Source organism: Prionailurus viverrinus, chromosome B2 (assembly GCF_022837055.1).
Source record: "Prionailurus viverrinus isolate Anna chromosome B2, UM_Priviv_1.0, whole genome shotgun sequence".
In the NCBI taxonomy this organism is placed as follows: domain Eukaryota; kingdom Metazoa; phylum Chordata; class Mammalia; order Carnivora; family Felidae; genus Prionailurus; species Prionailurus viverrinus.
In genome coordinates, this window is record NC_062565.1 from 50,495,878 (window position 1) to 50,640,056 (window position 144,179).

At 40.9% G+C, this 144,179-nt stretch overlaps 3 protein-coding genes across 8 annotated transcripts in view; 1 reads left to right on the top strand and 2 right to left on the bottom strand.

Annotated features, from left to right (window-relative positions):
• GSTA4 (glutathione S-transferase alpha 4) overlaps positions 1-2,370 on the bottom strand; it is a 20,810-nt gene extending 18,440 nt beyond the window's left edge. For both annotated transcript variants that reach the window (XR_007152011.1, XM_047857773.1), the window contains exons 1-2: positions 2,276-2,370; positions 1,169-1,277 (exon numbers count right to left, since the gene is read on the bottom strand). Coding sequence is in view for 1 of the 2 variants with exons in the window: in XM_047857773.1 (XP_047713729.1) it covers positions 1,169-1,255 (87 nt within the window). In the remaining variant the exon portion in view is untranslated. The remainder of the gene's footprint in view (positions 1-1,168; positions 1,278-2,275) is intronic.
• Positions 2,371-12,829: 10,459 nt separating this feature from the next.
• CILK1 (ciliogenesis associated kinase 1) lies at positions 12,830-72,814 on the bottom strand. 5 transcript variants are annotated; one of them, XM_047860127.1, is made up of 16 exons: positions 72,572-72,814; positions 70,898-71,041; positions 68,095-68,178; positions 49,808-50,080; positions 46,094-46,148; positions 41,115-41,236; positions 40,032-40,111; positions 30,174-30,306; positions 28,873-29,044; positions 26,718-26,885; positions 24,147-24,467; positions 22,262-22,452; positions 21,996-22,144; positions 19,935-20,063; positions 17,588-17,710; positions 12,830-16,400 (listed from the first exon to the last, which is right to left on the bottom strand). In XM_047860127.1, exons 4-16 carry the CDS (start codon positions 49,906-49,908, stop codon positions 16,246-16,248), a joined length of 1,899 nt encoding a protein of 632 aa, XP_047716083.1. In that variant the 5' UTR covers positions 49,909-50,080; positions 68,095-68,178; positions 70,898-71,041; positions 72,572-72,814; the 3' UTR covers positions 12,830-16,245. The 5 variants fall into 5 exon arrangements, with proteins under 5 accessions (XP_047716083.1, XP_047716085.1, XP_047716084.1 ...); XM_047860129.1 differs by lacking the exon at positions 70,898-71,041; XM_047860128.1 differs by lacking the exon at positions 68,095-68,178.
• Positions 72,815-75,941: 3,127 nt separating this feature from the next.
• FBXO9 (F-box protein 9) lies at positions 75,942-120,433 on the top strand. The gene is made up of 13 exons (XM_047859407.1): positions 75,942-76,208; positions 80,028-80,111; positions 93,515-93,670; positions 97,098-97,155; positions 98,518-98,617; positions 101,785-101,915; positions 102,664-102,778; positions 105,441-105,559; positions 105,773-105,863; positions 106,965-107,060; positions 107,382-107,475; positions 109,459-109,610; positions 119,831-120,433. The coding sequence occupies exons 1-13, from the start codon at positions 76,206-76,208 to the stop codon at positions 119,937-119,939; spliced, it is 1,308 nt and encodes a 435-aa protein (XP_047715363.1). The 5' UTR covers positions 75,942-76,205; the 3' UTR covers positions 119,940-120,433.
• The last annotated feature ends 23,746 nt before the right edge of the window (positions 120,434-144,179 follow it).

Here is a 144,179-nt window from a genome sequence, read left to right on the forward strand (position 1 = left end):
ATTCTTCCCCAAAACCCCAAACCCCAGTCCAATTATGAGAAAACTTCAAACAAACCTAAACTATGGAGAATTCTACAAAACACCTGACCAATACTTTTCAAAACTGTCAAGGTCATGAAATAAAAGACAGACCGAGAAACTGTCACAGGTTGAGACTAAGGAAACGTAGTGACTAAGTATAATGTGGGATCCTGGAAGAGTAAAGGACATTATTGGCAAAACTAATTAAATTCAAATAGTCTGTAGTTTAGTCATGCACCAACGTTAATTTCTTAGTTTTGACATGATTATGTAAGATGATATCATCAGGAGGGACTGAGTGGCTGTTATGGAACACTGTGCACTGTCTTCATAACTTCGCTATAAATTTAAAATTATTCCCAAGTATAAAGTTTATTTTTAAAAAATACAGAGGAAATTGTTACAGATTTTAAAAATCCTGAAAGAAACCTAAGCAAATGCGATGTGTGGGCATGATATAGATCCAGACTGGAATAAACTTACTATAAAAAGACCTGTTTGAGGTAATCAGACTGTTAAGATATTAGTAAAGAACTGCTAATTTTGTTGGGTGATATTATGGTATTGTATTAAAATCCTTACCTTTTAGAGATTAAAAACTACAATACTCCCACAAAACAAATGGAGGAGATGGATGAAACAAGATTAGCACAAAGCAAATGACAATTGAAAATGGGTGAGGGAAATTTATGCCAATGGTTTCCCAACCTTTGTAACCCACTAGAACATTTCCATAAATAAGAAACTAAAAGAATAGAACAAAAAGACAAAACCACTGTGGGCCAAAGCCTACACATATGCAGAGGAAGGCTGCCAGTTAGAAGCCATTGAAGAGAAAATTTAATTAATTAAGAAAAGTTGTAACTGGCAAATTTCAGGTTCATTCCTCTTCTCCTTATTAATACTTCTTGGTGGTAGATCAGAAGCCAATGATTAAGTAAAAGTGGAAAGTAAAACAGATTTCCATTAACCACACTCCATTTATAAAGAAAAACCCCTTTTGACTCAACCAAGGAATCTTCTGACTCAACCAAGCATGTCTGTGTTGGGTGGGGGAGAGGGCTAGAACAGGACTCCGCCATTTATGTTTTCCTCAAAAGTCTCAAAGTTGTATGGCAAATCTGTGAAGAAACAGCATAGAGGGTACCTCGACTCCAGCGGCAGCTAAAACCCATCTTACGGACTCCATCCGGCCTCTTCCGTTGGGATAGTGGAGCTTGGGCTTTGCTGCCATGATGGCCTTTCAGAAAAGGTTTCTGAAAAAAACAAATACGCAGCTCCTCGCACACCAGCAGTCTTATTTCTCTTATTTCGAGTCTTCAACCCCGGTGCTCACGGGCTAAATGAATATTCAGGATTTTGGCAAAGGAAGTCGGTTTTGCTTTTTGCTTTCTTTTTTTTTCTTTCCTTTATGACTGCGTTTTCGCTTACTCAATGAAAACATACCACCATTTTCAAATATTAAAAGAAACAACCACTTGGCTTCCATACCATTTCTATTTATGATCTCTTATTCTGGATCTTGGGAAGCTGGGGCCATTTGTTGTAAAGACATCCTAGCCAGCAGTACGGTACTTCACCGATTCAGAACATCATACACTTTGACCTTGAAAATCTTAAATTTCTCAAATTCGGTCTGGTGAGGCAAGGTGCGGAGGGCCGCGGAGAATTAATTATGCACTCTTTGGAACCCTTGCAAGAATTCATGTTTTCACATGCATCGTCATATGTGATTATTACAGCTATTGAGAGATGGGCCGGCCGAGCATTACTATTGTCTGCAAAATGTGCGTCGGTCTTCCAGCCTGCGGTAGCTTCCCCCGGGTCCCGCACGTCCCCCGCCACAGCTGGGAGGTGAGCCTCGGGCCTCGGGAATGCGCCCAGGCCACGGACTCGACCACCCGAGACTAGACTCCTAGTCTACTAGGACTGGGCTACTCCGGTCCCCGCTCAGCCCACGGAAACCCAAAGCTAGCCCACTAGCTAGCCTTCCACGGAAACCAGTGGGTTCGGATTCCGCAGAGCGGGTTAATAAAAATACGCACGCTGAGCCAAGAATGACTCCAGCCCCAGCCAAGAGGGCCACGTCTGCCCAGAAGGAGGCGGAGGCGCCAAAGGACGGGTGGGAGGGGGATGAGAAGGACTGAATGGGTGCTGGGAGAGAGTTGGGACGCACGGTGGAGGAAGAGACTCGGGGCCAGGGAGTGGAGGGCGAAGGGGATGGGCGGGTGGGAGCGGCAGGAAGGAGACAGACCTGGAGTCCGCTAGGAGCACCCGGAGCCTCACAAAGCGCTCTGCCAGCTGTCTGCAGCGAGGCGGGACCAGCTGGCCGCTAGCTGGCGCTCCGGTGGGCGAGGCTGGGAAGTCTCACCAATAGAGACGGCAGTATTTAGCATGCTCCACCCATCTGCAAGGCATTCTGGATAATATGAAGATAGTCCAAATTCGAGCCAGTTAGCGCCAATTTTAGCGTTTTGAGGAATTAAGTAGACTTTAAGGTGTTAGTTAGATTAGGAATTTAGTTAAAAAATCCTTTTAGAGGCCCGGTACCATTAGAGTGACTCGGCCTATGCGTAAAGTTAAAAATCTCTTTAGGTTTATATAGCTCGTGCGCGCCCCTAGCGCTTCGGATGTGAGGGCGATCTGGCTGCGACATCTGTCACCCCATTGATCGCCAGGGTTGATTCGGCTGATCTGGCTGGCTAGGCGGGTGTCCCCTTCCTCCCTCACCGCTCCATGTGCGTCCCTCCCGAAGCTGCGCGCTCGGTCGAAGAGGACGACCTTCCCCGATAGAGGAGGACCGTTCTTCGGTCAAGGGTATACGAGTAGCTGCGCTCCCCTGCTAGAACCTCCAAACAAGCTCTCAAGGTCCATTTGTAGGAGAACGTAGGGTAGTCAAGCTTCCAAGACTCCAGACACATCCAAATGAGGCGCTGCACGTGGCAGTCTGCCTTTCTTTTGAGACGACAACCCCTACCAAATATTTTAATAAATAGCAACTACAAACTTTTAATAAGGACAAGGTCTTGTAAATTCATATAATAGGTATAGCTAATATTTGAAGGCTTTTAAAATAAGCAAAGTACCCTACATGAGAACAAAAGGCATTACATAAACATACTGTTATTAAACAGAACCCATGTATTATTAAACAGAACTTAAATTCTCTCATTTCATTTTGTGTATATGTACTAAATACATATGTGTTTTTCCCCCTCTCTTTCTTGACCCCAACTATCATCTCGAGCTTTACCATTCACTTCAGAAACTCTAAGTCACAGGCTACACAGAGCACCTTCCTGGATGGGAGGAAGGAGAACATTGGGGTAGACGTGTCACTGTGGCTAAAAAAGTGATTTGGCTGGTAAATAAGTTAAAACTAAAACAACATAGTAAAATCATCAAGGCTATATTACAGAGTAGAAGGCAGAACTCACATGGATCTCAGTTTAAAATATATGCCTTCAAAAGGACTTCAAAACTATTTCCGTATTTCTTTGACTATAGATGTTGATTATCGGTTTCCCCCATGAGGGGTTCTTGAAAGTACCTGCCTGGAGAGGCCTGTGGCACTGAACAACCACAGCAAATAATACAGATTTTATTTTTAATAGATTTCTCTGTCAGGAGCGTGGAGAATAAATTGGGACAGTGCAGAGAGAAACCTACTAAATATCTGTGTGTATTAAAGTAGTACCATGCATTTGAAGACTATGGTTAAGAAAAGGGTGCAATATGGCACAAAAACAGACACACAGACCAATGGAATAGAATAGAAACCCCAGAACTAGACCCACAAACGTATGGCCAACTCATCTTTGACAAAGCAGGAAAGAATATCCAATGGGAAAAAGACAGCCTCTTTAACAAATGGTGCTGGGAGAACTGGACAGCAACATGCAGAAGGTTGAAACTAGACCACTTTCTCACACCATTCACAAAAATAAACTCAAAATGGATAAAGGACCTAAATGTGAGACAGGAAACCATCAAAACCTTAGACGAGAAAGCAGGAAAAGACCTCTCTGACCTTAGCCGTAGCAATCTCTTACTCGACACATCCCCAAAGGCAAGGGAATTAAAAGCAAAAGTGAATTACTGGGACCTTATGAAGATAAAAAGCTTCTGCACAGCAAAGGAAACAACCAACAAAACTAAAAGGCCACCAATGGAATGGGAAAAGATATTTGCAAATGACATATCGGACAAAGGGCTAGTATCTAAAATCTATAAAGAGCTCACCAAACTCCACACCCGAAAAACAAATAACCCAGTGAAGAAATGGGCAGAAAACATGAATAGACACTTCTCTAAAGAAGACATCCAGATGGCCAACAGGCACATGAAAAGATGTTCAGCGTCACTCCTTATCAGGGAAATACAAATCAAAACCACACTCAGGTATCACCTCACGCCAGTCAGAGTGGCCAAAATGAACAAATCAGGAGACTATAGATGCTGGAGAGGATGTGGAGAAACGGGAACCCTCTTGCACTGTTGGTGGGAATGCAAACTGGTGCAGCCGCTCTGGAAAGCAGTGTGGAGGTTCCTCAGAAAATTAAAAATAGACCTACCCTATGACCTAGCAATAGCACTGCTAGGAATTTATCCAAGGGATACAGGAGTACTGATGCATAGGGCCACTTGTACCCCAATGTTCATAGCAGCACTCTCAACAATAGCCAAATTATGGAAAGAGCCTGAATGTCCATCAACTGATGAATGGATAAAGAAATTGTGGTTTATATACACAATGGAGTACTACATGGCAATGAGAAAAAATGAAATATGGCCTTTTGTAGCAACGTGGATGGAACTGGAGAGTGTGATGCTAAGTGAAATAAGCCATACAGAGAAAGACAGATACCATATGGTTTCACTCTTATGTGGATCCTGAGAAACTTAACAGGAACCCATGGGGGAGGGGAAGAAAAAAAAAAAAAAGAGGTTAGAGTGGGAGAGAGCCAAAGCATAAGAGACTGTTAAAAACTGAGAACAAACTGAGGGTTGTTGATGGGGGGTGGGAGGGAGGGGAGGGTGGGTGATGGGTATTGAGGAGGGCACCTTTTGGGATGAGCACTGGGTGTTGTATGGAAACCAATTTGTCAATAAATTTCATATATTAAAAAAAAAAAGGAAATATATATACTAAATTATCTCAAATAAATATTCCAATAATAAAGTTCTGTGAAATGGAAAAAAAAAAAAAGAGAAGGGTGCAATATTCAGGTGTAAGATAACAGACTTAACAATCAAGTCACAGTGTTGCAGGATTTTTTTTTTTTTTTTTTACCTCAAAACCCAGGATTTGTTGTTTCACCACTTCAAAGAATGAAGAGGAGGACACAAAATGAGCAGCAGGCAAAAGTTTATTAGGGTATGCAATCAGAAAGCAAGAAAGTAGGAAAGCTCTCTTTACAGAGAGGGGACATTAGAAAATGAATGCCCACCAACTATAGGCAAGGATCCTTATTTTATAAGGTTCTGGTAGTGCCCTCCCTGCCCCCATCTCTTCCTCCTGTTCCTTCTCAGGTTCTACCCTTATTGGCTGGATATCTCTAGGTGCTGGGTTGTCCATTCCCGATTGGGTTGTTTTCATTGTAGACTTAGGTCTTTTGTCAAATTCCGAGGGGAAACCTGAGGGGAAGTAGGTGGGGTCTGTTACATTCTTAAGAGGAACCTTAAGCCTGAGGGGGTTTGCTGTGGTCTGACACTCCCAGCATTGTTCCAAAATATGTCTTTCCCCACCCAGGGATCTCAGGCCCTAATCCTTTCCCTCTCTGCCTATTTTATCCTATTTTTTCCTATCATAACAAGGAGTAAGGGAAGGAAGAGAAAAAGTCTAGAATGATGCATCCCCCCACCCTCCGCCCAAGCACACACATTTCCTTTTCCATCCTCCTCTATTTTTCATAACATTTATTGTCATCTAACATACCATGTATTTTGTTTACATATTTTATTATCTACTTGTAGACTTAATAGAGTGCAAATTATATGAGGTTAGGGATTTTCATAGTTTTAAAAAATACATTTTTGGATATCCTGCTTCTAGAATAATGCTTAGCCCAGAGTAAGTGTTTAGAGAATATGTATTGGAAAAATGATTGAATGAATGAATGAACAATGCTTTGGTTTCTGCTCCATAAAGAGTGGAGGAGGACAAGGCTTGGGGAAAATAATGAGGTGATTTGTCTTTCATTTCTCTAAGCCATTCAACTGAAAATGTCCATTAGACACTTGAATCAGCCAGCAAAGACTCAGACAAGAGGACCGAGATGGGTCCAGCTGGCCGCAAAAGGATGAGCTTATCCAGAAAAGGTATATAAAGAAGATAAGCAAGTCAAGAACAGCTGAGCACCAGAAAAGTCAGAATAGTCACTCACAAATAAGACTAATAGTGTATGTTCAATTTCACCTTTCTAATTCTGACCTAACACAGACATGACTCAGTTTAACATAGGTAGGAAGTCATATTTTCCAACCCTGCTGAAAATAATCATTCTTTATTCATTTTTTTAACCCATCTTTCTGTAAGAATTCACTTTAACTGAACTAGACAGGACAAGTATTATTCAACTTTGTTGATAAACCAAACATTTACCTCCATTTCCTTATTTCTAATGAGTTGAAACATACTAAAGTGCTGATAGGTTAATGGGTTTTTTTTTCTAACCTACAAAATGACAACTTCATAAGTCCAACCTAATACAATAGAGATAACAGTATCCTAACAGTCTTATTTGCCTGAATGAGAAACTAAAGCAGTATCATAAGACTCTATGATGACACAGGCTGGTGGAGAAATAAAGAGTCCTGTTATAGTAATTCTGCCACTCTACGACAGGTGACTTTAAGTCATTTTATTACTTGGAAGCCTCTGAAATTGTTCTATTCTTAGAGACCCTTGGAGTCGCTCTCATTCTGGGATAGTCTTAAACATAGTAGATAGTGTGGTGGTACATAGTAGAATCTACCTACCTGATTTGTTTTCAGTGCCCAGGGAAATCCTCAGCCCTCAACCTTTGCCCACCCACTCAGTTGTAGGTTAAAAAAAGTGCCTCAACAAAAATCCCTGAGCTTTAAAATAATAGAGCTTTAAGTCTCCGTTTAAGAGAAGGTTTATATGTAAAACACTCCAAGAGGAGGGAAACAATTGGCTTACATTCAGCCTTACTTGTAAATGACTGATACCAAGACCCAGTCCTGACAGCAAGGTAGTTTGTCAATGTTGTTCATCTTTTCAAACAACCAACTCCTAGTTTGGTTAATATTTTCTATCGTTTTTTATTTTATTTCATTTATTTCTGCCCTACTCTTTATTATCTCCTTTCTTCTGCTAACTTTGGGCTCAGTTTGCTTTTGCTCTTCTTTTTCTAGTTCCTGATGGCATAAAGTTAAGTTGTTAGGGATTTTCTTGCATCTTAATATGGGCATTAATTGCTGTGAACTCCTCTCTTAGAACCGTTAATACTGCATCCCACAGGTTCTAGTATGCTGGTTTTCATTTGCATTTGTCTCAAGAATCTTTTTTATCTCTCCTTTAATTTCTCCTTTGATCCATTAGTTGTTCAGGAGAGTGTTGTTTATTTTTCATGTGTTCTTGAATTTTCCAGTTTTGCTCTTGTTGTCGGTTTCTAGTTTCATGTCACTGTGGTCAGAGAAGATACTTGGTGTGATTTCAGTCTGCTTAAATTTGCTAAGACTTCTTGTTTGGTGGCCTCACATATGGTCTATCCTAGAAAATGTTCCATGTGCACTTGAGAAGAATGTGTATTCTGCTGTTGTTGGATAGAACATTCTGTATATGACTATTTGGTCTATAGTAGTATTCAAATCCACTGTTTCCTTATTGATTCTCTGTCTGGATAATCTACTCATTGTTGAGAGTGGTGTATTAAGGTCCCCAACTATTATTGTATACTGTTTATTTCTCTTTTTATCTTTGTTAGTGATAGGAAAAGATAGGATAAAATAGGCAGAGAGGGAAAGGATAGGGCCTGAGGTCCCTGGGTGGGGAAAAAAACCTATTTTGGAACAATGCTGGGAGTGTCTGACCACAGCAAACCCCCTCAGGTATAAGGTTCCTCTTTTGAATGTAACAGACCCCACCTACTTCCCCTCAGGTTTCCCTCAGGAATTTGACAAAAGACCTAAGTATGGCGTAGACCACCAATGGAAATGAGCCAATCAGGAATGGACAACCCAGCACCTAGAACTATAAGGTCAATAAGGGTGGAACCTGAGAAGGAACAAGGGGGAGGGATGGGGGGGTGGGACACGACCAGAACCTTATAAAACAAGGACCCTAGCTTATTGTCAGCAGGCATTCACTTTCTAGTGTCCCCTCTCTGTAAAGAGAACTTTCCTACTATTCTTACTTTCTAATTTATACTCTAGTAAACTTTTGCCTGCTGCTCATTTTGTGTCCACCTCTTCATTCTTTGAAGTGGCAAGACAATGAATCCAGGGTATTGTGGTAAAGAATCCTGCAACATTAGTTTTTGCCTTATATATTTAGGTGTTCCTATGCTGGGTGCATAAATATTTACATTTGTTATATCTTCTTGATGTATTGACCCCTTTAGTATTATATAATGACCTTTTTTCTCTGTTTACCATTTTTAGTTCAAGGTCCATTTTGTCTGATACAAGTGTAGCTACCTCTGATTTTTGTCATTTATTGTTGTTACCATTCACTTGGAATGTCTTTTTCCATCCCTTCACTCAGCCTCTGTGTGTCTTTAAGGCTGAAGTAAGTCTATTGCAGGCAGCGTATTATTGAATTGGGGTGTGTGTGTGTGTGTGTGTGTGTGTGTGTGTAACCATTCAGTCATGCTATGTCTCCTTTAACTGGAGAATTTATCCCCTCTACAGTAAAGTAGCTATTGATAGTTAAGGACTTACTAATTGCCATTTTGTTCATTGTTTTCAGATTGTTTTATAGATCCATTATTCCTTGTTTCTTATCCTGCTGTCTGTTTTTGTGCTTTGATGTCTTTGGTATCAGTATGTTTTGACTTCTTTATCTTTTCCTTTTGTGGAATGACAGCAGGATTTTCCCTTGTGGTTGGTTACCAGGAAGCTTACACAAACTGGTAACTTACATATCTTAAGCTGATAACAGCTAACCAACAGAATTCTTTTTTCCTGAGTTTATTTATTTATTTGGAGAGAGAAAGAGGAGAGAGAATCCCAAGCCAACTCTGTGAGGTCAGCCCAGAGCCTGACGCAGAGCTCAACCTCACAGTTCGAACTGTGAGATCGTAACCTTAGCTGAAATCAAGAGTTGGGTGTTTATCTGACTGAGCTACCCCATGACCAATAGAATCTTTAAGCTTTACACTAGTACTTTTCTCCCCCCTTCACATTTTAGGTTATTGTTGTTACAATTTACATGTTTTTTATATTGTGCGACTAATAGCAGATTATTGTAGTTACGGTTATTTTGATTACATTTATTTTTGTTTTTAACTTTTAAACTAGAGATTTATGTGAATTATGCATCACTATGATTATATAGCAGAATCTAACTATGACTACATATTTATCATTACCAGTGAGATTTATGCTATCTTTTCATGTTTTTATGATGTTAATTAGGGTTCTTTTACTTTCACTCAAAGAAATCTTAGCTTCCTTCATAAGGCAGGTCTGATGATAATGAATCCCTCTGCTTTACTTTGTTCGGCGAAGTCTTTATCCCCTCCTTCATTTCCAAAGGACAGCTTCTCTAAGTAGAGAATTTGGGGCTGACAGTTATTTTCTTCCAATATTTTGGATATGTCATCTCATTCTCTCCTAGCCTGAAGAATTTCTATTGAGAAATCCACCAGTAGTCTTATCAGGGTTCTCTCATATGTAACCTCTCTTTAATTCTTTCTTTGTCTTTAACTTTTGACAATTTAATTATAATGTGTCTTGGTGTAGCCCTTTTTGGGTTTAACCTATTTAGAGTCTTTTGGTCCTAATGGATCTGGATGTCTACTTCTCTCCCCAGGTTTGGGAAGTTTCCAGCATTATTGCTTTAAATATACTTTCTGTCCCTTTCTCTTTCTCTTCTCCTTCTAGAATTCCCATAGTATGAATACTGTTTCATAGTGTGTCCCATAACTCATGATGTCCCATAATCCTGGTAGGCTTTCTTCACTCTTTCATTCTTTTTTTCCTTTTGCTCCTCTGACTGGGTTATTTCCAGCATTTCATCCTCCAGGTTGCTGATTCTTCTACATGGTCAAGTCTACTTTTGAAACTGATGAATTCTTCGGTTCAGTTATTGTATTTTTTGACTCTAGGATTTCTAGGGTTTGGTGGGGTTTTTTTGTGGGTTTTCTTTTCTTTTCTTTTTTTTTTTTTTTTTTGATGGTTGCTATTTCCTTGTTGAACTTCTCATTATTTTTCATGTATTGTTTTCCTAATTTCGTTTAGTTGCCTGTGTTTTCTTAGAGTTCACTAAAATTTCTTAAGAGTATTATTCTGAATTCTTCATCAGACAGTTCATAGTTTTCCATTTCCTTAGGGTCAGTACTCGAAGCTTTATTAGTTTCCTTTGGTGGTTTCATATTTACTTGACTTTTTTGGGACCCTTGATTCCTTACATTGGTATCTGTGTATTTGAGTAATGGGGCTCCTCTTCCAGACTTTACAGATTTTCCTTGGGAGAGATAGTTCTTCAACCAGTCAGCTCAGTTTGGGTTTCTGGGTGTGTCTGCTGGTAATGTCTTTGGACAGAAGAGGCCTACTATTATGGTCTATTTTTGGGTGAGGCAACTGTTCAAGCTCTGAGGATGGGGATGGGAGAATGTGCCACTGGCTGCAAACAGTTGGCTAGGACTGCTGGCTTGGTTCCCTCCCTAAGTGAGGCTGTAGGATGGGCTCCGCAGTTGCCTGACTTCTCTGGTGAGGCTTGCTAGATGGTCAGGACTGGGGGCTATATTCAGTAATAGATGTGTCTATGAATTAACTTCCTTGCCTTAGCAGGATAGCAGGACAGAACCAGGATCTATATCTCATTTTTTGCGGACCCAAATCAAGCCAGAATGTGCCCTGAATTTTGTGGTTAAGTAAGGCCATTGGTTTTGTTCTGCAGATGCAGAAAGTCATGGGCTGTGCTCTGTGCTCAAGTGTCACCATACGTGGGACTGTTGAATGGGCAACACAGTTCTCCATGTGTGCTCTGGTTAGGTTCCCTCATTGGATACCCTGAAGCCTGTATTCAGTGATGAGCAGAACTACGAATCAGATTCCCTGCCCGGGTACAGCAAGGAGAAGCACATCTAAAGCTGGTAAAGCTCTTTTTTGTCGTCTTAATTCAAGCCCACCCACACCCCAGTTCCCTGACCAAACAGGTCCACTGGCTTTGCTCTGCAAACTGTAGGCTATGTCTGCTTCTAGGCTTGTGTACTGCTGGCCTACATAGCTTCCAGGTGTTTTTGCCAGCCCTTATGGTCAGATGGGGCCAGAAGACACTCTCTACAGCTAGTGGGGCCAGGTCTCAGCTCTCTTGCCTGGGTGGGAGGGGGAGGGACTGCTCCAGGCTACAGTCAATTTCCCCAAACTGGCTCTCAGGTTAGGAGGAGCCAGGAGGTACCCTCAGCCTTGGCTGTGAATCAATCCCCCTGCCTGTGCTAGCATAATACTCTGCACCTGATACTGGCTTTGCTCTTGTAGGGGATCAGCTCTATTCAGCCACCTCTTAACTTGGATGCTGCTGGGCCACACAGCCTCCAAGAGTCATTGCCAGCCCTCCTGGGCAGATGGCACTGGGAGATGGTCCACAGCAGATAGGGCTGTGATTCAGCTTCTTGCCTGGGCATGGACCAGCTGAGCTCAGTGTCAGTTGAGCTCCACTGGTGAGCAGTGTTCTGATGGGAGGGGCACGCTTTGGGATTCAGCAATTCATGCTTTGTAAACCACGTTCTTAAAAAATTCTTTCAAGGATTCAAAGAGTGTTCGGGAAATGAATTCCCAGTGGAATCTGGTACGTAATTCACAAAGTGATGAGTTTCTTTGGAAGGTTTATATTGTACATAGGAGTATGCTGTGAAAAGCTAAAATCATACAAGGTAAATATTAATCATGATGAATGACAAAATCGGCAACAAGAAATTGTTTCCACCTTTTTTTTTTTTAACGTTTTTATTTATTTTTGGGACAGAGAGAGACAGAGCATGAACGGGGTAGGGGCACAGAGAGAGGGAGACACAGAATCGGAAACAGGCTCCAGGCTCCGAGCCATCAGCCCAGAGCCTGACGCGGGGCTCGAACTCACGGACCGCGAGATCGTGACCTGGCTGAAGTCGGACGCTCAACCGACTGCGCCACCCAGGCGCCCCTCCACCTTTTTTAAAATATATATTCCTACTCACCTAACTTGCTAAATGCTAAATTTAAAAAAAGCCTCCAAAAAAATAAATACAAAAATGAAAGTCTCCAGATTGCAGGATAACTCTGCACACTGCTGCTCTAAACGTATGCTTCCAATTCCATGGCAGGAACACTGCGCTAAGCATTAAGGAGAAGTTCTAAAATGTCAAAATTCCACATTAGGAAACACTTATCTTTTTTTTTTTTTTTTCAATTTTAGAAGCGGGGGAGGGGTAGAGAGCGAGTAAGAGAGAGAATCCCAAGCAGGCTCCAAGCTCCATGCAGAGCCCGATTTGGGGCTCAATCTCCTGACCCTAGGATCATGACCTGAGCCAAAATCAAGAGTGGGAGGCTCAAATGACTGAGCCACCCAGGCGCCCCCTAATGTTATCCTTTGATGGAAGAATAACGAAAATAAAAACAGAACATTCAATCATTTTTTTTTCTTAAACTGTAACTTTATTTGGAGAATTTTCCTTACATAAAGTTAACGTTTTTAAACACTTTAGGACAAACTATCCAAAAAGCAACATTTTATTTCAGAAGGGGCTTGTTTCAGTGGTTTTCTGTCCTTCTATCTTCTCATCATTATGAATATTTGCTTTATAAATAAATATATTCTCAGTGATTCCCTTGTAATCAAATTAGGTGACTAAACTGCTATCAGTACTAAGATATCTGAGATCAGAAGACTGTTTGGGTCATCTCAAATTCACATTAGCACAGTGTCCATAAGAAACTGATAATACAGATTAATGCGATGCTTGCCTCCAGTTTGTCTTCTGAATGGTTTCCATGAGAAGGTCCTCACAATAAGTTATATAAAATACAGTACTTTGGTTGGATATTGTAAAAATCTTTCTAAAAATTAACCACATATATTAAACAATTTGCTACAGTATGCTTTAAATGATATAAAATAATTAGCATGTCAAACATTTTCTTATAAACATATTGCTTTTGGTCATACACTGAGCTGGAACATACAGGCTGCACTCTTTTTCTCTCCTAAATGGCACAAAACAATGGCTTGATGGTAGGGAAATGCTACTTCATGAGAAAAGGTGGTGCCCATGAACTCTAGTGGTACTGGTGCTTGTACTTAGGTATTACCTTGATTTTATTCAATTTTTGATAACGTCGGAAGATGACACAGTGTTAATTTGTTAGAAGTATATAGTCCTTTAGGCTTTATATATGAGATGTGTCTAAAAAACTGTTTGAAAATCAATTTTCTTCCTACTTAAACCCTATCATACATAAGCTGGGTGAGTGCTTAGTAATTAATGGAATTTTATTGTCAGATGAACAATCATACCAAGAGTAGTTTTTATGCCCAGGAAGCTTGCCTTGCAGTTTACACATGTACCCCTTGGCATACCACCATCACTGGACCTTTGGGCTTGGAGTGAGAGCTGTCCTTGTACCATTTCCTAACATCCCAAAAAGCTTTCTGACTGGAAATGAGGTATAGTCACGAATAGGTACAGTGAAAAAAATAGATGTACCAGGTAGCATGTGATTTTCACTTACCAAAAAATGGTCACTATTCCCTTTTATAGTAAACAGCTTGTATACACATGTGCCCTTTATCCATTTCAGGGGGAAAAAAAGAGAACTTCCTAGGATTTTGCTAGTTCTTTAGAATTCACATTGCTTTTTCAGTCTTCTGTTTTTCTAAACCGCACATCTGCTGCTCAACTTTCGCGTGGATAAACATGTTCAGCTTCCTAAGGGGAGTTGTTTACTCACAAATAAAGGAAAACATAAGAGGATGAAAACGGAGATATTTTCTGAGTTTGGGCCCACAAAAGTATTAGAAAAACAAGTTTATAATGTATAACAACCAGGTAACTAGGTTTTTTAATTTAAAAAATGTAATGACCTTAACATAAGCTAGAGGGCCACACATATGATATTCACAATCCATTAGCTTCTCTAAGAGGTATGTACAATTTAAAACCAGCTTTCCAGCAAGCTGGGTAAGGTTACAGATTCACTTACTTTTTATACATAATACAGAAAGGGAAAATAAATATTAATCGCAGTAAAGGACTCATCTCTGAAAACACACTTTCTGTTGTTTTAGATAATGAGTTGAGCATATAATACAGAAGTGAATTTAGCTTCAAGTTGTGCTTACATATACATATTTGTTTTCTGAAGCTTTGCTGCCAGTTTGTTAACAGAAAATATTACCTACCAAATCCACATCTATCATGTGCTTTTCTTGTGCCCCTAGGGATCATAGTGCTTGGTCAAGTACATTTTTGAGCCAGATTCTCCAAAGCAAAAATTACTCTGTGATTTAGATTAGGGCTCTTAGGGAGCCATGGCAATTTGTTCAGGCTGCAACATGTTACTAATACGTCAAAGCAGTCATTTACCAACTTATTGGGTTGAATCAAATCAAAGTGCCAATATTCACTGCAATGTATCTTTTTAACCTACAGAAATGACAACTTCATGTGGCTCAATTTGCTATACGTTGGAACCTGGAACCAAATAAGAGTAGCTTGGCAGAATGTGAGTCAATGTGCTATTGAGTTTGTATCTTGTTCACCGGCGGAGACCTTCCCTCCTGCCTTTCAGGTAACCATGGGTGGAGGCACAATGCCCTACAGAGATGGATGAAGAGTGGACCTTTTGTCTTTTTCTGTCTCCAAACTAGCTTTGTCGTTTTCAAAATTGCTGTAAACATTCCTCTCAATGGAACAGCCTCTGCCCAACAAATAGAGTTCCCACTGTGTGAAGAAGCTACACAAGGGTTAAGAGTTCAAATGTGGCACGCTATGGACACTAACATCATGGTAACCGTGACTTCCCAGGTAAGTTCCTGTTCCCCAACGTGCCCTGAGAGTTTAGCTAGGACAGAAGATTATTCATTGTTTGTTCCTAGCCAGGCCTGGAGAACTAAGCTGAATGCAAAATCTGATCACTTATTATAATAAAAAACCCTTCTGCTGCTTTGAAACTTAGCTTTTTGGTCATGCATCCTGGCAGGGATCTAAGTTTAACTGACTGTGTTAACCTTTATGTTAAAAACCTGTTGGCCTGAAAAGCTTCCCTTCTGTAGGAACTTACACAGTTTGATTTCAAAAATAGAAGAAAAATAGAATATGACGGCCTAGCGTGGTAAAGCTCGGTTTCATTCGCTTATCTCCAACCACCATAAAGCGTTGTTGTAAACATTTCAAAAAATATTTACTTAAGAGTTCTTTCATTTGGGAAACAAAATGAAATGAACTGCATAATGGTACTTTCAGAACAGCACAGTGGTATCAAAAAAGTCAAACGAATAACATGATATTGAGAAAAGCAGAAGATCATTTCTCTAGGGCTGACACTGGTCCAAGAGAGCCTGAAGTGCCAATGTGCCACATTTAAAATTTAACCACTTCACAAATATCTGCACGCATTGAGTAAATAACCCTCTATCATGTAGCCTTAAATTGCACCCCTGTTGCAATACTGCATCAATATTATTAAATTTTTAAAAATCTGTATAAAATATTATCTGGAACCCCAAAGGAAAGTCAATTAATTTTTAAAAAGTTCATTACAAAGTTGACTGTATAAAATGCTAAAACATAATCCATATATACAAAATGCCGCTGTTTAAGAAAATAATGGGACCCAGTTTTAGAATAAAATAATTTTGTACAAAAAAAGGGTACTGCGTTCAAATCAATATTTAAAAAAAATTTTTTTAAAGAATATTGAAATGTCTTCGTTCAGAAGAACAACTATAAAGTGTTGGTTTGCTTTTACATCATCCGCAAGCTTCTTGCCAGCAGAACACCAGTTGGTGGAGGGACCGTGTCCTGCTTTCCTGCACCCCCAGAAGCTTCAGCACAGTCATCGCCGAGATGCGTACTTAGAAGCCCAGTCCGTCCGGCCATGCACTGGCTGGGCAGCCGGAGGCCGGGGCATCAACCCGGGAGTGCTTCTAGGCTGGGTGTGGAAAAAAGGTCGCCCAGGATGAGGTCTCACGGCTTTCAGGGAAGAATAGCCTGCAATTAGAGAGGAAGGCAGGTCTGACTCATGTGGGGACTCATGCAAACAAAGCAAGTAAGTGCATCTTGGCGACAAAATATCGGAAATATCAGTCAAGGACGACAACACTCTATAGTTGTCAGGCCAAAAATACTGGTGTCAATCCTGACCCCTCCCTTTTTTTCACATCCCACTTGTCACTGGTCAGCAAATGCTCCTGGCTCTACCTTCCATATGTACTCCGAGCCAGACCAGCTCAGCTCCTAGCACTCTGGCCCATCATTCCTTGCCTGGATCACGGCAGCAGCCGGTTTGCTTCCCTGCTTCCAACCTTATTTCCCACTTTCAGTCTAGTGACAGCCAGCACTGCAGTGAGGCTGGAAGATGGAAGTCCGATCACCCCATGCCTCTGCTAGAGACCCTCCAGTGGCTCTCCCATGTCATTCACGGTGAATGACAGAACGCTTACAGTAGCCTGCAGGGCTTCATACCACCCGGTCTCCTGTCACCCCTCTCTCTTGCCCACTCCCCTCCATCATTCACGTCATCCCTGTCCTCTGCCTCCTTGCTCTTGCTTGAACAGGCCTGGGCTCTCCTGCCTCCAGGCCCGTGCACTAGGAACCCCGTGCTGGGGACAGTCTCACCCTCACTGACTGGGTGGCTCACTCACCTCTTTCACACCTTCACTCAACATCTCCTTTGCGGTGAGGTCTTCTTTGGGCTACACTCTTTAAAAAGTACAGACTCCACAGGTGCCAGGGTGGCTCAGCTGGTTGAGAGTCTGACTCTTGATTTTGCCTCGGGTCCTGATCCCAGGGTTGTGGGATTGAGCCCCTGAGTATGGAGTCTGCTTAAGATTCTCTCTCTCTCCTTCTCTGTCTCTGTCTCTCTCCCCGCCTCTGCCCCTCTCCCCGGCTCATGTTCTCTCTCAAAAAAAAAAAAAAAAAAAAAAAAAAAAAAAAAAAAAAGCATACTCCAACCTCCACATTCCCTATACTCTGCCTAACTTTATTTTTCTCCCTAGCATTGGTGAGCATCTGATTCGGTTGTCTGTAGAGTGCAAGTTCATGGGACAGGGCATCCTGTCTGTCTCCTTCACTGGTGGATCCTGGCACCATGGCAGCAGACACCGGGCCTGGCACAAAGCAGCTACTCCATAACCACCTGCTGCATTCATTCATGAATGATCTGAAATAGAACTTACCAGGGGAAGGGTCTGGAATAGGTGCCAAGTGTACCCTCTGCATAGCAGAACCAACTTCTTTTTTTAGAAAGGAGGGGATATAGTTTCCAGTCAGTCCACTAGAACTTGTAGAGCCGGAACCAACTGATACACAAAAGCAAAAGCTCATTACTACACAAAGACACGTGCATGTAACATCAACAGAGTTAAACAGGTGTGGAACAATACAGAACTGGGACCTTACTTTTATAGGGGAAGTATGATAAGAACAGTGAATTCCGAGCAGAGCACTCCTCCACAGCACACTGTTGGAAAGACTGGGGAGAGGGACAGCAAAGACAGTGCCTCTCCTATAGCCTGCACCCACACCAAGTCCAGTTGGTTGGCTGGTCGGTTAAAAAAAGGAAATGCGCAGTTTTCTTTCTTTTTTGGGATAATAGGTTTAGCCTGTTCTGAAATCTGTGTTTTTTTCATTCCATAACACAGAACAGTTATCCTTCCTCAGTATATACAAATTCTAGAATACAGCTAAGCGATAATTAATTTAGCCAGCCTCTAACTGATCGGCACACAGATTGTCTTAATTATTTAGCAATTACAAGTAATTCTACACTAAACGTTATTGTCTGTAATCAGAAAAGTTAATGATTATTACATTATATTAAATATATTCACTTCTTATGGTGCTTTTCTATTGAGACTGCTTTAAGGGCTGGAACTGTATGCTACTCATCTTATTTATTCTAGGAGCTCAACAGGATGCTTTATAGATAGCCAGTAATCAATACACATCAGATGGATGAATGGATATCTAGAAGCCTTATCACTAAGACTTAAGGTACACACAGAACAATGACAAATGTTATTATGGGCCATTATACAAATGGGAGTTACAGCCAGTAGGAAAAGAGGGAATTTGTGGTAGAGTTGCTGTGTGTCTTCACAACTCAGTGTTCCTAGCAACTGCTTAGTTAAGGCAGAGTGGCAATGCAGGTGTGAGGAGTTGTACTATGCTAGAGCACATTTTGCATTTTTGGTGAATAGATATGGAAAAAAAAAAAAAAGTGGGAAGAGAATTTGAACAGGTCCCAAAAGGGAAAAAGTGTATAGCCAATAAACACAAGAGAAGATGCTCAACCTCATTAGTACACGAGGCATGCAAGTTTACGCCACAATAAGATGCCATTTCACGCCCATCACATCAGCACACATTTTGCAATCTTGACAGTACCAAGTGGCATCAAGGATACAGCACAACTCCCAGACCCTGCTGGAGAGCAATTTGGCAACATCTGTAAAGTCAAAGATGAGCACACCCTTTAACTGAACATGTTTACATTTATACCCAGAGGAACCTTCACACAGGTGCACAACAATGGGGTCTAACAAGGTTCCTTCGGTGCTCTAATAGCAAAGATTGTTCACAGTTTACACATTCATCAAGAAGAAAAGAGTAAATAAATTATGATCCAGTAAAAGTAATAAAATTATGGTGTGGCATAGTTATATATATTATATATGTTATACAGTATATAATGTGATGTATCTTACATATATGTGTGATTGCTACATCACAATATACATCCAGAATTATGTTCACATTAATTTTTGAACATGCAAAAACATACTATGTATTTCATGTATCTTTTAAAAATGCATAGAAACAATTAACACCCAAATCAGGAGAGGGGAAGAGAGAAAGGGTAAGGCCTAGAGAGTGGGCTTCGTGTGTATTTGCCAACTTTGATTCCTTGAGTTGGAGGGGAGTATGTGGAGGTTGATGCATCATTTTGTTCTTTTTTGGGTTTCTCAAAATAAATGAACACATAACGGATAAAGCCAGGAGAAGTGATGCCAGATGTTTACCTGACAATGTGGAAAGGGAAGCAGCATGTGGCAGGGTTGCCTGAGTGAGAGAAAATGAGATGGTGGACTGGTCTGCTGGGAACGGGGTTAGCCAGCCTGGAAGGCTTATGAAATTCACTTACTCATTTAAAAAAAAGTAACGATGGCCTTCTGAGCTGTCCACCTTCCAACCAGAAGGGGTTGGGGGGCTCTGGGTCATCAGAGGGAGGGGATGAGCTGGAGCAAGGTGGATGGGGCTGAGGTGGATGGCCCGCAGGGCAGGGCCTCGAGAAGTCAGGCGAGCCCCACCCCCCACCCCCCCTCCTGAAGGCAGACCCTGAAGCAGCTGGCTGGGTCCCCAGAGCCTGCTGCCAAGAAAGAGACAGGATTAAAGGCCTGGAAAAGGGGCCCTGGGTTTCCACACCAGAAAACTTTCGTTTCCACAGCTTGTCTCTCTGTACCCGCCCTGCCACATTCAGAGAATTTGCCTCTTGTCATTTAGGAAGTAATAATCACTACTCACCTGAATTTATTTTGCTGATTACCGATACTGTCCCTGAAGATTTTCCAGACAAACCAGAACTAGACCATGGGTTAGATGGAATGAAATCCTTGCCTGGATTTGGAAGTATGCCATTTCTTATATTTATTCCTAGTGGGGAAGAAATGATTTTCAAATGCAAAAAAAGTACATCTTAAATCTTGCACCAGATTTTGTGACGAAGTTCTCATAGAACCTAATTTGTCCAAATTTCCTGTGGTTCAACAATTGGAGCAAGAACCGACCAGGCTGTTTTCTGATAGATGGCAGAGGAAAGATGCCATCCTTGGGTTTAGCATCCTGTCTCACTGGTGGGCAGCCTGAGAGAGGTCTCCTAAGCTTCTCCCGACAGGTGTGTCTCATGTCTCCTGTCCTGGCCCGTCTCGTGCTGTCCTGACATCCCTACCTGTACCCCTTCAAGGGCCACTGCCTTTCTGTCACCTTCCCAAGGTTTTTTTCCACCCCCTTCCACCCCACCAGCTCTGCAGCCCCTGCTGTCCTCTCTGCATCCAGTCCCCCAGATCCATCTTCTCCCCTGACCTGGACCATAGCGCCATCAAGTGCTGGTGACTCGGGTCTGCACCGGTGACCCTCACTGACTCCCTCGTTCCAAGGCTGCCTTGACCTTAATCAATCACCTCAACTTTAAGCCAAACCACCCACTAGACCGCCCACTTTCCCATTTATGTCAAGCACTGCAGCTATTTTTCAGAACTGAAAGACTGAATTCATCTTTTATCCTCTTTCTTCTCCTAGAGCCAAAAAGAAATAACTTTCTAATTCCCTCCCTGCTCCCTTGGGCCTGCAGTCACTGTAGCTTGAGTCTTTGCACCTGACACCTGGACCACTGCTGGACCCTGCCACCTGCTCTCTCTTCTTCCAGGTCATCCTGGGAGGCCAACCAAGGGCGAGGAGTCAACACATCAGCAGGGCCTGCCGTTCCCACCTCTTGTCCCTGGGACCCACAGCCCCAGCTCCGAGTCACCATGCCCCTCACCTGCATGAGAGCTATGGCCTGTCCTCATCCACTCAGCACACAGATAGACATAAACCCAGCATGCTCCCCAACTAAAACCCTTCGACAGCTTCTTGCTGCTTATGAAATAAATTCCAAGTGTCTTGCAAGACTCCCAAAGATGCCTCATGCCTCACACTATCACCCCCTTACAATGCTCTGGCCACACTGGCCTCTCTGCCCTTCCCCTCACAAGCCACGCCCTTTCTTGCCTCCCCGGCCTTTGCACTTGCTGCTTCCTCTGCCTGGATTGTTCTGCTCATTTTTTCTTCCCCCTTCTTTGGGGCCCAGTTGCTCAGAGAGGCCCTTCCTGAGCCCTCTATCTACAGTTGTGCCTCCTCCCTGCCTTATATCACTCTTAATGTGACTTATCACCACCTGAACTACTGGTTGTCTACTTGTTTAGGGTCTGTCTCCCTCCCACTAGGATACAACCTACATGGGGGCGAAAGTATTGTCTGCAGGGCTGCTGTACGCAGTTACTGCATGGACTGTGACACCACTGCAGACTTCGGTCCCCGTAATTTCCTGAGTGCCTAGCACACATCAGGTGCTCAGCACATATTTACTGACAGAATGAACTTATGAATGAATGGTAGGCTGTAAGCTTGGAAACTAGAGAATCTGGAGAGGCTTGGGCACCCATCAAACTATAGCATTTATGCTTACCCCCTGTAATACCACCAGAGAGTGTGACTGAGCTCTTACTCTGGTGTCCTGAGAGCACACAGGGCTGCTAATGTTTCCTAAACCTGGTCTGCTGCTGGGGCCTCGGGCATGCCGCCTGGCTCTCGCCAGTTCCTTGCTCCCAGGGGCTGGACCCAGTTTCCACTACATTTTTTTTATCTTAGGCGACTCAAGAACATAAAAACGTGAGGCCTCAGCAAGTATTTTTATGATGTTCCCACCAGTTCTGACGTTCTAGAAGCCCCTAAGCACTTGCCTTCCAAAACAGAATCTTTGTGAATATGACTCCAGGGAAATGGTTTCTTATCAATGACAAGAGCAAAGGCAAGTATTTCCGTTACCGGGCAAGTATCGGGAGTGCTTCAAGTAGTGCTGCTTGGCCGCGGACCTCAGGGTCGGGGTGTCTCGCCTCTGATAAGAGGTCTGGGTGGGGGCGCTATTTCCTGTACCGATGGGCTCAGAGGGCTTCAGGTCCAAAACACTCTCAAATCTGAAGCAAGGGAAGGTGACTTAGGTCAGCATGAGATTGACAGCATCATCAGAAAGGCACAGATCATTTCACAAGTCCCAGATCTGATCTGTTTACAGACGTCAGATGTACACTTGCCTGCAGAGGGTCTCTTCGCTCTGTCTCTTCTTGTTTTTCAGGTCCATCCTGCTGAGGGATGGACTGAAATCCAAGTCATCCAAGTCAGCCCAGTCATCGGAATCCTTTGTGGACCGGGACACAAGACCCCACCTTCTCCTACTCTTTGGCTTGATCTCCCCATTTTTGTGTTCCAGGCCAGCCAGCATTTTCTGCGTATCCAAGCATTGGGGGGACAAAGTAATACTTGGCATTAATGGAGCTCACCCATAAGGAATGCCTATTCCAAACTTCTTCGCTTATGAAAAGGAGGATCCGGGGGGCATATCATTCCCAACATGCACTGCTTATCTGAAAAGGTAACCACAGAAAGCATGTTCCCAGACCTCTGTCTCTCACATATCCTGCACAGGTCACATCAGTTTGCATCCTATGGGGACAACTGTTGTACAAGATAAGGATTTTAGAAAAGAATATAAGGTACTCCTCACACACGGGGAAGATGGCTGGGTTGTCATCTGGGCCTCATCCCTGAAAGCATTAACATGCTTTAGTCTGTCCTAGAGATGCAGAAGAATTACAGCTCAGCTCAGACGTCAGTCATCCTGCTCTTTAACAGAAAACACTGCAAATAGGCCTTCTTTGCCTTTTAGTAGACCTGGATACTATTTAATCACAGAATTAGCTACAACAAGAAATTTCTAAATACATGCTGCTTCCAAAGTTGTGGGCTGGGGTAAAGCGAACAGTCTCACACAGTATCTCACAGCGTTGGTTGGGAGCCAGCACTCAGTGAATGAACACTAGTTAACAGAAAAAAATACTACTTTTGCATAAAGGGTTAGAAAATTAGACTCGCAGGGGTGCCTGGGGAGCCCAGTTGGTTAAGCGTCTGACTTCGGCCCAGGTCATGATCTCACAGTTTGTGAGTTTGAGCCCCGAGTCAGGCTCTGTCAGCTCGGAGCCTGGAGTCTGCTTCGGATTCTGTGTCTCCCTCTCTCTCTGCCCCTCCCCTGCTCATGCTCTGTCTCTCATTCTCAAAAATAAATACACATTAAAAAAAAAAATGAAAGAAAGAAAGAAAGAAAGAAAGAAAGAAAGAAAGAAAAAATCAGACTGGCAGATAGCATTATAAAGCTAACCAGTCACCTGATGCCCTGGGTTATTATTGAATCTAACCCAAACTGTTTTCTTTTGAGCACCAGCCCAAGAGGAGAAGAAAGATCTGGGCTCAATTAACAGCCCAGCATTAACAGCATTACTTGATGGCATTAATAGGAATAATAGTATACAAATTTTATTATAGCACTTTGTGGTTTTTCAAAACATCTTCACAAGCAGCAGGACCTTTGATCCTCATGCCTGGTCTGGTGGGCAAGATAGGCATGATGATCTTCCTTTTCCAGACGAGGAAACTGAGTCCTCAGGGATTAATAATAACAGTGACTAACATTTATCAAGTTCTAACAAAGTGCTAGCTACGATTTTAAATTCTTTCAAGTATTAACTCATTTAGTCCCCAAAAGAATTGTTATCAGGTAGACAGCAATTGTTATCTTTGTTTCACAGGCAAGGAACTGAGGAGCAGGAAGGCCAAGGAAACTGCGTAGGGTCACAGAGCTAGGAAACAGCAGAGCGGAGACTGGAGCCTCTGGCAGTGTGAGTGCTGTGCGGCTCTCAACCCCGACATCACGGTTGCCTACCACGCGCACTGCTATTGACAGGCACAGCCAGAACCTGAATTTAGAACTTCAACTCCAAGGCCAAAGCTCTTTTCACTATCCCATGGTATTACAAAGATACATTTATTATAATTAGACTCTATGCTGAAAAAGAAAACCTTCCACACAATAAATGGGGTCAGAGGAGGAACAGGCCAGACAAGGCTCACTAGCAAATCGCTCACCGACTGAGGATTCTTGGTATGGAGGGACGGGAAGAGCAACGGGCTTGGCTTGTCCTCTGGAAGATGGTTCAGGTGGTCTGTCCTGGAAGCCTCTGTTTTGTAGGGGTACATGAGATGCTGAGGGGGCTGGCTGGCCTGATGCTGTCTCGAAGAAATCCGTGTGTGTGGCTTGGTTGGGGGCTGGGCAGGTGGGATTGGCTTAATGTGAGGAGGTGGGCCCGCCTTTTCCAGGACATCCTTCTGTGGTTTTCCTGAATCCTGAAGGCTCTGTGTGGTGCTGCCCAGCGGATGCCCAATCTGGAAGTAAGGATATCGAAGCGCCTGGAATAACACATAGGGCTGCTTTAGGAGGAAAGTCTAGCCGGGAGGACTGACAGCATCAGGCTCACTGAGCTACATTTCATGGGACCATTTTACTACAGTTTCTTAGCCTAACCCAACCAGAAAACAGCATCTCGAATGTGTGACATTCTTTATGATTTTCCTTATCTAAAATATAAAATGTATACACTTAAAATTATTTGGATAAAGCAGCCAGTTATACTGCCATTACCTTTGCTACTTCTGAAAAGTATTCTTGCTCAACACAGATACTGGCTTGGTAACTTATTTACTATGTGCCTTAAATATAATGTTTCACCTTTCTGAGCCAATTTGCTCAGCTCACAAAAAGAAAAAAATAATATAAAACAGAGAGAGCCAATAATTCTGGAAGACTGAAGAATCGAGTGTAAAATAAGCAGGTACATTACCCCAGGAATGCCAAAAATGTAATACAGATATAGTTAAAACTTGCCTCTCAAGAATCACGGACAAACCTTGTTCTTCTGAACAATCCAGTTTTCTAGATAGTCAAGGGATAAATCTTAAAGTGCTGGGGTTGATAATTCTTTCTGAAACATTCCCTGTATGCCCTAGTGTTTTTGAATGGAAATCACTGAACATAACATAACCCTTCTTGATGACTCTGGGACATAGTTATAAACATTTGCAATTATTATATGTAAGTGTAGATACAGAGGCCAATAATACAGATACTCTGGTACTGATCTTAAACCCTGGCATCTAACTTGAAAAAAAGCTCAACCAACTGAGCCACCCAGGTGCCAACGACACTATTCTTAAAAGTACACATTGTTCTCTTGGTTCCTTGTTACAGAATTTCTTCTTTTCTTTTTTCTTTTAAGGTTATTTATTTTGAGAGAAAGAGAGAGAGAGAGAGTGAGCACAAGCGACCTGGAAAGAGAAGGGGGGGGTGGGGGAGAGAGAATCCCAAAAAGGCTCTGCTCTGTTAGCGCAGAGAGCCTGATGTGGGGCTGGATCTCACGAACCATGAGATCACGACCTCAGCTGAAATCAAGGGTCAGATTCTTAACAAATGAGCCACCCAGGCGCTCCAGAATTTTTTGATCTCTTGGATACAACCTTTAAAAAACTGGGTTCATCAGAAAGCTTTTCTTCTGCCCTTAGAATATTTGTGAATTTTATCCCCTGAAGTGCACTTCTGAGAGCTTTCCAACCCCAGCCACCCAAAGTTTTATGGTACCAAATTATGCCTCTTTCTTTTCTGAGCCTTTGGAAACGTGCTTTTCTATAATTCTTTAACCCCCAACTGTCATCTCTCCAGTGAATTCTACTGTCACATTGGTCCTATCTTCACATGTCCCTGTCACTTTTGTTTGGCCAAATCATCCTCTCTGTTAGAACTGGTCACCTTCGTCCTTCTGAGCAATGTAACTCGCCAATGAGACAATTAGCAAACTTAAGCCTTGCAAGAGGCACGGGAGTGGTTGAAGCCACAGCATTACCACGCCCCTCTGGATGCATTGTACAATCTAAGACAAAGTGGCCTGGGGGAAGGCAGATTGAGAAAACAGGAGGTATGAGGCCAAGACCTACCATCTGCATGAAGGAACTGCAGTTGGTTGTACTATCTGTACTAGTTACTGGATGAGTGACTAGGGCAAACTGTTTATACTTTCTGAGACTCAGTTTTCTCACTTACACAGTGAAAACAATAACACTTATTTCATGGAATCTTCATAGGGTTAGAATCACGTAAAAACTGAGGCATCCACAAACTCTAAAGTGCTATAAAACGCTCATGGTGGTTATCATCCCAGCTCTATCTCATCTGTTGTTCTGTGTCATCTGTAAAAGGAGCAAGTTGGATTTTACAAGATATTTTCAAATTCCCTTTCAACGACCAGTACTGCCTTAGAAGCAAAGCGCTACATAATCTTAACTGAGAGAGAATATATTTGAAAACATTCTCCAAAGAAAGGTAAATATACCTGTTTGTTTTCATTTCCATGTATGTGGTGAAAATGAATGTATGTGGCATAGAGCTATGCCAATTTTCAAGGCCACTATATTGCTTAAACCATTAACTATATACAGTGAGTTTCAAACTGTTTTATGTTTTTATGTATTATACACCATTAATGACATTCAATATTATTTTTCACCCATAATACCAAATAAAATACTTCCTATGAGATTGATAAGAATTATTCAGAGTCAGATACGAACTTAATACGAAATGCATCAAACAAGGAAATGGAAGAAAACCTGACTAGCTGTTGGCCGTTTCTTGGGATCCCACTGAAGCATGTCTCTCAGGAGTTGAATGGCTTCGCTGCTAGCATTTGGAATCAAGGTCTTTAAGTTATTGGGTACGCACTGGGGCCAGCGGAAGTTCATTGCACTTGAAAGTTGGTAGCCTTCAGGCCAGTCGGTCTGAAACAAGGAAGAGAAAGAAAATGTTGCTTAGCTGATGTGTTGTGATAGTTTACATTCTGGTACACGTAGCCATAATGGAAAAGCAATCATATCATTATCATGTTCATACAGTGCGGCACTGTGTGTGATGAAACTCAGGGGGATGCTAATGGAGAGACTACAAAGAACATGAAGTCTGGGCAACAGTGGAAAAGACACTGAATTTGCCACCAACTTGTTTTATAACCTTAACACGAGATGGTTCAAATTAGTATTTTCCTAATTGTGTTCCATGAAACAGAGGTTTTAGAAACTGCTAATGAGAAATTTTGCAAGGGGGGGGTAATAAAACAAAACACCTTGTCTCCAATTAAATAAATTTCTGATACCCTACATATTACAATATCCCCATCTTGAGGATTCAAAATAAATATGCTAAGAAGTCCAACAGTAAAAAAAGCTGTTTCACTCAGTCTAAAGGTCTCCACTGCACCATGCATCATTCCCATGGGACACTAAATTTTGGAGGATGTGACAGAAAGTGATGAACAAATAATCTTCAAGGTCCCTTCTAGTTCAAACACTCTACTATTTTAGAAAACACATTCTGGTATAATTGCTTTTATTTTTTGTAAGGTAAAGTGGCACTAAGGCTAGATTATATGATTTATTCACTTAGATAGTTACTGGGTGCTTACTACATGCTTAGCCCTTGTTGGGTATCCAAAAATAATCCAATATAAATCCTGCCCTTAAGGATGCCACTGTCCAAAAAGAGAAAATGAAACATTTATTTAAAAACACAATAATTCAGAGAAAAAAGTGATCACGGTCACAAGCGAGGTACAGGCATCCAGAAAAGGGAGAGATTCTAGCAGGAGACTCTGGAAATCTTGAAGACGTGGCACTGAAGATTCATTCAAACGATCAAAAAATTTTTGAGGGTCTGGTTTGTACCAGTAATGGTGCTAGGACCCGGGAAAATAAACACAAGGCAAAGCCTAGCCCTGGGTAAGCCTATGGTCCAGGGCACAGAGATGTACACAGACAATGATATTACAACATGGAATACAGCTGAAATGGAGAGGAGACTACAGCAGGACGTAAGCAGTAACTTACAGGACGTAAGTTACTGAGGAGCCTGGAAAAAAGAGTGAAATTAGGTCAGGTGAGACATTCACGCCCGTGTGCAGAGCGCACCTGCCCAGAGCTCGGAAGTGGGGCGCCACAAGAGCAGAGCCCTGAGGGCGCAGGTACCACATGGGAGAGAGGCCATAAGAGTGAAGAAGGCTGTGAGGTGGGGACTCAGCAGATATTTTTAGCAGGGAGGCCGGGACCAGAGCTGACGTTTAGCTAGGGGAATCTAGCTGCAAGATAAACTGGGGGCAGGGCTTGCGGCGAAGATGCCCCAAACACAGGCCGTGGGGCAGTCACGGCTGGCCTGCGCTGGCGGTAGTGGGGCTCCCAGGTGAGAGCTGGGCATGATGCGGCGGCTGCTTGCATGAGGGGAAGAGGAGTGTAAGAGAGAGAGAGAGAGAAACTCAGACCGAAGGCCGGGGTGCTGGGATTACGTGGGACCACGGGCACAAACGGGCAACAGGGGAAGGAAGATAGCCGGGAGTAGGCAAAACACAATCTGTGTCCGATGTGTTGAGTCCAAGGTGACGGTGAAGGCGGGAGGAAATCTCACAGTCAGGTAAATACATGAATGCAGTTAAAAGGAGGGATTTCACTCAGGAGACTTCAGAACAGATGCAGGAGTCGTAGCCATGATGATAAGAGATGGCGGAGAGAAGAGCAGAGGGAACCATAACACATACACTGAAGAGCAGAAGGGAGGGAGGCAGCTGCTTCTGCAAACAAGGGCAGGGAAGGATCACTGAGGTGGAGGGAAAGACTGCAAGACCGGCAGGTGATCCACGGGGCCAGAGCTCTCCCGGGTGCAGGAGAAGGAGCAGGAAAAGCTGCTGGCTTTAGCCAAGAGGCCTTTGATCCCTAGCATTACCTTTTTTGGTGTCCCCAACAGTTGGCAAATTTTGAAGATGGTGTCAATTTCACTGGCCCCAGGGAAGAGTGGCCTGAGGGTGTACACTTCTGCCATGATGCAGCCCACTGCCCAGATGTCAATGGGGGAGCTGTAGTTGGTAGACCTCAGGAGCACTTCTGGAGCCCTGTACCTGGAGGGACAAAGGAACTGCTGGTTATTGCTTCTCCAGGTCAGAAGTTCGATGACACACTACAATCAACTCTCAGTGAAAAGCATTCTATATTTCCTTTTTTAAGTCTTTATTTATTTATTTTGAGAGAGACAGTGCAAGCAGGGGAGGGGCGGAGAAAGATGAGAGAGCGAGAATTCCAAGCAGGCTCTGCATTCTCAGTGCAGAGCCCGATGTGGGGCTCCAACTCAGGAACCAAGCGATCATGACCTGAACTGAAGTTGGACACTTAACAGACTGAGCCACCCAGGCGCCCCGACCTTGTTTCTAATTTCTGTCTAGCTCAGTGTGGTAGGTGGACTCAGGAAGACTTGGTGGCTGCTGTGGATGCTGTCATATACTAGGGCTTCTCTGTTTCATGGTATTTTCACTGAGCATTTCTCTCCATGACTCTTCTGTACAGCATCCTTGAGAAACAGTAAGAGTGAGGAAGAGAGAAGAGATAACATAAAACTTGTTGTCTGTAGGCCACTTCTTGGTCATGGCCAGCTGCTTAAATTCTTGGGGTCTGAAAGTTTTAGCAATAGCAATTAGCTGCTTTTTTCGGACAGGTCTTTGGAGAATCTTCTACACAACTCTTCTAGGAAATAGTCTTCCGTGAGGGCTATATATAAAATATTATTTATATCAGGGGGAATTATTTACAGCACAAGCTTTTAAACCTGGTACAACACCAATATACCTACAAATATGTGTTTCAAATTGTACTGTTTTTGTTAGTGAAGATTTAATATTTGTGACATTCAAATTATCCTCAGCATAATAGTATATATTTTTTAAATTTTTAAAAAATGTTTTATTTTTTATTTTTGAGAGAGAGAGAGAGAGAGAGAGGGGGGGGGGGAGAGAGGGAGAGAGAGAGAATGAGCAGGGGAGGGGCAGAGAGAGAGGGAGACACAGAATCTGAGGCAGGCTCCAGGCTCTGAGCTGTCACTGCAAAGCCTGACATGGGGCTTAAACTCACAAACTGTGAAATCATGACCTGAGCCAAACAAGGTCTGACGCTTAACCAAATGAGCCACCCAGGTGCCCTATAATGGTATATTTTTAAAGAAGTGCAATTAAATAATTTTGAGGAAAGAGTATTTACCATCTGGTGGATACATAGTCTGTGTATGGGGGTCTTGATCGGATCTCTCGGGCCAACCCGAAGTCTGCAATTTTCACAAGTTCTGGGCCCATGCAGAGGAGGTTCTCAGGCTTTAAGTCCCTATGAAAGAAGCCTGTGGAGACAGTGGAGAAGGAATCCAAATGCACGTTTGCTCCCACATTGCTCTTTGCAGCTGTATTTCTCTTTTTGTAATAGCTGTAACTTGAAAAGTAGCCTGGAATGACACTGAAGGCTCTATGCACAGGACTTCTTTCATTTCCCACTGATGAATTCAAAATGTAAAACAGTTCAAAAGCTGATCTTCATAATTTCTTTTTTTTTTTTTTCCAAGAGAGAAAACAGCTTTTAAATGATCAAAACTCAGTTGTGGGCTGAGAGAACTTTGCAAAAAGAAATTGTCACTCAAGGAAAAAAAAAAAAAATCATGCCTACCCTGGCCAAGTCAGCCAGAAAGAATTTGAGATTAAAACCGTTTCAAAAGACAAAAGTCTTACGAGTTCTGAGAGTTTATGTCACAAGAAAACCACAAATGCAATTTTTGATTAAGGAACAAGAGATCTGAGAATATGACCTACTCATATCTGAGATTCTGGTGTGTTGCAACAAATGTTTAAGTGTTAAATGCTTATTATTTGCCTAACGAAGGAGAAAAGGTGTAACTGCAGCATACATTGTGAAAGGCAAAGACAGCTCATCAAATGGGAATCCTGTCTCAGTTGCAGCAGAGTTTTGGGGGTGTGTGCAGGTCATTCAACATGCGAACCTCCAACTGTTGCACTCCAACACCCACTGATCGGTGATAAATGCCTCTGAATAAATGCCTCTGAAAACCTAAAACCTTCCACTTGTACAGAGCATCATTGACAGAGACATCATTCTATGTGACTCTAAATCTCACTGGAACACAAAAACTGGAAATACAACTCCGTGAATGCTGCTGATGGTGTTATTTGTCCTGTGCTGTCATTATCAATGTTGTGAAAGGTGGATCCCAACTAGCACATTATGGGAGTAATCACCAGCCAGCACAGAAGAGCCACACTATTCCTTGACAACCTCTATGCTAAAAACGCTCAGATCTACATCTCTGATGTGCCTTTCCTACCCTTCTCTGGACCTGCGTCTCCAACAGGATATGTCACTGTCTCCCCCCACTAACCTGTTCCAAACCACTTTTCTCCTCTCCCAAATCATCTCTCCTTCCCAAACCTTTCGATAAGATATCCCAGTTTCTTGTAGTTATATTGGATCCTTCCCAAACAGCCATGGAAATATGTTCTGTTTCTCACCCAAATATCTCCATCTGACCCCTCCTGCCCTTTTATACTCCTTCCTCCTAAATCTTTGCTTTCCTCATCCATCCCTACACTGCCACTTTCTGGTAGGCCTTTCTCACCCCAGCTTCTCTGGATTACTACACTTCCTGATAATTTAAACACTGTCTTTCCCTTGTCACTGACACACACACACACACACACACACACACACACACACACACACACAAGCATCCATGACTCCTTTAAGTTATTTAAGAAGCTTGAACTCCTTTCAGTCTACCTACAGAGATAGACTTCTTTTCTAATACTTATCACCAGTATGTGTAAAGTGTGTTCCAATCACATAAAATCCCTCATTTCCTTCAGGTTCACTGCGTCTATTCCCATTAACAATGTTGTACCCTTGTTCCTTTTTATCTGTGTCAATCCCAATCTTTGCCATCCTTTGAGACCTGTTTTGAGTTTCCCTTCTTCCAGGAAGCCATTCAAACTATGCTAGCCTTCTTCATTCATTCATCCTACCAATAAATATTCACTGAGGGCCCACTCCAGCCCAGGTACTATGTGAGGCTCTGTGGATTCAGAAGCAACTTCAGTGGGCATAGTTCTTGCCCTGGTGGACATGACAGGCTCTCCCTTCTGAGCTTGAGCAGACTCTACCATTTTCAAGTATATTGACTATCTCTCTATAATTAGATGGAGCACTTTAAGGGTAGAGGCTACAGATCTATTTCTTCTGAATGCCTAGCACTGTGGCAGGAGCATGATGGTTTCATAAGGTAGTCTTATTGACAGAACAAAGGACTTCAGTAGGTTTGTAGGGAACACGAAAGAGCTTAACGGAGACAAATCTATCTTGGTCAAGTAGACAGGGACAACAGAGGGAAGACTAGGAGGCAGGAAGTCTCACAAGATAGCAACTGAGAACTGAGAAGAGCAGTGACCCTGAAGTAGTGTGGGAGACATTGAGGGCTCAGAGCAGGAAGTCCTCAGCATGGGGGGAGTTCCAGCAGGACTAAATCTACGAGTCAAGGCTATTTCCCCAAAACCCTCTCTGCTCTAGAGGAAGGGGAGGGTAACTGTGATGTAGTCATACTTGAACATGCACTAGATGTCATGCACTATGGAAAGCAACAGTGTTTTTTAATCAAAAGACACTCCTCTCTGTTCACCTGGTGAAGACACCAGAGCTTGGTATCAGGTCACACTCCAAATGGATGGTATTATGGCATAATGATGCATCTGCAGGCAAATGGCTAAGATGCACAAAATAAATATAAGTACAGAGCACACAGAAGAGGCTGAAAGTGCAGAAGGGATCATATATATTCAAGAGGGCCACAAATGAGAAGAGGAAGTACCTCTTTTGTACCAAACGACTGCTTCTGTTTTCCATTATCCAAGGCATAGAGAAGATCAAAGGAGTCCTACCTGGGTTAGACCAGAGATAGGCACAGGGAGTTGGCCATTTGCATATGTGTATGCATATGCATATGTGCCTTGTTTGTATGGGAAGAAAAAAAATACATGTATATATTCCATTGCTTCATTCTTTATCCCGCCATTATACCAATGTATGCCTTATGGCCTTCTTCACACCAATTCCTTAAGTGTCCTAACCAAAGTAATAGTAAATTAAACCTAATTTATAGTAAGAACCAAACTTGAGGCTATCAGTATATTCAAAGGGTAATGCAGTATTTGTCAAGGATGGCCTTTAAAATGGAAGAAAACAATTTTTTTAAATGTTTATTTATTTTTGAGAGAGAGAGAGTGCAAGCAGGGGAGGGGCAGAAAGAAAGAGAGACACAGAATCTGAAGAAGGCTCCAGGCTCTGAGCTGGTGGCACAGAGCCTGATGCGGGGCTCAAACCCACGAACTGTGAGGTCATGACCTGAGCCGAAGTCAGACGCTTAACTGAGTCACCCAGACGCCCCAAAAACAATTTTTGATGTGGATAAGTTTGGATGGCTTATTATCAGGCAAATTAAAATAAAGATTGTTAACGCACACTAGAGTGGGCAGTTTCTAAGACTCAGCGTAACTGAGTCATCGTGTTCGGACCCTCTGTTCTTCAGAGCACGCTCCAGCTCCCAGAAGGCCTGATTGTATGCTCCCATCTTGGAACCGGGTTAAGAATGTGCAAAGGCACAAGCAGTTATCAGAGAGTGACCTTTCGTCAGTGCACGCAGGAAGACTTATGTCACCCTGAAAATATATGAACTGTGGGTCCTCTCTTCCTAAACACTCAGAGCCTTAAAAACACACCAGTGAAAAAAAGAAATAACAAACATCATTTTCTTACTGAACAGATGGGAAAAGTGAGTCACCGGAGCTGGTGAAGGTGGGGCGGTGGTTAATTATTCACAATCTTATAAGAATGTACTAGAGCTAATGTACTACTCTGCTCTACTCTGCCCCTCTCAATCCACACAGTTAAATCTTGGTTTGTGGTTCTAGTCCTTTCAAGTCCAGATGCACGTGGTTTCTCTTCTTAGACTCCCTGTTTCTCCTCTATTTGGGTGAAATTATTATTTCCAAACTTATGTGGCATTTCCCTTATAGTGAGTCATTTGTCCTCCAGCCTCCAAGCCCCATGGCAAGCTCCCTCTGCACCCACGTGTAACACCCACCTCAACAAAGTTGCACCTTATCCTTGCTCAGTTCATCCCATTACATCAACTTGTACCGGGATACACCTAACCTCTTGCACTCTGGACCTTGTACCTTGCTTCCACTATATAGGTCATGCTCCTGTGAGCACTAACTACCTCCTCCCATCAGTCAAGCTTTATCCGGTCCCTCACTGCTAACTGCTCTTTAATCCTACTAGAACAGATGCACTAATAAAATGAGGAGCATGAAGATTCTGGTCCCCCATGTATCTGTCTAAGCAGCTTCACGTTCTGTAGATCATACTTCAGGCCTGAAACAATCAGAGGAACAACGGCTAGGAAAAAAATTAACTGCAAACAGACTTTTAAAAATGACTAACGAAATTGTATTTGTCAGCTGACATATGCTGTTTGTTAGACTGTATTTGAGTATAAGCCTTTTATAACTAGAAAGCATTTGTGAATATATCTGTAGAAGACCTAGCCTCCTGTTCTTTCCATTACTAAATTAGCTATTATTAGCCTTATACCGATGAGTTCTATTCCTTGGTAACTAAAATTATAAGACCCTCGTGTCATGTACATTTATTATTCATCTCTATTTTGACAAAACATTATAATTTCCATATGAGAGGCAATACAGCATAGTGGTTAAGTGTGGAGACCAATCAGGTTGCCCAGTTTCAAATCCCAATTCTGTTCACTGTCTGGCAGATCATTTAGGCTCTCTGTGCCTCATTTTCCTAATCTGTAAAATGGGAAAAAATAGCTTCTACCTTAAGGGCTTGTTTTGCAGGACCAAATTCGTTAATTTTGCAAAGCTCATAGAGCTGTGCTTGGCATGCTGGCACCTTGCAAGACCTTGTCATTATTAGTAGTATGAATCCTTTCATTTTACCCCCCAACAGGGGGGTGGGCAGACACAGCTGCATTTTTTGCACAGAAGAATGAAGGCTTATGAAGCTAGTCATGCACTTCACCTGTGAGGAGCTAGTGCTAAGCTCTGATCCAGTTCTTAGCCAGGTACGTGTTCTGCTGATGTGTGCACTGGAGCTTGCAACAATAAGCCCACTTCTTCCTCTGGGCTTCTGATTCACAATGGAAATGCTTACAGCTGGGTCATTCAGACATCATGCAAAGGCCAAGTGCTATCAAGATAAGAATCTTCCTGTTCAAAACTGCTTGGCTTCCAGAAGACAGGAACAGACCTTCGATTTAATTTCAGGGTACCCCATGCCAGTCAAATAAAAGAGGGATTTTTCCCTTTCATCCTGGCAGAAACTGTGTTGTGCTTACTTTTCATTAACAACCCTTGGGCAAGGGAAAACATCCAGCCACAATGAAGGCTTTGTCTCCTCCGCCACATTCTGTTAATGATGAACCTGATATGAATATATGGAAATAACCAGTGAATACCTAAGCAATCTGAATTTATGCAGTGCGCCTTCCTGCTATGGAAGCTGTAGCTTCACAGATATTACTGATTTACACCTACAATGTTTTCCTCAAGAAGGCCATTAGGACAGCAACACACAGAAAGGCCAAGGGCTGACTCAAGGTCATGCAATGCAAGGCAGCAGTGAAACACAGAAGCAGAGAACCACTTCTTAGGGCAAAACACTGTCATCCAAGCCAGCTAAGGCATTCTTGATTGCTTGCACAGGTAAGTGTGAGCTGGATATTTGTAAGGGCAGGTCAAGGATGAAGCAAGGCTTGCATTAATTATTTAATTCTGACAAAGTACATATGCTTTGGCATTGCTCAATCAGTACCAAGTGGAGTCATGTTTTCATTCCCTGGGGTGGGGGGGGGGGAAGTATTCAGTGACATGAACTATGGCCATAGCAACTACCTGCAGCGCTCTTCTCCCCTCTCAAAGGAGTCTACTCTCTAGGGGCAGAATGCACCTTCTCACAGTGAGAACAAGCTAACAAGACAAATCTTACAGCTGATTTAGATGATTTTTTTTTCCCATTACTGGAGGAAAGGGATAGATACTACGGAGTTACATGTGCACTTAACCAGAGTCAAGTCAATACCACATAAAAACCATTATACAGTTTCTGAAAATCATGTATCAATAAAAATGAAATCAGACCTGTAAAATTAATATCCATCCCACCTACAATTATTATTGCTATTTTTTTCACCTCTTATTCCTTTGTTTTCCTTGAGAGAAGATGGGTTTTTCTAGTGAAGCATGGCAAATAGGCACAGATATCTGAGCTAATCTCCTCCCTGCTTTGTTGCAGTGGAGTCTTTGACAGGGCTTCAAACCTCTCTGAACCTCAGTTTCTTCTTCTTTGGAAGGAATAGCTACCATCTGTCCTTTCTAACTAAGAAGTTGGCAAGGAAATAAGAAAGGTGACAGATGAAATGTTATTAAGCTCAAACTAGAACTGGGCACTCAACAGCTGGGGAGAAGTGTCCACAAGAATATTTGGTAGCAGCAGTGATGCTAAGAGCAAAGGTATTCTGACTTGCTGCATGAACTGAGCCTTCCCTTGCACTGTCTTCATACGCAATCCAAGTGTCCAAGGAGTGTGAGAGAAACTGAGAGTGCAGAGCTTCAAAGAGCTGTTGTGTCACAATAGTATCTGGATGCTAAATTACAGGATACAAATATGTATTGCATGTGCACACATTCATGGGCATTTGTGGGTGTGGATGTGTGCATGTGTGAGTGTGTGTGTGTGTGTTCATTTGATGGGATTAGATAGAGACCCAGGTAGAAGGCTACAAGTTCTTTCTGGCAACAAATACCTGAATCTCATGAAAAGCAACCAAAAGGAAAAGAAGGGAAAGCCAATGAATATTAACTTTCTTTTAGGTCCACTTCTCAGTTTCCAGTACTGAGCAAACAGCCCAGTAACTCAGATGCTATGACTGTCCCTGTGTGAAAACATTCTGGTTGACCTTTCTCTTTTGAGAATCTTTTTTTTTTTAATTTTTTTTTTCAACGTTTATTTATTTTTGGGACAGAGAGAGATACAGCATGAACGGGGGAGGGGCAGAGAGAGAGGGAGACACAGAATCGGAAACAGGCTCCAGGCTCCAAGCCATCAGCCCAGAGCCCGACGCGGGGCTCGAACTCACGGACCGCGAGATCGTGACCTGGCTGAAGTCGGACGCTTAACCGACTGCGCCACCCAGGCGCCCCGAGAATCTAATTTATAGTAAGAACCAAAGTAAGAACTTTGATCTCTCATCATATCCTTTTCCCAGGCTCTTAAACCTAGTAAGTTCCCCTTCTCCCCCTATTTGTCCCTCAGATACCATACCAGAAGTTTTTCATGTTTTGCAAATTCATGCCATCCTTCATGAATCCTGGTAACTGAAGGTTCTATCAATGCCAGCAGATCAGGCTGACCTTCCCCCCCCCGCCACACACACACATAATTATTTCTCTATTGTAGTAAGAATATTTAAGGTTTACTCTCTTAGCAACTTTCAAGTATATACCACAGTATTATTAGTTATAATCGCAACACCATACATTATATCCTTATTCATCTTCTAACTGAAAGTTTGTGCTTTTTGACCAACATCTCCCTACTCTCCCTACCCCCCAGCCCCTGTTAACTACCATTCTATTCTCTGTCTCTGCAAATTTGGCTTTTTTAGATTTCACACATAAGTGATTATCATGCTGTATTTGTCTTTCTCTGACTTGTTTCATTTGCACATGATGTCCTTGGGTCCATCCAAGTATTATCAATTATAATTAACCTATAACATTGTGTGGGAAATTCTCAGTCATTATTGTTTCAAATATTTGTTCCGTTCTTTTCTCTCTTCTCCTTCTGGTATTCCCATTACATGTATGTTTCACCTATGTAGTTGCCCCACAGGTCTTGAGTATTCTGTTCTGGGTTTTTTCCCCCATATTTTTTCTCCTTGTTTTTCAGTTTTGGAGGTGTTTACTGAGATAGCCTCAAGCTCAGAGATTCTTTTCCTCATCTGTATCCAGTCTACCAATAAGCCCATCAATGACATTCTTCATTTCTATTACAATGTGTTAGATCTCTAGCATTTTTTTAATCCTTTCTAAGAATTTCCATCTCTCTGCTCAAATTGTCTGTGTGTTCTTGCATGCTGTCTACTCTACCCATTAGAGCCCTGAGTATTTTAATCATAGATGTTTTAAATTCCTGGTCTGACAGTTTCAACAACACTGTCATACTGAGACTGGTTCTGATGCTTGCCTGTCTCTTCAACCTTAATTTTTTGCCTTTTAGTATGCCTTCTGTTTTTTTCTTCAGAGCCAGACATGTTGTGCTGGGTAGATGGAAGTGCTCTAAATGGGCCTTTATTAATGTGTTGGTGAGGTTTGAGGAGAATGAAGAAGCTCTGGGGTCCTATGATTAGGTCTCAGTCTTTTGGTGAGCCTGTGGAGGCTGACCTTTTACTAAAAACTTTTTGCTGGAATTGGTTCACAAGTGGACTCAGTCTTGCATATTACTCGATTATTCAGTATGTGCCAAGGCTGACATGGATTTGCACAGATAGCCTCTCTGTGGGTTTCATTTAGTCTCTAACCAAAGGACTACTTAGAGGGAAAGAGGGAGGCTGGGAAGGATCCCAGGTGACCTATGCCACCAGCTGTGACACAATGTCTTTTCTACTCACTGCCAATTTGTGTCAAATCTGTACCGACTGTATTATCAAAGGGCTTCCACCCAGGTTCCTTATTGGGTAATGAAACTCATCTGCTGGCGCAATATTTGCAATGGCAACAATATCCTTAGGCTGGGGGTGAATGGCTTTCTGCCTACGCAAGATCAAACGCTTGGCACATCTGTCTATAAAGTTAAAGTGACTTCAGATGACCCCCTACAGAAGTCTTGGCTACAACAATAGACACGTCCATCCCATGGCTCTGTGTTTATAAGAAGGTGGGTCTGCGTCCAGTTAGTGGCAGAGATGTAGTAACACCCCAGGTATTTGCTAGAAAATATAGCCTCAAAGTCATTGCTACTCAATACCTTTCAAAAGCTCAACCAAGAACAATAGTATTTATTGGAGAATTTCCTGAAGGGTATGTGGCCATCCATTCCTCTAGATATTCTAAATCTCTCCTTGAACTATCCAGACCATCCCCATTAGAACTGTTTTCTCTGATCAGGTGATGTAACTGGCCTAGAAAGAGGGATACAACATGAAACTGCTCTATGTAACTTGTCACTTCATTTTTGCCATGAAGTCACATTACATACTGTCACGTCTATAATGATCCAGGAGAGAAACCTCTCTGGTCTTAGTTCTAAGAACAGTTCCGCTTCTCTTGGGCAACTGGACTGTTTTTACTGGATTGGGGCGGGGGGAGTGGGTAACTATGTTGGATGCAGTTGGTCATGTTTCCCATTTTGCTCAGAATGCTCAGAATTAAATCTGTAGCCTGCTTCTTTTACTAATCAGAACTTGTTGACATGCATTTTGCTGATTAACTCCCCCGCTCCCCCCAGCTATATCTATACCTTGTTTTGTCTTTGTCTTTCTTTGCTCATTTTTAATTGATTTTATTTTCCTGTGTTGAATAAATTTTGTTAGACCATTTTTTAATGCTTTTGAACAAACTGAAATATATTAGGAAAATGAGAAGCCACAGCAAAGCAGCAGATTAAACATAACACGTGAAATTTCTCTGAATTCTAATCTTAGGTTTCTCATTAATACACCAGATAATGAGCAGGAATAAATTTTAGATCTATGACAAGCTTAATGTTAAAGCCTAAAGAATAAGAACACACAGACATGATAAATAATGAGAGAAATTCAGAAATCAAGTTATGAAAGATAATGTATTCCAAAACCCACTGTCAGCCTCTCAACTCTTTCAGCCTTTTCTGGGAGTCCATTACAAAAGGCCCTGATGCTTCCTGTATTTTCTACCTGATGACAACATTTCACTGCTATTAAAAAACACAGTACTCCAAATCACCTACCGTGTTTGTGAATAAATGCAAGTCCTTGTAATATCTGATACATGATATTCCTTATAGCAGATTCAGGAAACAACTTATTTCTGTATGGGGCAGAGGAGGAAAAAAGTCGTAAGTCTAGATTTACATATGAATCTGAATACCCTGTGTTCATGTTCTTTTGGTTATATAGTAAGATTTTAAGAAAACATTTGTTCAGACACTAATCTGACCAGATCCTCTGATAATAAAGACGAAAGAGAAACAACCATTTGTCCACACAAGATGGCTACCTTGTAAACACTGGTGTATTGGTATATTGGTAATTAGTATATTCAGTTATGTTACAAAGAAGATTAAAAATCATAGTAACCACCCCCCCCCCAAATCCCTCCAATCTATCATATAAAAATCTTCTCTCTTCATAATATAAAACAAAACTTCAAAAATTTTAATGGGGACAATCTGAGGTCTTCCAGATAAAGTCCTTATGAAACATAGTGGATCCTGCCATATTCCCTTGGTTGGGCAAACCTTACAGCTTCAGTGTTGCTAGTGACAATGAGGATGGCATTTGTTCACCGAATCCACGCAGAGAAGCTGTGAACGGCACTCACTTGCCACTAGAAAAATATACCCCCAGGGTTCTACATGGTTCACTTTCAGAGTTAAAAATGACCATAGCAGGTGAGTTTTTTATTAGTGTCCTCTTCCCAACACACAAGCCCCTGAGCACTATAGCAAGCAAGGAAGTGCAGTCAACCTACAAGTTTTCAATGGAGGTCTCAAAATAAACAAAGCTGTCACACGCTGACCTGTAATTGTTCTGCCCATGTTTCCTTGTGGGAACGAGGGCTGCAGAGGACCTGTTCAATCTGAGCTTCTCTGCGTGAATAACCCACCGAAACATGAAAACGGCTGCATTGAAAGTAGCTTCTGTGATGCTATCATGAGGCCTCCAAAGCAGGAATGTGGGTTGGGCCCCTCATCTAACGGGCAGCTTTAAACAGTGAAGCCTAAGTAGCACGACTGCAACAAACAAAAACAAAAAGAAAACCCATCCACTTTGCAATATTTATTTCTAAAGTCATGATGACCAGACTGTACCTTTCTTTAATGAGCTGGTAAAGATTTTCCTTCATGTACTCGAAGATAAAATAAAGATGATCATTTTCCCTGATAACTTCTTTTAATTTTACAACATTGGCGTGGTTGAGCTTCTTTAAAGACTGAAAGGCAAGGGGGAAAACACAAAAAATTGGAGGAAATCTGCTGTTGAGAAAGAAAAGTAATCCCACATATACTTAGGAAGAAACATCTAATTCCAGAACCTCAGAAATGCCGCAATTCCTATTTTATTGACAATTTAACAAATGGTATTTCTCTGAAGTCAATAACAACTTTATGTCGAAAACTGTTTTGATTAGCTGACTAGAAAGTAAGCACTTGATTATTACTGGTATTTCTGGCTGCATCCTGCACCAGGCAAGGGGCCAGAACTATTTTAGGTGCAGTCCCTCCAGATGATGGAATTCATGCCATGAAAATGGCCAGAAGGGAACCAACTGGAAGCTGAAGCTTTGGTTGTTCGTATTAGAGAAGGCAGCTGCTCTGGGCTGAGATGACCAGCCAACAGTCTGCAGACCCTTTGGACAGGAAATTGTTCAAATAGACAAGAGGCTCATAGCCCAAGGCTCTTAATTTCCCTCTGACTCATGTGTGTCCATGAGGCACACAGCACTCCTTACGATGTGAGTTTTAAAGGAGAAAGGAGGAGGAGAAATCTCACTGCAAAGACCCTGAAGTGAGATGGGAGAAATAGCTCTGCTTCTAAGAACAGCAAAGGCGAAAACGTCAGGCAGGGGATGAGAAGCAAGAGGGTGGCTCAGAAAACGGGGCGTGACCTGATTCTTCATCTTGGCGCACATGCAGTTTTCCTGTTCCTGGCACATCCATGTGAGTACAGCCACGCGTAAACTATTTTCTGTTTGCATTATTAATTTTGTTGATGGGGAAAGAGTACACTTTTGTATTTGTGAGCAGCAATCCTGTTCATGTATGACAGCTAGAGAAACTGCTGGTTTGCTCACCAGATGGTCAGAACCTGATTGACAGTCTCCAAGGGAGCCTCAAAGGGCTGCTGGACAGTGGGATGAGCTGTTCAATTCCAAAAGGCTTTTCCTCACAGAAGTGACTCCAATAAGAATACACTGTAAAGCCCTCCTTATGTTTGTCATAGCATGAATAGGGGTCCAGCAGAGAGAGAGGGAGACACAGAATCTGATTCAGGCTCCAGGCTCTGAGCTGTCAGCACAGAGCCCGATGGGGGGCTCAAACTCACAAATCACGAGATCATGACCAGAGCCAAAGTTGGACGCTCAACCGACTGAGTCACCCAGGTGCCCCTGCGAATATCCAAATCTAGAAAGACAGTAATAACGCACCCAAAGAATCAGAGCTTGGGAGTGCTATAATATGATAGAGTAACTTCAAGCAGCTGGGAAGGGAGAGGAAATGTGGCCAGTGAATGAGAACAAAATAAAACTCTTCAGGAGGTTCTTCCCTGAAAGACAAGCTCCCACCAAGGAGCCCCTCTGGCAGGAAATCCTCAACCAAAGGACAGATCCTTCTAGAATCACCCAACGTGGCTGATTACCTGTTTCAGTTAAGTTGGCTTCCAGGTTCTCCAAAAGTAACAAGCACAAACATTGCTTGGCTTGTAAGTATTCACCCTGTGGCCTTCTTTTCTACCTATTTGCTTAAAACGCATCACTGCAATGGCTGAGATGCCCAGTGGATAAGCAGAATGAATGGGGCAAATTAATTCAGGGGAAAATGAAGTAGGTTTTTAAGCTTTTCGAGAAGGGGATTCTAGGCAAGGAGTAGGGTACCTTCCAGGCTTGGCCTGATGTATGTTTTGAGCACAAATTGCTGGCTAAGAAGTCTAAGAAGGGCTAGCAGTTCTTGTTTGTTTGTTTGTTTGTTTGTTTCTTCTTCTTCTTCTTTTAATGTTTATTTTGAGAGAGAAAGAGAGCTTGAGAGGTCGAGTGGAGGAGGGGCAGAGAGAGAGGGAGAATGAGAGAATCCTGAGCAGGCTCCATGCTGTCAGCATAGAGCCCAATGCAGGGTTCAAGCCCACGAACTGTGAGATTATGACCTGAGCCGAAACCAAGAGTCAGACACTTAACCGACTGAGCCACCCCCGTGCCCCTTGCAGTTTTTTTCTGAGCAAGGATCACGGGCAAGTTAAAGTCTACATTAGTTTAATATAAAAGGGATTAATTGTGTGGGGGGAATTTCATGTGACTCATTTTACAGATAGAAGGCATCTTATTTTGGCCCAGGAAGAGTTTATAAGGAGAGGAAAAAGCAGGACAATTAGAGCAGAGAAGCAGAAATAGCAAATTAAACCCAGGTCAGCAGTCCTAATAGAGATTATTTATCCCCATTTGGGTGACGGTTCTTAACTATTAACAAAACTGCAATGTATTGCTCCCCAAAGGTACCCTGGGGCAGAAGACACATTCCTTGCCTAGATGAGGCAAACAGCCTAATAGGGAAGAGAGGACACAAATACAAAATCCATAAAACAGAATAAGGGAGATCTTCTTAGGGTCAAGAGAATGAGAGAGACAAGGAACATCAGAGACATTTCAAGAAGGAGTAATCAGCAAACCCTGAGTGGTCAGTGAGTATGTCATCTGAAATGTGACTTGAAGGAAGAGTAGCATCCAGATAAAGAAGTCAGTGGAAGGGAAAGAGTGGGTCCTGAAAGAAGCCCTTCTTAGGTATGGGCGTGGGAGTGGAGGGGAAGTCGGCTATGCCTGAGGGATGAGAACTACCCCAGTTAGGTTCTGAAGGAGGCTCGCCCAGAAGACTTCAACTGGGGAAGTGGGCAGGGAAGGCACTGTTTGGATGCCAGGTATACACCCACTGAAGCTAACAAATGTGGGTTTGAAACAAAGCTCTGTGGCTTAGAGTTGTATTTACCTCAAGCCAAGTTACTGAGTCTCTGGGCCTGAGCTATTCTCAGCAGCAAACTCAAGATACTAAAATTTTCCTCATGGGGTAGTTGTGACGATAAAATAAGACAGTGCATGTAAAGCACCTATGGTGCTTCCTGGCTCATAATAGCTTCTCAGTAAACGGTACGTAGTGTGTGAACAGCTGAATGTAATGGAGATCTTTCTGGGAGCAGCACACAGGAGGGGTGAGATATGGAGGGAGTGAGGTCACACAGGCACCTGCAATGAGCTGCAGTTTGTGGGTGAAGGAGTAAATGATAATTAACAGAAGAGGGGAAAAACAGGACGACTGGGGAAGCAGACATTCTAGAAAATTTAGGCACTGATGTCCACTAAGCAGCTGGATATATGGGCCTGAAACAGGTGTCAACAAGCTTTTCTTAAAGGGACTGAGAATAAATATTTTAGGCTTTCGAGGCTATGTAGTCCCTGCTGCAACTACTCAACCTTGCCACCAAAGCATGAAATCAGCCATAGGCACTACAGAAACAAGTGGGCATGGCTGTGTTCCAATAAAATTGTATTTACAAGAACAGGACGTGGCCACTCATCAACCCCTGGTCTAATGCATACACAGGATAAGAGATTTGGTGAGACCACTGAAGCAAGGCAAAGATATGAAATTACTCAGGAGGAGGTTCAGAGCAAAGAAGAAAATTGCTAAGGATGGAATGTAAGAAATCATCACTATTTAAAGGGTGAACCACGGAGCACTTGCTGAGGCAAGAAAGAGGTGGGACAGCTGGACAAAAGGAGAGTTACACAGTCCTGGGAGAGGACAGCATCCAATACCACAGGCATAAAAATGTCTGAAAAAATGAACTGGATTTGGCAACAGGTGACTTTTAGGACAGCAGCTTCAGTAGAGGTACAGGGGCAGATGCCTGATTCAATTACATGGAAAGTCCATGGCAGGTGGGGAAATGATGGCAAAGGGAGAAGTCTGGAAGACTAAACAAGGAAAGGGAAGGGGTGGAAGCTCCCGGAGAGAGAAGGCTGAGGCTGATTAGGGAGAATGGCAGGCACGTATATTTATTTATAGGCTGAAGAGAAGGAGCCAGTGGAAAGGAAGAGCTTAAAGAAATGGGAAGGTCCAGGGGCGCTTGGGTGGCTCAGTCGGTTAGGCAGCAGGCTCTTGATTTCGGCTCATGTCATGATCTCATGGTCGTGGGATTGAGTCCGATGTCAGGATCTGTGCTGAGTTTGGAGTCTGCTTGAGATTCTCTCTCTCTGTCTCTCTCTCTCTCTCTCTCTCTCTCTCTCTCTCTCTTTCTCAAAACAGACAAACTTAAAAAAAATAAAAGAAATAGGATGATTCACAATAGCCAGAAGGTGGGGAGCAACCCAAGTGTCCACCAACGGATGAATGGATAAACAAAATGTGGTCTGTACCTACAGTGGAATATGATTCTGCCTTAAAAAGGAAGGAAATTCTGACACACACTAAGACACGAACCTTGAAGAATCTTGAAGACTTTATGCTAAGTGAAATAAGCCAGTCACAAAAAGACAAATGTTGTAATGATTCCACTTACATGAGGTACCCAGAGTGGTCAAAGTCATAGAGACAGAGAGTAGAATGGCAGTTGCCAAGGGTTGGGGGATTGGTCACGAGGAGTTACTGTTTTGTAGGTAGAGTTTCAGGTTTACAAGATGAAGGGAGTTTTAGAGGTGCCTGGAGGTGAAGGCTGCATAGCAGTATGAACGTATGTGATACCAGCAAATGTACACTTACAAACTGGTAATAGGGTACATTTTACATATGTGTGTTTCATCACAATTTGAAAGAAAAAGGACATTAGTGGGAAACTAGTGAGATCAAAATAAATCCGTGGTTTATCTAATACCAAAGTTTAAAAAAGTATATTCACCAATATAATGGCATGGCAACCTTCTCCCTTGAGCTATTAGCTGTATAATGTTGTCATTTGCCCCCTTTTGTTGGCATCAATGAAACAATTCAAACAGCATGACTAACTCCAATCAATCACAAATCTAAGCATGTATAAAGCTATTTTAATCAACCATACATAAATTATCCCCTGGTGTATTAATAAATACCTTAACCTCCCGAAGGTTCATGCATTCCTCCCAGGAATAAAACTTTCTTTTCATTCTAAAAGAGAACAAAGAAACAAATAGCATGCTTATTCCCAGTAACAGGCTAAACCTTCTTGTTCAAAAATGTTTCCATTCTAAATCCAGTGAATAGTGCTTAGAGTTGGTTTCAATTTCTACCAAATATTACATTATCCAAAACAGCATTCTATTTGACAATCTGGCAGTGCGATTGATGCCACATCACAAAGCTGCCCCCAAAGGGATGGTACAGTGCAGTCCAAGGAGGCTTTGCCTGCTGTCTTGTTCTATCACTAATTGGCTAACCTTGCCCTGGAGGCAAATCCCTCAGGCTTATTTGATCTATACTAGAGCTCTCCAATAGAACTTTCTGTACTGATGGGAATGCTCTGTACTATCCAGTATGGTAGCCACTGGACTAGACACATATGGGTACTGTGTAGTGGAATATGGCTAGCACACTATAGGAACTTCATTTTTAATAAAATTTAAATTTAAATGCCATTTGGTTACTTGCCACCCTGTTGGACAACACAGTTCTAGACCCTCTGGTATAGGGGTTGGCAAATGATGGCCCATGAGCCAACTGCACCCCACCATCTGTTTTCATGCAGCCTGTGAGCTAAGAATGATTTATCGTATTTTTATTAAAAAAATTTTTTTTATTAAAATTTATTTATTTTTTGAGAGCCAGAGAGAGACAGAGCATGAGCAGGGGAGGTGCAGAGAGAGGGAGACACAGAATCGGAAGCAGGCTCCAGGCTCTGAGCTGTCAGCAAAGAGCCCTCTGTGGGGCTCGAACCCACGAACCGTGATATCGTGACCTGAGCCGAAGTCAGTTGCCCAACCAACTGAGCCACCCAGGTGCCTCAATTTATCATATTTTTAAATGGGAGGGGGAAAAAATTAAAAGAAAAAGAAGATCTCATGATAGGTAATAATTTTATGAAATTCAAATTTCAGCTTCCATAAAGAGTTTTATTGGAATACAACCACACTCATTCATTTATACATAGCCTATGGCTGCTTTTACACGATAGCAGAACTGAGTTGTGATAGAGACCATATGGCCTACAAAGCCTGAAATATTTACTGCATAGCCGTGTACAGAAAAAGTTTGCCAACCTCGGCCTACAGCCTGAGGGGAGAGAGAGAGAACTCTATGGGCCAACCAGAAATCCAAGTTTCAAGGTTATATCTTTCATTGCACTACAATCACATGGTCTCCTTCGGCTCTTCCAGCAGCCCCAGGAAATAGATGGGGCAAGTGAGGAAACGAAGAAACAGAAAAGTCATGTCATTTTTCCCAAGGTCTCACTGTTGGCCAATAAGAGACCAACTTCCATCTCTCCACCTCACTCTCATACTCTGTCCCCAGCGTCATACCGTCTGCTAGCAGAGTAACCAGTCAGTTCCTTTGTTCATGCCCCAAATATTATTTAGCCCCCAACCACGTGGCAGGGGCTTTGTCTGCACTGGAGATACAATGAGAGGGGCATCCCTCATGGAACTGACATTGCAGTGGGAAGGCAGGCATTTAATCACTTTCTGTGCTGAGTGCTAGGAAGGAAAGGCACAGGGCATGGTGAGAGTGAACCCCAAAGTGGCCTAATTTAGCCTGGGGTATCAGGAAGCACTTGTGGAATGAGGTGATGTTTCAATTAAGACCTGAAGGATCAATTGGCCTATGAAGGTGGGAGGTAGGGAATATCATGTGAAGACTGGGGCAGAAAGATATTTGGTGAGTTCAAGAAGCTGAAAGGCCACAGTGGCTAGAACAAAATCGACAGTGGGGTAGTGACAGGAGAGAAGGCTGAAGAAATCAGGCAGTGGCCAAGTGATACGGCAAGTTTTAGGTCCCATTAAAAACCGGGAGCTTGATCCTAAAATTGATAGGAAGATACTGCAAACTGCTGTAGTTTGGGTTCCTCTGAAAGCAGAGCCTGAGGCAAGGACTTGGGTGCAGGTAGTTTATTTGGGACGAGATTCCAGAAAGCCAGGGCAAGGAACAGAGAAACTGGGAACAGAGGGGTGGGAAACCCACTAACGGGTGCGTTACTGAGCTGATACCAAGGTGGGCAACTGGGGCTCAGTCCTGCTGGGGACCTTCTAAAGACCTGTGTGGAAGGTGCCCTGGTTGAGAGTCTCTCAAGTGCACTTGGGGAGGGGGTGCTGGTAGTAGGCACAGAACTGTACACATAGCATGCTGAATTCAGGTAGGACAAGGCAACTTGACAGGGCAGAGGGGACACAGCGTTTGGCACAAATGGTTTTAGACAATTAGATTCATGTGTTTAAAGTAATTCTTTCAGACTGGAATAGAGAGGGGGTAGAATGGAAGCCAGGATCCCTACAGGGGAAATTCCTCTAGTGGCAGAGGTGGTAAATGATAATGGGTTGAATGGGAGGTTAGCAGGGAGAATACAGAGAAGTAGGTGGATCAGATAAATATATGGTAGTTGGAATCTATGGGTCTAGACGGCCAATGCTGGGCCTATGGAGGGAAGTCAGGAGGACATGCAGGTTTTGAGGGGATGGCAGTGTCATTTATCAAGATAGGAAACACTGACGGAGAAACAGGTTTGGGGCGAGAGAGGGAAAACGTCGGATATAAGCTCAGTTTGGGATATAACGAGTCTGATGTGTCTGCAGGTATCCAAAATGGAGATGTTGAGAAAGTGACTGGATATAGAGATGGGTGTAGCAGGAAGGCCTTAAAATGGTCCCCGAAGCCTCCCACCTCCTGGTATTCAGAGCCTTGCATAACACCTCTCCTTTACTGACTTGCTTCTAACCAATGGAATCAGCAATCTGTGAGAGGATGTCACTTCTGTGATTAGTTTACAAAAGCAAAAAGATGTAACTTCCATCTTGGTAGAAGCCTCTCTCATTGCCTTTGTGGCCCCCATGTCTTGAAGCAAGGTATCATGGTGGAAGCTGCTCTCTGGGGAGGCCCACATGGTAAAGGACAGAGAACAGCCTCTAGCCAATAGCCAGCAGGGAACTGAGGCCCTCGGTGCAACCACCCAGTAGGTATTGAATGCTGCCCGTAATCACGTGAGTGAGTAAGCCTAGAAGTGGATCCATTCCCAGCCCAGCCTTCAGATAAGACCTCAGCACTGGCCAACACCTTGATTGCAGCTTCATGAGAGACTCTAAAGAACTCACCTAAACCATGCCAAGACTCCTGACTCACAGAAACTGAGATAATAAATGTGTATAGTTTTAAACCATGAATCCTTGGGGTAAATTGTTATGCAGCAACAGATAACTAAGACAGTGAGACTGGACTCAGATTGCAAAAGGCAAGTGGGGTGGGGAGGTGAAGACAGTAGTCCCCAGACTGCTACCTGTGTAAATGATCCAAATTAAGTCCTTCTCAGGGTTTCAGTTTCCTTTCCAATAAAATATTTCTTACCCTCCTCATTACTATGTCACAATATAAGACACTCTGGAAAAGTACTCGCATCATATGCAAATCTAAAGTAGGAATGTGTTTAAGACCTCTGACATGAGCATTCCAGGGCTAACAGTCATCAAGCCCACAGAAATCAATGTCTAAGAGTTTCCTCCATGCCTCCCATCCACGCACCTTTAGAAAATTTGCAATGATGAGAAATGCAGAAGGTGGAGTTAAAACGATGTTGACAATGTATAGTTGAGGATGAATTGATGCGAGTGAAGAATAAAACTTACTTTTTAATAGCAATCAGCTCCCCAGACTCAATGCTTCGTCCCAGTAGGACGGAACCATAGGTTCCATCCCCAAGTTGCTTGATCGTTGTGTATCTATTCATGGTGTGCCCGCTCAGGCCGGACACTCATCTCAGGGCCGAGGCGGTGCAGTCCTGCAGAGGTAGCAGGCCTCCCCGGAGTGTAACCAGATTTTTCGATGGCAGCACCAGCACAAGGTATTCAACAGAACGTGACTATCTCCCAAATACATATTTTCAAAGATCAGTCTTCTGCCTGGAGAGAAAAATGAGAGACAAGGGTAATTGCCAAGGTACATTTTAAGTTTGGGTATTTTTATCATCTAAATCAGGAGTCAGCAAACTATAACCACCTGGGGGGTTATAGTTGTAAATTTGTTTGTATTTAGTACAAGTTGTATTTACCTGTTGTAAATAAAGTTTTATAGGAACACAGTTATGGCCACCTACTTGCATACTGTCGACAGCTGCATTCACACTACAAGAACAGAGGTGAGTGGTTGTGACAAAGACTATATGGCCTACAAAACCTAAAGTATTTATCATCTGGCCTTTACAGAAAAAGTTTGCCAACCTCTGGCCTAAATAATGCTCTTTTCCAATTTTTACAAAATGAGAGATACCATTCTTGGAAAGTGAATTTGTCACTGACTCAGAAATGAATCAGTTCCAATTCAATGCTTTTCTGCTGACCAGCCACTGTGGGCAAACACTGCATGAAAACTATGGTCGACAAAAATTGCCGAGCTACAAGAATCTGTATATTTAGTCCAGATTTAGTACTAAATATACTGTGTTCTGTGTAATTCTGCTACGATTTCCAATGTAACAAAGCCAAGAAATGCTAAAATTAAAGCTCTCCTGATACGGAACTTACATGTGCTCCACGAACTATTTGTGGCTAGGCATCAACAGTATTATTTTTACTACTAGACGTACAGAAGCTAAACAAAGAACAACTAATTTCTTAAGGTCTATATGTAGGGTATGCCCTTTTAAAGTCATTCAGTTGTGGGGCACCTGGGTGGCTCAGTCAGTTAAGCATTTGATTCTTGATCTCAGCTCAGGTCATGATCTCAGTCTGTGAGATAGAGCCCTACACAGGGCTCTGTGCTGACAGCATGGAGCCTGTTTGGGATTCTCTCCCTTCCTCTTTCTCTGTCCCTCCTTTGCTCATGCTGGCTCACTCTCTCTCTCTCAAAATAAATAAACTTAAAGAAAAAAGTCATTCAGTTGTGTTTTCTTTAAAATTTTTTTTTCAACGTTTTATTTATTTTTGGGACAGAGAGAGACAGAGCATGAACAGGGGAGGGGCAGAGAGAGAGGGAGACACAGAATCGGAAACAGGCTCCAGGCTCTGAGCCATCAGCCCAGAGCCTGACGCGGGGCTCGAACTCACGGACCGCAAGATCGTGACCTGGCTGAAGTCGGACGCTTAACCGACTGCGCCACCCAGGCGCCCCAGTTGTGTTTTCTTTAATAAATCACTGATTTTTCAATTTATAGAATTGAGTCATTCAGTCTGCCTGGTAATAGAGAATATGTAGTAATAACTTAAGTGATTGCAATGCTTTTATGTAAACATTAATAAAATATAAAAGCTAAAATAAAAATAAGTTTTTTTTTTTAAAATATAAGCTCTACACCCAACATGGGGCTTGAACTTATGACCCTGAGATCAAGAGTCACATGCTCTACCAACTGAGCCAGGCACCTTGAAAATAAAGGTATTAAAAAACAAACAAACAAACAAACAAAAAACCCCTATCGCTGTCAAACTACTGAGAAGCCAAAAGATCAGAGAATACTGACTAGAAGTATGTGACATTCTGCACCTAAATCCAGTCTATGCAGCTTCTCCTTCCAGAAGAATTCCAGTGAATAAATGTTGATGGAAAGAGGAAAATAAAAAATTCACTATTAGGTAAATACCACAGTAAGATTTGTTACAGACAACATTCACTGATGGATGCAACTATTAGTGAATGAAAGGTGGAGGAGAAACTGGATATTTGCATAGTTTCAAAGTATCTCTTAAGACACTTACTAACTCCAAAAGGAAAGATGATTAACTCCATAGGGAAAAATCCAGCAAAAACTTCCTTACCCAAGTGATCAAATTCAATGTAACCATTAATAAAACTTATGACATCATGAACTCTGGATATGATGCTTTGAGAAGGGCATATCCCTTCCGTGGCATTCTTATCAAAAATGCAGAACTTCAATCTATTCATAGGAAAACTTCAGACAAACCCAAAATGAGGGACATTCTACAAACAAATGACTAATAGTCTTCAAAAGTGTCAAGATCATAAAAGGCAGGGATAGGCTGAAGAACTGTCACAGATTGGAGGCAATTAAAGAGACATGACACCTAAATGCAATATGGGATCCTGAATTGGATCCTAGAAGAGAAAAAAGACATTAGTGGAAAAGTTGGTGAAATTTGAATAAGGTCTGTAGTTTAGTTAATAGCATAGTGCCAACGCTAATTTCCTAGTTTTGATCATTGTTTTATGGTTATGGAAGATATTAATATCAGGGCAAGATGAGTGAAGGATTTCTAGGAATGCTCTGCACTATTTTTTGCAACTCTTCTGGAAATCTAAAATTAGTTCAGAATTAAAAATAAATCCAGGGGCACTTGGGTGGCTCAGCTGGTAGAGCATGTGACACGTGATCTAAGGATTGTGAGTTTGAGCCCTATGTTGGGAGTAGAGATTACATTAAAACATTTTTTAATAAAATAAAATATTAAAAAAATAAATCCAGTTACAACCTACTGAATGGGAGGAGATATTTGCAAATGATATATCTGATAAGGGGTTAATGTTCAAAATATATAAAGAACTGATACAACTGAACACCAAAGAAACGAATAATTCAATTAAAAATGTGCAGGGGCCTGAATAGACATTTTTCCAAAAAAGACCTACAGATGGCCAACAGACATATGAAAAGATACTCAGTATCACTCATCATCAGGGACCTGTAAGTCAAAAATACAAGATATCACCTCACACCTGTCAGGATGGCTAAAATAAACAAACAACAAGTGTTAGTGAGGATGTGGAGAAAAAGAAACCCCTGTGCACTATTAGTGAGAATGCAAACTGGTGTAGCCACTGTGGCATGGAGGTTCCTCAAGACATTAAAAATAGAATTACCATGTGATCCAGTAACTGCACTACTGGGTATTTACCCAAAGAAAAAGAAAACACTAATTCAAAAACATATATGCACCCCTATGTTTATTGCAGCATTATTTAGAATAGTCAAGATATGGAAGCAACCCAAGTGTCCATTGACAGATTGATGGATAAAGAAGATGTGACACACACACACACACACACACACACACACACACACACGAATAGTACTCAGCCATAAAAAAGAATGAACCTTGCCATTTGCAACAACATAGATGAACCGAGAGAGTATGTTAAGTGAAGTAAGTCAGTCAGGGAAAGACAAATATCATATGATTTCACTCACATGGGGAGTTTAAGAAACAAAACAAAACAAAGGAGACAAACAAAAAAGACTGTTAAATATAGAGAATAAACTGTGGTTGCCAGAGGGGAGGTAGATGAAGGGATGGGTTAAAAAAACAAAAAACCAAAAATACCAGTCTATGTTCTAGTGAAGGTTGTGCAAGACCTCAGGAAGCTTTACATGTAAAGGTTATGTCTGATTTCACCACACTCTATCATATAACTGGAGAGCTTTCTGAGATTAAGCTTCCCCCATTGCAAACTCATTTCCCTCTCTCTAGAGCCATTTTAAGGCCCCTGGTTAAAGGGGAATTTTCCTTCATCTTGAAGCGCTACAGGATCAAACTCCCTGCAACTTCCTGCAGCAGCTCTTTATAGTGATGTATTCCATTGCTGATTGATAAATATTTATAAAGCACCTTCTGTATGATAGACCCTATGTTAAAGCCTGGGGATACAAAGAATATACAATATCGTTCCTTTTTTCAAAGATCCTAGTCTCATGGCAGGGGATGAGGCTGGTGGGTGGGCCCAGATATGTACTCATGAATATGCACTAAGGTATTTCAAAAACACTTAGGTTTGAGGTACAGGACATGGGAGGGGTTAAAGAGAACGCCTGCCCCCAGCTTCCAGCTAGGTCAATTCCATCTGGGCTGAGGAGGGCATAAGCAAAGTCTTCATAAAAGATGGAGCTTGAAAAAAACAAGAAAAGTAGGTGTTCTGTTAGGTAAGACATTCTAGCAGTCCAAGGAGCTGAAACAAAGGCATAGGGGCTTCAACCTGGGAGGGAGGGGGTGGGGAGCTTGGAACTGGAGAGACAGAACCCCAGAGTTTTATTTGTGGAGGGCCTCAGATGCCATTTTGAAAAACAGAGGCTTCGACTGGATTCTGTACTAGGGGAGAAGGAAGCACTACAAAGGACGTCATTGGATCAGTGGAAGCGACTGGAATACAGATGACAGATTAGGTAAAAGTACTGCATCTGTATTACATTTCCTGAAGTTGATGCTTGTCCTGTGGTTCTATAAGAACATAGTGTTAGTTTTAGAAAATACATCCTGAAGGATATACAAGTAAAGGACCATGATGTATGCAATTTCTTCTCCACTGGGTAGAACAAAAATATCATGTGTGTGAGGGGGAAGGGTGTGAGTATAGAGAGGGAACAAATGGGGTAAAATGTGAATAATAGGTATATTGGGGTAAAGGTATATGGGTTTTCTTTGTACGATTCTTGCAAGTTTCTTCCTGTATGTTTTAAATTACTCTACATTAGGAGTTTAAAAGTGCTCTTCAAAATGGTAGAGGAAGGGAATCATTTTATTTCAGCTTAAAACATACAAATGTAGATTTATTCAATAAAACTTATTATTAGAGGGGCGCCTGGGTGGCTCAGTCGGTTAAGCATCCAACTTCGGCTCAGGGCATGATCTCACGGTCCGTGAGTTCAAGCCCCGTGCTGGTCTCTCTGCTGACAGCCTGGAGCCTGGAGCCTGCTTCAGATTCTATGTCTCCCTCTCTCTGACCCTCCCCCATTCACACTCTGTCTTTCTCTGTCTCAAAAATAAATAAACACTAAAAAAATTAAAAACAAAACCCCTACTATTAGAACACTATCATATACCATGGCTGTGTCTCAACATAACACAGAAAGAGTACTTGAACCACAACATAGGCAATTTTTGACTCTGCATTTGTTTTCCCCTTTTTCATATTTATCTCCATCTATTTTTGATGACATATATGATTTCCACATCATTCATAATTTCATTTCCAACAAATAAAAATTCCTAAACCATTGTTGTATGTCATCTTCCTAAAAATCACTGGTACCTTGATTTGTCACATATCAGCTAATAAATCACATGCTCTATTAAAAAAAAGAAAGAAAGAAAAAAGGAGGCTTTGAGTTAGAGGCAGTGGGATGTTAATTATGTTTTTTTTTTAACTTGAGAATAACATGATCAGATTTGTATTTTGTAATCCAATTAAATAGAATATTTTTCTTAATGTCCAACTAAAACTTGCCTATTCTAACTTAAGCTAATTTCTTCATGCTTTGTTTTTTTTTGCAGATATAAAGAAACTCACAAAAATATGTGTGGACATGAAATTAGTAATCCAATGTGTGTCTCTCAGCCTTCTTGTGCTTTAATTATGCAACCTTTCCTCATAGGACCTTTTTCCACTCCTTTAATTATCTTTGGCATTCATCTCTGAATCCTCACACATTTCTCCATCCCCTTGATGAGTTGTGGTGACCAATCTTAATAATGATGTATGTTCCAGTACCACGTGGGCTCTCCCCCACTTTTTTTTTTTTGCAATGGTGTCATACTACTGATTCATATCTATAAATTATTAATCATAGAAGCCCTTCTTTGGTAGTTAGTGTCCTACTACTTACTCATCCAATTAAATTGTATAATTGGGATAGTGCTTTCCTAGATTATCGTTGAGAAAGCTGTTTGTGAAAGAATTAAGAACTTTAGTGAATGGGCGCCTGGGTGGCGCAGTCGTAAAGCGTCCGACTTCAGCCAGGTCATGATCTCACGGTCCCTGAGTTCGAGCCCCGTGTCAGGCTCTGGGCTGATGGCTCAGAGCCTGGAGCCTGTTTCCGATTCTGTGTCTCCCTCTCTCTCTGCCCCTCCCCCGTTCATGCTCTGTCTCTCTCTGTCCCAAAAATAAATAATAAACGTTGAAAAAAAAATTAAAAAAAAAAAAGAACTTTAGTGAAGATAGAGTCATTTATTTAACACGGCCACCCCAACAATTTCTCTTTGTTATAGTTTGTCATATTATCATAGAACAAAATTCAATTACTCTAGCAAAATTTGACTCTCACCATGCCATGATAGCTGCTTTTTAATCTTACATTATTTCAGGTAATTACATAAATGATTGTACAATGGGTCAAACTAGTGTCTCTTCAGGCACTGATGTCAGGTTGACAGTGTACAATTTTACTGAACCTTTACTAAGATGCTAAGCATTATGCAAGGCTTTAGGGGCACATTATGGATAAGATAAGGGTCCTTCCTTAAATAACAACAAACACGATCCAAAAAAGTGTAGAAAGTACTATGAGAATATGGTACAGAGAGCAACCAACTCCTGGGTGGAGGGAGGGATCTGACAACCCTTTGGAGAAGAGGTAGTTATGGAGATATTGAAGAATGAGCAAAGTTTTATTATACAGAAAAGGGAGAGAAAGGAATTACAGATGGAGGAAGCTATGTGTGAAATGTCGGTGGTACAGGACCTTGGTGTGTTCACAGGAGGGCAAATGCCTAGTGGTTCCATCCCTGGCTGAACATTAGAATCGCCTTTAAAAAATTGTTTTTAATTAATGTTTATTTTTGAGAGAGAGAATGTGAGCAGGGCAGGGGCAGAGAGAGAGGGAGACACAGAATCCGAAGCAGGCTCCAGGCTCTGAGCTGTCACCACAGAGCTTGACACGGGGCTCAAACTCACGAACCACAAGATCATGACCTGAGCCAAAGTCAGACGCTCAATTGACTGAGCCACCCAGGCGCCCCTAGAATCACCTTTTAACAAATAACTGATGCCCAGGCCCCACCTCTAAGGAATGAGGTCGGGGGCCGGCGGGGGGGGGGGGGGGTGCTGAGTTTCAGTAGTTAAGAAAGCTCTCCAGGTGATTCTAATGTGGAACTAGGCTGTGAAGTATAGGGTTAGGACATAAAGACCATGGAGGGCAGTAAAGGAAATGGCAGGAAATGCCTAGAAACTCAGGGTAGGACCCAGCAGAGAAGGGGTATATTTGTCATGCAGGAATTTGGTCTTTGCTCTGCAGGGTGGAGCTCTCCAGGGCTTTCAAGCAGGGAAATGATTGGAGAAAGATCCGTCTGGAGAACAAACAGATGTTAGGATAGAGACACTAGAAGCATAGAGACTAGTTTGGAGGGTCTGCAATAGTCCAGGTGATACCTGCTGAAGGCCTGAACGAAGGTCCCTGACTGGATGAATCTCAGATACAGGATTAGGGATAGGGAATGTGTGTTTGTGTTACTCGGACAAGGTGCAGAAATAATGGGTCTGTTTTCTAAGGTGTTGAATTTGACGTATGTACAAAACCTCTCACTGGAGATGCTCCATAGATAGCTACAAGCGGTTTTATTTTTTCCAAAGACAATGCATTATTGGAGCTCTTATTAGGAGCACAGCATTCAGACAAGGTTGATACATTGCACAACTCTGGATGACAAACTTTGAGAGATATTGAAGAACACAGCCAAGGGCCTAAATAAACACACAAGAAGAGTAGTTGAAGAAAGAATACTTGAAGTGAAAGAGACTTAGGAAGCCATGATCATAGTTTCAAGTGTACAAAGGGGTATAAGAGAGAAGGATTAGTTACGCTATATCTGGATCCATAGAACAGACCATGGCTATTCTCTTGGCCTTCTAGTCTCTACTCTAGTGGATTATTTCCCATACTAAAAAAATGCAGTGGTATTATTCAAATTAGCATTACACAAGAAGCATCAGTCAACCCAAAGTCTATTCTGAGCACACCCCAGCAGGAACTGGTTAAATACATTTGAGATCAGTATTTTCAGTTCACCATTTTTGTGGTGGCCCAAATATGATGACTCATGTCATAATCTGAAACCAAACAAAACCCCACTGCTGCTCTGGGAAAACAACAGGGCAACGGACAATGCAATAGAAAAAAGAAGGGAGAGACAGCAGATGCCATTGCTGATCTACCCAATAGTAATGTTCCCCTTCTTGCTTAATTTACAAAACCCTGATTTTATTCAGGATCCAACATAATCAGGGATGGCAGCCACCTACCACAGCCCCAGGGCATGAACTCTGATCAGTCTAAGCCAAGCAAAGCAGTTCTACTTCTCACTAAAATTTGTTTAGGAATGGAACTATGGCTCCCACTTAGAAGATGGAAAGGAAAGTGAGCTGGTAAGGGAAAGAGAAAGGCTTCTGAGAAGGAAAGATAAAGACAATTGACAAAGTGGCTGGCCTATGTTTCTGCCTTTAACATGGTTGCATAAAACTGTAATGTTTAGGGCTGAGACAGCCTTCTAGTGACTATGAGAAATCAGCTCTAAAGATGAGAATCCAATCTGCTGAGAATGGATAAAAAGAAAGAGGAGGCTGAGTCCATGATGATATGATCTCTGAAAATATCAGCTTTAGATTTCTTGTTATATGACCTAATTAAAGGTCTTTATTGCTGAAGCCAATGTAAGATATTCTATTGAGTACAGCCGAAAGCATTCTGGATACAGTAGACTAAGGCTACCCTGACTTAAAAGGCCAAATACAAAATTCTATCTATACAGAAGGTGGTAGATTAATCAATCAACAGTTTGAACTTCTGTGGCTAGCATGGTTTTGAAGACTAAAAGAGGAATATAGCTGGAGACAAATTAGAAGAAGTAATTCTCTGCTAGCCTAAGGTTTATTTTCCATCGACCATGATCTGCTTCCAATCTGGAAGAACAAATGACTACAAATCTTGTGGTGAAACAAACATGACTGTCCAAATATGGCCCTGGGTGTCACTCAGAGTTGCCTGCACAACTAGCCAGCTGGGACTGGGGATTCTTCTCCCCAGGATTTATCCAAACCCAACTTCTCTTGGACATTGAAGGTCCCTCCAAGTTAGGCAGACGGCACTCCCAGATAAATATTCTCTATAGCTGGCAACTAAACCTAGATTCTGTAAATCCTCTAATAAGGGCCCAATGGACAACACCATTCTGATGCCCACGTGGGACCCACTCTGGATGTTACCAATAGTGAAACTTACCGCATGGAACAACAGAGCTTAAGTGAAAGGCAACCAAGGAAATCCTAGAACTCTCAGTCTGAGTCTTAACAGGAAAGAAGTTTCAACATACTAATGACTGTTTGTATTGTACACTCCTCTTTGATGCTTGAGAGACAGCTACATCTACAGAGTCAGTTCTTGACAAAAATTAAGTGAAAAAAAGAAGACAACCATCAAATGTGTAAAATGCATATGTGAAATAAAAAGTTTGGTATGTCAGTGTATTTTATTAACTGAGTGTTTCGGAATGCTCATTTAGAACAAAAGCCACTATGCACTACTCTATGTTTTTAAACTGTAGCTAACTCAAGATGACTCAACTCAGTATGAAAATAAATCATGGTCGTATCATTCTGGTTCCCCTCAAGCCCATCATGTCTTCTCCTCTCCACGACATTGTGTCTGTAAGTCATTCCATTGAGATCTCAGTACATAAGGAGAAGACAGTTTATACTTTTGAGTTCTTTACAACTGGAAAAATTTTACAATTTTTTACAACTTGATAAAAAGGCAAAGTACTGTCTTTTCCATGGTTGTGAGGTTTACTCACATTTATGTTGCACAACATAGAAATATATGAAATATATATTTTTATATAAGTATACACATATTGGGCCCTCTGGGTGGCTCAGTTGGTTGAATGTCCACCTCTTGGTTTCAGCTCAGGTCATGACCTCAGTGTTTGTGGGATTGAGCCCCACATTGGGGTCTGTGCTGGCAGCGTGCAGCCTGCTTGGGATTCTCTCTCTGCCTCTCTCTCTCTCTCAAATAAATAAATGAAATAAAAAAAATAAATAAACTTATTTATCAAAATAAACTTAAGAAATAAAGAAGTATACAAATATTTCAGGTATACAGGAATATCTGAAATATGCTCAAAAAGTTAAAGTAGCAACAAAATACTACACATGTGAAAAATTATGTACAAGGGACTATGCTCAGTTCTGAGACATAAGATCCAAAGAGCTGTGGGAGGAGGATCTGGCCTGTAGGACCTTCCCATGTAACTAGGAGGTGGAACATACACAATGACCAGGAGACATGGAGGTTGGGGTAGGTTCCCAGGAGGAGTGTGGAGACAACAAGAATGCTATAGGTGCACAAGAAGAAGTCACTTTGCGAACCACAGGTAAGGAATCTTAAGGCTTTGGGCGACTGATCTCTAAATAATGGCTAATTTCTCTTGTTGAGGACATGCCATTTACCCATATGCTGACAAAAAATAACCTTTAAAAATATATATATATATAAAAACTCTTCCTTATCAACTGAATTAGTTTCCCATGGCTGTTGTAACAAACTACTATAATAGTACCCTGGTGGCTTAAAGCAACAGAAATTTATTCTCTTACAGTTCTGGATGTCAGAGTCTGAAACCAGTACTGGGCTTCTCAGTGGGCTGAGATCAAGGTATAGGCACTTCCTTCAGAAGCTCTAGGGGAAATCCCTTCCTGGTTTGTTCCAGCTTCTGGTGGCCGCTGGCCTTCCTTGGCTGTGGATGCATCACTCCAGTCTGTGGTCACGTTGCCTTCTCATCTGGGTGGTGTCAAATCTCCCTCTGCTTAAGAATTTGTATTTGCATTTACGCCCACCCAGATCATTGAGGGTACCCCCCTCACCTCAAATTCCTTAATTTAATACACATCTGCAGTCTATTTTGCCATATAAGGTAACATTCACAGACCTGATATCTTTGGGGGATCTTATTTAGTCTACTACTCTCCAACAAAAGTCTCCAAGCCTTTCAAACAATCATCTGAATTATGGAGCAGTGCTTTTCATTCATTCAAAGTTGAGTGTTTTAGGAATGGAATCAGAAATCTGTGCTTACTTACCCAACGAGTTCCTTTTTGAAATACAGAGAGGATTTCTCTTTAATTTTGGACAGTGGACAAGACTTGACAATTCTGACTGAAATCCCTGAATATATGACATTAGCATATGGTGATTCCCAAGTGTGGACCAGGGGTTGCCAACTAGCAGCCTGAGAACTGAATTCAGAGGTATGCTTTGAGGCTACATTTAAAAATGAGGGGGGGGGGGGCGGCCCTGGGCCGCTCAGTTGGTTAAGCGTCTGATTCTTGATTTTGGCTCAGGTCAGGAACTTGTGGTTGGTGGGTTTGAGCTCTGAGTCAGGCTCAGTGCTGACAGTAGTCTCTTTCTCTCTCTCTCCCCCTACCCTGTACTTTCTCTTTCTCTGTCTCTCTCAAAGTAAATAAACTTTGAAAATAAAAATAAAAATAGGAACTCTATGGGCGCCTGGGGGCTCAATCGGTTAACGTCTGACCCTTGATTTTGGTTCAGATCTTGGATCCCAGGGTTGTGAGATTAAGCCCCATGTGGAGCTCCATGCTGGGGCTGGAGCCTGCTTGGGATTCTCCTCCCCCCTTCTCTGCCCCTCCACAGCTCACGTGCATGCACTCTCTCTCTCTCTCTCTCTCAAAATAAATAAACATTAAAAAAATAATAATAAAAATAGGAATTCTAACATAAAAATGAGATTTGGGGTTTCTCTGGAAAAACTGAAGAGCTAATAACACGGGATCCTTAGCCTTCTATGGTAATAAGAAGCTAGAGAAATGTCACCATCCTTTTAGACTTGACAAGAGTCCCCATGCTCATCACAGTCCTCATTTTGCCTGTTGTCCCTAAAATGGATACCACATAGGTTGCCAATATTTTTAGTTGTCATTTATTTTTGTACCTTCACACCACTTGGTTACTGGTAGAAAAATATTTCTCTGTTCCTGTACCTCTATTGAAAGAGACAAAGTAAAAACCAGCCTGGACCACGCGCGCCCCACCCCCCCACCGCTCCCCAAACTGCCACGTTTGAAGAAAAACTGGAGAAGAAAAAAAGTTTTTTTTTTTTTAAAGAGAAGAGCAATTCCTTTCCTGTTTAACAAGCACATACCCAGCTTTCCTGAGTCTTCTACATTTCTTCCTCTGCCTCTGACAGAATTTGAATTCACAGCTCCCAGTACTGACTGCCGTAGTAGTGGAAGGAATGCAGCCACACATCTTTAACGTGGGAATCGGCTAACCTGGTGATGAGCAGTGCTCTAAATACTGTTTGGACTCCAAGAATTAACTTGGATAAAGCACTCGTAACTAAGCCACACTTAGCTTCCTAATATATCAATTAATGGACTCCAAGAATTAACTTGGATAAAGCACTCGTAACTAAGCCACACTTAGCTTCCTAATATATCAATTAAGCCAAAAGGGCAGTAATAATAATAATTTAAATACTTAGCATGTGTATAGTACTATTATGAGTGCTTTACATATATTAATGTATTCAAATCTCACAACTCTATCCATAGACACTATTATTATTATCCCTATTTTACAGATAAGGAAACTGAGGCACAAGCAACTTGTCCATAGTACTATTACCATCATCCTCTCTCCCCCCAATTTTCTAGATCAGGAAACTGAGACATAAGTGACTTGTCCAAGGTTATGTAACTAGTAAGTGATAGGAACCCAGGCTGACTGTACCAAACTCAAAAGTAAGGTGAAGATCTAAAGATCATGAAACCTTTTGAGGATCTGAGAATGGGAGGAATTAGAAGTACTTTGTAGCTCAAAGTCCAAATACGGAAACCAGTGATGTCGCCATGCTCTAGGTGGCCTCATTCTGCAATCAAACATCAGCGAACCCAGCAGGGACCTCCCCAGCACCAACTGTCTACAATGGAGACAAAGTGGATGCAGATAAAGAGGAACTGGATCCCACTTTCAACTCAAATGCATCCTCACGTAGACTCTGGGCTCACAGGCTTGTTGAATGCTTTTAAATAGCAAATGATATAATAATGTTTGAATGTCTTCACCTGTCCTGCAGAATAATCACCTTCTCCTTGGGGTTTTGTGTCTTGTTTTTGTTTTTTTTTTTAAGGAAAGGTTTTTATTATTATTATTATTGAATGTATGTGTAGCTGTACGTATGTAATCTTTACAGCAAACATGGGGCTTGAACTCATGACCCCCAAATCAAGAGTTAGATGCTCCACTAAGCCAGCCAGGCACTCCCTCCTTGGGTTTTTAAACCCGGTATCAGGAGTCATCCTTTGCTGTTATCATGGGACCCACCTGGGATAAGAAACCCTGACCACTTAACCATGCTCACACCACTTAGTCAAAGTCACTGTTGTTGGGATCATTTAGTGCTCTATTTAAAAATCCTCTTTTGGGGCGCCTGGGTGGCTCAGTCGGTTGAGCGTCCAACTTCACTCAGGTCACGATCTCACGGTCCGTGAGTTCGAGCCCCGCATCGGGCTCTGTGCCGACAGCTCAGAGCCTGGAGCCTGCTTCAGATTCTGTGTCTCCCTCTCTCTCTGGCCCTCCCCCCATTCATGCTCTGTCTCTCTCTGTCTCAAAAATAAATAAATGCTGGGGCGCCTGGGTGGCGCAGTCGGTTAACTGTCCGACTTCAGCCAGGTCACGATCTCGCGGTCCGGGAGTTCGAGCCCCGCGTCAGGCTCTGGGCTGATGGCTCAGAGCCTGGAGCCTGTTTCCGATTCTGTGTCTACGTCTCTCTCTGCCCCTCCCCCGTTCGTGCTCTGTCTCTCTCTGTCCCAAAAATAAATAAACGTTGAAAAAAAAAATAAAATAAATGTTAAAAAAAAAATCCTCTTTTTAATTCAAACAGAATAATTTTTCTGTGACTATGTCACATATTGTAGATTGCCCCAAACCATTATTCTGGCTAAAGCTGAGATGCCCTTGACACCCTCATTTTTTTGCAACACATCCAGTCTTTTAATGAACACTATAGTAACAGAAGTCTTTTTCCCATAACACTATTTGATGCAGGCCCAGTATCTTCTGAGTCTGATTTCTTGGTTTTCTTTTACAGAATACATAATAAAGGAGAAGAGTATACAAAGAGAATGATGTATGAAGTATACATCATCTGTAAGACAGCAGTTTAATCACTTAGATTAGTGCTCTCAGGATTTCCTCCACCTTGTCCAGATCACATGGGTAGGGTTACAGGCACCAACCCTGTGACTTGGAGTACCTCTTGATCCTTGGGTTTACTTTCTGTGAAATCGGGATGTTGAACTGACTCATGATGAAATGAGGTGGTTTTCCCTCTCTAATGATCAGTAATTCTGTGACTCTCTGTGTAAGGATTCAAGTTAGTTTTTGTCTTAGAAAAAAAAGGACTGGGGTGCCTGAGTGGCTCAGTTGGTTGAGCGTCTGACTTTGGCTTAGGTCCTAACCTCACCTCTTGTGAGTTTGAGCCTCACATCGGGAGAGCCCTGTGTCAGGCTCTTTGCTGTCAGCATGGAGCCCGCTTCGGATCCTCTGTCTCCCTCGCTCTCTTTACCCTCCCCCACTTGTGGTCTCTCTCTCTCTCTCTCTCTCTCTCAAAAATAAATAAACTTAAAAAAAATGACCAATGTTTCCACATTTCCTGTCACCCACATAAAAGCTAGAAAAGGGAAGGTAGTAGACCAGAGGGACCCTGCATGCTACATGACATCTCTTTCAGAAGACAGTACTCTACTGACTCAGCCAGGCCCCCCAAATCAGAATCTACTCCTTTCCTTCCCTCTCAGTCCAGCTCAAACAGCACCTCAAGAGCCTCCTGTCCCAACCTGCAACAAGAGACACAGCTAATGGCTCTTTCCCCCAGCTACAACAGCATCCTGTCCCCACCTCACTGCTAGCCTCTCCCTGGGATCTGTGACATGCAAGCCTGCCCTGTGTGCATCAGCTGGGACACTCACCATGCTTCCTTCATCTATGTGTCCTCACACCTCACATTCCACTTGCATACAGTAGGTACTCATTGTTTGACTGGTCAAAAGTTTAATTTTAGTCTTTGCTATTTATTTCCTGTACCACCCTTGGTAAGTATCTCCAAACATAGTGCTATTTCTTCATGTGCAAATTAATGATAATCAAATTGACCTGACCACAAATGCTGTGAAATTCTGAAATGGAGAATAGTAAATACCATGGAAAGGCTAAGGCAGGGCTTTCCCACCACAATGCTGGAATCACTGCTTCTCAGAGAATCACAGAAAGGCCCCCTCAGTGTCATCAGATCAGGCCTTCGGCCTTTGGGAAAGGCTGTACTCCACTAACACAGACATGCAGCCTTATTTTGCTTTCAGAGTTCCAGCAAATCTCTGAAACAAATGTTATGGTTTCTCTGGTTAGGTGACATTGGGGAAAACCTTCCTGCAATCTTCCCCAATTCCCTCCCTCCCTCCAGCTTCAATCCTCAGCGGAGGCCAAGAACATCTGCTTGTGGCCAGCAGCTCATACCATGTACCCTGCTCATTCACAGCCTGGAAAACAGGCTAGGTGCAGGGACAATAGTAGTCCATTCTTTATTCTTAAACTTTGAGAGTCATTGAATTGATGTAACAATTACTATTTTTTTTTCTTTTAAGAAAGAAGACAGAAAACGGTACACAAACTTGGCCTTGTCTGGCAGTTGTGGTTTAGCAGCCATGTTAAATTCAGACCCCTCCGAGCAGCTTTTCTCCCTCAGCCTTAATCGTTTTACACCGAAACTTTCTATCCTCAGAGGAAAACAGAATTACGTGCAAAATCATTAAATGGCCCTTCTCATGGCACTTTGGAGTTCCATTTTACCTCATCCTACAGGTAATTACACATTGTATTGATATTCAAACGTGTCATAACTTTACAAGAGTTAATGTTGTCAATTTACTTTAAAAGGGTACTAGGGGCGCCTGGGTGGCGCAGTCGGTTGGGCATCCGACTTCAGCCAGGTCACGATCTCGCGGTCTGTGAGTTTGAGCCCCGCGTCGGGCTCTGGGCTGATGGCTCGGAGCCTGGAGCCTGTTTCTGATTCTGTGTCTCCCTCTCTCTCTGTCCCTCCCTCGTTCATGCTCTGTCTCTCTCTGTCCCAAAAATAAATAAACGTTAAAAAAAAAAAAATTTAAAAGGGTACTAAAAATAGTACATTTGTGTTTATATTTTTCTTTCTGGGGCCTAATCTTTCTGCTCATATTCATTTTAGCAAAAACGTCTTCTAAGTACTTTGCCTCTTGGAATAGTGCTTTTTTCTGCATTGGGGACAGCAGCCAGAAGACCAAAAGAGCATTCTTTACGTGGAATCCGCCTTGCCTTTACCTTGACAAAGGAATGCATTAAAGGTGCTTTTGGCTACTGCATCACCTGAAGTGAAGGGAGAAGAAAATCAGCTACCTGGTGTATCTCTGCTATTCCCCAGAAACTGTTCCAGTCTCGCCCTCCGTCTCCTCCTTCAATCCCACTTCTGAGCAAAAAACTTCTCACACACCAGGGTCCTTAACACCACGAGTAGGATCCATGACTTCCCATTGCTTCTCCTAGGGTACCAAAGGGCGCCGCTGCCCTGAACCAAAAAAAGTCTTCAGTCACTTGTAGGTTACTTTCAAACTGGGACAAGTCGTTGTATGTGGCTCATGCAGACCGTGAAGAACTGAAGGAAGAGTGAAATGTTGAAGAGCTGGAGGAAGAATCACTGTACCCTGACTCGTGTGACACTGTGGATGAGCTGGGGAATGGTCCCCAAAGCTTAATCAAGAAGGCCATCGAGGGTGGCGACAGTCGGGCCCCAGCTGCCTGCCTGATTGCCACCTCAGGATGGAAGGGTGGGCGAGGTAGGGTGAGGAGCAGATGGGGGCAGTGAACGAGAACAAGTCACATATGTCAGGTATTGTGCAGATATTACAGCACCTTTAACTCAGGAGCTGACCTCACTCCATAGAAGATGCTATGCTGTCATACACAACAAACCAATCAGTAACACAGATGAAAGAGGTAAAGGCTTAATATAAAAATAAAATAGAGCAGGGGTCAGCAAACGTTTTCTGTGAAGGGCTGGTAAATATTTTAGGCGTTGAGGGCTACCCGGGCCACTCAACTCTGCCCGGGTAGCACCAAAGCGGTCATAGACAATACGTAAACGAATGGGCTGTGTTCTAGTAAAGTCTATTTAAAAAAAATAGGCAACAGACAGACTATGACTACAAGGCACAGCTTCTCTACCCCTGAAACAGGAAATCTGCACATAAACATTTTAAGTACTCTCCCCAATTACCCCTCGAGTACCCTCGGGTTACAGGGTGGCTCACACAAATTGTGTTCATCCTGAGAATATAAGCGCTTTTTTTTTTAATTAAAAAAATGTTTTAAATATAATTTATTGTCAGATTGGTTTCCATACAATACCCAGTGCTCATCCCAACAAGTGCCCTCCTCAAGGCCCATCACCCACTTTCCCCTCTCCCCCACACCCCATTAACCCTCAGTTTGTTCTTTGTATTTAAGAGTCTCTTATGGTTTGCCTCCCTCCCTCTCTGTTCGTAACTTCATTTTTCCCCTTCCCCTCCCCCATGGTCTTCTGTTAAGTTTCTCAAGATCCACATATCTGAGAATATAAGCACTTTGTGGGCAGAAGTTTTATTATGTTCATAACTACATGCCCAGCACCTAGACGTGTACCTGGCATGCAGCTGGCACAAACAGCTGCTCACAACAAACATTTGTTGAATGAATAAATTAATGAAATGAGCACATGATGGGTCTGTAAAGGGTAATTGTGACTATTGGTGATTTTCCTGTACCACCAACCCCACGTCCACGGCTGTCCCATCCCCTTGTGCCCCTCCTTCTTTGCAAAATTGGACGATAATATGGGGGCCAGGGCATGAAAATTATGAATCCTCCTAAAAATTTTTACACAAATTTGAGAAAACATTTGCTTTTTAACAGCTAAGATAACACGTAGAAATATGTATCTTTATTTTCTCAGTTTTGCCTGTTAAATCAAAATTTAATAAATTGACTTTCAGAGCAAAGGCAGTGTCCAAGAGGCCAAAATCATTAATTATTACTTATTATTATTATTACTCATGCAGTGAGTAACTTTCACGATATTGTGAAATAGTAGTGGGACGTTATACCATAATACTTTACCTTCTGGCTCTGGGCCATTATCTTTCATAGTAACCATGAGGGCAGTCACATGTTATCAGCACTTCCTCACAGGTCGTATTACACCTACAAGGTAAAATATGACTCACATTGATCTTTCCTCAGAAATATGGGGCTCCTGGCCATCACTGCACATTTATCAAGTGGCTACTCACAGCCTCAGGTGTGGGGGAAAACATACCAAAGGAAATGTGAGGTACTTTCACTTGGTCCTTTCACTTAAAAAAATTGAGTTAAGGTGACAAACTTAAAATTCAGGAAAAATTTAAAGTAAGATAATATATAACCCAATACTAATTACTATAGATTGAATGCTAAGATCAATAGGACCTAAATTCAACATAGACACAGCTTAAGGTTGAGGGAACTTTAGACTACAGAATTAGATTTTCTTTTTCCTATATGGGACCTTAATGATTATGCAATACTCTCACTTTACCAATGAGATCTTGAGACCTCATTACTACGAATAGAATCTTGGAAAAATATAACTTTTTTTTCCACCTTTATTTTAGAGAGAGAGAGAGTGAGCAGGGGACAGGGGCAAAGGGAAAGAGAGAGAATCTACAGCAGGCTCCATGCTCACTGCAGAGCCCGATGTGGGGCTTGATCCCACAACCATGGGATCATGACATAAGCCAAAGTCGAGTCGGATGCCCAACTGACTGACTCATCCAGGTGCTCCAGAGTAGCATACTTTTTAATGTGTGAATATAAGAAGTGTTTTAAGAATTTATTAATGATATATCAAATGCTCCCCATTTCCCCTTTTGTAGAAAGTATATATTGTTAATCCTGAACCACGTATTTAAAAAAAAGAGGCAGACTTCCAAAGATGTGCTTTCTTCAAACTCTGAGACAACTTCACAGGTCAACACACATAGGGTTTGATTCCACCTGCACAGGTGAGCCCCACCACAAGCACTCTTTCTATGAAGGTTCCCGACTTACAAAGCAGCAAGTCAGGCACTTATTCACTGTGCAAGGACATTTCAGTTTCCCTGCAAGGAAATCAGGAATGGAAGCTTTCCGCTTGGACTGAGTACTTCCCTAGGATCAGCTGAATAGTAGTATTTTCCCAGCATCACACAGCACCTCACCAGGAGCAGAGGGATTGAGTGTGAATGCCCACATCAACTTTCCTTACCATCTTGAGAAGACCTGTGTTTCTTCTTTCATTTCTTTGGCTGCAAGTAAAGACATTTCTGATTTCTTCCTGCCATAAACACACAGCATTTGAATGCAATTTGCCCCACAAAATGGTTTGCTTTACCCAACTGTTTTTATAAGGTAACTTTCTAGAACACCTGTGTATTGATAAGAAAGTCAGAACTGTTTCAAGGTGAGCACAGTCACAACCTATGATACAGTTGCACCGTAACCCCCAAACAACACGTGTGTGTGTGTCAGTCATCCCGTGCACACCTCTGTGCACAATCCCAGCCAACCACATCAACCACATCTGAGGTCCTTCTAATTCTCTACTCATAGGGCCTGTCTCAGGATGCTGTGGTTGGCAAAGCCTGCCAATGAGAGAATTTACAGTTCAGTGAGACCCTACTCACAGGCTGATGGGTCAACATCCACAGAAGGGTCACTGTACCCAGAATTCTGCCAAGAAAGCACCATGCAAGCAGTCCTGCCGTAAATAGAGACACTCATACATACCCCACATGCAGAAAAAAAGAAGGGCTAGATACACTCCAACTCAGCAAGGTCCTGCAAAATGAAACGGAGGCCCTTTCCGCAAGAGACGCTGTGAGAGAAAAACAAACAAACGAGAAGGCAGTAGTGTTCCTGGCAAGGTTCAGATGGAAAAACAGCAACAGATCCCAGAAGCAGAGCTGCAGCCAGGGATAACCTCAGCTCAAGCCATGTTAAGTAAGGGCAGGATAACACTCACGGAGGAATCACCGCGTGGTCACCGTGTCCTCTGAGCCATGACTTGTAGTCTACTACAAGCCAGTCAACAAATACCTACCAAATAGGTGCTACATGTTCAGGCCCCTTTGAGTCACTGTGAGGGATGGGCAGATTTTAGTTAGGTGTATGTCAGGCACTGTTGAGGCACCATAGGGCATCTTTGCACCACCACATGCTGGGGAAGGCATTTCCCCTTTCAAATGCTAGGAGTATCCCACAAGGCCACGTGAGTAATAAGTGGAGTCAGGCCCTGACCTCAATTCTGCCTGACTCCAAAGCTCAGGACACCACATCACCACACGTAAACTATGGCTTCTGCCCTAAAGAGGCTTAAAATAACCTAAACCAATTAGAGATCAATACAGCCAATATAATGAAGAATTAACAAACAAGAATCTTAAGACTTTAAAGAAAGAGAAGAGGAGTGAGTAGCTAGAGAAGACATTAGGTAAGAAGGAGAGCTGGTCTCCTCCTCAGAGGATGGGTAAGATTTGCATGGGAGAGTGGGGAGGAGGGAGGGAGTTTCTAGGAGAGCAGTGTGAGCCTTGACACTGCAGTGGGAATGAGCCTGGCCCCCTTAGCAGGACAGCAAGACCAAACTGCACAGAGCACACGGATCTACAGTGAACTGAAAATAGGATTTAGATAGGAGGGGTGAGTCCTGATTATGAAAGTCTTGAAAAATCAGGCAAATTATTTGAGATAGCAAATGGAGAGGAACTGAAGGTTGCAAGGCAAGGAGAGAGTATAAGTGATAGTTAAAAAAAATTAGATGGACTGCAAATGCTGAAGAGACCAGAAAGGGGAGCATCTCATTCATTCATTCATTGGTTTATTCAGCAAACATTTACTGAGGACTTACTAAGAGCCAGGCTTGCTTGGACTGCCAGCTAAGTGACTGCTCCAGTCTTCAGGAGAGGAAGGGTGAGGTTCTGGATAACAACATGGAGGGAGGGATCTGAACAAATCACATTTCAAAGGTCTTGGTGACTCACTGATACAGAGGCTGAAGGAAATGAAGGAAAAGATAAAGATAATTCCAAAGGTTCAAAACTGACATGATTTCCACCTTTACTGGGAACCTCAAAAAGTGCTACGAATAAAACAAACAATGAAAGTATAAAAAGAGCTTTGATGATGTTGAACAGTCAACAAAACCCCAAAAGACCTGTTCTTTATCCTGGCAACTCGTTTATGCATTGTCTGTAGGTAAGAAATTTCAGTGAGAAAAACCACTTCTCTGGCTAAATACTGAGTTCCCCTGGCAAGGAGCATAGACCTCTGCCTCCTCAGACAGGCTCCATCAACCCTCCAACACATCCCTCCATCATCTAAAACGAAACTGATCTCATTAAGAAATGTGGCTGCCCACTCCTGACTTTGGAGGAGGGCAAGGCAAAGTGGACAGAGGAAAACAAAAAGTGGGCAAGGTCACTGTAGTGGGCCATATATCTTACGGAGGGGGCAGTGGTACAGGATATCATTTTAAATAGAGGATCACAGCAATGCTTTCATTTCTATACCCACTTCCTAGTATTTTACAATTAGTGATCCTCAAATAGATAGGAAGGCATTAAAGATTCTTTACCAAATCACAGCGCTTTGTCCAGAAACTATTTCAAATGTGCATATTTATGCATACATTAACTCCTAGTACAGCTAGCATATGGTTCAGACACAAATTCTTCTTAATAATTTACATGTTGACTACACAAATTTCAAGCTCATTTTAATTTTACATTCAGCAAGAGTACAATTCACTGTTGGGGCACATCCTGAAAGCCTACTCACTGGAAAATGAGACATGAAAACTGTAGCTATCAAACTTCTATTGCTACAAAGAGTGTTACAGGTCAAAATAAAAAAACAATACCTTGGAGAAATCTAGACTTGCATGCAAAATTCAAGGCAGTATTCTCTCAGCCTGGCCCAGCTTTAGCAAAAGCAGATCTTTACTTAATTATAAGTAGAAATGAGTACTCTTTTCTGCAGAATGACGTTTTCAACTACTTTTATATTTAAAGTAAAATCCCTCTATGTTAGTGTCAAAGTCAGCCTTTAAAAGGTGTATTACAAAAGAAACGGTTGCTCTGGAAAATCCTTCAACATCCCTCTCCTAATATCTACTCAGGTTAGTAAGAAGAAATCAGAGCAGAAAGAAACCCAGTGAAAAATGGTTGCACATAAATGTGTGAAGATTCTGGCTCAGACCCCCTTGTGGGACAGCCACAGGCCTAGTCAGGAAAATTCCAACAGCAAGTCCCCCACATCCTACTAAAGAGGCTTAAAATCGGGCAAGGTCTTTTCTCTCTTTAACACCGAAAGGTAAACACCCATCGTCGGAACAACCCGGAGTTTCCATGCCAAGAGGGAAAGAGCCACATGACCGCGGAGAGAAACTACAGCCCATTAGCCTCTCCCTCTCCTTCCAGCCCCTCGCTGAGGCCCCGGCGCCGGGGTCCCTCCGCAGTTCCACTCCTTCATCCCCAGTGACAGGTCGCCTAGCAGAAGCCCCTAAATCCCCGGCCCCACTTACTGGCGCCGCGAACACAGGCGGGGGCCCGCCCCTGCGGTGAGCGCAGTTCCTCGGCGACTGGGGCGCAGCAGCCGGATCGGGAACTGGGGGTAGGGGCGATCCCTGCTAGGACAGCCCGAGCGGTCCGTATAGGGACGCCCGGGAGGTCCGGCGAGTCGCACGGGCCGCGCGGCGCATGGTGGAGCAGCAGGAACCCGGCCGCTCTCCAGCCTCCGGCTGGAAAACAAACAAAAGGCAGGGAGGCTTCTAGTGGGGACGACCGGCCGCTTTCCCTGGGAAAAGTTACCCTGCAGCTCCCCTCGCTGGCCCTGCGCGTCCCTGCACCGCCGCGTCCAGGCAGCCCGGGGGCGCCGAGGTGCCGCGCCGCGCTCCTCGCCGGGGCGGACCAAGCCCAGGGATCCCTGCGGTCCGCTGACCACCCGTGAGCACCCCCCCCCCCCCCCCCCAGCTCCACACGCTCTCCTTGTTGCACGTCTGTGCATCAGCGGTCAAGATTTAAAAACGAAGGCCGTGGACACAGGTTCTGAGAACACTTCATTACAGGTAATCATGGTGAAAACGTTTACCCGGTTTAAAAGAACATAACCGGGGATGCACGACATTGTGAATGAAATCAGTGCCACTGAAATGTACACTCCAAAATGGTTAAGATGGCAGATTGTGTTATACTTTACAGCAATAAAAAATATTTTGAAATAAAAACGCAACGGGTTGCTTGTTAGCGTTCATTTGAACTTGAAGAGTTTTTATACGGTTAGCAACTTTACTTTGAAAGGCTGGATTGTTATCCAGGTGGGAAACACTAGATATGATTCATACAACAATTGTATTCTGCATGTAACTAGTTATATGTAATCTAACACACTTGTGTGTTAAACACAGTCACTTGTGTCATAAATTATATTGTAGACATTACCTTAAATCATCCACATAAAGGCTGGTTCTGAAGCGACTTGAAAAAAGAAACTGCTTCAAGCCTTCTCCTCCCCCGTTCCCAATTTAAAGTTACATAATTGCCCCAAGACTACATTTTTCAGAACTAGTCGACTGCAGGAGGGAGCAACTTTAGTTGGAGGCATCAGAATCACCTGGCAGGCTTGTGAAAACAGATTGCTGGGCTCATCCCCAGAATTCTGGTGCTGATGCTGCTGGTCCAGGGAACCATACTGCCCTGAGCAACACAATTTTAATCAATACAGCAACTGATCCACATTGTGGATCTTTCTGAGTTTTAAATTCTCCAGCTCATCTTCATATCAATTTTCTCTTTTTATGTTTGAATTCTAAGAACTCAAGGCATTGTTTTTTCCTAATAGAATCTATAACAAAGGTCTGAATCCCTCTCTCTTCTTCCTCCTATTGAAGAAACCCACAAGATACAAGACTTCCTATCCCAACTGGGAAAGGATCATCTGGCCACTTGGAAAACGTGTAACATTTATCTATCTTTGTGTTTACCTATATAATACCCAAACCATATGGCAAATGAAAATTGAAAGTCATTATCAATGAAAAGATAGGGGGATAAGAAGGGTAGCCTAACAAATTGTATGCTGCTCCCATGAAAAGTGATTTTTAAAATACCTAAAATTACCAGTTTTAGTCAAGTTCAGTTGTCCAAGCAAGTCTACCCAGCAAAAAAGAGAGACAGTCTTGATCTACCTTTAACAAGGGTCCACTGAGCTAGTAAATGGTTTGGGTCAGGAAAATTATAACCCTGTAAGTATAATATAAGATAATACAAATCTGAGGTCTAATGGATACAGTGGATACTGATATAAAATAGAAAATTTAGTAACTGAAACAACAGCATTTTAATAAAATAGCTGCTTAATTTATCGTTACAAATGGTATATTTTATTAAGCTTTATTTATTAGCTAGAATAGAAATCTGAATTAATTGACCAAGAGATCTTAAATTAGCATTCAACATGTTTGATGAAATAGATTAGTTCTGAAAATATTTCAATGCCTCATTTTTCATTTGTGAAACTAATCTTTTGCATTCATGAGTCACATATATCACTTTCTCTGATTACAAATCCTTACATCTGATCTCCCCCCTTCCTATTTAAACTGCAAAATCAATTTAAAGAAGTCATTGAGAAGATAGTCATCTTTAAAAGATTTAAGTTTCCTTTAAAAATTAAAAACTATTAAAAATTTTGGCCTTCGTTAAACATGAAGGTACTTTTTCTAGGTAGCTGATTTAGGGTGGAAATAAAAACTTACACATCCAAAGGATGGTAGGTCCTAATATTAAAAGATAGCCGTTGGTCTTCCTTATTGTAGCTCACCATTCTGCCACCCCCCCCCCCTTTTTTTGCCCCTATTTTTCTGCCAAAGATGTACTGCATGTCTAAGATCTCCAGAATAAAATAATGGATAAGAGATTTAAACTGTGGGTTCGTTGAACTAGCTTCTTGGAAACCTGATAACTGTCAGTTATCTAACTAGTAGAAACTAGACATTTGCCAAATGAAGGTAAGGGGCTGTAAGAGTGTAGGTTTTTACAAAGCATGCAAACTTCCGTATTTAAAACAATGTAAAGTGCGGCAAAATAACAAATCGCCCGATAAAGGAGTGTCTTGTAAGAAAACAAAGTCAGGTGTTTGGGCTTTAAGAGGTGGGGCTCGTATTGCGGATAAGTTCCGACGCTCTACGCGGCACAGCGGACTACAAACCCCAGAGTACATTGCGGGCTCCGTCTCCTCTGGACTCGGGTTTCAGGGCCTTAGGAGTCTCAATGTCTTTCTCCCCTCTTGCATGATGGGATGCAAACGGAGACACTTGTAGTAAGGCAAGTCTTGCCGTGGCATTCTTTCGCCCTGCTTCAATACTAAGCTTATCTTTTCCTGAACTTCCAAGTACGTACTTGCAAAAAGTTTAGCCATTATTACAGCCTGTGACTGCAGGGGGGTTTCTCCGTTTCCCTGAAATCCTGGCGTAGGACTCGAACCAGAGTCCCCAAAAAGCGTGTAGCGACTTTCCTGAGCACCAAGTTCGATGCTCCTGAAGGGATGTTTACCTTAAGGTCTCAACCCTAGATTTGAGTTATAAACATTTTTGATATAATGCTTGTTCAAGTTTGCATAAGTGGTCACTGAGACGAATACATAGGTTGAATTCGAAGTCGGCAAATTGGTGATCTGACTGCCAAGGCGACCTCGCGCACACCTCCTACCCCTCCACTAGGGAGCGCGCTCGAGGCCAGGGAGTCGTGAGGCGCACGCAAGCGGCAGCGGCACTGCGCATGCTCGGTGCGTCCGCACAGGTTTCCGCAGTAGAGGGGGCAGCTCCTCCGCGGCGTCCGGGGTTTTCAGCAGCGTCGACGCTCTGGTGCTCGCTCGGTCCTCGGCCTCCGCTGGCAGCGGGCGTCCCTCCGCTCCGCGAGTTCCCGGCCGTCGCTCTAGCGCGCCCGGATCTGGCCCCCTGCCCTGCGAAGATGGCTGCCGTACGCCGGGCCCGCAGTTACTGCCGCTGCCTGGTGCGCTTCTCCGACCGAGAACTCTGCTAAGCCCTGTTGAAGCGGACGGACAGGAGTAGACACCCGGACACCCAGCACACCTCCTCGGGGGAGCGGTGCAGAGGGGGTGCGGAGAGCCCCTCGACGGCGGCCGGCCGCCTCGCCAGCATGGTAACCCGGGAGGGGGCTCACAGGGACACTGCGAGGTGGGAGTGCGGTGTGAAGGAGGGGCTAGGCCTGGGAGGAGCCCCGAGAGAGCGGGAAGTGGAGACTGGGAGGAGTAGGAGCTGCTCGGCCGCCACCCATTGTGGGGCCTTTGGCCTGAGAGGGAGTGGAGCGGGTACCATCCTCGACCGCTCCCTTGGGTTCCCTCCTGCTTGAACCCCCCGCAGCGGGGATCCGGTGTGAGAAAGAGCGGGTTTGCAGGACAACAGAAAGGAATGCCTCTTTTTGGTTTGCTCAGGATGTGCCCCTCGAGGGATTTTATCAAAAGCAGTGAGGGTAGGTTCAGGTGAGCCGTTGCAGCATCTGAAATTGGCTGGGGGAACCTTGGCAAACGGAGACAACTTGTTGATTGTTACCCCTCCGGCAAGCAGTACCCCCGGAGAAGCCGTTCAGGTCCTTTAAGGAGTCCTGGGTTTAGGACGCACCTGCCCCGTGACGCATCAAGTGCCATGGGTAGGATGTTGGCAGGCGGTCCTGGCGGTGTGGGATCAGAGAGATTATGTCTCTCTTCGTAGCGGTGAGGGCCTGAGCAGCGTCAGTGCGGTCCAAATGGAGAGACTGGCTTAAGCTCCAGAAATTGACAACGCAAATTCCATGGGACTGTTGCATGCTGGAATGTGTAGTCTCTACCCTGAACTGCCTTTCTTTGGCTTTGAGTACATTTTCCATCTGAGAGACTAACTAGGATTGAATGAATCAGGTGTGAAATGATACCAAACTAATGAGCTGACACTCAGATGTTTTATTAAATAAATGGATGGGTGAATTTATTTTGTTAAATTAACCAGAATGATAGAAAAAGCAGTAATTGATTATGCCCTTAAGCTTTCAGAATAGTTCTCTGACCGACCAGGATTAAGCACTTAACTTTTTTTTTTTTTTAATGTTTATTTATTTTTGAGAGAGAGACAGTGTGAGCAGGGGAGGGATAGAGAGAGGGGGAGACACAGAATCTGAAGCAGGCTCCAGGCTCTGAGCTGTCAGCACAGAGCCCGACAGGGCTCAAACTCACGGACCATGAGATCAAGCCCTGAGCGGAAGTCGGACACCCAACCAACTGAGCCCCTAGGCACCCCAAGCACTTAACTTTTTATATTTCATTAATCCCATCTGCAAAACAGGAGTAAAATGATGAAGACATAAGCAACTCAAGTGAAAGGTGATGTTTAGCTTGACTCCATTAGGAAAAATAAAATGAAAATCTCTGGGTGACAGCTGGGGACCTACTTATTTCAAATAGTATTTGAGTTGACAAAATGTAGTAAAACCCCAAATTTGATAGTCATCATACTGCCAATATCAAAGTAATAAAGGACCGGAATTCAAGAACAACGCAGGAACTCAGGGGAGAAGATGCTTTCTGCATTAAAGATTTCCCGTTTCTTTTCCTCATTCTTTAGGCATGCTCTGTATGTCCACATGACATTTTTTGTTAATTCAAACAATTTTTTTTGAGCTCCTATTGGTGCTAGACCCCAACGGATACTAGATCTCCAATATAACCAGACCTGTAAGGTGATTTATGGTAAAAATTTTTATTTATTTATTTTTAATGTTTATTCATTTTTAGAGAGACCGAGCACTAGTGAGAGAAGGGCAGAGCAAGAGAGGGACACAGAATCTGAAGCAGGCTCCAGGCTCTGAGCTGTCAGCACAGAGCCTGATGTGGGGCTCGAACTCATGGACTGTGAGATCATGACCTGAGCCAAAGTCGGACGCCCAACCAACTGAGCCACCCAGGTGCCCCGATTTATGGTAAACTGTTAATCATAAAATGTCACATATGAAAAAGTACCTCGGAGGTTATCAAATCCAACAACCCTCTCTTCACAGATGTGAAAGGTGAAGCCTGGACAGGCTTTTTCTACAACTTAAGCAATGTGTGTGGCCCTCTAAGGTTACTAATATGACTGATCCTGTTCCCAATGCACTGACTGTAGCAAAGAGACAAAAATAATCTCAATACAGTTGTTAAATGCTATGATACAAGCAGGAATGTTGTAGGGAAACAAAGGCAGTTCAAATGATTAGACTTACTGGGATGATCCCTGAACTGAACCTTGAAGGATGAGAAGTTACCAAGTGAGGAAGAAGTTATTCCATATGGAGAGAGCAAGCAGCATGTGCAAGAGCATGGAGCTGGAGAGAGCAGGGGAAGCTCTGGAATGAAGTCACTTTAGTAAGACTGCTAGGCCAGAGTTAGAAGGCCGAGTTACTAAGAGGATGTCAGAGGGAGCTCAGGTCCCCTCCCATTAGCTGCACTTAGTGTTTACAGTGATAAAGCAGCCTCTTATTTAAGGATAGAAAGATGCTCCTCAATGGGGTCTATAAATTCAAAGTCCTGGGGTACCTGGGTAGCTCAATCAGTTAAGTGTCTGACTCTTGGTTCTCCTCAGGTCATGATCTCACAGTTTCTTCAGTTTAAGCCCTGCATTTGGCTCTGTATTGGCAGCACAGAGCCTGCCTGGGATCCTTGCTGTCTCCTTCTCTGTCCCTTCCCACTTGCACTGTCTCTCTCAAAATAAGTAAATTTAAAAAATAAATAAAAAAATTTTTTTTAATTCAAAAAAAAAATTCAAAGTCCTTCATTATGGGTTTTCCTATCAGTACAAAAGCTCCCAGCTTAAAGAGACCAAAAAATATATTTGACAATACATTAATGCTTCCATTTTCCATTTTTCTGGAAATTAATTCAGAATCTTGGCCTCTTTCATTGATATCTTCATTAATTTATCCTTTGCGGTGTGCCCAGCACTTTCCAATATACTAACTAGTTCAAGTCTTAAAGTCACCTCTGCTTTGAGTCTGGTTGCCACAGATAAGATATGAAATGAGGCTTATTTATGTTGTGATGTAAAGTAGTACAAGTCTGTCTGGTTGCCAAGTTCAAAAATTTGTGTTAATGTGTTTTGTCCTAGAAACAAATTACAGTGAAAATTTACAATTATAAAGCTTGCATCTTGGAAACAAGTGAAATTAAGTAGGTTTTATTCTAATTTCTAACCCTCTGGTCATTTCCCCTATTACTACATTGTGGGACTGAACACATGAAGTGTTAAGCAAGTCCCATTTGCTACTGAGCCTGTTAGCTAACAGACTGAACTGAGGAAGCATTTCATTTTCACTGGAAAGTAGGATTCAGTTTAACTTAGCAAACATATATTGAGAATAAAAGGATAAAATGCAAGGAAACTGACCTGAGACCTCTGTTAAGCCCCAAACCATTGCACAGTAATTCCAGCCCATTTTTTTTCCACTTAAATCAATCCAGTATATATAAATCTGGGTTTATAAGACAGAACAGGCTTCTTTACAGAAACATTCACTATTACATGTCTTTAATTAATGACCTTTCCCAGGACATTTAAAATAATAAGAGAAAAGTCACATTCACATATTAGTAACATGCCAGTGGTGTAAAAGGAAGGGCATCTACCTATGGACTAAAAATGGTCTTTTAAGTGCTGGATGAAAAGAAAACTATTTGCTGAACTCTATGCTACAACTAAATGTTATTTTCTGAAGCAGAGCTGTTTTAAATCATCTACCATAACATTTTAACTGGAGCCCAGTAAAGTTGTTTATTCTGCAATGTTAAAAAGAAGTATGGAATTTTATTCTACTGGAATCATTAAACTTAACGGTGAAGGAGATGAGAGAGAAGCAACTAAATATTTCACTGGGCAAGTAACTCAAGGAGATGTGGATTACAAAGGGAAACTGATGTTTGCATATTCCTGATGATTATTTTGTTTTCCCCTTCAGGCAGAAGCTGAGGAAGATTGTCATTCTGATACTGTCAGAGCAGGAGATGATGAAAATGAAAGCCCTGCTGAAACAGATCTGCAGGCATGTTTCTTCAAGTGTATATTTAATTCTTATTCCATTACTTTCCATACATGAGCAAAAATTGGTCATACTTACAAAGATATATTGGTTTTTATTTGCATTGAATTTAACTATACCTTCGTACTGGTTTACAGAATAAGCAAATTAAAGCTATCTTACAGATTTTTTTTTTAAATGATTTATCACCATATGTTGGTTGCAGTATTATTGGCTGTATTCCCTATACTGTACTTTTCATCTCTGTGTCTTATTTTTTAACTGTAAGTTTGTACTTCTGTTTTTTCTTTTTTTAAGATTTTATTTTTAAGTAATCTCCATACCCAGTGTGGGGCATGAATTTACGACCCCCAGGTCAGGGTCTCATTCTCTACCAACAAAGCCAGTCAGGCAACCCTGGAAGTTTGTACTAAATCCCCATTTCACCCATTGTCCCATGTCCCCTCTGCCAACCACCAGTTTCTTTTCTGCATTTATAAATCTGTTTCTGTGTTCTGTTTGCTTGTCTTTTCATTTGTTTTGTTTTTAGATTCTACATATAAGTGAAATCATATAGTATTTATCTTTCTGTGATTTCTTTTAGCATTATACTCCCTAGGTCCATTTCATGTTGTCAGAAATAGCAAGATCGCGGGGCACCTGGGTGGCTCAGTCGGTTAAGCGTCCGACTTCGGCTCAGGTCATGATCTCACGGTCCATGAGTTTGAGCCCCGCGTCGGGCTCTGTGCAGACAGCTCAGAGCCTGGAGCCTGCTTCAGATTCTGTGTCTCCCTCTCTCTGGCCCTCCCCCGTTCATGCTCTGTCTCTCTCTGTCTCAAAAATAAATAAACGTTAAAAAAAAATTTAAAGAGTATAGCTCTTTCACCTCCTTGATTAAATTTATTCCTAGTATTCTGTCAAGTGCAATTAATAATAATAATCCCATTTAGGATTATTTTCTTAATTTCTCTTTCTACTACTTTGTTCTCAGTGTACAGAAATGTGACAGATTTCTGTATATTCGTTTTGTGTCCTGCAGCTTTACTGAATTCATTTTTCAAAAAAAAATTTTTGTGGAGTCTTAGGATTTTCTATATGTATCTGGAAATAGTGACAGTTTTTACTTCCTTACCAGTCTGGATGCCTTTTATTTCTTGTCTGATTGCTGCCACTAGCACTTCCAGGATTATGTTGAGTAAAAGTGGTGAGTGGGTGTCCTTGTCCTGTTCCTGATTTTCCTTTAAAAGAAAATCTTTCAGTTTTTCACCGTTGAGTATGATATTAGCTGTGGGTTTGTCATATATGACCTTTTTTATGTTGAGGTATGTTCCTTCTAAACCCACTTGAGTTTTTATCATGAATGGGTATTGAATTTAGTCAAATGTTTTTTCTGCATCTGTTGAAATGATCATATGGTTTTTATACCTGTTAGGGTAAAGTTTCACATTGATTGATTGGCATATATTGAACCACGCTTGCATTCCTGGAATAAATTCCGCTTGATTGTGGTGAATGATCCTTTCAATGTATTTGTTGAGGATTTGTACATCTGTGGTCATCAGAGATGGTGTCTTTGTCTGGTTTTGGTATCAGGGTAATGTTGGCCTTGTAGAATAAATTTGAAAGTTTTCCTTCCTCTTTGTTTTTTGAAATGGTTTGAGAAGACTAAATATTAACTCTTCTTTAAATGTTTGATAGAACTCACCTGTGAAGTCATCTAGTCCTGGACTTTTGTTCATTGGAGTGTTTTGATTACCAGTTCAATTTTGTTAAGGTATTTGATCTGTTCAAATTTTCTATTCTTGATTCAGTTTTGGAGGATTATATGTTTCTAGGACTTTATCCATTTCTTCTATGTTGTCCATTTGTTGGCATATGCCTTTTCAAATATTGTCTTGGAATTCTTTGTATTTCTGTGGTGTCAGTTGTAATATCTTCTCCTCCTTTTCTGCATTTACTTGATGACTCTTTGTGTCTTTTTGGGTTTGGCTAAATGTTTATCCCTCTCTTGCTCGCTCTCTCTTTTTTTTTTTTTTCCAAAGGACCAGCTCTTGGTTTCATTGATCATTTCTATTGTTTTTTAAGTCTCTATTTCATTTATATCTGCTCTGATCTTTATTATATCCTCCTTTGTACTGGCTTTGGGCTTTGTTCTCCTAGTTCCTTTACGTGTAAGGTTAGATTGTTTGAGATTTTTCTTGTTTCTTTTTTTTTAAAAAATTTTTTTTTTTTCAATGTTTATTTATTTTTGGGACAGAGAGAGACAGAGCATGAACGGGGGAGGGGCAGAGAGAGAGAGAGAGACAGAATTGGAAACAGGCTCCAGGCTCTGAGCCATCAGCCCAGAGCCTGACGCGGGGCTCGAACTCACGGACCGCGAGATGGTGACCTGGCTGAAGTCGGACGCTTAACCGACTGCGCCACCCAGGCGCCCCGATTTTTCTTGTTTCTTGAAGTAAGCCTGTATCACTGTGAATTTTCCTCTTAGAACTACTTTCACTGCATCCCAAAGAATTTGGGCCATTGTGTTTTCTATTTGCATTTGTCTCCATGTATTTTTTTTATTTCCTCTTTGATTTCTTTGTTGATTTATTGGTTGTCTAGTAAGGTGTTATTTAGCCGTTTTGTGTGTTTGTCGTTTGCCCAGTGTTTTTCTTTTAATGGATTTCTAGTTTCATAGTGTTGTGATCAGAGAAGATGCTTGATATCTCAAACTTTTTAGTTTTTTAATTCTAACATACAGTAATAGTTTTCCGGTGTATAATATAGTGATTTAATTCTATACATTACCGGATGCTCATTATAGCAGGTGCACTCCTTAATCCCCATCACCTGTTTCACCCATCCTCTCACTCACCTCCTCTCTGGTAACCATCTCAAACTTTTAAAATTGGGACTTGTTTTGTGGCCTAACATGTCCTCTGTCCTGGGGAATGTTTCATTTACACTTGAAAAACGTGTATTCTGTTGATTTTGGTTGGAACGTTCTGTGTATATTTGTTACGTCCATCTGGTCTAGTGTGTTGATAGATTTTTGTTGGTTTTCTTATTGATTTTCTGTCTGGATGATTTGTCCATTGGTGTAAATGAATTGTTCATGTCCCCTACTATTGTGTTACCATCCATTTTTTCTTTGTTAATATTTGCTTTATGTATTTAAGTTCTCCTGTATTGGGTGCATAGGTATTTATAATTGTTACATCCTCCTTTTAGAGTGATTCTTTTATCCCTTTTACACTATTATGTAGTGTCTTTGTCTCTTGCTGCGATCTTTATTTCAAAGTCTATTTTGTCTGATACAGGCATTGCTTTTTTTTCTGCTTCTGTTTACATGGTATATATTTTTCTGTCTTCACTTTCAGTCTGTATGTGTTGTTAGATTTGAAGCGAGTCTTTTTTTTTTTCTGACTAAAACTACATTTGATTGGTTTATCTCTAAATATTTCTGTCACACAAATTACAAAAAATATTTACTGTGCATTAAATACTGTATGCAAAAGTTAAAACCTGATAATGCTCTCGGACCTTGGCTGCTGTTTTGTTACCATTTTCATAGCTGAATAAATTTTTTTTTATGGTTTAGTCCCATAAAAAGTCTCAGTTTAGTCCCATTACATAAAGTAAACTTTGGAAAATACAAATAGGTTTTTTTTTTTTTTTTTTTTTTTCAGTTTTTATTTTAATTCCAGTAAGGTAACATACAGTGTTATATTAGTTTCGGGTGTACGATTCCATACATCACCCTTTGCTCACCATATGACAATTGTACTCAAGACCTATGCCCCACCCACCTCCCTTCTGGTAACCATCAGTTTGTTCTCTATAGTTAACAGTTAACCATCAGTTTATTTTGTATAGTTCAGAGTTCTCTATGGGTTTGTCTCCCTCTCTTTTATCCCCCCTTGCTCATTTGTTTCTTAAATTCCACTTATGAGTGAAGTTATATGGCATTTGTCTTTCTCTGACTGACTTATTTTGCTTGGCATTATACTCTCCAGCTCTACCCATGTCATTGCAAATGGCAAGATTTCATTCTTTTTATGACTGAATAACATTCCATTGTATATATATGGCACTTCTTCCTTATCCATTCATCTATCTATAGACACTTGGGCTACTTCCATATCTTTGCTGTTGTAAATAATGCTTCTATAAACATAGGGGTGCATGTGTCCCTTTGAATTAGTACTTTTGTATTCTTTGGTTAAATAACCAGTAGTGCAATTACTGGATCATAGGGTAGTTCTATTTTTAATTTTTTGAGAAACCTGCATACTGTGTTCCGTATTGGCTATACTAATTTGTATTCCCACCAGAAGTGCAGGAGGATTCCTTTTTCTCCACATCCTTGCCAACACCTTGTGTTGTTGATTTGAGCCATTCTGACAGGTATGAGGTGATATCTCATCGTGGTTTTGATTTGCATTTCCCTGATGATGAGTGATATTGAGCATCTTTTCATGTGTCTGTTGGCCATTTGTGTGTCTTTAGAAAAATGTCTGTTCATGCCTTCTGCCCATTTTTAGTTAGATTAGTTTTTAGATGTTGAATTGTATCAGTTCTTTGTAGATTTTGGATACTTGCCCTTAATCAAACATGTCATTTGCAGATATCTTCTCTATTCAGTAGGTTGCCTTTTAGTTTGATTGTTTCCTTTGCTGTGCAGGTTTTTATTTTGACAGAGTCTTCCAATAGTTTATTTTTGCTTTTGTTTCCCTTGCCTCAGGAGACCTATCTAGAAAAGTTGCTATGGCCAGTGTCAGAGAAATTACTGTCTGTGCTCTTTTCTAGGGTTTTTATGGTTTCAGGTCTCACATTAGGTCTTTATTCTGAATTTATTTTTGTGTATGATGTAAGAAAGTGGTCCATTTTCATTCTTTTGCATGTTGCTGTCTGTTTTCCCAAAACCATTTATTGAAGAGTCTGTCTTTTTCCCATTGGCTATTCTTTCCTGCTTTGTCAGAGATCAGTTGACCATATATATATATAGGTGTGCGTTTTTAATATATGGCCTTTATTATGTTGATGTATGTTCCCTCTATACCTATTTTGTTGGGGTTTTTATCATGAATGGGTGTGGTAGTTTGTCAAATGCTTTTTCTGCATCAATTGAAATGATTACATGGTTCTTATTGATATTATGTATTATGTTGATTGACTTGCAAGTATTAAACCACCCTTGCAACCCAGAATTAAATGCTACTTGATCATGGTGAATTATTTTTTTTAAATGTATTGTTGGATTCAGTTTGCTAGTATTTTGTTGAGGATTTTTGCATCTATGTTAATCAGGGATATTGGCCTGTACTTCTCTTTTTTAGTGGTGGTGTTATCAGGGTAATGCTGGCCTCATAGAATGAATTTGGAAGTTTTCCTTCCTCTTCTATTTTTTGGAACAGTTTGAGAAGGATGGATATTAACTCTTTAAATGTTTGGTAGAATTTGCCTATGAAGCCATCTGCTCTGGGACTTTTGTTGAAAGGTTTTCATTACTGATTAAATTTCTTTCAGCTTTCCTTCAATTTGCAGTTGTATTTATTTGAGTCCTTTCTCTCTCTCTCTCTCTCTCTCTCTCTTTCTCTTTCTCTCTTTGATAAGTCTGGCTACAGGTTTATCAGTTGTATGGATTTTGTTTTCAAAGAAGCAGCTCTTGGTTTCATCGATCTGTTCTATTATTTTTTTAGTTTCTATAACATTTATTTCTGCTCTAATCTTTATTATTTCCTTCCTTCTGGTTTTAGGTTTTGTTTGTTCTTTTTCTAGCTCCTTTATAAGGTTGGGTTGTTTATTTGAGATCTTGAGGTGACCTGTATTGCTATAAACTTCCCTCTTAGAACTGCTTTTGCTGTATTCCAAAGGTTTTGGACTGTTGTGTTTTAATTTTCATTTGTTTCCATGTACTTTTTAATTTCTTCTTTTATTTCCAGGTTGATTCATTCATTGTTTGGTATTATGATATTTAACCTCCCTGTATTTTGGTCTTTCCAGATTTTTTCTTGTGGTTGACTTCTAGTTTCATAGTGTTATGGTCAGAAACAGTATGGCTTCACTCTTCTTGCATTTGTTGAGTCTTGTTTTGTGGGGTAATATGTGATCTTCCCAGAAGATCTTGTGCACTTGAAAAGAATCTGTATTCTGCTGTTTTAGGATAGAATATTAGTGTATATCTGTTAAGTCTATCTGTTCCAGTGTGTCGTTCAAAACCATCTTTTTCTTTTTGATTTTCTGTTTAAATCTGTCCATTGGTGTAAATGAGGTGTTAAAGTCCCCTCCTAGTATTCTATTATTGATTCGTTCCTTTATGTTTATTATCTGTTTTATGTATTTGGGTGCTTCTGTGTTGGGTGCATAGATATTTACAATTGTTATATCTTCTTTTTGGATTCTCCCTTTAATATTATGCACTGTCCTTCTTTTGCTTTTGTGATAGTCTTTGTTTTAATGTCTAGTTTGTCCTACAGAAGTATTGCTACTCCAGCTTACTTTTGACATCTGTTAGCATGATAGATGTTTCTCCATCCCCTCGCTTTCAATCTGCAGGTGTCTTTAGGTGTCAAATGAATCTCTTGTAGGCAGCATATCGATGGGTCTAGTTTTTTTATCCATTCTGTCATCCTGTGCATTTTGATTGGAGTGTTTATGACATTCAAAGTAATTATTGATAAGTATTTATTGCCATTTTATATTTTCTTTGGTGGTTTCTGAAGATTTTTTTCAGATCCTTTTTTGTCTGTCTGATGGTTTGTGGGTTTTCTTAATGATATATTAGATTTCTTTCTCTTTATTCTTTATATATTTATTAGTGGTTTTTGATCTTTGATTACCATTAGGTTTATTTATAACCTCTTCTGCATATAGCAGTCTATATTAAGTTGATGGCCATTTGATTTTGAACCCATTTCTCTGGAGCATGGGGTGCTGGGGTTTGGTATAAGCAAGTTAGGTAGTAGGTGTCCACTCTGTGCTCTCCCCTGTTTGTTAGTCTGCCTCTTGCCCTTCTCCACAACCGGGGCTCCCTCCCCACTGCAGTGGCCACCATCTGTTTATCTTCCACACTGTGTCTGTCTGTAGCACTTCCTACTTTCTCCTGTGTGGCTTCTTCTTTATAGTTGTGGAGCTTGTTCTGTCAGTCTTAGGCTCAATTTCTGGAGTATTTAGGATGATTTGATAGTTATCTAGTTGTATTTGTGGGATGAGGTGATCCTAGGGCCCTCCCACTCTGCTGCCATCTTCCAGACTCTGAAGTGAGTCTCTTGTAAGTCAGTCTCTTGCCATTTTGTTAATTGTTTTAGGGTTTTTGTATTTTCTCTCTTTTTTCCTGTTTTCTTGCTCTCTTGTGATTGATGGCTTTCTTTAATGTTATGTTTGGATTCCTTACTCTTTATTTTTTGTGTGTCTATTATGGTTTTTTCATTTGTGGTTACCAGGGGGTTCGTATATCATATCCTATGTTTGTGCCAGTCTATATTAAATTGATAGTTATATAAGTTCAAATACTTAAAAAATTATTTTTATTTTTTTTAACATTTATTTATTATTGAGAGACAGAGCATAAGCATGGGAGGGGTAGAGAGAGGGAGAGACACAGCATCTGAAGCAGGCTGCAGGCTCTGACTGTCAGCAAAGAGCCTGACGTTGGGCTCGAATTCACAAACCGCAAGATCATGACCTGAGCCGAAGTCAGATCCTTAACCGACTGAGCCACCCAGGCCCCCCAAGTTCAAATACTTTCTAAAAGCACTAAATCTTCATTCCCTGTCCCCTGCTTTTTGCATATGATGCCATATTTTACATCTTTTTAGTTTGTGTATCCCATGACTAATTTTTTTTATAGGTACGATTGATTTTATCACTTTTATTGTTTAACCTCCATTCTGGCTTCATAAGTGATTCATCTACTGCCTTAACTATATGTTTGCTTTTACTGGTGCATTTTTTTTCTATCAATATCTTCTAGTTATGGCCTTTCCTTTTTCACTTAAAGGATTCTCTTTAACATTTGTTGTAAGGCTGGTTTAGTGGCGATGAATTTCTTTAACTCTTTTTTTGGTCTGGAAAACTCTTTATCTCTTCTATTCTGAGTAATAGCCTTGCTGAGTAGAGTATTCTTGGTTGTAGGTTTTTCCCTTTCAGCACTTTTTTTTTTAATTTTTAATTTTTTAATGCTTTTTTTTTTTTTTTTTTTTGAGAGAGAGCATGAGTGCAGGAGGGGCAAAGGACAAGTTAGAGAGAGAGAATCTCGAGAAGACTCTACACCCAGTGCAGAGCCTGATAAGAGGCTCAATCTCATGACCACAAGATCATGACTTGAGCCAAAATCAAGAGCTGGAGGCTTAATTGACTGAGCCACCCAGGCCCCCCTGCTTTCAGCACTTTGAATAGAGCATGCCACTCCCTTCTAGCCTCTAGTAAAGTTTCTGCTGAAAAATCAGTTGATAACCTTACGGGGTTTCTCTTGTATGTAACTGTTTTGTTTTGATGTTTTTAAGATTCTCTCTTCATCATTACTTTTTGCCATTTTTAATATGTGTCTTTGTGTGGACCTCCTTGGGTTCATCTTGTTGGGGCAATACGTGCTTTCTCGACCTGGATATCTGTTTGCCATTCCAGATTCGGGAACTTTCAGCTATTATTCTTCAAGTAAGTTTTATGTCTCTCTGTCTCCTTCTGGGACCCCTATAATGCAAATAATGTTACACTTGATGATGTTACAAAGGTCCCTTAACTATTCTCATTTTTTAATATTTTTCTTTTTTTCTGTTTGGCTTGGTTGCTTTTCATTACATCACTGACCCATTCTTCTGTGTCCTCTGATCTGCTATTGATTCCCTCTAATGTATTTTGCATTTCAGTTACTGAGTTTTTCAGCTCTTTTTGGTCCTTTTTTTTTTTTTAATGTTTATTTTTGAGAGAGTGCACGCAAGCAGTGGAGGCTACAGAGAGAGAGGAAGACAGAGGATCCGAAGTAGGCTCTGCACTGACAGCAGAGAGCCCACTGCAGGGCTCAAACCCATGAACCATGAAATCATGTCCTGAGCTGAAGTCGGACGCTTAACCGACTGAGCCATCCAGGCACCCCTGATTCATTCTTTTTTATATTTTATATTTTATATCTCTTGGTTGAAGTTCTCACTGAGTTCATCCACTTATAAGTCTGTTGAGTATCTTTATTTATTTTCTAAGTATTTATGTGAGAGACAGACAGATAAATGGTGCATGGGCAGGGGAGGGACAGAGAGAGACAGAGACGGAATCCAAAGCAGGCTCTAGGCTCTGAGCTGTCAGCACAGAGCCCGACGTGAGGCTTGAACTCACAAGCTGTGAGATCATGACCTGAGTTGAAGTCAGATGCTTAGTTGAGGTGCCCCTGTTGAGTATCTTTATGACCATTACTTTGAACTCTTTATTAGGCATATTGCTTACCTTGGTTTCATTTAGCTCTTTTTTTTGGTGATTTTTGTCTTGTTCTCTCATTTGGGACATTTTTCTCTGTCTCCTCATTTTGTCTCTGTTTCTCTGTGTTAGGTAGGTCAGCTACATGTCCTAGTCTTGAAGTAGTGGCCTTGGGGAGCCTGAGTGGCTCAGTCGGTTGAGCATCCAACTTTGCCTCAGGTCATGATCTCGCAATTCGCGGGCTTGAACCCCTGTGTCTGGCTCTGTGCTGACAGCTCAGAGCCTGCTTTGGATCCTCTGTCTCCCTCTCTCTGCCCGTCCCCTGCTTGTGTGTGTGTGTACGCATGCGCTCGCTCGCTCTCTCTCTCTCTCTCTCTCTCTCTCGCTCGCTCTCTCTCTCGCTCTCTCTCTCTGAAAAAAAAAAAACATTAAAAAAAAGGTAGTGACCTTGTATAGAAGAGGTTCTGCGATGCTCTGTAGCTCAATCCCCTGGTCACCAGAACCAGGCAGTCCCATGAATGTCCTCTTTGTGGGCTGTTTGTGCCCTCCTGTTGTGGCTGAGCTGTGATTGATATGGGCATGCTGATAGGTTGGACTGTTCCAGGTCCATCTGGTTTCAGTAATCTGCTGTTTGCTATAGGTGCACTGGACGGGTTTTGCTCTTGGTGCTGTTAGATGCCCGACTGTAGCTGCTATAGACTTTACAGTTGGTGGAGTCAGTCCTCATGTTGGCTGTCTGCAATTAACTGCTACTGACAGCTACAGGCACACCAAAGGGCACGGCTTCTCCCAGCACAGCCAGCTAAGATCCTGGCTGCAGGAATTGATGTGTTATTTTTGTGGGGTATCTCCCTCCATTCCCACGATAGGAGTCACTTTGGAGGGGTGCTGGTCCTGCCCAGGGCTGCCTGCTGGCTGTAGCTATTTTCGACGGGAGAAAATGTAACTATTTTCGTCGGGAGGTCTACAGGGAAATGCAGCTGCCGGGCACACAAGTGTTAACAAGGGAGACGGATAGTGTTAGAATTTGCTTCTTGCATGTCTCTAGCTCTTCAGACTGGGGGAGGGAAAAAAAATGGCACCCATTAGCACTTTTGTTCCAGGAGAACTCTCCTGCAGGTACCTGCACCTTTGGCACATGTCCTGGCATTAATTAATAAATACTTTCATGCATACCCTAGGCACTTTCAAAGTGCTGCTTCTGTGCGATTTGCTGATAAGGTTTTTAGTGTGCTGGCCCTTTAAGGGTGGAGACTCATCCAGTAGCTCTCTAACTCTCCAGGAGTTAGGCCTCAGGATTTTTTTTTTTAATTTTTTTTTTTTCCAACGTTTATTTATTTTTGGGACAGAGAGAGACAGAGCATGAACGGGGGAGGGGCAGAGAGAGAGGGAGACACAGAATCGGAAACAAGGCCTCAGGATTTTTAAAGCCAGATGTTATGAGGACTCATCTTCCCAGAGCTGGGAGTGCTTGCTGTGGGGTGATCCCCTTGCTCCTCTGTGCTTGCAATATCCCTCCTGTTAGAGGTTAATTATCCTGGGGATTTGGTTTCCAGCTATGTCTCTGTTCTTCCTACCCATTTCAATGTGGCCTTCTCTCTCCAACTAGCTGTGGAAGATCTGTTCTGCATCTTCAGGTCATTTTTAGAATTAATTGCAGTAGATATACTTGTTGTCTTGGTGTGTCCATTAGAGGAGGTGAGCTCAGGATCCTCTCACCATCTTCCACAAACAGCAGAACCAGTTTATCCATCCCTTACTGCTACTTCTAGGTACTTTGGATGATACCCCCACTCCTCATGGGCTTCTTTCCTATAGGTACACTATCTTCATGAAACTCTTGTTGGTAACTTATGGACCCTGGAGTTTCACTTGGCCTCTCAGTTTATTAACAGAAACCCAAAAGAGGAAAACTTGTTGAAATGTTAACATTTGCAAAGATCTTAATGCAGTATTTTATAATACTCTGCATTGAACAAAATATATAATACATTAATTGTTTCCTTCTGGAAAATTCTGAGTACTCATGTTGAAAATGACAATAATTGCTGTTATATAGTTTGATTTATGAGTTTAAAGTGTTCAAAACAAGGCATAACTCATGGTGCCTGGGTGGCTCAGTCAGTTAAGCGTCTGACTCTTGATCTCAGCTCAGGTCTTGATCTCAAGGTTGTGAGTTCCAGCCCTGCATTGGGCTCCATGCTGGGTGTGGAGCCTACTTAAAAATAGAAACAAAAAAACAGAACAAAATATAAGGCATAACTCAAAACCCATCACCTTATAAAGATTGATGGATTTGACCACCTAAAAGTTAAAACCTATATGTAGAAGAGACATATATTCAAGAGAAATGATCAGCTAGAAAAACTATTTACCACATATAGGCAGATGATTGATACCCACTCTCAGTATATGGAACATCCTTATAAATTAGTAAGAGGGACACAAGATAGATATGAATGGATAGCTAATGGAAAAATAATACAAATAGCTATTAAATATTTGAAGAGATTATTGGTCTCATAGTTTTTAAAATACAAATTGGATCTACACTGGTGTTTTCTTAAAACAATCAGATTGGTGAACAATGCCCATTGTTGTTCAGTCTTGGAGAACACTTAACCAGTGCACATGACGTATAAACTTCTACAACTTTTTGGGGGGACAGACTAGCAAGATGGAACAAAATGAAAAACATACATTGCAGAAAATTAATCTTAAGAAAATAGTGAGTAAACTGAGTACATACATACGTACAAAAATGTTTTTTACAGCAGTTTTATGAAAAAATTGAATAAAACCCTAAATATCCATCACTTGTGTTAAGTAATGGTGAATTCAAACAGCGAAATACACTGTAGTCATTGAAAAGGATGGGGTAAATCCTTGTGCACTGAAATAGAAAAACGTTCATTGTAATTAGGTAAATATATCTTACTGAATTTAAAACTTTAATAACTTATATGAAATGTGTCATCTAATAGACATTCAGTGCTACTAAAGACTCTATAGGTCAGAGGTATATGTGTTTTGGGTTAGAAGTAGGAGGGTGGGAACTAAAACAGAATGGCAAGAAAAATTATTTTAAAAACATGTATTTTTATATATGCCTCTTCAAAAAAAAACTAGGAATAATATACACAGTCCTGTTGATAATGGTCTTCTTTGGGATGAGGGACTTTGCCAGTTGGGTTCCCAGAGAGCAGACTTGAAGGTGGAGATTATGATGAGGGAGGTTTACTAGGGGGTGCTTTTGGGATCAACACCTATGGAAGGGAGAGGGAGGGAAGAATTGGCCTTAGTCAATTCTGTAGTTCTCAGAATGGAGGAACCAGAGCCTTAACAGCCATTGGTAGTCATTGGGTAGGGATTGCCTGGGAAGGGGTGTGATCTCGCTGAGGCAATACCTGAAAGGGCTGACAACTAGATGGGGGCTGTTTCTGTATTAGTCCCAGCAGGTGGGCTCATCAGTGCCTTCATTCCTAAAGGGATCTGGGCAGCACAGCAGTCTACCACTTCTTCACTTTTTTTCTGTGTTTAAACATTCCTATTACATATATAAGAGAAAATAGTTCCTTTTTAAAAAAGAGACTGGCTATTGAAAGAAAGGTTTTAGGTTCAACTAGAGAATTTTTAACAGCACTTTTCACATCTAGTAGATGATGTATTCCAGGTAAACAAATGTTTGAAAGCTTCTAGCCCCTAGGTGCTAGAAATGTTTGAAATGTTCAATGTTTGAAAGTTCAGCCCCTAGGTGATGGCCTCTATTTTCAGCTCAACAGAATTTGGTTTTCTGGTACCATTAGATTTTTCCTATATAGACAAACTTGGGTGACTCTTCATAATTTTTTTAAAGATTTAAGCAGAACATTATTTTAGAAGATAACGTGTCGAATGGATATTAGTAACTTAAAAGACCATGTTTTCTAGTCTTCTATTATTTATATGGAAATTGATGTTGGACCTGTTGATAAATTGTTCAGAGCTAAGCTACTCTTCCTTAATGAATCCTAAAGTACTTTTTCCTTCCTTAGGCACAACTCCAGATGTTTCGAGCTCAGTGGATGTTTGAACTTGCTCCAGGTGTAGGCTCTAGCAATTTAGAAACTCGGCCTTGTAGAGCAGCAGCAAAAGGCTCTTTACTGAAAGCAGACACCAAAGGAAAGCAAGAACTGGCAAAGGAAGAAAAGTTAAGTATTATGGACATTGTGACAAAGTAACTTTTTTATCCAGTTGCACATGAGAATTTGCGTGGTCTTAAGCAAGTGATCATTATAGTTGTATTCTGGTGAAATAAGCACATAACTTATAATTATAACAAAACTTTTCCTCATGTGTGAAAGTATACCAGTATGTCCATCCTTCACTTCTGCTGCTAGGTACTTTGGATGATACCACCATTCATGGACTTCTTTCTGGAGGTACACTATGTTCATGGAACTGTCGTTGGCAATTTATAGATCCCTGAGATCCATTTGGTCTCTAAAAGATTGATGCCTCTGAATTTATTAGCAGAAGCACTAAAAGAGAAAAAACTTGTTCAAATGTTAATACCTTTGCAAAGGTCTTAATGCAGTATTTTGTTAAGATTTGCGTTGAACAGATGTATAATGATGCATTAATTATTTCCTTATTCTGGAAAATTTTGAAAGTGCTCACACTGAAAAAATTTTGAATGCTGCTACTTATGTGAACTAGGCACAGCACGCTTTCCATTTTTCCTATTCCATAGAGGCTATCATCTTTACATCAATTTTTCTTACAAGTGATTTGCCAGTAAATAATTGAAATTACCATGATAACTAAAAACTTCCATATTTGTTTTGTTTTTTTATTTTGAAACAGTTACAGAAACAGGTATAGGGAGGTCTCATGTTGGTTACATCTTACATAGCTATAGTACAATATCAAAAACTAGGAAATAGACGTTGGTTCAATGCACAGAGCTTATTCAGACCTCTCAAATTGATAAGCACTTCTTTGTATGTATATATGTAAATAGTTCTATGCAGTTTTATTACATGTGTGGCTTCCTTTAACCACCACCATGATCAAGATAAAGAACTGTTGGCACCACAGGGCTCTCTCTGTCAACACCTTTACAGTTGTACCCTTCCGTCCCCCCCTCCCTGACCATTCATAACCCCTGGCAATCACTAATCTCCATTCCTATCATTTTGATACTCAAAAAATATTGTATAAATGGAATCATCTAGTATATAACCTTCTGAGGTGGGCTTTTTTCACTCAGCATAATTCCCCTGAGATCCACATTTGTGTGTAACTGTAGTTTGTTCCCTTTTTTTGCTCAGTAGTATTGCATGGTATGGTATACCCCAATTTGGTTATTCATCGGCTGAAGGACATTTGGGTTGTTTCTAGTTTTTGGCTATTAATAGAGCAGCTATGAATATTCATGTACAGGTTTTTGCATGAATGTAAGTTTTCATTTTTCTGGCCTAACAGTTCAATTGCTGGGTTGTATGGTAAGTGCCTGTTTGATTAAAAGAAACTGCCCAGTTGTTTTCTAGGGTGTCTGTACCATTTTATGTTCGCTGCAGCAATGTATGAGTGGCCCACGGTCTCCACATCCTTGTCAGCCCTTGGTGTTGTCGTTACTTTTTAGTTTTAGCTATTCTGAGAAGTATGTAGTGATACTTCATTGTGATCTTAATTTGTATTTCCCTGATGGCTAATGATGTTGAATACCTTTTCATATGCTGTTTGCCATCTTTATATCCTATCTGTACAATATGTTGTCTTTTCTAATTGTATTGTTTGTGTTTTGACTGTTAAGTTTTTGAGGGTTCTTTATGCATTCTAAATACAGTCCTTTGTTGAATACGTGGCTTTTAAATGCTTTCTCTCAGCTTGTAGCTTGTATTTGCATCCTCAGGGTATTTCACAGAGCAAAAGTTTTTAATTTTGATGAGATCCAGTTTATCAACCTTTCCTTTTATGGATTATGCTTTGGGAATTGAGTATAAGAACTCTCTGCCCAGCCATAAATCTCCAAGATTTTTTTTTTCCCTAAAAGTTAAAAGTTTTATATTTTACATTTAAGTCTGTGATCCATTTTTGAGTTAATTCTTTTTTTTTTCTTTTAATTAAAAAAATTTTTTTTTGAGACAGAGCATGAGCAGGGGAGGGGCAGACACAGAATCTGAAGTGGGCTCCAGGCTCTGAGCTATCAGCACAGAGCCCGACGCAGGGCTTGAACTCACAGAGCGTGAGATCATGACCTGAGCTGAAGTCGGACGCTCAACTGACTGAGCCACCCAGGCACCCCTTGAGTTAATTCTTATGTAAGATGTGAGGTTTAAGTCACAGTTCATTACTTTGCCTGTGGATGTCCAGTTGTTCTGGCACTATTTGTTGGAAAGACTGCCCTTCTGCCATGCATACTCATTTTTTTATTATTAAATAAAGTGGCTTTAATTAATTTATTTGTTATCTTTAAACTTGTTTTATTTTTTATTTTTTTTAGATTTACATCCAGATTAGTTAGCATCTGGTGCAACAAAGATTTCAGGAGTAGATTCCTTAGTGCCCCTTACCCGTTTAGCCCATCCCTCCTCCCACAAGCCCTCCCATAACCCTGTTTGTTCTCCATATTTATGAGTCTCTTCTGTTTTGTCCCCCTCCCTGTTTTTTTTTTTTTAATTTTTTTTTTTTTTTAACGTGTATTTATTTTTGACACAGAGAGAGACAGAGCATGAACAGGGGAGGGGCAGAGAGAGAGACACAGAATCCGAAACAGGCTCCAGGCTCTGAGCTGTCAGCACAGAGCCCGACGCGGGGCTCGAACTCACGGACCGTGAGATAATGACCTGAGCTGAAGTTGGAAGCTTAACCGACTGAGCCACCCAGGCGCCCCAACCCTCCCTGTTTTTATATTATTTTTGTTTCCCTTCCCTTATGTTCATCTGTTTTGTCTCTTAAAGTCCTCATATGGGGGCGCCTGGGTGGCGCAGTCGGTTAAGCGTCCGACTTCAGCCAGGTCACGATCTCGCGGTCCGTGAGTTCGAGCCCCGCGTCAGGCTCTGGGCTGATGGCTCAGAGCCTGGAGCCTGTTTCCGATTCTGTGTCTCCCTCTCTCTCTGCCCCTCCCCTGTTCATGCTCTGTCTCTCTCTGTCCCAAAAGTAAATTAAAACGTTGAAAAAAAAAAAAAAAGTCCTCATATGAGTGAAGTCGTAGGATATTTGTCTTTCTCTGACTAATTTCGCTTAGCATAATACCCTCCAGTTCCTTCCATGTATTTGCAAATGGCAAGATTTCCTTCTTTTTGATTGCCGAGTAATACTGCATTATATATATATACCACATCTTCTTTACCCATTCATCCACTGAAGGACATTTGGGCTCTTTCCATTCTTTGGCTGTTGTTGATAGTGCTGCTATAAACATGGGTGTGCATCTGTCCCTTTGAAACAGCACACCTGTATCCCTTGGATAAGTACCTAGTAGTGCCATTGCTGGGTTCTGGGTAGTTCTATTTTTAGTTTTTGGAGGAACCTCCATACTGTTTTCCAGAGTGGCTGCATCAGCTTGCATTCCCACATGCATACTCATTTTTAATACAGACTTTCAAAATTTGCATTTCACTATTTTTATAGGCTCGAGAACTCTTCCTAAAAGCAGTAGAAGAAGAACAGAATGGAGCTCTCTATGAAGGTAAAACTGAGGGCCCAGGATCATATGGTCATGACATTTCTGAATAACAGCTCTTATTGACCAATTCTTTTTTTAACTAGACTATATTTGTATATAAACATCCGTCACCTTATATTTGAAATTGTTTTTTAACAAATCAAAACTAAAAATTATATTTCTGTGTAACCTTTTTCCAGAATATTGCTGTGACACATCATCATATTGGCCTACATTTAGGTTTTACTATTTATTAATTCTTCATTATTAAAGTCTTAAAAATAATTGTTTCTCATTTAAAAACAGGGTATTCTTTTATGGATGAAAATGATTTCAGAGGAGGAGAATATAAAGGATAGTTTCAAGAACCTATCTTCTAATTTACGTTTACACAAAGGAATAATTGTCAGCTTTAATTGTCTCTTATTAATCCATTAGAAATGCATAAATAAAGTGATGGGGCATTTTACTGTATTAGGCATGTAAATAGGCTTCCATTTTGTGAAAGTAAAGCTGATAATTGGGGTGTGGGAAAGATGCTTTGCTTTAATCATTTGAAAATGCCCCAAAAATAACATTTTCAGGATTACTGCATTTTTATTTGCACATTTCTTCTAGCGATATTTTTATCCTGAGATATTAAAAGAGCCCAAATGGTGAAAGCCCTCTACAGTCTTCATTAGTTTGTGAGAGTCCCATTTCCACTTAGTGTATAGTAATTCACCCCCAGTGATAGAACACAGCAGAATATATTGAACTGAATAGACTCCATCTAAGGGAAAAAGAGCTGGTAGGCTTTTGAAGTCTCAAGTTCTGTTGGTATAGCTTTGTGGGAGAGATTACTAAGTATTACAGCTCTAAACCACCTGGCCAGGAACTTCATAAAAAAGTAGCTTTTAAAGGTTATTTAGCTAAATAATAGCTTGATTAAAGGAAGTTGGATTTGAAGGTTAAATTCAAAAAAACCTCTTTATTCTACCTAGTAGGAAGCATTTGATTATCCTCAACTCTGCAACCTAGAAAGAAAAGGTTGCTTAAAAGTGTTTTTCTTGGGGCTACAACAATTGCTTTTTCAAAGCCCAAGAAAACCACTTAAGATCACTTCTAACAATGCTTAAGAGGCTGAGGGAAAAGGTGGGAAGGGCTAAAAGCAAAGAGTGAAATACAGCATCCTTAAGCCTGTATAATGTGTTAGCTTTAGAAAAAGGAAAGGTTACTTCTGAGTAGTGAGGTTTGGAAATAAGTTTGTTCACTGAACTATTGCATACAGAAAAAAAGGAATTTGGCTCTTTGTAAAGAAAGTTACCAAATTAAACCACAGTTACAGGTAAAGGAAATGACAAAAATGTGCGGTCATAGCTAATTTAGCTTTATTTCTTCTTTTAGCCATCAAGTTTTATCGTAGGGCTATGCAACTTGTACCTGATATAGAGTTCAAGATTACTTATACCCGGTCTCCAGATGGTGATGGCGTTGGAAACAGCTAGTGCGTATATAATTCGATAGACAGTAATACATAGAGTTTGTTAAAGTTAAGCATCTTTGCCCTGTTGACTCTTAACGTGATAAGAAGATGGTGGTAATTCTGTTGAATTATATAGTCTTTAGTATAAAGACTTGTTTATACAGTTGTAGAATTTTTTTTAGTTAGGGAAATACTAAGATTAAAATATAGAAATGCACCTTTTAAGCAGATATAACGAAGACAAGGTAACAAGAGTTTTTGTTTTGTTTTTTAAGTAAAACCAGTGATTATTGAAAGTAAAAGACACATTTCAGCTTTCTGAAACCTGTCTTAAAAAGTCAAACCTATTAAAATGTAATAGGCCAAAGTTGACAAAATGTTAATCGTCGAAATTGGGTGATGTGTACACGGGGTTTCATCAAACTAGTCTTTCTCATTTTTTATATGTTGGAAGCTATACATTTTTTTAAAAAAAGGTTTTTCATTTTATTAAGAAAATGCTGAATTATAACAGGACTTTATTATTCTTTTAAGGTGTGTAGGAGGACATTGAGACTGTAACATTTGCTTAAAAGCACAGGTACAGGAAAGAAACTCTTTCTTTGGACAGATGCCACTTGCAGGAAAGTCATGAAGTGGCATTGATAGTTTTATATGGACAGAGCTCAAGAGAATTTTAAACCAGTACTTTTGAAGCTATTTGCAAAACAGTTCTATAAAACTGTTTTGGCTTAATCCATCTCTAAAAGCTTAATTTGCTGAAATGAGAAGGGAGGAGTGTCTGTACCCATGAGAGAATGTCAGGTTTTTGTTTTTTTTTTTTTAACTTGTTTTATTTTTTTATTTTTTTAAATTTACATCCAAATTAGCATCTAGTGCAACAATGATTTCAGGAGTAGATTCTTTAGTGCCCCTTACCCATTTAGCCCATCCATCCACGCACAACCCCTCCAGTAACCCTCTGTTTGTTCTCCATATTTATAAATCTCTTCTGTTTTGTTCCCCTCCCTGTTTTTATATTCTTTTTGTTTTCCTTCCCTTATGTTCATCTGTTTTACCTCTTAAAGTCCTCATATGAGTGAAGTCATATGATTTTTGGCATTCTCTGACTAATTTCACTTAGCATAATACCTTCCAGTTCCATCCATGTAGTTGCATATGGCAAGATGTCATTCTTTTCGATTGCCGAGTAATGCTCCATTGTATATATATATCACATCTTCTTTACCCATTCATCCATCGATGGACATTTGGGCTCTTTCCATACTTTGGCTATTGTTGATAGTGCTGCTGTAAACATGGGGGTGCACGTGTCCCTTCGAAACAGCACACCTGTATCCCTTGGATAAATGCCTAGTAGTGCCATTGCTGGGTCCTGGGTAGTTCTATTTTTAGTTAGTTTTTTTTTTTTTTTAACGTTTATTTATTTTTGAGACAGAGACAGAGCATGAATGGGGGAGGGTCAGAGAGACAGGGAGACGCAGAATCTGAAACAGGCTCCAGGCTCTGAACAGTCAGCACAGAGCCCGACACAGGGCTTGAACTCATGGACTGCGAGATCATGACCTGAGCCGAAGTCGGATGCTTAACCGACTGAGCCACCCAGGTGCCCCTATTTTTAGTTTTATGAGGAACGTCCATACTATTTTCCAGAGTGGCTGCACCAGCTTGCATTTCCAGGGAATGTCAGGTTTTTAAAATGAGCAATACACAGGAAAATTATGTTTTGGTAATGATTATTATATTACTTCTGTCATGAAATAATTAAGTTCCCCTTATGGATGATGTACTTATTGCCACTGTTTTTTTAACTGCTGACAGTATTAACACACAGGCTTTGGATATTAAAAACATCCGAATGAAGTTAGTCTTAATTGTGTGTTTGAACTTTGAAGCTAATAGTATATTGTTCACCAAGTGAGAGTTACCAGTGTGAAATAGTTCATATTCAAAATGAGTCATTTGGACTTTTTTAAACCGTCTTTAAACTCAGGTGGTCATTTAGACCTAGCTCTTAGCCAGTTTTATGAATAGATATAGGTGCTGTTAAGAAAGGTTGCCTTAAAACATGAAAGAAGCATTTCTTTTCTCTCCCATCCCTTTCTGCAAGCCCATATGCAATGAAGGTTTTTTAAAGATACAGTTGTTTTTTTGTTTTTTTGTTTTCTTACTGATCTAGTAATCCCTGAAAGTCTCTTTCCTGGCTTTGTTTTGGTTTCTTGCCTTCCCTGAAATGTCAGTAGAGAAGCCTTTGAGTCCATCTGGCCTCAACCACACATGCCTTTGTTGTATTATAATAAACCTTTCCTGGTCTTTTGACTTCACTCTTCCTCTAGGCCTTTTTGTAGTCTGATCACTTAAGGTTAATTTCAGCAAAAATGGAAAGCTAGAGGTTTTTTTTTTCTTTTCCCAGAACTCTAAACTGCACATTTGTTTATGTTGGTAGATGATTTATGGACCCTGCTAAGATTTTTTTAAATTACATATTTTCCTCTCTTAAGGTAGGGTGATAAGGCACATCTGTTACAAAACCCTTGGTAAGTAAGTACCACAGATGACATCTGTATGTTTGATTTTTATCCAGTTAGAATGGAGTATAGTCATACTAGTACGGAATATATTTACACAAGTTTTTTTTAATCATTTGAAATGATCTTTTTCACTAATTCAAGAAATCTCTACAATAAAATGTACTAACTAAATGTCAGTAATTGTATCCCAAATTCTAGTTCTTTTTTTTTTTTTTTTTTTTTTTTATTTATTTTGAGAGAGAGATGGAGACAGCATGAGTTGGGGAGGGGCAGAGAGAGAGGGAGACAGAGAATCTCAAGCAGCCTCTGCACTGTCAGAGCAGAGGCCATCATGGGCTCCAACTCACGAAACTGTGAGACCATGACTTGAGCTGAAACCAAGCAGACGTTTAACCGACTGAGCCACCCATGCGTGCCCCCTCCCCTCTGAATTCTAGTTCTTCCTGGGTGAGAATGAAAATTGCTTTTTCCTTCAAAAGACTGGGTATGATACTCCTTTGCAAGGCAGAATAAACTTTTTTCAAATCAAAAAAGTAGTTAAGATAGTTTGCTTTTAGATGACTTTTTCTGAAGCAGATTTTAAAACTATGAAAACTCAGTTTCTGAGCTCTGTTATGGACTGAGGCACTTAGTTTATTCACCTCCCTCCTTTTTCAGCATGGAAGATAATGATGACGACAGCAAGATGGCAGACCTCTTGTCCTGCTTCCAGCAGCAGCTCACGTTTCAGGAGTCTGTGCTCAAACTGTGCCAGCCTGAGCTGGAGAGCAATCAGACTCACATATCAGGTATGAGTTCAAGGTTGTTAGAATTCGGCGAGGCACACTTTCACCAGAGATTTAAGGTTTCCAAACTAGGTCAGATAACTTGCCAGGTAATTGCTTTAGTTCAAGATATGTTGGGAGAGCTAGTTACAATTACTGTTTGCAAAACCTCAAGTAGAAAGCAGTTTGTAGCACAAATCAAGGAGGTCCAACTTGGTTCAATGAAGATCTAAGAGGGTGTTGAAGCAGTCCAAGAAAATTAGAGGAATATTGGTGTCACCAGTCATTTTAGCCTGAGATAGGCACGTGTTCAAAAATGAATGTTTTTCTTTTCATATGTTAAATGTTATTTAATTAGTTATGGGATTTTCCAGATTCCAGGAGATGAAAATAAGTTTTTAGTGTTAGCGAATGGAATATGGATTTTATGTGTGTGTGTGTGTGTGTGTGTGTGTGTGTGTGTGTGTGTGTATGTGTATCAGACTATTTTTCTAACACTTGTATTTTAATATATCTTGGTGGTAAAATGATCCTTTGAGGGAAAGGGTGCTCCATAAAGGTGACTTCTGATTCGCTCCATAGTGAAAAAAACAAAGATTTGTGTCTTGATGTTAGAAACCATTATTACTTTTGGATAATTAAATACACGCGTGCACAGCTCTGAGCAGTACTAAGGGTGTGATTCACAAATGTGTGGGAGTACGGAGAGCTACCTGCACCGAGAATGAGATGGTAAAATAAGAGTCGCCAAACGGTTGGTTTTCTTTTGCAGTGCTGCCAATGGAGGTCCTGATGTACATCTTCCGATGGGTGGTGTCTAGTGACTTGGATCTCAGATCATTAGAGCAGTTGTCACAGGTGTGCAGAGGATTCTATATCTGTGCCAGGTACTTCACCTGTTTTAAAACAACTTGGGCAGTGGTGAAAAAAAATTATGGTCTTTTGCCGGTTTTAATAAAAAACTTGATTGATGTTCTGGGTAAAAATTTAGAATGAACAGTTTGGCCTAAGTTGTATTTGTGTGATTTTCTCAAACCACTTAGCATTTAAAGGTAGAAGGCACTAGGTTTCCAGAGTATAGACTATTACGTAGAACAGAGGTAGTCACACACATTACTTCTACAGGGTAGTTTGCATGCTAGTCTTGCTGATTTGGAAAAGAAATTGCACTAGAAAAATAAACTCAAGTCATTTTCAGAATAACTCTAAACCCATTAAGTGATAATGATTTAGGGGTACCTGGGTGGCTCAGTTGGTTGAATGTCTGGCTTTGACTCAGGTCATGATCTTGTAGTTCACAGGTTCGAGTCCTGTGTCAGGCTCTGTTCTGACAGCTCAGTCTGGAGCCTGCTTTGGATTTTGTGTCTCCCTCTCTCTGCACCTCCCCTGCTGGCTCTCTCTCTCTCCCTCAAAAATAAATTAAAAAATTAAAAAAAAATTTTTTTTAAGTAATAATTTAAACTTAGATTGCACAGAACTTTCTTTTGGCCCATTAAAAGTTATTCTATACTTTTATTTTTTAATGTTTATTAATTTTGAGGTGGGGGAGGGGCAGCAGGGAGAGAGAGAATCCCAAGCAGGCTCCACTCTGTGATGCTATGTGGGACTCCATCTCATGACGTTGAGATCATGACCCAAGCCAATATTGAGAGTCTGATGCTCACCGGCTCCACCCTGAACATGGAGCCTGTTTGGAATTCTCTCTCTCCTTCTTTCCCTCTGCCACTCCCCTTCGCGCAGTCTCTCTTCTCAAAATAAATAATTAGCATTAAAAAAAAAAAAAGAAGAATCAGACGCTCAATGTACTGAGCCACCAGGCACCCCCATCTTATACTTTTAAAATATTGCTACAAAAAGAATAATCCTAGCTTAGTATAAAATTATTTGAGATTGGTCATCTTTCATGGATATCTTACATAAAAATACATACTTTGTCCTTAGCATCTAGAAGTTTTTTATAACTTCTTAAACTTCATTATTTTTTGACAACCTAATTTCATTTGGAGTCTTGTATTTTGGGTAAAATGTTTGAATTGCCTGATGCCTTTGTTTTTTGGTGATTCTGTGTGCTATTACATTTAACAGATTCTTATTAAACAAGTAGATTTCAGTTTTGAAATGGGAGTCTCTAGAACTGTTAATCTATTAACTTTTTAAAAAATTATAGGGGCACCTGGTTGGCTCAGTCGGTTAAGCATCCAACTTCAGCTCAGGTCATGATCTCACAGTTCGTGGGTTCGAGCCCCATGTGGGGCCCTGTGCTGGCAGCTTGGAGCCTGGAGCCTGCCTTGGATTCTGTGTCTCCCTCTCTCCCTGCCTCTCCCACACTGTCGCGCTCTCTCTCTCAAAAATAAATAAACATTAAAAAAATTATAAAGGGAATTTTCAGGGATAAAACTTCTGTGTGTTTTCATAAAATAAAAATAATCATAAAAAGAAAAAATTGGGGAGGTAGTTAATCCTTTTTTGCAGCCCGGCTCAGATACAGGTAGTTTTTTACATCTTTAAAACTGAATATTTCAAGTTACAGATAGAGTTAAAGTATTTTGAGCTGTATCGGAATCCTGTTAATATTCAGTATATCTTTTGCTTAGTTTTTCTACACTAACCCCCTAACAGTCTTGTTGGTGCTGCCTTAAAAGTAGACCTCCAGTCTGACCATTTCACCCTTCTCCAAGTACCCTTCTTGGTCAGCCAAGTTATACCTGGTCTGAGTTACGGCAGTGGCCTGCTTCCACTGTGATACCCCTAGAGCATATTTTCCAGACTACCAGAGTGATCTTTTAAAAGCATAAGTCTGGGCACCTGGATGGCTCAGTTGATTAAGCCTCCAACTCTTGGTTTCAGCTAGGGTCATGATCTCACGGGTTGTGACTTTGAGCCCCACATCAGGCTCTGCACTGACAGTGTGGAGCCTGCTAGTGCTTCTCTCTCTCCCCCATCTCTCTGCCCCCTGCTCATGCTTTCTCTCTCTCAAAATAAATAAACTTAAATAGGAAAAAAAACCCAAAAACCTGTAAAAGTATTAAATCATACTCAGAGCTCTTCAGTGGCATCTGTCTCACCTAAATAGCCTGCAAGCTGTTACCTCCCCTGCCCTTGACTGCCTCTCTAATCATGTAGTCTGTTAACCTTGCTTAGTTTGCTGCAACCTCATGGTCCTTGTTGAGTGTGCCTGTCACACTCCTACCCAAGGACCTTGCACTTGCTATGGCTTCTGCCCAGGGTTCTTTCCCGGCCACTATATCTGAAGTTGTCTCTATTTCCCCACTACATTTCTTGTCTGTTTACCCTGCTTCATTTTTTCTTACACTGGGCACACTACCTGAAACTTTTTTGTTTTCTTAGTTTTGTTTGCTTTCCTACCAATAAACCAGCAGGGCCTTAGCCGTGTCTATCAGTCTATCTCCAGAACCCAGACAGTGACTTGTAGGAGCTCAACAAGTTCTTGCTGAATAGAAGATGATTGCTAGTAGCAGAGATATTTCTTGTATCTGCATAGATGGACTTAGCCTTTTTTATAAATTGATGTTATGTTTTATCACCTAGAGACCCTGAAATATGGCGTTTGGCCTGCTTGAAAGTTTGGGGCAGAAGCTGTGTTAAACTTGTTCCATACACATCCTGGAGAGAGATGTTTTTAGAAAGGCCCCGTGTCCGGTTTGATGGTAAGTTGAACTCATTAGAACTGAGAAGAAATAGTGGTCTGTCCTGCTGATTTTGATAAATACATAGTCTTCATTTTCTGTAACAGACGTTAAGTCCTCTGATCATATTTAAAGGAAACCACAATAAAATTAAAACTAGAAACATGTTATGTGCTTGTAACTATAAAATTTTTGTTTGTGTTCCTACTTAAAAAAAAACTTTCTTTTTTATAGGAGTGTATATCAGTAAAACGACATATATTCGTCAAGGGGAACAGTCTCTTGATGGTTTCTATAGAGCCTGGCACCAAGTGGAATATTACAGGTACAACTGTAGTAAACTGAGTGAGTGAAAAATTCTCTCTCTCCAAGTATTAGTTCATTAGTTAGTAGGAAGCTGTTCTCTGTGGCTTTTGCATTTATCTATAGAATGACCCTCAGTATTTTTATCCAGTATTATAATAGGACCTGCACTCGAAGAACTAATAGGTTAATGCACATGATTTAATTCCTCCTAGCTTCTAAATCTAAGAATCGTTTTATGTTTTTCTTTTCTTAAATTTTTTAAAGTTTATTTATTTATTTTGAGAGAGACAGAGACAGTGTTAGGAGAGAGAGAGAGACCATCTCAAGCAGACTCTACACAGCACAGAGCCCTATGTGGAGCTCGAACTCAAGAAACCATGAGATCATGACCTGAGCTGAAATCAAGAGTCAGACACTTAACCAACTGAGCTACCCAGGTGCCCCAGAATTGTTTTATGTTTTAGAGTTCTTGTTTTTTGCTTTTGGTGTACTCATTCATTTGCCTTTTCACATAGCTTTTGCTATTATTCAGCTTTACTATCCATCAGATGTTATCGTCATTGAGAAATAAGTAGACCTGGGGCACCTGGGTGACTCAGTTGGTTAACCGTCCGACTTTAGCCCAGGTCATGATCTCGTGGTTCATGAGTTCGAGCCTCACATCGAGTTCTCTGCTGTCAGTGCAGAGCCTGCTTTGGATCCTCTGTCCCCCTCTCTCTCTCTGTCCCCCACCTCGCACTCTCTCACTCTCTTAAAAATAAACATAAAAAAGAGGAATAAGTAGACTTGTTAACTACTGTGTATTATCATTAGAGCTCACTTTTGATATTAATTAGTGCTTTAGGAAAAGTGCTTTAATAGAGGAATATTTTTATTCAAGAGTAAAACTGAAAGTTAAACAGTTCCCTCTGAGAAAGATAATAAAATGCCTTCACTTCTATTGTGCTGGCCTCACAGTTGTCAGTAGTGTTTGTTTTAATGATGTTTTGCCAGTTTTTGACCCATGGTATTCCTGTTTTGATTTCACAGCAGAGAACAGGTTTAGGGCTAGAAAACAAGGACATGTTTTATACTTTGTGTGTGTGTGGTGTTTTTTGGTGTTCTTTTTCTTTTTACACAGGTACATAAGGTTCTTCCCTGATGGCCACATGATGATGTTGACAACCCCTGAGGAGCCTCAGTCCATTGTTCCTCGTTTAAGAACTAGGAATACCAGGTAGTATTTTTCTGTAGTTCTCTATCCAGCCCATTTTATATGGATACCTGCAGGTTAATGTCATCCAGTGCTTCCTTAAGTTAGTACTGCATGATTAAAACAGCACTCTGCAAGAGCCCTTGTGAACAATACTAATTCCTGGGCATCGCTCTAGAGAGGACAGTTCAGTAGGTCTTTGGAACCTTACCAAACTAGGTTTATTCACATCCTAGTTGATTCTTCTAGGGCAAGTTGAGTAACTACTATTGTAATATATTACTTCCTAGGTTATTTAAATACATACAATAACTGATTAATGGACTTGTATTTTTTAATTTTTAGAACTGATGCAATTCTACTGGGTCATTACCGCTTGTCACAAGATACAGACAATCAGACCAAAGTATTTGCTGTGATAACTAAGAAAAAAGAAGAAGTGAGTATACAAGGTGGAATTGGCAGTTCTCTCTTCATTTCAGTACCCTACTCATTTAAGAATTCTTAATTAGAAAGGATAAGAAAATTGTGTTTTAGGGGCGCCTGGGTGGCTCAGTCAGTTAAGCCTCCGACTTCGGCTCAGGTCATGATCTCACGGTCTGTGAGTTCGAGCCCCGCGTCAGGCTCTGTGCTGACAGCTCAGAGCCTGGAGGCTGTTTTGGATTCTGTGTCTCCCTCTCTCTCTGACCCTCCCCTGTTCATGCTCCATCTCTCTCTGTCTCAAAAATAAATAAACGTTAAAAAAAAATTTAAACAAAAAGAAAATTGTGTTTTATAATTTATACGTTTCACAAAATGTATGTTGACTTATAGCATCTCTTTAAACAGAGCTGGAAGGTTTTCTAAAATGTGGGGTATTTTGAATTATGGATTCGCTTGTTTTTCTCTAAATGATTTCTTGTTCTAGTCCAGGCTTTTTACATATGAAAATGTAAACCCAAAATATCCTATGAAATAGCTAGTAAAATCATACCTGAATATGTTTTTAGCTGTTCTCATTTTGAATCATAAGGGATTTTGTTCTTAAGTTAGCTCACACAGATGATTCTTTCTCAAGGATACTTTTACAGAGAATTTCAATTTTTTAAGTTTATTTTGAGAGACAGAGAACATGAGCAGGGGAGGGGCAGAGAGAGGGAGAGGAGGAGCATCCCAAGCAGGCTCCTCACTGTTGGCGCAGAGCCTGATGCAGTGCTCGAACTCATGAACCATAAGATTGTGACCAGAGCCAAAATCAAAAGTTGGATGCGAAACTATCTCAGCCACCCAGGAACCCCGAGAATCAATCAGTTTATACTGGAAATAAGCTAATTTCCTTCTTCCTGTGTTTATATAAGGAAAAAAATGCCAAGCAAATGTGACTATTGAATTATTACATTCCAGATTACTTTTAACTGTCTTTAATACATTGAGGGCCTAATTTTTTTTCACAACTTTTCTCCATATGCGTTTTTCAGTCCTGGTTTTAAAAATGTATACCCAAGGAGTCCATACACCTGAGTAGTCGGTTGTGACGTAGTTGGAATAAAGACTTGCCTAATGCTTTTATAATTAATGTAGTTTTTGAACGTTTTCCTCCCATCAGATCCTCCTCTCTTCCTTGGCATCATGTGTTGAGATAGTTAGGGCAGGGTTTCATCGGTGTCCCTTCACCTTGTGGCCATCTGTTGCCGGCTTCTCTGCCTGCCTTAGGTAGGCTACGGTCTGAGGGGCAGAGGTGGCTGCTATGGTTATGATTTTGGCCATGAGCTTCCTAAGGTCAAAATGTGAGGCCCTTGTTATTTAGGTTTTATTTAATAAAAGAGTTTAGGAACTCCCTACATTGAGTTCCAATTTTCTCTTCAGAATATGATACACTGAAACCATGTATAGTGTTGGCATTCTTGTGTCATTAGCAATAGTATTTGCAAAAGTGTGATTCTAATGAACCTTGTCCACATCTATTTCTTCATTGACTTACCACAAAAGTTAAGTTCTACTCTATGCTTTTTCTACATCTTTCACCAGTTCATCCCTTTGCCTCCTTAAAAATTGTGTTTTCAGTAGAAAGAAGTACTGGGCTTACATGTAGAAGATAGCAGTTTTCATTTCCAGCTCTGCAACTGCTATGTAATTTTGATTAACTTGTTTGACCTCCCTAGGTCTTCATTCTTTTAGCCATTAAGTAGCAATGTACAATCATATTTAACACTTGGGGTTACTGTGATGATTAACTAAGTCGATGATAGAAAACCTTACTTTAGAGTGCTTTAACATTTGTCAGAGCACTCATACACATTCTTATTTGATACTGAGGACACCTCTGCTCTATGCAGATGCCATGTTACTTTTAGCATCACTCTTGCATAATGTATTCCTATGATATTTCTACGTGTCAGTGAGTTGAGGTTTCATTATGGCTCACATACTTTTTCTTTCACAGAAACCACTTGACTATAAATACAGATACTTCCGTCGTGTCCCCGTACCAGAAGCAGATCAGAGTTTTCATGTGGGGCTACAGCTGTGTTCCAGTGGCCAACAGAGGTTCAACAAACTCATCTGGATACATCATTCTTGTCATGTTACATACAAGTAGGTGAATGTGATACAAATACTAGAGTTACACAATAAATGTGTACTTGATGTCAGGCTTAGAAAACCCTCACATAGCTTTCAAGTTCCTCCAGAGTTGACATTACATTGTAAAACAGCATTACATTACAGAGTGTTACGTGCTCCTGTAGATACGCTCAAGTCTGTTGTACTTACCTAGAGAACTCTCAGTGTGGTAGTTAGTGCTGCCGGTTCAAGCCGGTCATGTTCCGTTTTCTGGGTGGGGGTCGCCTGCCCAGGAAGAGGGCCCGGGCCAATGACAGTCTTTTCTATGGCAGTGTTATTCTGTCAGGCATTCAAAAACCAAAACAACAACTGCAAACCAAGAAACTGGCCGAAAGGAGATAAACTGAGAGTGGACCAGGAGGCGGAGCTCTCCCCAGTGCCCCTGGGAGTGGGAACTGGTGCCGCCACTGTGGAAGTGAAAGTCGAGCTCCTCAAGCAGACTGGTACTCAGTCACTCAAAGCTGTCCGTGCATTACTTAACTCGTTGACCTTCTCAAGGCACTTTTAAAACACTAGATCTGTTTTCTTCCCCTGGGTTTCAGTCTTACCATTTTTTTTTACTTATTTCCATTGTGTTTATTCTCAGGGATTATACACTGATTTTAATAAAATGGTAGGTAGAAGAGTAATAAGTCTTCTAAAAAGATCTGTGTTAGAAAGCCAAATCTATCAGGTCGTTCCTAATTTAAAGCTCTTCATGTTAGGATTACCTGTGTGAAATAGTTAATGAGCAGAAGAATGTGTGTGAGAAAGGAGCAGTACAGAGATAAGAGAAAGAGCAATTTGTGTGGATGTTGAGGTTCACTGTTGCTAGGTTTAAAGGAGTATTGGTGTGTGGTCGAGGGTTCTCCGTTCCAAAATTGAATCCAAAATTCTCAGAGACAAGTTTTGAGGTCATCTCCTATTAACCTACCTCATAGCCTTGACCACAGGGTCGAAAACTTTCTGCATCTTGTTTCCACCTTACAAGGAATTTTCCCCCCACTCATATGAAAGGTCCTGAGAACTGAGAAAGCATTTTTCTTTCTTTTAATTCTTACCAGTCCTATACCTCCTCTTTTGCTTCACTTAGTAAAATTGTGCGTGGAATTTTTTTTTTTCTTTTTAAAGAAGATACCAAACCCAGAGTAAAACCAAACAAATAGCATCACGTTTTAGGAGAAAAAGGACATTATGATAGGTGTCATCTATAACTGCTAATGATAACATCGATTTCCTTACAGTATTTATAAAGTCACTTGAATTTTCAGCCTTTATTTCTCACCTTTTTGGAGACAAATAAAAGGCTATAGTAGTTTAACTTGTCACCTGCTTCTTCTCCCTCTGAACTGTGATCATGCTGTTGGTCATGCAAATATTTAAGTCATTAAATTCTATTATAGGACTATAATTCTTTATAAATTACATTTTAACAAGATCCTTAAAATGCCTATAGTCTTTAACTTAGAATTTCTGTTCTTAGAAATTTGTTCAAAGGATATAATAAAAAATATTAAATTATTTTTAATTACCAAACAGTGAAAACAGTCTAAATCTCCAAAATCTCCAGAAAAAGGGGATTGTTATTATTAAGTAAATTGTGATATAGGCAGACAGTGAAATATTACACAGGAACTAAAAATGACTTCTGAAGTGTATTTATTGATAGGAGGAAATGCATATGTCAGAATGTTAAATTAAAAGCAGGATTACTAACAGTATGATCTCAATAGAAAAGCTCAATAGACAGGTTAAGGTCCTTGGAAGGAAGTACAGTTGACCCTTGAACAACATGGGTTTGAGCTGCATGAATCCACTTATATGTGGATTTTTTTTCAATAAAATGGAGTACTTTAAATGTATTTTTCTTATGATTTTCTTAATAACTTTGCCTCTTCTCTAGCTTACTTTATTGTAAGATTATAGTATATGATGCATATAGCATACATAATATGTATTAATCGACTGTTTGTAACTGGAAAGGTTTCCAGTCAGCAGTAGGTCATTAATAGTTCTGTTTTGGGGGACTCAAAAGTTATATGCAGATTTTTGACTGTGTGGGAGGTTGGCGCCCTTAACCCTGCGTTGTTCAAGGGTCAACTGTAATTCATATGCTATGTCTAGGTGATGGAATTATGAGTGATTTTTCTTTGTACTTTTCTAAATTTGTCAGTTAAAAAAAATTTAATATTTATTTATTTTGGAGAGAGAAAGAGCAGGGGAGGGGCAGAGAGAGAAGGAGACACAGAATCTGAAGCAGGCTCCAGGCTCTAAGCTGTCAGCACAGAGCCCGACATGGGGCTTGAACTCACAAACCATGAGATCATGACCTGAGCTGTGAAGTTGGCTGCTTAACTGAGCCACACAGGTGCCCCTAAATTTATCAATTTTTTGATAATATGCCTATTAAATAACCAAGTAAATTTTAAAGATTTAATTGGCTTTATTGAAAGATTCATGAATGGGGAGCTCTGAGGAGTTGTACAAAATGGAAGGTTTTATAGGAGAGCCAAGCAAGAAGGTTATTAACAAAAGAAAAGGATTGTTTCAAGCAAGGACACTTTCCCTTAGAGGGAAAAGCCAGGTATCTTATGCAGACTACCTCATCTTACTTTGGGGATTGCAGAGGGCCCATGTGGCAGACTCCTTGGTACCATCAGAAAATTCCTGACTGACCTGTTAAGACTACATTTCTGAGGGAGGTGGAAACTGCAGTTAAATTACGTATTAAGCCCCAGTTTGGGAGTTCATTCTGATGATGCCATTTTGGACCTGTGGTTTTCTTTTTAAAAAAAAATTTTTTTTTAACGTTTATTTTTGAGACAGAGAGAGAGCATGAATGGGGGAGGGTCAGAGAGAGGGAGACACAGAATCTGAAACAGGCTCCAGGCTCTGAGCGGTCAGCACAGAGCCTGACGCGGGGCTCGAACTCACGGACTGCGAGATCATGACCTGAGCCGAAGTCGGCCACTTAACCGACTGAGCCACCCAGGCGCCTCAGGACCTGTGGTTTTCTTAATAGTTCCCCCTTTTGATCAGACTCTCAGCTTAACTGAGAGATGTGATAAAAATTTAAGGCATTAGCACCAACTGTCAATTACCATTCTGTACTTCTCACAGCTTTTGTAGATCCTTTGTGTGGTACCTATAGCTCCTGATTCTTTTCCTTAATCTCTATGATGTTGCTAGGTCACAGCTTCAGGTTCACATTCCAGTCTTAGGAGATCACTTGCTTGCTGATCAGTGGCTGTGAACATACATTCAAAGATTTTGAGAGAAGATAATGCATCAAAGGGATTATTACTATAAGGATAATACCCAATAGTGGGAGTATACTTTAGAGCCATGGTCTCCAAGACTCAAACCAAGAAAAAACAAGTCAAAGACCCTGCTGAAGGAGTCATCTTTTTAAGCCCAGGGGCTTGCTCAGTGATCTTATATAATTGAGTTTTAACTTCCCCCTAAGTGTTCTTAATCCAGTCACAGTGGGTGGTGGTGGCCACAACACAAGATGTTCAGCTAAAAGATAATCAAGGACAACTTTGGCTAGAGAGTCTAAGGATCTCTGTTGTGCTACTGCTTTAGCAGCAGATTTTGCAATACTTTTGAGAATTAAGAAGTTCTTGATCATAGCCTCATTTATATTTATCCCTAACCAAGGAAATAGGGACCTGTGAAAAGGAGTGAATCTGAATCATGAATGTCTCCTCATAGGTCTTCTTTAATTCAACAGTGTAAATTTAGAGAAATTCCAGAGGTTATACACCCCATCTCCCTTAGCAATGGCCTGGGAGATATAGATGAGGGTGTTATCTTTCCAGGCCAATGCCAGAGTGAAGGAAAGGCGAAGAGGAAAAAGGGGTTTACGTTTAGTTAGCATATGAGGTGTTGATCCATCATCTGGGAAGGAAGGAATCTACCTTGATGTCAGCTACGTCTTTTCCTTGTCAATTTGATACAGAGGCCTCCAGCATCTGTACAGGACCAGGTGTCAGGTGGAGCCTTCTCTAATTGTGTGATGTGTACGTAGGGCTTAATACTTTTTAGCTTTGGAGCAGGGTCAGTGGTCAGGAGCACCTGGTACTCCTGGTAAGGTCCTTTTCCAGTGGGGCTGGAGGGTTGTTTTCCTCTGATGTTTATGTAGTCACCAAGCTCTAAACTGTGATCAACAGGTTTCTCTGAACTGGGATCCAGAAGCTTCTTGAACCTTTTGATGTCAGGCTTGAACACAAGACATTAGAGACTTGTAGTAGCTGGTTATATGAGCATGAGACAACAGGGGTTCAGCAGAAGGTTGTGTACTAATAGAATTCCAAGAAGTTTGTAAGGTTTCATTAAGAATTCCAAGAAGTTTGTAGGGTTTTCATTAAGGCTCATATGATTAGTCCGGTGAAATGGCTGCTTTGATCACTGGAGATGAAGTGGAAGGTATACCCCAAATGGGAAACACATTTTTTAATGTTACTTATTTTTTCCTGTGAGGGCATCTGTCTTACAGCAGTCATGACCCATCTAGAAACCACCCATATAATAACAAAAACACATTTATTGATAACCCATACTAAGTGGCAACTGAATGAAGTCCAGCTGCAAGTATTCTGAGTCCAGAGGGTGGAGGTTTAAGGCTTCTGGGAACAAAAGTAGATTTTTGGGAAGAGGGGAGTAGTGGTGACCAGTCAGGTCAAATATTGCTGATAAACATCTATAAAATTTCAAAACCAGTCTATCAATGTCTGTTTATAATTTGAGTCTTTTTAAATGTCCTGTGGTAGGAATGCAACAATTGAAAAATGGGATTTGTGGGGCACCTGGGTGGTGCAGTCAGGTAAGTGTCCAACTCTTGATGTCGGCTCAGGTCATGATCTCACAGTCTGTGGGTTTGAACCCTGCATCAGGCTCCGTGCTGACAGCGCAGAGCCTGCTTGGGATTCTGTTTCTTTCTCTCCGCTCCTCCTTCGCTTTTGCTGTCTTGCTCTCAAAATAAATAGATAAACTTAAAAAAAAAAAAAAAATGGGATTTGCCAGGGAGCCAGAAAGAACCAGGCCATCTTGGGTTTCCCATAACCCAAGTGTTGGTTTCATTTGCAGTCATTGCTTACTTAGCTCCATTTCTCCAGTTTAGAAGTGGGCTGCTGCCATGTCACAAGGACATCAGGATGACAAGAGTCTGGTGATGAGGGGCCATTTTTATGGAAGCAGAGTAGACTTTATCCATATGTGCCACAATTTTACAAACATAGAGAAGGCTTAGTGTTAACTCATTTGACAATGCTTTCCATGTAATTTACATACTAAGTAAGCCTCATTAGTTTAACAGGTCCTTTGGAAGTTTTTCAAAAATTTTTAAAAAGGGTTTTAAAGCACTTGCCTAAATAGGATTACAAATCATTATGAAACTTAATATTTAAAAGGTAAAGACACTTTTGCAATTTATCAAAAGCAGACCAAAGTCCAAGAAAACTTTGTTTTTCTTAACAGAAAGCCAGACTCTAATTTTGCACCATCTTATTTTGGTGTTAAAACTTACTTAGTTTTTATGTAAGGGAGAGAGCATGCGAACAGAGGAGAGGGGCAGAGGGGGAGAGAGACTCCCAAGCAGGCTCCACACTCAGAGTGGAGCCCGACAGGGGGCTTGATCCCACAAGCCTGGGATCATGACCTGAGCCAAAATCAAGTTGGACACTCACCTGACTGTGCCACCCAGGCACCCCTAAAACTCATTTTTTAAAATAAGTTTTAATCTTAACCAGCTTGACCACACATTAAAATTCCTTTTCAAAGATTCTTTCTGCATACCTTTTACAAACTTGTTTTTTTTTAATGTTTTTTATTTATTTTTGAGAGAGAGACGTAGCAGGAGCAGGGGAGGGGCAGAGAGAGGAGACACAGAATCAGAAGCAGGCTATAGGCTCTGAGCTGTCAGCACAGAGCCCGACGCGGGGCTTGAACCCATGAACTGTGAGATCATGACCTAAGCCCAAGTTGGACGCTTAACTGACTGAGCTACCCAAGGGCCCCACCACTTCTTTCTACACTTTTTGTCCTTTTTAAAATTTTTTTTTCCCTTTAAACAACCAGCTTCATTTTAGGATAAAACTTCTTTTTCCTCAACAAAAAACACATCTCCATTTCTCATACCTTTTGTTACTAAAAACACATCCTACTTTTCCTGGCATATACAGATGTTTCCCTAATTATTTTTAGTGGCTTTAGTTATATATATTAGAATTCTTAACCCTTAAGAAACCTTAATTTCTAGTGAAAACTAAGAAGTGAGCTTAGATTTTTTTAATTTGCATATTTATGAATACATTTTAGAATTTCTATAAGCATGTACCTTTTTAAATTTTTTAATGTAGCATTAGCTTGTTTAAATATCTTTTTGTTTCTCTGTAATAGGAAGCCAAAAGTAGATAAGCCTATGTTTACTAATTAATGTTTTAGAATTTTCTCTTATTTGGAAATGACCTACATATTTAATGACTTTAACTTATTTAACCTATCTCAGTAAAACTTCAAGGTTTTAGACTATCCAAATAAAAAATAAAAAACTTAGGGAAAATATTGCTGAAAAGCTCATTTGTAAACTTTTGTCTTTATTTTTGAAATATCCTGAATTATGTTTAGATTACCTACAAGAACTTTATTAAACATTAGACATTAAAGTCAGCCATTATCCTAAGCTATTATGTTTTGTGTGGCTACATCTTATAAGAGAGAACGTGAACTTAAATAGCTAGTAAACTCAGGTAGAGTAAGTTTTATATTTAATGTTGATAACTAAAAACATGTTTGTTTTAATTAAGCCATCAACCATAATCTAGTTTTTATATCAAATATTTTCCCAAAACCTGTGAACTTAAACATTTGGGTTTCTTTCTGAGTTTCAGACTGCCCATCCTTACAGGCACTTGCCTTGAAACCAACTATGTAGAGCTTTTTTAGAAATCCATTTTAGCAATACCATGCGGAGGTAGAAAGTAACACATAACACACTTGTAGACACATGTGAACAGACAGGCTCAGGGACTTAGAGCTGGTTTTGAAATTTCTGCTATGAAATCAGTACAGGATTTACTAGTTAATGAAAGTTGGATGTGAGTTTGTTTTTCTGGTAGATGATGAATAGGTTAAGGTTACCCGGTTAGGGGGTAAAGCTTTTTTTTTTTTAATATCCATCTTTGGATATTAAGTTTTGTGCTTCTCCTTGGTAATTAAAATTCCAAAAAATCTTTCTCTGTTTTATTTTTTTCTTGATAAGAATTATCTCCCTTAAATTTTCATTTTAACGAGATGGACTAAAGAGCTCCTGGAGAAGACCAGGTAGAACATTGAACATTTAGATTTAAAAGGTGCAGGGGAAAATACAAGCTCCTTTTAGAGGAACTTTGGTTTCCTAAGGCCAATAATGTACAAGCTGTTTGAGATAACCAGGGCAAGTTTGGGGATTGCTAGAGGCATAGGTGAACTCACGATTGCCTATAGAGCTACATTTCTGGTTTTGTAAACATTTGTAACATCAGGACCAGTTGCTTTCAGTTCTTCAAAGAATTGGATTGTAATTTAAATGAAATCATAGGTTGCTCCATCTATCCAACTACAGTGCCCTCAGTTTGCTTTTTTTCTCCTCTCGGTACATAATTCTAAGTATTTTTGGCAATACTGAATAGCCTCCCTCGGGTATAAGATGGGTCACCAAAGAGAGTGCAGGGGGTATCAACTTTCCCAAATCTAGAACCACTCACAGTGATGGCCAGAAGAAAGAACCAACAACCTGTATGTTCCAGGCAGGCAGAAAACCAAGACCAGTTACACAAAACAAGACCAGCAAGGAGGCAATAGCTGTCCCTGGGAGAGAAGGGATCAATAACCAATGGGTCTGGATTTAGAAGGGAAGGGGCAGTGTGATTTTATTTTCTGTTTCATTGGGCAGACAGATTTGGAAGAGCTGGTTCCAGTAAGAATTTTCACCTTTTGCTGGCTTCTGCCAGTTTTTCCAGGATCGCTTTGGCAAGATCTATATCTGTATCTGCCAGTTTACCCTTGACTGTTTAAAGAATAATGTAGCAGCTTATGAGAAAAATCCCTCAGCTTCATCAACTCTGAGAGGGGTTCACACGAGGGCCCTTCTTTGAAGGTAGATATTGAAGGTAGGTAACAGGGAACCTGTAAGGCCATTAACTTGGCAGAATTTTGTCTATGGTTTTATTAGCCTTCTCAGAGTGGAAGAAAAAATTCAGACTAGAGTGAATACCCAAAGGAAGACAGAGAGGAAGCAGTAGGAGTCATGTCAGTCTTAAAAGTCTTGTTTTAGGGGCGCCTGGGTGGCACAGTCGGTTAAGCATCCGACTTCAGCCAGGTCACGATCTTGCGGTCCGTGAGTTCGAGCCCCTCGTCGGGCTCTGGGCTGATGGCTCAGAGCCTGGAGCCTGTTTCCGATTCTGTGTCTCCCTCTCTCTCTGCCCCTCCCCCGTTCATGCTCTGTCTCTCTCTGTCCCAAAAATAAATAAACGTTGAAAAAAAAAATTAAAAAAAAAAAAAAGTCTTGCTTTAGATAGTTACCTTTTCTGTGTTTAATTTTTCATTAACTTCCTGTGATAAAATCTTTCAGTGAAACTACTTTGGAATTTTAAAACCTTTTGAAAGTCTCTGCATGCCAGAAAACAGGTCTCCCATCCTGTTTAATTTGGAAACCCTTGCTTGCAAGTGTACTTCTTAAATGATCTTATCTAATTGGCGTGTTCCCCATACTGGCCATTGTATTTCTAGGTTGTAATTCCTCTGAGGGCTGGCAGCAGTTTGGTAGGACCCTAGCCACGGAGTTAACCCACATTTCTGTTCAGCTGCCTTTTGGGGCACCCAACCTGATGGTTACCAAGCCAAGTTCCTCAGATACAAAACAAGCTTAGGAGGATTTTGCCTTTTTTTCTGGATATCTAAAACTTCTGGGACTAGAGTTCTTAGACACGGAATAAGCAGGTGTGCTGGAACATGGCACGCTTGACTTATTAGGATTTAAGGATCCCATTAGCTAGGCCTTTGGGTTTCTCCAAGTTGAACCAACACCTAAAAGGGATGCACCATGGGGTTGGGAACTGTGTGTTTTACAGTCTACTTTGTTGCCTGGAAGGTTTCTTGAGGTTGGTAGGTGACCTAGTGCCTGTCTAACCTGTTCCATGACCAACTTCTATCCCAGGAGACTTCTTGAGGTGGGGAGCCCTCTAACAGCCTTTAAATGCTCCACCCATACCCACCAATTCGTGCTGCTTTTTGGCTTCCAAGATTCCCACTATTGATAGCCTTTTCTGCACAAAACCATCCTGGCAAACGTGCACCTCAGTGTTTCGGCCTGTAAGAAGGCCCTGTGTACACCACCACCAATTCCTGAGGAACCTTGCTTTTCTACCAGGAAATTGTGGTTTGCAAGGCTAGGGGCTTGGCTCAGGCAGACCCTTCTGCCACCTCAAGCTGACCTGCCCTGTAAAGGAAAACCAGCTAGATGGGGAGCTTGAACATCAACAACAAAAAACTCATAACTGAGAGGAACTTACCCACACCCCTGAAAATGGTGAGAAAGGCAGTGAACTCAAAGGGTCACAGGTACCATACCTGTTTCTCATTGTCCCCAAGTGCTGCTGGAAATTCACCTGGGATCCTGTTGCTGCTACCAAATGTGTTAAATGACAAAAATTCAACCAAGTACATTTTAAATGTCTAATTGGCTTTATTAAATAAGTTACGAATTGGGCAGCATCCTATCTAACAAGTAGAGGGGAGGTCGGAGGAGTTGCACAAAATGGAAGGTTTTTGTAGGAGGGTGGGGACAAGAAGGTTATTAACAAAGGAAAAGGTTTTTCCCAGGCAATGCTGCTTTCACTTAGAGGGAAAGAGCAGGGAGTCTTCCCATGCAGATTACCTCCTCTTCCTCTGGGGGATGGAGAGGGCCCATGTGGCAGACGCATGGGCGCCCATCATAAAATTCCTGACTGATTTGAAATTGCATTTCGCTTATGTATTAGGCCCTGGTTTGGAAACTCGGTCTAAGTGACACCATTTGGGGCCTGTGGTTTTCTTGTATCATGCCTCTATCATGTAGAATTTACTGAGATGAATTAAAAATAAAGACTAAAATATAAGTCCTCCCCTATAAAGATGGAAGAATTTTAAATAAGTTGCAACTTCCTTGGAACTGGTCTTTTTGTGCTTTCTTGCAGATCAACTGGTGAGACTGCAGTCACTGCTTTTGAGATTGACAAGATGTACACCCCCTTGTTCTTCGCCAGAGTGAGGAGCTACACTGCTTTCTCGGAGAGGCCTCTCTAGGGCCTCCCGTCCAGTCCTCTGTCACTGTTGCATGAATCAAAGTATATAGAGCAAAAGAGCACCTAAGTTATAAATGTACATATATATATATATATGGAATTGGAACTTATTTTACATTGTTAGAGTTCTTTTAAGAAGAGTATAAATTGATTATTTTTTTTATTTAAAGGGATAGTTGATACCTGGGGTATTTTGTTTTGAAATTAAGAAGTTGAGATTACAAGTTGTTTAAGCACATTTATGTTGTGACAAACCTTAAAATGAGCTTTAAATCCTGTTCTTTTTCAAGAGGATTTCTGAGCAGAGCTCTGTCACATAATTCTCTTTCTGCCTGATCATCCCAATATTAATTGCATCAGGGAAGGGCTCCACTGGACCAGCATTTCTTTCACGCATGACATAGTCTCTCTGCACTAAAGGCTCAAAATGTGAAAACTTGTTCTGGATTTGTTTGAAACTGTTTGACCAATAAACATAATAAACATTTCTTTCAAGAAAATGTATTTAGATGGCCTTTTTTAAATGTTGGAATAAAACATAGCCCTGGGGTAGCCAGCGAAGGTCTAGGAATCTGCCTCCTTATATCTGTGGTCTCCGTATGTGGCCACAGATTGTCACTCTCCATACTCCAGCCTCATCTAGGCACCTTACAGATGTGTGACATTAAGTGAGAAAGACTGAACTCTGGCCTGGAGCCCTTCAACAAACTCAGCTGGGCACCTTTGTTCCTAAAAGAGCAGCAGATGATCATATCAACCCACGCCCAACTCTGTCCAGAATTAAAGTGGGGAGAGAGCCAGCCACTGAGTGTGCTGTGTTACCTCCCTGATGATGGTGCCATTGCTGTGTGGTCTCAGAGTTTGTGTGTGGCAGAACTCTCCTGGAATCAGCTTTGTTGTTGGACATTCAGACACAGCTGGGGTTGAAGACTCCCATCCTTTCAGAAATCAGCATCTGCAGCCAGTTGCTTTCAAGTTCATGTTGACATTAAGAAATGCTTCCCAAGTTCCTACAATTCGGTGTGGGAGAAAGTTATTACATGTTATGTTAAAGATGAAAACCAAGCATCCAGCGTGTGTGTGAGAAGAGACTTCTGCTTAGGTTGGCTTTGTGTAACAATCTGAGAAATGATGTTTTCCTCAAGGTAGAAAAGAGAGAGAGAAGCAAAATGCCTTAGAGAAGGCAGCTCTTTATGATGTGACTACTAGTTTTGACATACAGGTTAAGAGGACAGCTGATTCGGACGTAATCAAATAGAGCTAGAAAAATAGATTCCTAAGGAGAGTGGGAGTCGATTCTGCTTTGCCACTCATGCCTGGATTAGAATACCTGCTGCATATAGCCAGTGGATACCAAGTTCAAAGCTTCCCTCTGGTGACCACTAAAGCAACTTTTACGTATTTACCTTGAAGCTGAAAATACTATTTTTTCAAATTTTATGTACATAGGTTTTCAATACAAAAGCAATATACCTGTATTGTGAGAATATTAGAATGTACAAACAACGGGGCACCTGGGTGGCTCCGTCAGTTGGGTGTTCAATTCTGGATTTTGGCTCAGGTCATGATCCCAGGGTTGTAGGAATCAGCCCCACATCAGGCTCTGCACTGAGTGTGGAGCCTGCTTAAGATTCTCTCCCTCTGCCCCCTCTCCCCTGCTCCTGTGCTTTATTAAAACAAAAATTAAAATAAAAAAATATATAGAGAGAATCAAAAAGCAATCCTAACACCCAAAGAAAACTAACCAGGAGGAATTTTTGCTGTGTAACCTTTTCCTCCTATTCTCTGCAAGTCCTGTCGCAGAAGCCTTTCAACTTCAGGAATGTCCTTCCTTTGCTCTATTTGGACAAACCAATAACTACTATGGAAAGCTGACAGAGCAGTATGTCGACTCCTAAAAAATCAAAACATTTTCCAGAAATTGCATTTATATCCTGCTTGAACTGCTCAGATGTCCAGATGCCCTTCTAGGGAATCTGGCCTAAGAACTAACTGTGGAGACAACTTCTCTCCCTCTTGTGTTTCCTCCACAGCCCCCTTCTCACACCTTAGTGGAGGACAAGGTAGGAGTGCTTGGGGCCGCTGGGGGCTCTCCCTCCCCTAGACTAGATAGACACTGGTGGGAACCAGCATTAACTCCCCACCGACCTCACTGGCCCCGTGTGCCACCCCTGAATTGAATTCCCCTGCAAACCTTGCATCATCTAACCCTCTTGCCTCAGCAGGTGCGCACCGAAGCAGCTCTGGCAGGGACTGGAACCACTCCAAAGTGACTCTTGGCACGGGGAGAGGCAGAGAGAACCCCACATACCGGTGTGCCTACAGTTCCATTAGCAGAGCCTTTTGGCTGGCTGTGCAAGGCAAAAGCACTGCTGCTTGGTGCACCCGTAACTGCAGCAGAGGGATGAACTGCAGACATTTATTCTGACGTCCGGCCCTGCCAGTGAATGAGAGCCTCCGTGGACCACAGGGAGAAAACCTGTCCTTCTGAGGGCCCGCAGCCGCAGCAGAAAGGCTGAATGCAGACACATGGTCTGATTACTGAGCGCATCACCTGCAAGTCCCAAACCGGTATTAGGCCCCTCAACAGTGCAAGAACCAAACTCTGCTGTGTGCCTACAGCAAAGTGGATCATTGCTGCTGACTAGGAGAAGGCAAACACCACTCAGTCACGACAGCACAGTGCACTCAGCCCCCACAAGGGGCACCCCTGGAGCACCTGGTTTTGGTGACTGGGGACACTGTGCTCCAGGACCCCACAGGATATCTTCTACACAAGGCCACTACTATGAAGACCAGGTGACACAGCTGACCTCCCTAATCCATAATATACACAAAGACTAAGATAAAATGGGGAGGCAGAGGAATATGGCTGAAAGGAATGAATACTAGAAAATCACAGCAAAAGCGCTAAATGACACAGATAAGCAATATGCCTGATAAAAAATTCCAAGTAATGGTCATAAAGATACTCATTAGGCTTGAGAAAAGAGCAGATAAACTCAGGAAGAACTTAAACAAAAAGAAGAAAAATATAAAAAAGAACCAGAGATGAAGAATTCAATAACCAAAATAAAAATTACACCAGTGGGAACTGACAGCAGATTAGAGAATACAGAACATATCAGTAATTGGAAGGTGGTAATGGAAAGCAACCAAGCTAAACAGAATCAATAAATTAAAAAAATAAAAAATGAGAATAGGTTAAGGGAACTCAACATCATCAAATTTAATAACATTTGCATTATAGGGATCCCAGAAGGAGAAGAAAGAGAAGGCAACAAAATTTACTTGAAGAAATAATAGCTGAAAACTTACCTAATCTGGAGAGGGAAACAGACTTCCAGGTCCAGGAAACACAGAGAGCCCCTTGCAAGATGAACCCAGGAGGGGCACCTGGGTGGCTCAGTCAGTTAAGTATCTGACTTCGGCTCAGGTCATGATCCTGTGGCTCGTGGGTTCAAGCCCCGCATCAGACTCTCTGTTCCCAGTGCAGCGCTTCAGATCCTCTCTCTCCCTCTCTCTCTGCCCCTCCCTTGCTTGTGCTCCACTCTTTGTCTCTCAAAAACAAATGAATAAACATAAAAAAAAAAAAAAAGATGAACCAGGAGGTCCACACCAAGACACATAATAATTAAAATGGCAAAAAGTAATGATAAAGAGAATTTCAAAAGCAGCAAGAAAAAAAAATTACGTACAAGAGAAACCCTGTAAGGTTATCAGCTGGTTTTCAGCAGCAACTTTGCAGGCCAGAAGGGAGTAGAATGATATATTCAAAGTGCTGAAAGGAAAAAAAACAAAACCCTGTAACTGAGAATATTCTATCTAGCAGGCCATCACTTAGAATAAAAGGAGAGAGAAAGAACTTCCCAAACAAAAGGTAAAGGAATACATCATCACTAGAATATCCTGACAAGAAACATTAAAGAGAATCCTTTGACTGGAAATAAAAGGCTATAGCTAGAAGGAAATGATGAAAGAAAAAAAAAATTCACTGTTAAAGCATGCAGTAAAGGTAATAGATAAAATCACTTATAAAGTCAGTATGGAGTTTAAAACAAAAAGTAGTAAAATTGGTTATTTACACAAAATTCAGTTAGGTGATACACAAATAAAAATTTAGAATGTGCTTGAATTTAAGTGACCATTAACTTAATATAAATTGATGTACACATGAGACATTATATATGAATGAAATGGTAACCACGAATCAAACCATATCATAGATACACAAAAAAGAGAAAGGAACCCAAGCATAACACTAAAGTAAGCCATCAAACCACAAGGAAAGAGAGCAAGAATAAAGGAACAGAAAGTACCTGCAAATTAATAATAACTAATAATAATATTAAGTTCATACTTATCAATAATTCCATGGAAAAAGACTAAATGCTCCAATCAAAAGAAACAGGGTGACTAAATGGATTAAAAAAAAAAGACCCATCTATATGTTGCCTACAAAAGATTCACTTTATAACTAAAGACACATACAGACTGAAAGTGAAAGCATGGAAAAAGATACGTAAATAGAAGTGGATGGGGAGGCAGGAATCAATGTAACAATACTTAGATCAGACAAAATTACTTTGTAACAAGAGACAAAGAAGGGCATTATTACATGATGATAAAGGGCTCTTCCAACAAGAAGATATAACAATTGTGAATAACTGTCCACCCCACATTGGAGCACCTAAGTACATAATGGAAATGTTAACAGAAATAAAGGGAGAAACTGACAGTAATATAATAAAAGTAGGGGGCTTTAACACTCCACTTACTTCAATGGCTAGAGCATCCAGCAGAAAATCAATAAGGAAACAGTGTCTTTGAATGACACATTAAACCAGAAGGCCTTAACAGAGATGTACATTCCATCCAATACCAATAGAATACATGTTCTTTTCAAGTGCACATGGATCATTCTCCAGGATAGGTCACATGTTGGGTCACAAAACAAGTCTTAATAAATTTAAGTAGACTGAAGTGCGTGGGTGGCTAAGTCTGTTGAATGACTCTTGATTTGGGCTCAGGTCATGATCCCAGGGTAGTGGAATAGAGCTCTGGGTTAAACTCTGTGCTGAGTGTGGACCCTGCTTAGGATTCATTCTCTCTCTCTCTCTCTCTCTCTCTCTCTCTCCCTCTCCCTCCCTCCCTCTGCCCTTCTCGCCCACTCATGTGCTCTAAAATAAAAATTTAATTAAGTAAATAAGTTTCAGAAGATTGAAACTGTATGCATCTTTTTAAAAAATTTTAATGTTAATTTCTGAGAGAGAGAGAGAGATGTGTGCACACAAGTAGGGGAGGGGCAGAGAGAGAAAGAGCTCTGAAGCGAGCTCCATGCTGACAGCAGAGAGAGCCCCTCATATACATCTTTTCATATAACATAATGAATTGCAGGAAATGAATCACAAGAAAAAAATTTTAAAAACATAAATACAGGGGTGCCTGGGTGGCTCAGTCGGTTAAGCATCTGACTTCAGCTCAGGTCATGATCTCATGGTTCGTGGGTTCGAGTCCCATGTTGGGCTCTGTGATGACAGCTCAGAGCCTGGAGCCTGCTTCAGATCCTGTGTCTCCCTCTCTCTCTGCCAACCCCCCCCCCCCCCCCCCCCCCGTTCAGGCTCTGTCTCTGTCTCTCAAAAATGATAAACACAAAAAACCTTTTATTTTTTAATATAATTTATTGTCAAATTGGCTTACATACAACACCCAGTGCTCATCCCAACAGGTACTCTCCTCAATGCCCATCACCCATTTTCTCCTCTCCCCACCATCCACCCTCAGTTTGTTCTCTGTATTTAAGAGTCTCTTGTGGTTTGCCTCCCTCCCTCTCTGTTTTTAACTATTTTTACCCCTTCCCTTCCCCCATGGTCTTCTGTTAAGATGCTCAAGATCCACGTATGAGGGAAAACATATGATATCTGTCCTTTTCTGACTTATTTCACTCAGCATAATACCTTCCAGTGCTATCCACGTTGCTGTAAATGGCATGATTTCATTCTTTCTCATTGCCAAGTAGTGTTCCATTGTATATATAAACCACATCTTCTTTATCCATTCATCATTTGATGGGCATTTAACTCTTTCCATAATTTGGCTATTGTTGAAAGTGCTACTATAAACATTGGGGTACAAGTGCCTCTATGCATCAGCACTCCTGTATCCCTTGGGTAAATTCCTAGGAGTGCTAATGCTGGGTCATGGGGTAGATCTATTTTTAGTTTTTTGAGGAACCTCCACACCATTGCAGGCTGCACCAGGTTGCATTCTCACCAACAGTGCAAGAGGGTTCCCATTTCTCCACATCCTTGCCAGCATCTGTTGTTTCTTGAGTTGTTAATTTTAGCCACTCTGACTGGTGTGAGGTGGTATCTCATTGTGGTTTTGATTTGTATTTCCCTGATGATGAGTAACTTTGAGAATCTTTTCTTGTGTTTGTTGGCCATCTGGATGTCTTCTTTGGAAAAGTATCTATACATGTCTTCTGCCCATTTCTTCACTGGATTATTTGTTTTTCGGGTATTGAGTTTGGTGAGTTCTTTATAGATTCTGGATACTAGCCCTTTATCTGATATGTCATTTGCAAATATCCTTTCCCATTCCATTGGTTGCCTTTTAGTTTTGTTGATTGTTTCCTTCACAGTGCAGAAGCTTTTTATCTTGATGAGGTCCCAATAATTCACTTTTGCTTTTAAATCCCTTGCCTTTGGATATGTGTCGAGTAAGAAATTGCTGCAGCTGAGGTCAAAGAGGTTGTTGCCCTGCTTTCTCCTCTAGGGTTTTGATGGTTTCCTGTCTCATATCTAGGTCTTTCATCCATTTTGAGTATATTTTTGTGTATGATGTAAGAAAGTGGTCTAGTTTCATTCTTCTGCACGTTGCTGTCCAGTTCTCCCAGCACCATTTGCTAAAGAGACTGTCTTAAAAAAAACTTAAAAAAAAAAAAGGCACAAATACATGGAGACTAAACAACATGCTACTAAATAGCCAATAGCCAATGAAAATATCAAAGAGGAAATTTTAAAAATACCCAGTGAAAAATGAAAATGAAAACACAACTCTCCAAAATCTTTGTTAAAGTGGTTATAAGAGAAAAATTTATAGTGATACAGGCTTACCTCAAGAAACAAGAAAAATCTGGGGCTCCTATGTGGCTCAGTTGGTTAAGCGTCTGACTTTAGCTCAGGTATGATCTTGCAGTTTGTGGGTTCGAGCCCCACATCAGGCTCTATGCTGTCAGCTCAGAGCCTAGAGCATGCTTCAGATTCTGTGTCTCCTACTCTTTCTGCCCCCCTCCCCCACTTGCACTCTGTCTTGCTCTCTTTCTCAAAAATAAACATAAAAAATTTTTAAAGGGCAAAAAGAAGAAAAATCTCAATCTAACTTCATACCTAAAGGAACTAGAAAAGGGAGAATAAACAAAACCCAGGGTTAGTAGAAGGAAGAGAATAATAAAGATCAGAGCAGAAGTACATGAAATAGAGACCAAAAAAACAAACAACAGAGGGGCATCTGGGTGGCTCAGTCAGTTGAACCTCCAACTCTTAATTTTGGCTCAGGTCATGATCTTGGGGTCATGGGGTTGAGCTCCGCATTGGGCGTGATGCTGGGTGTGGAGTCTGCTTAAGATTCTCTCTCTCTCTCCCTCTTTGTCCCTCTCCCCTGTTCACACATGCTCTCTCTCTAAAATTAAAAAAACAGGGGCGCCTGGGTGGCTCAGTCAGTTAAGTGTCTGACTTCTGCTCAGGTCATGATCTCATGGTTCATGAGTTCCAGACCCATGATGGGCTCTGTGCTGACAGCTCAGAGCCTGGAGCCTGTCTTCAAATTCTGTATCTCCCTCTCTCTCTGCCCCTCCCCTGCTCGTGCTGTCTTTTTCAATCTCTCTCTCAAAAATAAATAAAAAACATTAAAAATTAAAAAATGAAAATTTATTAAAAAATAAAATTAAATTAACAAACAAACAAACAAACAATAGAAAAGATCAATGAAACCAAGAGCTGGCTCTTTCAAAAGAAACAAAATGGAAAAACCTTTAGCTAGATTCATAAAGAAAAAAAAAGAGATACAAAAAAATGAATTCAGAAACAAAAGAGGGAAGGTAAAACTGACACCACAGAAATACAAAGGATTGTGACACTACTATGAAAAATTATATGCCAACAAATTGGAAAACTTAGAAGAAATGGATAAATTCCTAGAAACATACAATCTCTCAAAATTGAATCCGGAAGAAATAGAAAATCTAAACAGGCTGGTTATCAGTAATGAAATTGAATTGGTTATCAAAAAGCTCCCAACAAACAAAAGTCCAGGACTAAATGGATCCACAAGTGAATTCTACCAAACATTTAAGGGAGAGTTAACATCTATTCTCCTCAAACTATTGAAAAAAAGAAGAAGAAGAAGAAAGAAAAGCTTCCAAATGCATTCTATGAGGCCAGCATTACCCTAGAACCAAAACCAAAGACACTAAAAAAAAAAAAATAGAAAATTAAAGCCAATATCCCTGATGAACATAGATGCAAAAATCCCCAGCAAAATATTAGCAAACCACATTCGACAATACGTTAAATGGATCTTTCACCACGATCAAATGGGATTTATTCTGGGGATGCAAAGATGGTTCAATATTCACAAATTAATCAATGTGATACACAACATCAACAAAACCAAGAATGAAACCACATGATCATCTCAGTGGATGCAGAAAAAGCATTTGACAAAATTCGACATCTGTTTATGATAAAAACTCTCACCAAAGTGGGTTTAGAGGTAACACATCTCAACATAATAAAGGCCACATGTAACAAACCCAAAGTTAACATCATGTTCAATAGTAAAAAATGAGAGCTTTTTCTCTAAGAACAGGAACAAGACAAGGACATTCACCCTTGGTACTTTTATCCAGCATAGTACTTAAAGTCCTAGCATAGCAATCAGACAAGAAAAAGAAAAAAGGAGTCATCCAAATTGACAAAGAAGAAGTGAAACTGTCACTATTTAAAATGACAACACGGGGCGCCTGGGTGGCGCAGTCGGTTAAGCGTCCGACTTCAGCCAGGTCACGATCTCGCGGCCCGTGAGTTCGAGCCCCGCGTCAGGCTCTGGGCTGATGGCTCGGAGCCTGGAGCCTGTTTCCGATTCTGTGTCTCCCTCTCTCTCTGACCCTCCCCCGTTCATGCTCTGTCTCTCTCTGTCCCAAAAATAAATAAATGTTGAAAAAAAAAAAAAATTAAAAAAAAAAAAAAAAAAAAAAAAAAATAAAATGACAACAAAAACTGTCACTATTTGCACATGATATGATACTATACATAAAAACAAAAGACTCTACCAAATAACTATTAGAGTTAATAAATGAATTCAGTAAAGTTGCAGGATACAAAATTAACACACAGAAATTGCTTGTGTTTCCATATACTAATAATGAAGTAGCAGAAAGAGAAATTAAGAAAATAATTTAATTCACAACTACACCCAAAATAATAAAATACCTAGGAATAAACTTAACCAAGGAGGTAAAAGTCCTGTACTCTGAAAACTGTAAAGCATTGATGAAAGAAATTAAAGATGACACAAATGGAAAGATATCCCATGCTCATGGATTAGAAGAATTAGTATTGTTGAAATGTTCATACTACCCAAAGAAATCTATAGATTCAATGAAATTCCTATCAAAATACCAACAGTATTTTTCACAGAACTAGAACAAATAATTCTAAAATTTGTATGGAACCAAAGAAGACTCCAAAGAGCCAAAGCAATCATGAAAAGAAGAACAAAGATGTAAGTATCACAACCCCAGATTTCAAGATCTACTACAAAGCTGTAATAATCAAAGCAATATTGTACTGGCACAAAAGTAGACACACAGACCAGTGGAACAGAATAAAGAGCCCAGAAATAAACCCATACTTTTATGTTCAATTAGTCTATGACAAAGGCGGCAAGAATATACAATGGGAAAAGACAGTCTTTTCAATAAATGGTGCTGGGACAACTGGACAGCCACACGCAAAAGAATGAAAGTAGACAACTTTCTCACACCACACACAAAAATAAACTCAACCTGGATTAAGGACCTAAATGTGAGACATGAAACTATAAAAATCCTAGAAGAAAACAGGCAGTAATTTCTTTGACATCAGTCTTGCAACATTTTTCTAAATATGTCTTCTCAGGCAAGGGGGTGAAAAGCAAAAAATAAACTGATGGAACTACATCAAACTAAAAAGCTTTTGCACAGCAAAGGGATCCATCAACAAAACAAAAAGGCAACCTATGGGATGGGAGAAGAGATTTGAAAATGATATATCAGGTAAAGGGTTCATATCCAAAATATATATAGAACTTTTAAAACTCAACACCAAAAAAACCCAAATAATCCAGTTAGACAATGGGCAGAGGATCTTCCTGAATAGACATTTCTCCAAAGAAGACATAGAGATGGCCACCAGACACATGAAAAGATGCTCAACATTACTCATCATCAGGGAAATACAAATCAAAACCACAATGAGATATCCCCTCACACCAGTCAGATGGCTACAATCCAAAATACAAGAAACAACAAGTGTTGACAAGAATGTGAAGAAAAGGGAACCCGCATGAACTGTTGATGGGAATGCAAATTGGTGCAGCCCCTGTGGAAAACAGCATGGAGGTTTCTCAAAAAATTAAAAATAGAAATGTCATATAATCCAATGACTTTACCACTGGATATTTACCCAATGAAAACAAAAACACTAATTAGAAAAGATATATGCACTTCTAGGTTTACTGCAGCATTAAGTTTTTATTTATTTATTTTGAGAGAGAGCATGTGAGCACATGAGAGTGGGGGAGGTTGAGGGGAAGAGAGAGAGAGAGTGGGAGAGAATCCCAAGCAGGCTTTATGCTGTCAGCACAGAGCCCAAGGTGGAGCTCAATCTCATGAACCGTGATACCATAACCCAACCCGAAATCAAGACTCGGGCACTTAATTGACTGAGCCACTCATTTGCCCCTGCAGCATTGTTTTTAATAGATAAGATGTGGAAGCAACTGGAGTCTGTCAATAGATTAATGGATAATGATGAAGTGTTATAGACACATGATGGAATATTACTCAGCCATAAAAAAGAATGGCATCTCATCCTTTGCCACAACATGGATGAACATGAGGTTATTATGATACATGAAATAAGTCAGAGATAGACAAATACTATGTGATTTCACTCATATATGGAATCTAAAAAAACAAAACAGATAAACAACAACAACAAAAAAACCCAAACCAGCCAACAAATGAGAAATATTCTTAAATACAGAGAACTGGTGGATGCCACAGGGGAGGTAAGTGGGGGGAGGGGTTTGAATAAAATAGATAAAGGGGATTAAGAGGTACAAACTTCCAGTTATAAACCACTCATGGAGATGAAAAGTACAGCATAGGGAATATAGTCAATAGTATTGTAATAATATCAAAAGGTGACAGATGGTGAGGGACTACACTTACCACAGTGAGTGCTGAGTAATGTATAGAACTGTTGAGTCAATGCTGTATACCTGAAACTAATATATCATTGTATCTTAATTATACTTCAATAAAAAACTGGGATTGTATTGTACATAATGCTTTCTAGGCTTGCTTTCTTCACATAGTAATATCATGTACATTTCATTATATATTCTTAATGGCTATATAATCCAACTTTAATCTCCCCTTACACATTTCTGTTTTCTAACTTAATGCTGGTATAAATGTTTCTGGAATGAACATTCCTGTGGCTAAATCTTAACACACATCCTTAATTATTTCCTTAGGATACTTCCAAGAAGTAGAAATGCTAAATCAAAGGAAGAATGTTTTTAAATACCTTAATCATTTCTTGTTAAATAACACATGCAGTATAAAAATCTGGAAAATAGATGAACACAAAGCAAAAATATAAATCACCTATAGTCACATCACCCAACAAAATCTACTATTTACCTTTTGGTGTCAATTGTTCTGGCCTCTAATATATATGTGTGATTTTTCACTCCCACAGTAAAATACTTCCAGTTCTGTCTTCTTTAGCTGATGGTCTCATGCTCTGAATCTTGCAACCTAGCAATCATTTCCTCAGTGGCGGATTCTGTCAGCAACAGTTCTAGATAACTTGACCATGATACCAAGATATATATGAGCCAGGACTCCCTGAGGCGTCTGTGGCTACAAAGTCTAATTGGGGTCAGAAGCAGAAGCTGGGACAGCAGGTTTGGCCTTAGTCTCACACTGGCCATCCATCAGTCAGTGTGACCAATTGTGATAGCTGCCTATATCCAAAAAGGGATTTCCGTCTCTGGTTATATATGATGAATGAACCTGCACATTTGTCCCCACTCTTTTCTGAAACCCTCCTAAAGTGGCAGTAAGGAAATAAAGCATACATTTCAAAGACAAGGAGAACAGGAGAGGCACCATCAATGGACAAGAGAGGGTAGTATTTGGGAAATAGAAAGCAGGTGGACAAATGACATAGTGGCTTTGAGCATGGGCTCCGGGTAGAAGTGCTAGATCCATGGTTTTGTGACCTTGAGCAAGTCACTTAAACTCTCCATATCCGAACAAAAAATAGTACCTACCCAGAGAGTAGAGGGGAATAAATGATACACTCCATGTTAATCACTTAAGACAATGCCTGATGGAGTTGGTAATTAATAAGTGGCAGCCATTGTATGTACTAGTATTACTGCTGTTGTTCCATAGAGACTCGAGACCTTGGCTGGAAGTAGGGGAAGCTAAAAAGAGCAAACCAACTCAACTGATCTCCAATGGAAGGTAAAGCAGCACACTGAAATGGTTTGACCTGGCAGGAAGGATCCCTAGTTAGCCCCTAGAATTCAAATTACCAGGCTTACCCCCATCAAGCAGGAATGTGGAGGCTTCCTCTTTGATAAATATCCTCCATATGAAGACCTATAAATACTGACACTGAACTGCCTCAACAAAATCCCTCACTGCTCAGTCAACGCCACCTCCCACACCCCACCCAACACACAGAGATTCCAGTTAGCATTCAGTGTCTCATTCTCAAATATCAACGGACAAGCCGGGGAGACCAGACATGTGAAGGGAAAGTCTAACACAAAAGATAGAGAAGCAAACTTACTCAACAGAGAAAAGGAACACAGAGGAAACAGGAAAGTATGGGTAGTAGAAGAAAAATTTAAAAACAAACCAAAATTACACATCTTCGGGAGATGAAAGAAGAAATAGAACCAGGAAATAAGAACAAGCTGGAATTGATCTTAGAAATCATTTATTGATCATCCCAGTGTAGAGGCGAGGAAATGGGGATCTAGCAAGGTGACCTGGTTTGCCTAAGGTGGTAAAAGTAGAATTCGCACAAATTAGAGGGAATTCATACAAAGGGCTTAGCAGTAGGAAGCACTAGACAAAATTTTAGTCTTAATACTGTTCACTAAGAGTATTAAGAATATTATTTGTAAATGAAGCCTCAATAAAGCTGTTTAAAAATTTTTAGAGCTTAGGGGGCACCTGGGTGGCTCAGTTGCTTAAGCATCTGACTTTGGCTTAGGTCATGATCTCATGGTTTGGGAGTTCAATCCCTGCATTGGGCTCTTTGCTGTCAGCACAGAGCCTGCTTCTGATCCTCTGTCTCCCTCTCTCCCTCTACCCCTCCCCAACTCATGCTCTATCTCTCTCAAAAATAAACATTAAAAATTTTCTTAAGGGGCACCTGGGTGGCTCAGTCAGTTAAGTGTCCGACTTTGGCTCAGGTCATGATCTCACGGTCCGTGAGTTCAAGCCCCGCATCGGGCTCTGTGCTGACAGCTCAGAGCCTGGAGCCTGTTTCAGATTCTGTGTCTCCCTCTCTCTCTGCCTTTCTCCTGTTCATGCTCTCTCTCTGTCTCAAAAATAAATAAAGGTTAAAAAAAAATTTAAAAAAAATTTTCTTAAGAACTTAAATATATTAGGTATGGAGCAAAAAGCTTTGGTTGATAGGGGTTATCGTGTTTATGCTCATAATTCATAGGTATTACTGTTCCCACTTTACAAATTTTAAGAACCCTGACATTAAAAGAGTTTATTTAAACTTCTTCAAGCTTACCCTAACTACTGAGTAGTGAAGCAAGCCTGACTCCAGAACACCTACTTGTAGCAGAGCCAGGAGCCCAGTTCTAAAGGACTCACATCAAAACTCAAACATGCTAGAATTCCCACTGGAGTTGAACCAATGACTTAGACTAGTATTGCCTAATTCAAGTATAATTTAAACTATATATATATATATATATATATATATATATACACATAGTTATATATATATAAACTATATATATATAAACTATATAGTTTAATTATATATGGTTTATATATATAGTTTAATTATATATATAGTTTAATTATATATATATTATATATATATTAATTATATATATATTTCTAGAGCAACACTAACACAAAAAAATAAAAAGAAACAAGTAAAGTTAATTTCAATAGTATACTTTAATTCAATATATCCAAAGTAGTATCATTTCTACATGTAATACAAAAACATTAATGGAATTTTTTTACACTTCGTTTTTTATTAATTCCCGAAATCTGCAATATAATTTACATTTGCCACATATCTCAGTTCCAATTAGCTGTATTTCAAATGCTCAATACCTACCTGAGGCAGGGGGTGGGGGGGGGGCTGCACTAACGGATAGGCACATGGTAAAACAATGACAGCAAGAGGGTGATCTGGGCTGAGCTCAATCCCCACAGCTTCTCCACTTGAGCAACTGGCGGCAGAGGTCAATGAGCCCATCATGGAGCTGATGAATGCCCTCTTAACGTTGGGCTCAGCAACTCTGTGATAGATTCCGAGACTCTACCAGAACATACCCCTTCCTGTGTTTCCTAAATCCCCCATAATGTCTCTATCCCAGCAGTTATTGAGGTGGGGCCATGGAGCGCAATGGTTAAGAAAGAATTCTTGAGACATCTTACGGTGCAAACATGTGCTTTTATTATGTCATGGGGACAGGACCCTATAGGCCGAAGGAGATGTTCTTCTGATTGTGAGGAGCGACTGATTACATACTTTTAAGTTTGGGGGGAGGGAGAATAGATATGTTAAAGAAGACTACTAGGAGCCTGTAGATCTGGCTATTATTGTCAAGGTAAGGTTGCTCATAGTCTGTAGGAAACCATTAAGGCAGCCATGAATTCTCTGAGGAATATCAGCCCCTGCAGGTCTCAGGTATTTACCACTGGGCTGCAAGTTGTAAGGAAATTTAATTTTACTGCATTTGTCTTGCCTTGCTTCTCCTCATCTTTTCCCCCCTGAACAATTTTGACCCTTAAATCTTTAAGGTTGCTGAAGGTGGAAGGTCTTCTCTTCTGTAACTTCTTCCTGCTGAACAGGGGTGAAGAGATGTCCCTACCTATGGGTCAACATTGGTCAGATGGGGAATTTTTATATAGGAGTTACAGAAGGCAGAGACAGCTGAATCCAAGGTAGACAACATGTATGAATCTCAAGTAGAAAGAACCATCTGTCGGCTTGAATTTATGGCACTGAAGGAGTCTCAGCACCAGGTGGAGAGACACCAGAGAAAACAACAAAATAAGATTATTATGATAAAAAGAAACCTGAGAAAAAGACCTTTGATAGTTGACCAAAATCCTTCTCCAGCCCAGGAGTTTAAACAATCATTGAAGGAGAGGGAGGGATAATGTAAAGTGCCAATTTGAGTATTCATCTTTTCACAATCCTGTTTCATAATGTGGAATATATTCACAACATCCCATTTTAATAATAGCATATGTACCACCCTGTGCAGCTGTTAAAACACCTAAGGCATTTGATTTTGTAGAACTGCTTTGAACATCTGTGTAACTTCAGCATTAGGTAAGGAAATAGTGTTTTTTGAGTCATTTTGTGTTTTTATAGTGTATTTGTTAAAGGATTCCATATGCCAGATGACATCCTTCAGACCCACTGATGGAACAAAGATGGACGTTAAATGATCATACCAGTGAAATACTGATTGTGTCAATCGTTGTCTTAAATTTAGAAGATTAGCAGAATAGTGATGGTTTTGGTAATGCACCCATGAATCCCAAACCAAAACCAAAACCCAAGCAAAACCCAAGGTGCAATGACCTATCTATCCTGGAGGAAGCCAGGGCCATATGTTGGACCCAAGTAACCATTGGGTTCCATTTGGAGTGAGCCATCTAATTCTGGGTTTCTCTGCCCAATCAGTAGCAAACCAATCAGTAACCTGGAGTACAATGGTTTGAGAATATACTTCTAGTGATAGCCATCCCAAATGTCATGTGCTATTTGTCCAGGTATCACATGTATGATTTCTTTGTTCCCAGCATAAACTCATCTGTTGATTGAGTTGTCCAATGTTTGGTGTGAGCCATAAATATTCATCCCAGATTTGGTATATTCCATCCTGGGAATATCGATATGTAGGGTTTTTAAGATTGCACTCATTGGCAGGCATTAAGCTGTAGGCTTGTGAGTTCAGTTTAAAACCCTAATAGTTTGAAAAATGAAAAATTCTGGTTATGGCTTGGAAAGTTCCAAGTCATATGGATCATAGGACAAGAAGAAACATTTTGTCTAGTGACAGAATTACCACGATATATGCTAGTGTTAGAATTAGGTATCACATCTAAAATATAAGTACCTAAAGGATGTCAATCAGTGCTTTGTAAAGGAGAAACCCATCAGAGTAACCTGAAAGTACTTGACATGGGAAAAATTCTACATATCCAACAAGCTGTTTCATTTTGCAGTTCAGTATAATACTGTGTCCATTGTAGAAAGGAACTGTCAAAATGTGTGAACAGAGAACAAAGAGAAAATATACAACCTTCATTGTCGTTTGAAGAGGAGTTTGAGGTCTTCCACAGGTTCACAAGAGTAAGAAGGCATATTAGTTTGTTCATTGGTTTCCTGTGAAAGAGGTGCAGGTTTTATTTTAGATATGAGTCCAAGAAGAATATCTCTCTAATTTTACTGCAGTAAGAGTACCTAATATGACCTGATGAGGTCCTTTACATTTTGAATTTAGGTACCCTCCCTCCCCCATATTTGACTTCCAACCTTTTAAATAAACCATGTCTCCAGGGCTTACATGGGGTGGACATTCAATTATAGTTCAATCAGGTTTTGGGAGCATGCGATCAGCATAGTCATTAAGTAACTTATGAATTAAACTGGCCTCGAGTGAATAATTTAATAAAGTATTATAATCTTTATCTAATAACATGTCCATTGTAAAAAGTGGCTTTTCATATAATAACTCATAGCCTGTAGGTTCTTCTGGAGCAATTCTCATTCTGAGAAGTCTTCATGGTAAGACAGTAACCCAATTTTCTTGGGTCTCTAGACTAAGTTTAGGAAAGTGTCATTTTCAAGTATGATTAGCTTTCTCTACCTTTCTAGAGGATTGTGGATGCCAGGGTAAAGGTAGAAAATATTTATTTTTTAAAGCTTGTGCTATTTGTTGAGTTACTTGTGCAGTAAGAGAAGGTCCACTGTCAGTTTGAAGGGATCACAGAAAGCCTGATCTAGGCATAATTTCTCACAACAGGACCTTGGTTACTTCTGTGGCTCTTTCAAGTTTTACATGGAAAGGCTTCAGTCCATCCAGTGAAAGTATTACAGACACTAGTAGGAACTTAGAGGCTTTGCAAGGAGGTATTTGTGTGAAATCAAGCTGCCAGTCCTCTCCTGGATATGTTCCACCTCTTTGGACTGATTTCAAAAGTTGAGGGGGAGGGGGATGGATTGTACCTTCCAGATTTACTTGTACACAAACAATATAGGGTTGATATACCTGTTTTATAGTTGTTAAATGTATTCCACCAAATATATTTTTAATCAAATGTTCTAAAGCATTTTGCTCAAATGCTTAGCTTAGTGTAAACCTGTGTTACCTTCCATTGGTTATTTTTGGGTGTGAAGATTTTTCCCTCATCATTAACAAGATAGTCCTGTGTATTTTTTGGACACCCCCATTTCTGGGCTGTGTAAATTTCTTGATCTCAATATACTGGAGATACGGACTTATTGGAGTTAAACTGGTATAAAACTTAATATTTATTTTGTGCTGCCTGTTTGGCTGCATGGTCGGCCAAATTGTTTCCTTTAGATTCCAAGGTCATGTTCTTTTGATGTCCTTTGAATGAGTTACAGCCATCTCCATAAGTAGATTTACAGCCTCAAGAAGGGCAATTATTTCAGGCCCATATTTGGAGAATTACGATTTGATAATAGTCACTCTTCCTTCCAAATTGCTCCATGGGCATGTAGCACCAGGAAAGTTTATTTGGAGTCAGTATAAATATAATTTTTAGGTCTTTGCTAATTGAAGAGCATGAGTAAGTGCTAGTAATTTAACCTTTCAGGCAGAAGTATTTACTGGAAGGGCTTTTACCTCAGTGGTCTTAAGTAGGCTAACTATGGCACATCCAGCTTTCCTTTCTCCCTTATCCATGAAGCTACTACCATCAGTAAACCCACTGTCATGTGCATTTTCAATATGGGAATCTTTTATGTTTGGTCTGCTAGAATAATCAAGATTGATCATTTCTGAGAGGTCATGTCCTAACATAGAAGTATGATGGTCAGGTCCAGGCATCAGGGTAACTGGGTTTAAAGTTTGACAGGTTTTAAGTATTATTTCAGGCATATCTAAAAGCATAGCCTGGTATTTAGAAAGTCAACCTCCTATCATCCAATGGTGGCCTTTGGTCTCTAGGACATGCTGGACCTGATGTGGAGTCATTACAGTCAAGGACCGTCCTGTGGTGAGTTTTTGAAGCTTCTTCTACCAGAAGGGTTATTCTGGCCACTGCTCAAAGACAAGCTGGCCACCTCTGAGCTACGTTATCAGGTGTCTTTGAAAAAGCAGCCCACCAGTCTTGTTTTGTTCCCTAATTTCCAGGTAAAAACCCACAAGCTTCAACTGAATCATACAATGGTTTGGCTAACAGCCAAAATCCAGGAATGCATAGGCAGCAACATCCTACCATACTTAGGAAAGCACAGAGTTATTTCTTTGTAGTTGAGGGTCCAAGATCTAATATAGCCATTTTCTTGTTTGTAGACAGGGTACAGTGACTTGTTATTTTGTATCCCAGATATTGTACCTTTTGTCTGGAAATTTGTGCCTTCTTAAGAGAGATGCAATATCCCATTTCCCCAGATATTAAGGTTATAGAATTACTATCAGACGTTTCTTTTGTGGGACTACAGATTAAATATCATCCACATATTGGGGGCGCCTGAGTGGCTCAGTCGGTTGAACATCTGACTTCGGCTCAGGTCATGATCTCACTGTCCATGAGTTTGAGCCCTGCGTTGGTCTCTGTGCTGACAGCTCGGAACCTGGAGCCTGTTTCAGATTCCGTGTCCCCCCCTCTCTCTGCCCCTCCCCCACTCATGCTCTGTCTCTCTCTCTGTCAAAAATAAACATTAAAATTTTTTTTAAAGTATCATCCACATATTGGATTATAGTCCCTTAAGGCAAGGATATATCATAGATGTCTTTGCTAAATGCAGCTCCAAATTGGTAAGGACTCTTTCTAAATCCCCATGGCAAGAATGTCCAATTGAGCAGTCTGTGGGCTTGAAGGTGAGGCCCATTCAAAAAAAAGCAAATACTGGCTGTGTTTCTTCACATAGAAGGATGCAAAAGAAGGTGTCTTTTAAAATAAGTACTGTAAACCAGTTAGCATTGCCAGGGACCTGGGTGAGAATAGTATATAGATTTGGCACTATGGGATGAATTGGTACAACCACTTAATTTATTGCTCTTAAATCTTGTACCATTTGATATTCTCCCTTTGGCTTTTTTACTGCTGAAATTGGAGTATTATAAGGAGATTCATGAGGCCTTAAAATACCATGTTTGAGAAACTTATCAATAAGTGGTTGTAACCCAGATTTTGCCTCAGGTTTTAAGGGATGTATATTTCTTTATGAGGTATAGAGGTTGGGTCCTTTAAGGTCACTTTAACGGTTGGGCTTTAAGATGCATCCTGGGGGGCTCAGTTGGTTGGACATCTGACTCTTGATTTCGGCTCAGGTCATGATCCTAGGGTCGTGGAATTGAGCCCCACATTGGGCTGTGTGCTGAGCATGGATCCTGCTTAAGATATTCTCTCTCTCTTTTCTCTCTCTCTCTCCCTCCCTCCCTCTACCCCTCTCCTCCGTTCACACTTCCTCTCAAATTAAAAAAAAAAAAAAAAAAAAAGGATCCAGTCCTGGGACACTGCAATCCCAGACCTGTGGATTCACTTCTTTCCAGATATTAGAAGGGATATCAAGGCAAGGTTTTAATTCTCCCCAAGTGTTAAAGAGAATAAGCCATGCTCTTCTTTAGTAAGAACACACCTCCTGCTCTCTAGTTTATATGTTAAGTCTCATCCAAGTAATGGAGTGGGACAAGATGGAAGGACTAGAAGAACATGAATAACCAACTGACTTTTGTATTTGCAAGTTATAGGCATTATCTGACAGCACATTTTAGTTTCCCCTTCTATGCCAACAACATTACAGTTAGAAAGACAAGGAAGGCCCGAGCGCTGAGTAAGAACAGACAAAGTGGCTCCTCTATCAATAAGGAAATGGACAAACTTACCTTCCATGTCCAGGGTAACCTGGGGCTCAGTCATCTTGATGTCAAAGGGAGCCGGACCAGCCTCAGGGCCCCATCATGCCATATCCTCTGTTTCCCACTATTGGGCAGCAAAGTGAGTTCCTGTCTTCCTCTCTCTTTGGAGACGAGGACAGTCTCTCTTCCAATGTCCTTCTTCTTTACAGACAGGACATGGCCCTGGTGGAGAGCTTTTGTTTGGACATTCCTTGCTCCAATGTCCGATCTGGCCATACCTACAGCATGGGGTTTTACCTGGTCCTTTGTCTGATGCTGGCTTTTTTTTTGGCCCCTGGTTAGTCTGGCATTGTGGTAAATCTGCAATAGCAGAAGCCAATATTTGAGCCTTTATTTTACCCTGCAATTTAGCTCTCTGGTCCTTTTCCTGTCTCAAAACTCTATCTCTCTTATTACAAATTCTAACAGCTACCTCTGGTAGGCACTGGGTGGGGGGTTGAGGGCCTAAAGTCATTTTAGTCAATTTTCAGTGGATACCAGGTGCCAACTGACTTATAAAATGCATGCTTAATATAATTGTTCCCTCAGGTGAGGTTGGGTCCAGATTTGTATATTCACAGATGGTTTCTATCAAATCACCCTGAAATAGAGCTGGATTTTCATCTGCAATTTGAGTAACTTGCTGAATTTTATCAAAGTTTACAGGTTAAGAGGAGCCTTTTCCATTCCTTCCATGAAACAAGTGATCATATGATCTGTCTTTCCCTTCCTTATCCTCTTGATAATTCCAGTGTGGTTTGGTATGTGGGTTTGCAGGCCCCTGGCAGGACAATGATCTCAGATCTGGCTGATCAAATATATATATATTTGACTTGCCAGGTCAAGTCAAATATAACAGATAATTGTTGAAAACCCTCAATAAATCGAGAAGGGTTTTTGAGTATCATCCTAATTGTTGTTTTATCTGAGCCAAGTCTGCCATAGAGAATGGGACATGGACTCTAATAGTGCCCATTTCTCCATTAGCAGCCTCCCTACGGGGGTATTGTTCAGATTTAGGAGGAACTCCTGGAAGATAGGGAGTTCTGCTCCTGGTATGTCCATCTGGGCTGGGAGCAGAAGGGTCCTGAGTTTGTAAGGAGGAGGCATTTGTCTTATTTGTCCAAGCCGGCTGGTATTTTCTCCAGTAGTTCAGGTTTGTTACAAGGAGGCAGCCTTTTTAAACAATCATCATCCAATGTGTTGAGAAGAGGGTTATTAGCCTGCTTAGTGGCTAAACATATCCTGCAAGACACCCTTAGGTCAGTATCTTGATTCAAGGTCAAAAGGCCTGGACATAGGGCACTTTGGTCCATTTGCCTTATTTCCTGCAGAAGAGATTAAATTGGTATATGATACTGAAGTTTACTGTCCCATTAATAGGCCATTTTCCTCCTTTCCTAAGGAATACTGAGGCCATGCGTTATTGAAGGAGATAAATCTTTTCTTCTTTAAATCTTGCAATCAAAATTGGTTCCAGTTTGGGTTAAGAGACACCCCAAGGGGGAGTTCTTGGGGACTAAAGAAGAAGATCCCATGGTCTTATAAAAGCGGAAAAGTCCATTACCATACTCCCTCCTGGATTGCTGAGTGGTGTTCCACTCAGGATAATGTCAAAGGTTCTAAGTGTTCAAAGACCAGAGGCATCCCTCAAAAAGCCATTATGAATGCTGACTTGTTTACCAAAAGGATGTCAACATCCCTTCACTTCCCTATTGTTTTTCCCATGACACACTGAGAGCCTGTAGACAGACCAAGAGAGCCTGCTATTTTAATCCATGGAGATGTAAAGAATTTGCAGGGGGACATACCTAATGTTACAATTTAAACAGTCAGTACGGGACACTGATGAAGAATAGTAAAATGGAAATCCATCATGGTCTAAGTGACATTCCAACACACATAGTCTTTATAACTGACTTCTCCAGGAAATGGTCCCTGGTTGGGTTTTAATTCAACTGGGTACGAGTTTTGGCTGGCTCCAGGTGGAGGTCTCTTGGCCAGAAGTGGCTAGACCAGAGATGTGGAGGGGATCACATTAGACCAATGAGGAGCAAATCCTACATGGGAGTCTTAAGATTAGCAACAATCTGTTGGGGGTGGGGGGTGGGTAGGTCAGGGATGGGTATTAAGGAGGGCACTTGTTATGATGAGCACTGGGTATTATACGTAAATTATCAATCCCTGAATTCTATTCCTGACACCAATAGTGTACTGTATGTTAACTAATTAGAATTTAAATAAATATTTGAAAAATTTAAAAACATGTTTTAAAAAATTAAAAAAAAAAAAGATTAGCAACCATCCTAGTGACTAAAGTGGCCATCCCACGCCCAAGAAAGACAGCTTTGTGTAAGGACAGGAATAAAGAGAGGGCATCAAGTTTCTGGGTCTTGATTACCATTAGGGCCAAGGTACTAGCTTCCAGTCAAAAGGCAGGCTTTTTGTTCCTCCCCATAGAGCAGCCATGGGTGAGAGGATTGCAGCCTGAGCAAACAACATGAAACTGTCCCAATAAGACTGTACTCCTTGAATAAACTCTGAAATGAAAATAAAAGGAGAAGAGCATCTGGCTGGTTCAATTTGAAGAGTATGTGACTCTTGATCTCGGGGTTGGGAGTTCGAGCACCATTTTATGTGTATGGATTACCTTAAAAGGTTTTAAAAATAATTTTAGGGGCACCTGGGTAGTTCAGTCAGTTGAACATCTGAGTCTTCATTTCGGCTCAGGTCATGATCCAAGCCATGCTTGGCTCCAAGGATGGAGCAGGCAGAGCCTGCTTAAGATTCTTTCAGTCTCGGGGCACCTGAGTGGCTCAGTTGTTAAGCATCTGACTCTTGGTTTCAGCTCAGGTCATGATCTCACAGCTTGTGGGATTGAGACCCACATTGGGTTCAGTGCTGGCAGCGTGGAGCCTACTTGGGATTCTCTCTCTTCTCCCTGCTCTCTCTGCCTTACCACCCCTGGCCTCTCTCTCTCAAAATAAACTAACCTTAAAAAAAAAAAAAAACAAAAAACCTTAAATAGAAAACGATTCTCTCTCTCCCTCCCTCTGTCTCTCTCCCCCACTCGTGCTCACTTGCTGTCTCAAAATAAAAGTAAATAAAAAATAATTTTAAGGAGCACGTAGTTGGCTCAGTTGGAAGAGCATGCGACTCTTGGGGTCATGAATTTGAACTCCACATTGGGTGTAGATATCACTTGCTACATACATATATACACAAATGTAAAAGGAGAAGAGGGAATAACCTGCCAGGTTTGCACAAAGGCTCCAAGTCCAGTGAAAGAAGATGCAGAATCCCTGTACTTATGGGCCACCAAAAATGATGTGGGGCCATTGAATACAATGGTCAAGAAATAATTCTTGAGACATCTTATGGTGCAAAAAGGTGCTTTTATTATAGCATGGGGACAAGACCCGGGGGCCGCAGGAGCTGCACTTATGACTGACAAGCAACTCATTATATCCTTTTAAGTTTGGGGGGCTGGGTAGAGATCATCTAAGCCTCTAAAGGGATATCCTCATGTTAAAGAATTATAAGATCTTAGAGGTCTAGAGGTCTAATTGTCAGGATAAGGTTG

Bases quoted from the DNA above. Each gene is read 5' to 3' on its own strand.
- CILK1 (XM_047860126.1), bottom strand. From the start codon at position 49,908: ATGAATAGATACACAACGATCAAGCAACTTGGGGATGGAACCTATGGT. The intron at 41,237-46,093 runs GTATTTATTAAT...CTTGCCTTTCAG, and splicing joins TGAACCTTCGGGAGGTTAAG to TCTTTAAAGAAGCTCAACCA. The intron at 26,886-28,872 runs GTAATGCTAGGG...TCCTTGTTTCAG, and splicing joins TGTTGGGGACACCAAAAAAG to ACCGACTGGCCTGAAGGCTA.
- FBXO9 (XM_047859407.1), top strand. The intron at 80,112-93,514 runs GCATGTTTCTTC...TTCCTTCCTTAG, and splicing joins CTGCTGAAACAGATCTGCAG to GCACAACTCCAGATGTTTCG. The intron at 101,916-102,663 runs GTATGAGTTCAA...TTTCTTTTGCAG, and splicing joins CAATCAGACTCACATATCAG to TGCTGCCAATGGAGGTCCTG.